The 144,179-nt window shown below is 42.9% G+C and overlaps 1 protein-coding gene, 1 non-coding gene and 1 pseudogene across 2 annotated transcripts; 1 reads left to right on the plus strand and 2 right to left on the minus strand.

Annotated features, from left to right (window-relative positions):
* Nucleotides 1-4,433: 4,433 nt before the first annotated feature.
* On the minus strand, nt 4,434-115,946 carry LOC105734527 (GTP-binding protein 4-like). The gene is given in 19 exon segments (XM_064371861.1): nt 4,434-5,045; nt 5,978-6,127; nt 7,279-7,344; nt 8,594-8,788; nt 10,419-10,672; nt 11,464-11,770; nt 12,046-12,135; nt 16,962-17,027; nt 18,530-18,622; nt 20,672-20,772; nt 21,792-21,928; nt 22,010-22,113; nt 24,758-24,928; nt 41,214-41,566; nt 107,378-107,440; nt 108,595-108,786; nt 111,365-111,560; nt 113,418-113,483; nt 115,842-115,946. Coding segments are annotated over 19 exon segments (2,862 nt in total). The 3' UTR covers nt 4,434-4,892.
* LOC105734528 (NUT family member 2G-like) lies at nt 26,360-35,054 on the plus strand (annotated as a pseudogene).
* Nucleotides 91,230-91,336, minus strand: LOC135273031 (U6 spliceosomal RNA). Its single transcript, XR_010340925.1, has one exon. It is a non-coding gene; the product is annotated as a U6 spliceosomal RNA (small nuclear RNA).
* Nucleotides 115,947-144,179: the final 28,233 nt, after the last annotated feature.

Raw genomic sequence — 144,179 nt, forward strand, 5'->3', positions numbered from 1 at the left:
GGCTCACGCCTGTAATTCCAACTACACGGGAGGCTGCGGCAGGAGAATTGCTTCAACCCAGGAGGCGGAGGTTGCGGTAAGCCGAGATCGCGTCATTGCACTGCCACCTGGGTAACAGCAGCGAAATTCCGTCTCAAAAAAAGAAAAAAAAAAAAAAAAACAATCTCCCGGGAGCTGTGGCTCACGCCTGCAATCATAGCACTTTGGGAGGCTAACGTTGGTGGATCACCTGAAGTCAATAGTTAAATATCAGCCTGGCCTTCATGGTGAAACCCCATCTTATTAAAAAAAAGAAAATCTGCCGGCTGCTTTGGCTCACGCCTGTAATCCCAGCACTTTCGGAGGCTCCGGTGGCTCGATCACGAGATCAAGAGATCGAGACCATACTGGTCAAATGCTGAAAGCCCGTCTCTACTAAAACTACAGATAATTAGCTGGGCATGGTGGCGCGTGCCTATAATCCCAGCTAATCAGGAGGCTGAGGCAGGAGAATTACCTGAACCCAGGAGGCAGAGGTTGTGGTGAGCCAAGATCGTGCCATTGCAATCCAGCCTGGGTAACATGAGGGAAACTCCGTCACAAAAAAAAAAAAGAAGAAATCATCCAGGCGCGGTGACTCACGCCTGTAATTCCAGCTACTCCGGAGGCTGTGGCAGGAGAATTGCTTGAACCCAGGAAGCGGAGTTTGCCTTGAGGCGATATCGCCCCATTTCACTCCAACCTGGTTAACAATAGTGAAACTGCGTCTCAAAAAAAAAAAAACAAACAAACAAACAAAAAAAACAAATATCTTAATGGTGCAGTGGTTCACGCCTGTAATTCCAGCTACTCCGGGGGCTGAGGCAGGAGAATTGCTTCAACCCAGGAGGCGGAGGTTGCGGTGAGCCGAGATCGCGTCATTGCACTGCAGCCTGGGTAAAAGGAGCGAAACTCCGTCTCAAAAAAAAGAAAAAAATAAATAAACAATCTCCCGGGCGCGGTGGCTCACGCCTGCAATCATAGCACTTTGGGAGGCTAACGTTGGTGGATCACCTGAAGTCAATAGTTAAATATCAGCCTGGCCTTCATGGTGAAACCCCATCTTATTAAAAAAAAACCAAAATCTGCCGGGTGCCGTGGCTCACGCCTGTAATCCCAGCACTTTCGGAGGCTCAGGCGGGTGGATCAGGAGATCAAGAGATCCACACCATCCTGGTCAACGTGCTGAAAGCCCGTCTCTACTAAAACTACAGATAATTAGCTGGGCATGGTGGCGCGTGCGTATAATCCCAGCTACTCAGGAGGCTGAGGCAGAATTGCCTGAATCCAGGAGGCGGAGGTTGCGGTGAGCCGAGATCGTGCCATAGCACTCCAGCCTGGGTAACAGGAGTGAAAGTCCGTCTAAAAAAAAAAATTAAGAAAGAAATCATCCAGGCGCGGTGGCTCACGCCTGTAATTCCAATTACTCCGGAGGCTGAGGCAGGAGAATTGCCTGAATCCAGGAGGCGGAGGTTGCGGTGAGCCGACATCGTGCCACAGCACTCCAGCCTGGGTAACAAGAGCGAAACTCCGTCTCAAAAAAAAAAAGAAAAAAATCATCCCGGCGTGGTGTCTCTCGCCTGTAATTCCAGCTACACGGGAGGCTGAGGCAGGAGAATTGCTTGAACCCAGGAGGCGGAGGTTGCGGTCAGCCGAGATCGCGCCATTGCAGTGCGGCCTGGGTAACAAGAGCGAAACTCCGTCTCAAAAAAAAAAAAAGAAAAAATCTTCCGGGGGCGGTAGCTCACGCCTGCAATCCCAGCAATTTTGGAGGCTAAGGCGGGTGGATCAGAGGTCAAGAGATCGAGACCATCTTGGTCAACATGGTAAAAGCCCGTCTCTACTAACAATACAAAAAATTAACTGGGCACGGTGGCGCGTGCCTATAATCCCAGCTACTCAGGAGGCTGAGGGAGGAGCACTGTCTGAATCCAGGAGGCGGACGTTGCGGTGAGGCGAGATCGTGCCATTGCATTCCAGGCTGGGTAGCGAGAGCGAAACTGTCTCAAAAAAAATAATAATAATAACAATCATGCGGGCCCGGTGTCTCAGGCCTGTAATTCCAGCTACTCCGGAGGCTGAGGCAGGAGAATTGCTTGAACTCAGGAGGCGGAGTTTGCGTTGAGGCGAGATCATGCCATTGTACTCCAGCCTTGGTAACAAGAGCAAAAATGCGTCTCAAAAAATAAAGAATAATAACAATCATGCGGGCGCAGTGTCTCAGGCCTGTAATTCCGGCTACTCCGGAGGCTGAGGCAGGAGAATTGCTTTAACTCAGGAGGTGGAGTTTGCGTTGAGGCGAGATCATGCCATTGCACTCCAGCCTTGGTAACAAGAGCGAAACTGCGTCTCAAAAAAAAATAAAAGAAAAAAAATCTTCCAGGCGAGGTGGCTTACGCCTGTAATTCCAGCTACTCAGGAGGCTGAGGCAGGAGAATTGTTTGATCCCAGGAGGCGGAGGTTGCTTTGAGTCGAGATCGCGCCATTGCACTGCAGCCCGGGTAACTAGAGCGAAACTGCGTCTGAAAAAAGAAAAAAGAAAAAAAATCTTCCTGGCGCGGTGGCTCACGCCTGTAATTCCACCTACACGGGAGGCTGAGGCAGGAGAATTGCTTGAACCCAAGAGGCGGAGGTTGCGGTGAGCCGAGATCATGCCATTGCACTGCAGCCTGGGTAACAAGAGAGAAACTCCGTCTGAAACAAACAAACAAAAAAAAAACTTCCGGGCGCGGTGGCTCACGCCTGCTATCCCAGCACTTTGGGAGGCCAAAGTGGGTGGATCACCTGAGGTCAATAGTTAAATATCAGCCTGGCCTTCATGGTGAAACACCATCTTATTAAAAAAAGAAAATCTGCCAGGTGCAGTGGTTCATGCCTGTAATCCCAGCACTTTGGGAGGCTGAGGCGGGTGGATCACGAGATCAAGAGATTGAAAAAATCCTAATCAACGTGGTGAAAGCCCGTCTCTACTAAAAATACAAAAAATTAGCTGGGCATGGTGGCACGTGCCTATAATCCCAGCTACTCAGGAGGCTGAGGCAGGAGAATTGCCTGAACCCAGGAGGCGCAGGTTGTGGTGAGCCGAGATCGTGCCATTACACTCCAGCCTGGGTAACAAGAGCGAAACTCCGTCTCAAAAAAAAAAAAAGAAAAAAATCATCCCGGCGCGGTGTCTCTGGCCTGTAATTCCAGCTACAGGGGAGGCTCAGGCAGTAGAATTGCTTGAACCCAGGAGGCGGAGTTTGCATTGAGGCGAGATCGTTCCATTGCACTCCAGCCTGTGTAACAAGAGCGAAACTGCGTCTCAAAAAAAAAAAAGAAAAAAAAAAAATCTTCCTAGCGCGGTGTTTCACGCCTGTAATTCCAGCTACTCGGGAGGCTGAGGCAGGAGAATTGCTTGAACCCAGGAGGCGGAAGTTGCGGTGAGCTGAGATTCGCGCCATTGCACTCCAGCCTGGGTAACAAGAGCGAAACTCCGTCTCAAAAAAAAAAAAATTATCCAGGCGTGGTGGCTTACTCCTGTAATTCCAGCTACTCGAGAGGCTGACACAGGAGAATTGCTTGAACCCAAGAGGCGGAGGTTGCAGTGAGCCAAGATCGCGCCGTTGCACTTTAGCCTGGGTAGCAAGAGCGAAACTCCGTCTCAAAAAAAAAAAAAAAAAAAAAAATCTTCTTGGCGCGGTGGTTCATGCCTGTAATCCCAGCACTGTTTGAGAATAAGGCGGGTCGATTACGACGTCAAGAGATCGAGAACATCCTGGTCAACATGGTGAAAGCCCGTCTCTACTAAGAATACAAAAAATTAGCTGGGCACGATGGCGCGCGTCTGTAATCCCATTTTTCTCAGGAGGCTGAGGCAGGAGAATTGCCTGAACCCAGGAGGCAGAGGTGAGCCAAGATTGCACCACTGTACTCCAGCCTGGGCGACGGAGTCAGACTCTGTCCAACCCCGCCAAAAAAAGTAAATACGTAATTCACCTTTGCCTTACCTGACTGGTTTTCAACAACACGCACTCCCTCTTCCTGCACTGTTTGGCCTACCTAACATCAATTCCAGGAAAGCCTACTGTTCTGAGTAAGGAGGCTGGGATGCCTTAGCTTTACTTAATCCACCTTGAGGGAGGGGCAGTTCTTCCCTCAAGCATACTTTTATTTAGAAATTGTTTCATTTGGACATCTCTTAGATCATGGAGGTGCTTTTGAGGTGGTATGTGAAGTGTTTCTATGTTTTACTCAATGTACAATTTCGGGGTCGGGCCACGGAACTAGGAGAATATCACATTTAATTGCCTAATGCCTCCCCAAGAAGTATTTTTGCTTTAAAACAATGTAGAAATATCATATGTTTTTTGCTTTTTCATTTGGCCAAATCAACAGTGACTATAAACCAAAAAATGAGCTAAAGAAATCAAAACTACTTTCTTCTGGAGGTTTATTTTGAATAAAACAGTTGATAGATTACAATGAGACATTGTACAAAAAGACTAGAAAATAATTTAAGGGGGTATTTTAAGCATGGGATTCTGATACACTCATAAACGTGTTTGCTCCCAAGCTCTTACGACAAAGTTTTTTCTCCATCAAAAATAACCCAGTTACACCAGTACATCTTCCCAGTTCTGAAAATCAGAAGCAACTGATAGATACTCCATTAAACGCAGAAACACTGTCTACTCAAAATATTTGTAATATTAGGCAGTGACAAACGTTTCCCACATCTATACAGGGTTAACCATAGTTTTCAGCAAAGCAACAAGTGCTTTACTGATTGTCTTTTTCAGTTTATAGATAACTCCAATTTCATGAAACCATACTGTACCAAACCAGCAAATAAACAGCCGCAGCCTCGCCAAGCCATGCCAACGGCAGGGACCCTATCTCCTGTCCTTTTTGCCAGCTTTCCTCTTTCCAGAGAGTAAGTGCTTGGGCTTCATATCAAACAGATGTCTGTCTGCCTCCCCTTTCTCCCCCAACCGATTCATCTTCTTCTGAGCATTCTTCATCATAGTCTTGGCTTTCTTCACCATCTAAAAAGACGAGAAAAAATTATGTTCATTACTTAAAACCAATGTTCCATTCTGAATTTTAACTATTGGTGACAATGTTTCAATGGCTCAGGCCTGCTCCATGAAGAGACCCCGTTACATCTCTTTTCTCTTAGGCCCAGCACAGTATCTGCCAGAACTCGGTGAATATTTTTGTAGAAAGACTGGATGAAAATCATACCTAGGACAGGTTTTATAGCCAGGACTAGATACGGTTTAGACCTACAAGTTTAGAACACATCTAACTCCCTGTTACACAAGCCAGGTTTCACGATGGAAATGGCACAGGGGAGTGAAACTCAGGCTTCCATGAAGCCCTCAGCAGTTTATACAGAGACTTTCTCCGGCACCTACGGGTCCATGATGCTGAAACTACAAGTTTTTGTGTTTAATAAAAGGACATTTCAGCAAGAGAGACTGTACATCTAAAGTGTCTTTTCCAAAAGACACTACAAATGAGCTAAATGTGACTCAAGCTCTCCATTTGGGGGGAAACAACCCTGCAACCTAAGGATGAGCATGATCCATCCGTCGACCCAGCAGCTCCCTCCAGCTATTCCTCCCATGGGCTTGTTGGGACTGGAGGCCTCCTGGTGCTTAGCAGTGGCCACTTGCTAGCCCTCTTCAGACAGCAGGGCCTGATCCCAGACTGCAGGTCCTGTCAACCATGCTCTGCCCCCACTCCGAGGAAGGAAAATGCCAGGGACTGGTCCATCCAGGGCAACTGTCCAGGGGCATCTGCCTGCACCCTGGCCCGAGCTCACCTCTAAAGGATGCCACAAAATGAGGGCACGCAGTGCACACAACCCCTGCCATAGCTCCTGCAAATGACAACTGCTGCTGTTTGCCCTGAACCCTGTTCAATAAACAGCAGAGACTGTTATTTTATTCCATTACATGACACAAAAACTGACCTTGACATCCCGAAGACCAGAAACATCACGTGGAGTTCGAGAGCAACTCCAACTCCGACTCCGGGCCACAGAGGAGGGGGGAGCAGGGTCTTCCCGCTTTCTTTTCCTAGTAACGCTCCAGGATCTTCTTGCCTGGACCGCCTAGTGGGCCTGTGAAGCAGGGAAAGCAACACTCAGTGCTCAGGACCCCAGCCCCGCCTCTAGGCTCAGCGACAGACACAAGGTCACTCCAGCAAGAGGGGAGGAGAGGAGTGTTTGAACCATTACCATATAGGCTAAAGATCTTGAAAATATACACAGTTTTTTCACATTAGTGACATTTTCCATGTCAATTTCACATTAGTAACAATTTCACATTAGTTATTGGTCAAATATTCTTATTCACTTAACAGAAGCTGCTTTATGTAAGAAAGCTGATTTTAACTCAAAGAAACTCAGAACTCTCATTTAAAAATGATTATTAGAGTATCATATCACAATTCATACTTCAGAGATAAATAAAGCTCTCTCCCTCATCGCCCCATTTTTGGGGTTACTGATATGAACACAAAGGGACACTCATCAGACAGAAACTGCAGACTACATATCCAGAGGACAGGGTCTGCGGCCACACCCAGGCACATCATGGCACTGCCTCACACTGCCTGTGGAATTTTTTTTTTTTGAGACAGAGTCTTGCTCTGTCACCCAGGCTAGAGTGCAGCCTCAACCCACCACTTCAACCCAGACCCAGGGTCAGGGAATCCTCAAGCCACCACTTCAAACCAGCTCCAGGGCCAGTGAATTCTCAACTCACCACCCACTTCGACCCAGACTGAGGGTCAGGAAATCCTCAAGCATCACTTCAACCCACACCCAGAGCCAGCAAAAATCTCAAGAGAGAGACTGGAAGCTCTCATTGCTTTTTGCTGTAATTTCCCACAGCTTTCCAGGACATTGCTTTTCTTTTTTCTTTTGAGATAGATTCTTGCTCTGTCACCTAGGCTGAGTACAGTAGCACAATCTCAGCTCACTGCAACCTCCACTGCCCGGGTTCAAGCAATTCTCCTGCCTCAGCCTCCTGAGTAGCTGGGATTACAGGTGCATGCCACCGTGTCCCGCTAATTTTTTGTATTTTTTTAGTGGAGATGGGGTTTCACCATACTGGCGAGGCTGGTCTCAAACTCCTGACCTGATAATCCACCTGCCTCAGCCTCCTAAAGTATTGGGATTACAGGTGTGAACCATGGCGCCCAGCTGGTTTTCTGTATTAAAAACGTGTATCCAGCCACATGAACACGGGAACCGCCCCCCACACTCACGTTGTCTTTATTGTCCATGTCAACACCAAGACTATGCATCTCATTCTCCAAAACTGTCCTCTGAACCTGAGAAGAAGAAAATGACATATTTGCTTTAAGCAAAATTAGTTTGATGAAATGTTGAAAAAAACTTCACAGAAAATATGTAATATATATATATACTCCAACAATTATTTTAGAAGTTGTAATTTTTACTGGGCCTTGCTTTCATGTTTTTGGATAGCTCAATTAAATCCCATGAAAACTAACATTTATGGAGCAACTGCTGTGGTAAGACACGGCATATCCTCCACGTCTGTCTACTCTTCACAACATGGGAGAGTGACCATCTCCATCACAGGTGACACACTAAAGCTGAGGTTAGTGAGGTTGCCTAAGACGAAGGCAGTGTGCCAACCTCTCTCCTCCCAGGGATGGCTGAGCCTCACCCAGAAAAGTACAAAAATGTCCAAGTCCACCATAACCAGTCAGTTGCCACCATACGAAAACAATGTATGCTGAATGTCAAGTTACTCCCCTCCAGTTACATGTTAACTGCCCTCTACCTGGTCTTTCTTTTACCCCATCCCACCCTGCCACAGAGCCAACAAACTGCCTTGTGTAGACTGGGTCAGGTTCCTGTAAATTTCTAAAGAGTCCAGATTTAATGCAGCAATTAAAGAGCAAGAAAACCAGCCAGGCGCGGTGGCTCACGCCTGTAATCCCAGCACTTTGGGAGGCCAAGGTGGGCAGATCACTTGAGGTCAGGAGTTTGAAACCAGCCTGGCCAACATGGTGAAACCCCATCTCTACTAAAAATACAAAAATTAGCTGGGCATGGTGGCAGGTCCAGCTACTCAGGAGGCTGAGACAGAAGAATCACTTTAACCTGGGAGGTGGAGGTTGCAGTGTGTCAAGACTGCACCACTGTACTCCAACCTGGCCAACAGAGAAAGCCTCCGTCTTGGAAAAAAAAAAATACAAACAAAAAAAGAAATTAGAACAGGAAAATGAAAATGTTAACTGATTGCCTTAAACATCGATGAACCAGAAGTTACACTTTTTATCTGTACAACTGCAAAATGACTGGATCCATAATAGTGCTAAACTCGAAGCTGAAAGCCACCAAGAAAGGACACAGTAACCAGAATACAAAAGATCAGGACGTGAGCAATACTGTAAATCCACATACACCAACAAAAGAAGAATGTGCAGTCTTATGGCCATAAATGGCAAATAATGGCCATATGCTAAATAAATCTTATTTAGCAATGATTACACAGGAATCCAATTTGCAAAAAATAGATCACACCTCTTTGGAAAGACACAAACTTGCCTTCTTAGCAGTTCGAGGCATCCTGGGTCCCTGTGTATTCTTTTCTTTGGACTCCAGAATTTTCAGCTTCTTCTTCTCTCTGATCTGCTTTGCCAGCTGTCGGATTTCCAGCATGTCCTCATCTTCACTCTCAGAGTCACTGTCATACTCTCCAGCAGCTGTTCGCAGCTCTTCTTTTTCTAATTCTTCCGGTTTCTTTTAAAATAGAGTTGCAATTAAGCAAAATTAACAGTGCACAAAGTCCTAAGTGAGTGAGTGTGGCAGCGTGTGTAGGAGAGCTGTGTTTCCCTGCCTCAGAGAGCGGAGCGAATGCCCTGGTCCGGTCCCACCTGACCCTGCCTATCTATGCGCAGTGTATCTCACAGGGTGGGTTCCATGATGAAAATGGAGACCACGTGAACACCAGCTGCCAGCAAGTCAGTAACTGCTGTGCACCATTTTACTTCTTTAAAACAATGAATTGTTTTAAAGTAAAATGTGCAGAGGCCGCCCCCCTCACTTCCAATGCTCCCAGCAGACACACAAAAGGAGCTTAGTCCTGAGAAACAGAATTCGTGCCACGTCCCATGTATCCATTCTAACGTCACCCCAAATACCGCCTCACTGGCTACTTTTTCACACGACAAAAATGAAAACTAAATACATGCAGGTTCATCACACCCTAATGAAGCAACCTGGTCAGGAGCCCAACAGGCAGACGTGCCTGTGGGAGACTCTGGCCAGGAGCGCACAGGGCGAGGCTGGGGGGGCAGGCCTCATGGAAGGGGATGGCATGGGCACAGCTGGATTGGAGGAGGGGAGTCCCAAGGCTTCTCTCACCCAGGAGTGTGGAAGGCACAGGGAAGAGGCTGGGAAGGCAGGTGGCCGCTGCGTGGTCAGTGAGGGTGCAGGCTGGATGAAGGCCCCAGCAGTGGTGAGAGCAGATGCCCTGAGGCCACTCCTCTGGCACCAAGGGAATTGAGATACTGCCCCAGAATATGCTATGGAGGTGCAAGGAGCACAGAGACACCAGACTGAAAACATGAACTAGATTATGGAGCGCCTGTGGGAACCACGGAGTGGAAACAGGACACGCAGCCGCCAAGTACTGTACATAGCATTTTCCAGAAAGCTCAACTGAGAGAAAAAGACAGGATAGCAACTAACAGGGGACATGGTTTAAGTATGTTTTTGTTTTTTAAAAAGATGAGGAAAACTTGTGAACATTTATATGCTAAGAGAAAGCAAGTAGGGAGGGGAGTGAGGCAGGAAAAAGATGTGACAGAGCAGAGCTCCCGAGGAAGAGGACCCAGCACGGCAGAGCCCAGCCAGGCCAAGTGTCTCCACCAGAGTCTCGGGCTGAGGAAGAGGTGCAGGAGGCAGAGTCAAGGTGGAGGCAGCAGGTGCAGGAGAATGAAGGGGATGGGCACAGCGTCTCCATCAGAGTCTCGGGGTGGGGAAAGTGGTGCAAGGGCAGAGTCGGGATAGAGGCAGTGGGTGCAGGGGAATTGAAGGGGACGGGCACAGCAGTACTCAGCCAGGGTGGAGTGTCTCCACCAGAGACTCAGGGTGGGGGGGAAGTGGTGCTCGGGCAGAGTCAGGGTGGAGGCAGCGGGTGCAGGAGAATTGAAGGGGACAGGCACAGCAGTACTCAGCCAGGGCGGAGTGTCTCCACCAGAGACTTGGGCGGGGGGAAAGTGGTGCTTGGGCAGAGTCGGGATGGAGGCAGCGGGTGTAGGAGAATGAAGGGGACAGGCCCGGCTGAGCCAAAGCTGTGCTGCTATCTTCCAGCAGTAACATTATAATAAAAAGGAAAAAAACCCACAATTTAAAAAGTGACACAAACCTTCATGATCGCTGGATCAATATAATCAGCTGTATTATGGCCTTCCCAGATTTCTGGTATCTTATGTTTTTCAGACGAATTCATTAAATCCCAGTACTCTAAAGTTAGAAAAAGGTGGTCACATTTATAGGAGCTTTTAATGTCTTCAAGTACTATGTGCGTAAAATGAGTTGCGACTGATGGCAAGTCATGTGACTCCACCGCACGAAAGCACTGCATGCAATTCCGCATGCGGCGCCACGAACCGCGTTGCCCTCATTTAACACCCACATGCACAAAAGCTACAAAAACCACCCTACCATCCCAAAACAGAAAATAATGGCAGAACTCTCACTGAGTACTGTCAATTTTTTTTTTTTTTTTTGAGACGGAGTTTTGCTCTTGTTACGCAGGCTGGAGTGCAATGGCGCGATCTCGGCTCACTGCAACCTCCGCCTCCTGGGTTCAGGCAATTCTCCTGCCTCAGCCTCCTGAGTAGTTGGGATTACAGGCAAGTGCCACCATACCCAGCTAATTTTTTGTATTTTTAGTAGAGACGGGGTTTCACCATGTTGACCAGGATGGTCTCGATCTCTTGACCTCGTGATCCACTCTCCTCAGCCTCCCAAAGTGCTGGGATTATAGGCGTGAGCCACCGTGCCTGGCCTACTTTTTTTTTTAAAATAGAGACAGGATCCCACTATGTTGCCCAGGCTGGTCTTGAACTCCTAGGCTTAAGTGGTCCTCCCACCTTGGCCTCCCAAGTGCTGGGATCACAGGGATGAGACACCTCACTCGGCCAAAGAAATGAAAATTTAGCCGGGCACGGTGGCTCACGCCTGTAATCCCATCTACACAGGAGGCTGAGGCAGGAGAATTGCCTGAAACCAGGAGGTGGAGGTTGCGGTGAGCCAAGATCGCGCCACTGCACTCCAGCCTGGGTAACAAGAGCGAAACTCCGTCTCAAAAAAATATATATATATATAAAACAGATTTCCACCTATGTTTAAAGACTTTAAAAATTAAGCTTCTATATCAGAAACATTTCTAGAAGGATAAACTAGACTAACAGTGACCGCGTCATGAAGCGAGAAACGGGTACCACATGGCGCTTTGCACTTTTCTCCACCTTCTTGATTCTTTACACAAAAAGGTGAAACTGAGGCCCACGCACAATATCCACCAGTGTGCATATGAAACTGGATCTGAGGCTTCTGGAAAAGGCTCATGGACGGCATCTGTCCAAGGGTAAGCCGTCTTACCTTATCGTCCCTCCTGGATGGGACAGCCAGGTGCAGTCTATTCAGCACCTCATTCACTTTATTTCCCTTCATTTTGGTTTCCACTCGATGAGCCAAAAGCCTATCACAAGCCTAATAATGTAAAAAACAAAGCAAACACATCCTACAGCAGCTGCTTTAGGCAAAAACTGTCTGGGGTAGGAACCGCAAAGCATCCCCTCAAACCACAATGTCCATTGGGGAAAGTGGGTCTTGGAGGCGTCTCTCTTCATGCCCCTCATCTCACCACTGTGAGGGCTCCAAGTGTTAATGTCTAGAAAGAAAACTCTTTTATCCCGACGACTGACTTTAATCAAACAAGAGAAAGACAGTAAAAAGACTGATACCCGACTTAAGGCAGCACTGACCTCTGTTTTAACTTTAATAACACCTTCCTCAGTCAGGGTGCTGGTCTCTAGTACAGGGAATCCTTCAGCCTGCAAATCTGTAAATATTTTCTGGGAATGCAAAGAAAAAATGAGAGATGTATTATTGATTTCCAGTTCCCTACAGAACAAACTGTATAGTTCTGCAGATGGGGGTTGCAAATGTGAACTGTTCAACATCTGTGGCTGTTTCAAACTCTTAAAAAACAGATATATCCTAAAAAGTTACTTTCCTCATATTCTTCAATGATTAAGAAAATACAAAGGACATCAACAAGATGGCCAACTAGTAGCCCCTCACATCTGTCTGCACAACAAAGGTAGTCAGAATAACGAACAACTACATGTGAATGACTGAGGGAGAGCTCCACAGAGTATCACAGACCCTGGTGAGCACAGAAACACGACAGTGAAATACAGCCCAAAGAAAACACTGGGCCACCAGCAACCCACCCCACAGCTGTGACACGACGGGACCCAGGAGGGAGGTCTCCCAACAGCGAGGGGTAGGCAAGAGGATGCCAGCAGCCCCCACCACCACTATGGACACCCAGAGCCCTCACCACTGGCGTCCCCCGGCATCCTCACAGCTGCACTCCCTCCACAGAGGAGCTGACACTGGGCCCTGTCTGCTGGGCCCATGTGGCGACAATGCTCTGCCATCCTGGGGTTGGAAAAACAGTTGGAGTGTGTCTTGTTCAGGGTAAAGTAGCCACAGATCCCCTTCATCTCTGAGGCTAAGCTGCCTTGAAGCTACCCAAACCTGGTGGCCCATCGCCCCGAGCCAGCTGCAAGCAGCTGCTACACCCTTCCCAGCAGGGCCGGGTGAAGGCGGAGCCAGTCCACCGCCCGTTGCTCCAGGACCCAACAGTACCCTGCCTCCTGGAAAACAGCACCTGGCCTCTCACAGCATCCCTGTCTCCCTGCTGCCTAAGCTGAAGCAGTGCCCTGCCTCCTGGGAAATGCCCAGAGTGGTCACGTATCCCAGCACCTACGCTCAAGAGGTACCATGTATCCCAGGGAAACGGTGCCTGGGCCGCCCAGAAAAGTCACAGCTCTCAGGCCCACACTGACCAGCCATGCACCATGGGGAGGAGCTGACATCATACTCTACATCCCAGGGAAACAGAGCAGGGGCTGAGCAGAGGCACCTGCCCCACCATGCAAACAGCTCCAGCACCTGCTCCAACCCTGGAGCTGGACTAAACCTACAGTCTGAGCTGCGGAGACACCACTCTTTCCAGGAAGTGGAGTCACTGCTGTTCTCCTCCCTGTCCTCCAGGGCCCAAGTGACAGCTGAACTGGTCCATTCTGGGGTCCTTGCTGCCACCTCAGAGTCTGGGATACTGCTGGGCCCCACCATCCCAGGGTCCAGAGTTACTACCACACAGTGACTCATCCCCTCGAGTTGACACTAAGCCCTCCCTACTGGCTCAGGTTTCTGAAGTGCAGCTGTACCTGGCTTCCCAGGCTCAGACTTCCAGAGTGCTTCTTCCCAGGAGTCAGGCTAGGACTCTTTACCCCCTGGGTAGAGTCACAGCTACAACCTGGCCCCGGGCCTAAGCTGCTAAGGGTGCTTCAGAGTCACAGATCTGCCACAGAGAACAAACCTGCACCCCAAGGCCAGGTACCATGACAGGTACACAAGGCCCTAAGGCTAGAGCCCCAGTCCCTCAGCAATCTGGGTTCCTGCAGCTAGAACCCAGTACTGTGGCAGCTACTTGCAGACCATGTCAGACGTGACACCAAGAGAGATCCCCTCAGCTAAGTCCATCATTGTGGGGAAAACAAGAATAGCAGGACCCCAAAAGCCCTTTACACCAAAGATATTAAAAGTGTACATCGCCACTGGCACAAACTTCCAGAGCCGAGGCGACTGAGCCACCCACAGTTATTGCTGTCGGAGGTGAGGAAGCTGCACAGAAATGATGTCACTGCTCCTATCCAGAATGAGTCACGGTTCCCTTCCAAAATGGCACACTAAAATCCAAGTGAGGTGAAAATCTTTCTCCATGAAAACCACTCCAGAAGAAAGTATAAAAGAGGCCATTGTTCTACTAAATGCAGGGACATCAATGCAGGGACGCAAGAAACATGAAAAAGCAAGGAGATAAGAAATCATGAAAGGAATACAACTCTCTAGAACAGACCCTAATGAAAAGGAAACCAATGAATTGCCAGAAAGAGAATTCAAAATAACAATTATTTTTTGAAGGAAACTCAATGAGAAACAAGAAAATATAGAGAGACAATTCAACAAAATCAGGAAAACGATTTCATGATATGAACAAGAAATTAAATTGAGATAGAAATTGTAAAGAAAAGAGTCAAACAGAAATCCTGTAGCTGAAGAATTTAATGAATGAGATAAAAATACAATAGACAGTTTTGATTTTGTTTTTTTAATTTCTTTTTTTTTTTTTTTTTTTGAGACAGAGTCTCGCCCTGTCGCCCAGGCTGGAGTACAATGGCATGCTCTCAGCTCACTGCAACCTCTCCTCCTGGGTTCAAGTGATTCTCCTGCCTCAGCTTCCTGAGTAGCTGGGATTACAGGTGCCTGCCACCACACCTGCCTAATTTTTGTATTTTTAGTAGAGACAGGGTTTCGCCATGCTGACCAGGCTGGTCTCAAACTCCCGACCTCAGACAATCTGCCTACTTCGGCCTCCCAAAGTGCTAGGATTACAGACATGGGCCACCATGCCTGGCCCAACAGACAGTTTTAACAGCAGACTGGATAAAGAAGAAGAAAAAATCTCTGTCATTTGAAACTACCTAGTCAGAAAGAAAAAAAGGAGTAAGAATGAAAAAGGATGAAGGAAGCCTAAGAGATTTACAGGATAACATTAAGTGAATACATGTTAGTATTATGGGAGTTAAAGGAGAAGAGAAAGGAAAAGGTTTAGTAACCTATTTAATGAAATAAGTGAAAACTTTCCAAGACTGGGGAGAGGTATGGACATCTAAAACCAGGAAGTTCAAAGTTTCCCAAATAGAGTCAACCTAGAAAAGTCTTCCCCAAGGCACATTGTAGTCCAACTGTCAAATGTCAAATACAAAGGAAATTCTAAAAACAGCAAGAGAAAAGCTTAAAGTCACATATAAGATCCCCATTAGACTAACAGCAGATTTCTCTGCAGAAACCTTACAGGCCAGGAGAGAAGAGGATGTTACATATTCAAAGTGTTGGGGAAAAGAAGAAGAAGAAGAAGAAGCCTGCCAGCCAACTATACTACATCCAGCAAAGCTATCCTTCAGAAATGAAGGAGAAATAAATTATTTCCCAGAAAAGCAAAAACTGAGAGAATTCATCACTACTAGACCAGCCTTACAAGAAATGCTTCACAAAGTCCTACATCTGGAAGTGAAGACAATAATCACTACCATGAAAACATGAAAAAGCATACAAGAAATTCACTTAACCTGTAAAGACATACATAGACTGAAAACGAAGAAGAGATGCAAAAAGATACTCTACACAGGAAACCAAAGCCAAGTAGGAGCAGCTCTATTTGTATCAGATAAAGCAGATTTTAAGTCAAAAACATAAAAAAGAGACAAGAAGGTCATTATATAATAATAAGGGGGTCAGTAATACTTGGGGACATCAACACCCGACTCTCAGCATTAGACAGATCCTAGGCAAAAAAGAATCAACAAATACTGGATTTAAAGTGCACTGTAGGCCAAGCATGGTGGTTCACGCCTGTAATCCCAGCACTTTGGGAGTTCGAGGCAGGTGGATCACTTGAGATCAGAAGTTCAAGACCAGCCTGGTCAACATGGTGAAACCGCATCTCTACTAAAAATACAAAAAAATTAGCTGAGTGTGGTGGCATGCACCTGTAATCTCACCCACTCTATAGGCTGAGGCAGGAGAATCACTTGAACCTGGGAGGCGGAGGCTGCAGTGAGCTGAGATCGTGCCGCTGCGCTCCAGCCTGGGTAACAGAGCGAGACTCTGTCTCAAAAACAAACAAACAAACAAACAAAGTGGACTGTAGACCAAACATCTACAGAACATATCATCCACTGATGCATAATACACATTCTTCTCCTTAGTCCATGGAACATTCTCCAGGATAGACCAAATGTTAGGCCACAAAACAAATCTCATCAATTTTTAAAACTTAAAATCATGTCAAGTATCTTTTCAGATTACAATGGAATAAAACTAGAAATCAATACCAAGAGAAACTTTCAAAACTGTAAAAATAAAAAGGTGGGGGGAATTATACACATGTCCCAGAATGACCAATGGGACAATGAGGAAATTAAGGAAGAAATTAACAAGGGAAAACTGATGCTGACATTGCTGGTCCAGGACCACAATTTGAAAGCCCCTCTACCAGTGCATGCTTCTAAAAGCATTTATCATGAAGGATGCCTATTGAAAAGGTTTGTAGAACTCAATTAGTTTGAAAAATTAGGCCCAACAATCACTGCCTGCTTCTTGGAGAAAGCTAGCAGACACTCATCACTTATAGATCCAGAAAGCCCCAAATTCTGAGAAACTACTCCTTCACTCAGTCATTCGTTTCCCAAACTTATTTAATCACAGAACCTGTTTTAGGATGTAACACCTGTGAGCACCTTTCTCGAACAGCTCTCTCACAAGTCATCACATTTTCCAGAAGTCCAACCATCAAATACACGTTTCCACACACTCAAGAACAAAGTAGGAATCCAGAAACCTCTGCTTTTACTTTAGTTTGCCACTAACTAGGCTTTTACTATGTCACATCACTAAACCACTGAGGATCCTGCCTCAACTATAAAATATAAAATACAATTGTGGACTAAATATTCCTAAAATTCCTTCTTCTAAACTTTGGCTGTCTGAGATGAGAATTCAAAATGGCTAAGTAAGAAATATTCAAAATATTAACATGATTTACCTGATCATCTTCAGAAAGTTCGGCTATTCTCTTCACATCACATTTGTTGGCTACAACTCTAAGAGGCTAGGCAAGGAAGAAAAATAATGAAATCATTATTCTCATACTGCAGGATATGAAGGAAAACATGACTGACCACATTCACCTTGTTGATAAAGAGAGGTCTGATGTTCTGGAAGAGTTCTAGCTGCTCCCTCCGCCCGTGCCCACACTGCTGAGACAAATCCATCACATACAGGACCGCAGCACGGAGGTGGGCCAGGGTGGTGATGGTCTGCATCTCGATGGTGTTCCTATCCTCCAGACAGGAGTGTCTACAACCTAACACAGCCAGACCATGTCACTGAAAGCACACTCACCCATGAGCTTCTTGTCCAGCACATTCCAGAAGTCACTCACACACCCAACCAGACCTAATAATCTTAACGGGAGAATTTATTAAAAAAAGAAGTCGTCTCCCAAACTGAGCATGACAAAATAAAGCAGTAAGAGAAAAGTACACACTATTTAAACATCAAAAAAGGCGGGAGGAGCCCTGTAGAGCTCAGTGAAATACTAGCCACACCCTTACGACAAATGACTCTTCTTTTTACTAGTGACATAATAAAATACAAAAACTGGGATAACTGAGAACCCTCCCATATCTTAGGTATTACTTTCTTCATGATTTATAAAATTACAGTGTGGAAATATTGCTTCGTGATTATTATTTTTTTTTGAGACAGAGTTTCATTCCTATCGCCCGGGCTGGAGCTCAATGGTGCAATCTTGGCTCACTGCAACCTCCGCCTCCCGGGTTCAAGCAATTCTTCTGCCTCAGCCTCCCGAGTAGCTGGAATTACAGGCACCGGCCACACCTGGGTAATGTATTTTTAGTAGAGATGAGGTTTCACTATGTTGGCCAGGCTGGTCTCAAACTCCTGACCTCAGGAGATCCACCTGCCTCAGTCTCCCAAAGTGCTGGGATTACAGGTGTGAGCCACTGTGCCCCACCTGCTTCATGCTTTTAAACTGTATACATGCCATTTTTGATAACAGAGTTAGAAATGACACAAAGAGAATTTCATTTTACGTTAACAAAATGCAGAAATCCACACTGGTGGCTGGCTGCTTCCCCCGAATTATTTCAGAGATATGTGACCTGTTCTTATGCATCCCCAGGGCTCAGATGAGTTTTCTTTCTCATGACGGAGAAATTTCAAGTTCTTGATAACCCTAGATAAACCAAGATATTTGTTCTGTTTAAAGACAAGACTCTCGTCAGGCACGGTGGCTCACACCTGTAATCCTGGCACTTTGGGAGGCCGAGGTGGGTGATCACCTGAGATCAGAAGTTCAAGATGAGTCTGGCCAACATGGTGAAATGCCTTCTCTACTAAAAAAATACAAAAATTAGCCCGGCATAGTGGTGGCACCTGTAATCCCTGCCACTTGGGTGGCTGAGGCAGGAGAATCGCTTGAACCCAGGAGGTGGAGGTTGCAGCGAGCCGAGATTGTGCTACTTCACTTCAGCCTGGGCAACAAGAGCGAGACTTCGTCTCAAAAAGAATAAAAGTAAAGACTCTCACCTGCCAATGTAGATACTTATAATCCATGTGCCCAACGAACAGAGACTTGGTTGTGAACGCATAGGGCAGGACATCCACATCTGCTCTCGTCACCTGAAACAACAGTGAGGACTTTCAGAATCACCTCACTTCCTCTCTGTGTAAACATGGCATCTGCGTGTTAACAAGACTAACTGTTAGGAAAAAACCACAGGAGAACCACCTAGAGAACTAGTTACAATTCAAATTCTGTTTCAGTTGATCTGGGCTGAGGCCTAAAATAAAAAAATAGAAAGGAAAAAACCACAGAAGAAACCTCACATGATTCAACTGCACCAAAGCAGGAACTACCCACTTTGATAAATGGCCTGGTACCTCTCCCTTCACACCACCAGGCCCAGGACTGGGGCATGAGGACAGCACTCAGGCCACCACCTCCCTCATCCTCCCATGTCCTGCCCCACCATCTACAATGCCCACAGAGTTCTCAGTGATGACAGATGTTCTGTCTGTGCTGCCAAATAGGGCCCATCCATCACATGCTGCCCGCGGACTTTCAGTACATAGCTCATGTGACTGAGGAGCTGAAATTTTCATTTTGCTGAATTAAACTACAATGTAACAAGCCACCTGGACCAGTGGCCACCACATCAGCCCCATAGCACTGGTTCATTGTGGCAGGTTCAGAGCTGACAAGCACTGGAAACATCAGGAGAGGAGCATCAAAGGAGAGCTTTGCTGGTCACCACGTCATAGCAACCTGTGGACAAAATAAACTTACAAATCTATTTCAAAGTTAAAGTGACCCTGAGGCTGGGCCACGGTCCATGCTTATAATCCCAGCACTTCGGGAGGCTGAGGCAGGGATGGCTTGAGCTCAGGAGTTTGAGATTAGCCCGGGGAATATAGTGAGACTCCGCCTCCACAAAAAATTAAAAAATTAGACAGGTGTGTTGGCATGCACCTATGGTCCCAGTTAGTTGGGTAGCTGGGGTGGGAGGACTGTTTGGGCCCAGGTGGTTGAGGCTGCAGTGAGCCATGACTGCACCACTGCACTTCAGCCTGGGAAAGACAGCGAGACATCATCTCAAAAACAAAGGAAGAAAGAAAAAAGTTAAACAAAAAGAAAGATATGGGCCAGGTGTGGTGGCTCACGCCTGTAATCCCAGCACTTTGGGAGGCCAAGGCGGGTGGATCACGAAGTCAAGAGATCGAGACCATCCTGGTCAACATGGTGAAACCCCATCTCTACTAAAAATACAAAAAACTAGCTGGGCGTGGTGGCACGTGCCTGTAATCCCAGCTACTCAGGAGGCTGATGCAGGAGAATTGCCCGAACCCAGGAGGCGGAGGTTGCGGTGAGCCGAGATCGCGCCATTGCACTCCAGCCTGGGTAACAAGAGCGAAACTCCGTCTCCAAAAAAAAAGAAAGATAAAAATTTTTTTTAATTAAAAATATGGTGATCTTGGCACTGAGTAGGCCATAAAATTTGACAATTTTCTTGGCACATGAGCTGTGGCTGGTTGGAAATTCACATTTTAAAGTTGCTTTGCCTCTTTCTGGGTCCCTCAAACTCAACCAAATTGTCCTGAAGCACTAAATGACTGAGTCCCTTAAATGTGACACTTGAATCCTAGTCAGTGAGTACACCCAAGGAAAAAGAGACAAGGCACCTTGCCCCTCTGCTGGACCACATACTATTTCATGTGAAAGTTGACACAGCAACCAAGGTGTGTCAAGATCACCCAGAGGCAGCTGCAGATGGGCAGACCCCAGCTCGGAGTGTCCTCTGCCGCTGGAGCCCATCTGACGTCGCCATTCCAGGGCAGGTCAACAATACCCACGAAAACTCTCCAGTTGTCAACAAAAATGCACTTACACATCTCAAATTCCTTAGAAATTATAGGGCACGCAAGAACCAAAAGCAATGGTTTCTGTAATAGTAACATAAATCTAGATACAGACAAAGTCTATCCTCTCTAAGGGAACTCAGATGTACTCAGGCACTGGGGCCTCCTGCAGACCAGGGGAGTATTTACTAAAGGACCAACTCGGAGGCCAAAATTCTGACCAAGGCCATTCTGAATCCCACGCAGTCAGAATATAGTAGCAATGACGTAAAATGGCCAGAGGATTTGCTTTACAATAAAAAGCAGACCAACCTTATTGATGAAGCTGGACTTGCCAACATTTGGGTACCCACACAAAAGCAGAGTCCTGGTATTCGGATCAATGGTTGGCAAACGGGATAAATGCTGACGCACTATGAAAAGTTCAAATGGAAAAATTAAGACACTCAAAGTTTAAGATTTGCTTTAAATTTTCTTTTCAACTTAGTTATAGTCAAGGCCTGTGGTGATATTAATCTTACTCCAATTTTTATAACGCAACAGTGATGGAGAAAATAGTTGCAGACAGTATAATACATACACAGTATGTTCAATAGTTATTTCCCAAGTTTGGCTGTACTAAGAATCCTGGTCCACAGCCCTTCCAAGCCCATATTTTAACTCATTAGGTCAAAGGTGTCCAACAGCATGTCTGGAAGTGTCCAGACAATTCTCATCAGCAAGATGACATTAGGGAAACAGTGTATTTTGAAGCCTGCATGCCATGATGTTCTGGCTGAAACATGGGTTACTGTCATTCAGCCACCTCATCTGTAACAAACACAGCTCCAAGGTGGCACCCCTGGGCCATCATGAAGGCCACACAGATCTGTAGGAAAGCACCTGCAAAGCATCCAAATACCATATTTTGTTAAAAATTACTTGCAAGATGCAGGAGGGAGAACAAAACCAAATGAGTCCAAATGATTTGTCATGTAAGAAGACACACAAATAAGCAGGCAAGTGGTGCTTTCAATAGAACCCTACTAGAGTAATTCAGAGAAGTCCCACTGAATAAAAGTATCTTTTAAAATAAAAATGTCAACAATAAACTACAAGCCATCTTATTTTTGCTTGTTTTATTGTTTCTAAGCCATCTTATTTTTTACACTTTGCATCATTTTCTCATGATTTGTTGTCTATCCCTTACCTATTAAATATGAAATACATAAACTTTCTTATGGGCGCTATTAATTTGTACATATTATAAGTGCTAGCACTTTTTCAATAAAAACCAGCCTATTACTGTTTCTCACAGGTAAAGCTAGGAAAAATAACTGACCCTGTCATCTTCAAACTATGACAAAACAGACATCTCAAGAGTAAGTCCCCAACAAGGACACATCCTGTCAGCAGGACACTAACACAGTTCCTGTGCATGCGTGACAAGCACCTTGCTCCAAATACTCCAGACTCTGCCTCTGCCTCTTGATCACGGTGCACATCCGCCCCAGGGCCGCACGCTTCAGCTGCTTGCAGCGGTACAGAGAGTCACTGTACTTCATCAACCGCATGTAATCTTTAGCAACACTTAAAAAAGGAAAAAATGTTAGGTTTTTTTTCACTTTTGCTAATAACTTAAAAGACATCACAGTAAAAAAAGTACCTTACTTGGCCACTAAATTTTTGGCAGTATTTATTTGCCCCAGAGCCAACTTGTAGTGATCTTTGCCGTATAGAATATTCATCAAATCAGCATAGAATGGATGAATGTCCTGTAACAAACAAAAGCATACCATGGTCAGTTTGGGCCGGCAGTTTCTCATCCTCATAGAAGTAACACTTGAACAATTTCCTGCCCTCTCTCTTCAAGCCTGCAGTGTCTCCTCCCCAGTTCACTCTCCTGGCCAGGGGCTCTATTTAGTCCTCTGGGAAAACAAGCATCAGAAGGGATGCGGGCGCCAGTGGTGGCTGCTGCCACCCACCTGCCTCCCAGTATGGCAGTGCAGCTGTGGGACCCAGCATGACCAGCCCCCACCCTGAAGGCACCCTTCCTGCTGCTCAGGAACTCTGAACCAGAAATCCTTCCCTCCGCCTGACTATTCCCATCAGCCTAAAAATCTGCCGTTATTTCCCAAACTATAGGATAAAAATTTAAACTCCCGAGACCCCCAAATCTTTCCAATTCCTTCTCTTTGTTCCCAAGAGGCACTGTGTCTCTCCTCTCCTCCCTATCTTGAAGCCAATCTCACCAGAATTCTGTGTCCACCACTCCATCTAAACAGGCTACAAGCTCACAAGGACCTCCCAATGACCAGCTTTCACACCGTATCTCACAGACCTCTTGAAGCGATGGGGGCTGGCCCTGCCTCCTGCCTGCAGCATCTTCCTCACAGCTTCCAGGGAGACAGTCTGCCCTCTCTAAGTCCTGTGCTGGCTCCTGCTCACAGCTCCACCCGATACATCCACACTCCCCACAGCACCCTTCTTCCTACATTCCCTTCCAAGGTCATCTCAGAGAGATTTAAATGTTACCTGTATTTGACTAGTGCATTTTACATCACCAGGCCAGCAGCGTCTCGTATCTCACCAGCGCATATAAACTCAACCTGACTACCACTTCCTCCAATCCCATCTCCCCATGTTCTCCACCTCCCCCTGCCCTCTAGGGTCTCTGGGACCTCAGGCCCCTGCACCTGCTGCTGCTTTGACTACAGGCCTGATTCCCTCTCCCCGAGCAGATATTCCCCACTCCCCTTCCAGGGCTTCCCTGCATCCAACCGATATGCTATGTATTTTCATGTTCACTATCTTTTCCCCCACAGAATGAGAACAGGAGCCTTTACCACTATTTTATGCCAAGTGCTGAGAATGTACCAGACAGATAATAAGCATTCAATGAATGACAAGTTAATCTAACTCTCCACTCTGAAACTGTCCTCAGATAACTAGTCCTGGCTTTAAAAGAGATAATAGAATGTTAATACATCCGAACTCTCCTACCTCTAATGTATATAATACTGAGAATGAAAACGACAAAACTTCTTAAAAAGAACCACAAACATCTGATACTAAGTAGATCAAAATATGTTGTTTGCTAAGATCAAGTGTTTCCTAATACCAGATCAGTTTAAATCATCTCTTTCTTAATCACTTTCTTTACCTCCAGGACTCTCTACCTTTCCCAAGAAACCGTCCACCCATTCGAGCAGCATCTACTGAACAACTGCGTCAAACCCTGGAGAGATACAACCTAAGTGTCTGTCCCCTAGCAGGAATTTTTACTGTTTATTTTAAGCATGTGTCTTTTAGTAAGCCATTATTACTTGTTTAAATAAAAAGTACTGTCACAGAAGCCAAGTGTTTCTCTCTGCCTACACCTCCCTTCAGGGACTATTCCAGGGCAATGGCAGATTGAGGCTTTTAAGACTGTCCTGCTGATCCTCACACCCTTCACAACCTCAAGTAACCTCGCAACTGCACTGCCCTATACGTGGAGTCAAGGCTTTGTCAGCAGTGCCTGCCAAGCGGTTTCTGCTCTTGCTTTTCTATAGCTAAACAGGCAGGCTGAGTATGGTGGCTCATGCCTGTAATCTCAGAACTTTGAGAGGCAGATACAGGAGGATCACTTGAAGTCAGGAGTTTAAGACCAGACTGGCCAACATGGTGAAACCCTGTCTCTACTAAAATTACCCAAAATTAGCCAGGCATGGTGGTGTGCACCTGTAATCCCAGCTACGCATGAATCACCGGAACCCAGGAGGTGGAGGATGCAGCAAGCCGACACTGCGCCACTACACTCCAGCCTGGGCAAGAAAGTGAGGCTTTGTCTCAAACAAAAAAAAGAAACAGGCAAACTGCAATGTGTGGCAGAGAAGGGAGCTCAAGGTTTCTGGCTTAATGAAAAAGGCACAGCTCCCCATGAGATCTCTTCTTGCCGAGAAGAAAAGTCAGTACTGAACTGACTGTCATCTGCTAATGAAGCAACAAGCTCACAAACTGGTGAACTTTACGCCACTGACCCAAGCTGAGCCCAGAGGAGAAAAAACCCTTGAAAAGAGGGTGGAAGAGATGCACCAGTGAGCTGCCAGTTTCTGTGTTCCTAACCCACAGCTGCCATTACCACTTGGGTTCGCCCCTGCAAGCCCAGGGATTACACAGAAAGCCTGCGAAGCAGCTTTGGGCCTCCTTAGACAGGGTTTGGTTGGAGAAAAGAGAGAATATTAGACAATCAAAAAACCCACATTCTGTTCCCACTTCTATTAATTCAACAAGATGGTTCTTTGCCATTAACTTACTGAGCAGTCTAAGTCAATTATCTTGTCTCCTTTTCTGTCAAAAGAGTACACAAAACTGGTTAAACACTGGTTCTCTGAAGGCTCATATTTACATAAACAGAGAAGTCCTCAAGTCACTTACATCCAACTTAGGGAAATCTGTTAGAATTTGTGAAAGTCTATCATGGTAATTCTGTTGAGCAAATTTGACTTTTCTCGTGTAAAAATGTCTAATGCGATGAATTTGGTAATGTTTATGAGTAACAGTTGGAGTCTTTCGTTGTGTCTTCGACAACGCCAGGTCAATAAAGTCCTACAATTAAAGAAAATAAGACATAATTAAGTCAAAAGTATCTACTTCTGATCCATTTATTTGAAACCATCTTAAAACACTAACACCTTACAGTACTACGTATTTTAAATTACAAAATTTTACTCTAATATATATATATATATTTTTTTGAGACAGAGTTTCGCTCTTGTTACCCAGGCTGGAGTGCAATGGCGCGATCTTGGCTCACCGCAACCTCCGTCTCCTGGGTTCAAGCAATTCTCCTACCTCAGCCTCCTGAGTAGCTGGGACTACAGGCATGCGCCACCATGCCCAGCTAATTTTTGTATTTTTAGTGGAGACGGGGTTTCACCTTGTTGACCAGGATGGTCTCGATCTCTTGACCTCGTGATCCACCCGCCTCGGCCTCCCAAAGTGCTGGGATGATAGGCGTGAGCCATCGCACCCGGCCTTCATTTTTCTTGTTTGCATTTTCTTCTAAAGTCACTGGCCAAGATTCTCATCTCTCAAAACACTATTCTCATCTTTTCCTGGAGCAAACACCCATTTGCTCCAGGAAAAAAAATGTTGTGGACAGGGAAAGAGGTGGGAGGAAGACTGGTCACTGCCTATTCCACTGTGCACAATTTGAATTTGGAACCATGCAAAAATATTGCTTGGTTAAATTAAAATCATTTAAAAGATAAAAAAATAAACATTTAATACCAGCACAATACGCTGGGAAACAAAATCAAAGGCTTTCTGGCCTCATAGCCACTCTTTCCTGGACTGAGGCTTTCCAGCAAAGGAGATGGGAAGTAAGGCTGGCCTGCTGGTGTGGACAGATTCCAGCAACATACAGGACCTGGGGGCACAAGGACGGCTTCCATAATAATGATGAGCACACAGCCACCTAATAGCCTGGATTGTCTGAACCAAGCAGAGGATCCAGACGTGGATCATCTGACAAACACAGGGCTTCTTAGGAAGTGTCCTAAATTGTGTTTAGGAAGTGCAGCCCCTGTTGAAATTCATCAAGAGAAGGAAAGAGCCCAAATGGGAAAGAGCATGGGTTGAGGGGCACAAAAGTAGGTCTATTGATAAAGAATGAAAGTAAAGGGGACATCAGCTTGAAGCTTTGTGCTGTGAGTCAGAAGGACAATTTAAAAGTTGCCTAAAGAGGTGCACACAGTTTGCGCTGCTGCCCTCCAGCTGGAAGGGAAGCTCAGCTCTTGCCTATTGGCTGGAGCTCTTCACAGAATGTCCCCTGCCCCGACTGGTACTTGCTGCAGCGCCCCTCCCCCTCTGCAGAATGTCTGGGTCCTATGTTCTAACTGCTTTACTTTCAAATTTTACCTGACCTACCTGAACTCAGGAGAATCTGTTGAGGCAGGTCACTCTCTGGGTCCTGCCCTTGACTTTTCTCATCACAGAAACTGCCAGACAGCAGTGATCAGCACCCAGCCTGAGGGGATGGCTTCAAATGGAGGTGAGTCTGTAGGGACAGGGGCATTATCCAGTTCTCTGCCATGTTTCAAATCCTTGGGAATTCAAATTTCACAGTGCCCCAGGGGACAGTTGATAGGGCTGATGTTGAGGAGGGAGGGAGCACTGGATGTCCCCAGAGACATCACTACCTAGGGAGGGCCATGGTACCCTGAGTCTGTGGTTAGGGAGGACGGCTCCTTAGAGGTGGACCAAGGTGCCTGGGGGAATACACCATGTAGGAGAAAGGATGGAGTGGATGTATTGATTCTTTCTAGAAGGGGACAGGTCACATCACCATGTGTTTGTAGGGAGTGGTGGGATCGTGTTGTGCTGGTGGCCCAGGGAGGATGACAGGCAAGTCTGAGCCCTGTGTTGTGTCTTCAGGTACCTGGAAGGTGCCCTTCCATATTGTTCAGAGGGATTTGGACTGGATGTTTCTAGATCTTAGGGAAGAGTGGGGAGAAGTGGTCTCAGCCAGAAAACTTTTGGGTGGGTTGTCTGTGACAGAGCACGCAGTGACAGTCTCTGGGTGGGCAAGGCTGGGGCTACTGTAACGGCCGCAGCCTCTCAGCTCCCTCCCCAGAGGTGGCTTCTCCGTCAGTTCAGGTGGCTGTTGGCTCTGATTTAACAGGGCTGGGGGCAGTTGGGGAAGTTCAGGCAACACGGCCTGGGCTTCCCAGGTTGTTCTGAATTGTTCGTCCTTTTGTGGAAGCTCAGGTCTTCAGACCCACTTCCTCTTGTCTGCTAGCTCACGGCCTGTCCTCTGCACTTTGTGTTACTGTGGAGAGGAAGAATTTGCCTCTATTCCATGTCTACTACCTCATGAACAGGGGAGAGGTGTGGACTCTTGCTGGTTCTCAGTGGAAGGGTCTGGAAAGACTGCTTTCCTATTCAGTAGAGGAAGAAGAGTAGCGCACAAATAGGAAGATGGTCCTCTTATCATTATTATTCAAGTCAGGATGATGTGTGTCCTGACTGATGAGGTGCATGTGCTGTATCCCTATTCCCCTTGACTGGAGACTGCATGAGGTCCTAGTGAACAGGGATGAGCTCCAGACAACTTTGCCACACCTGGCCTGTGGCCCAAGAACCTCTGGTCCTTGGTTGGTCACTAGATTCAGTTATTGGGAGCTCAAAGGAAAAGGACCAGAGACGGGCTCATTGTCCCACGACCTATTATAACATGACCAGCAGCTGTAGAAATCCCTGGACACCTCCCCTGACAGCCCCACTGCTCACTGCTTGCTGTCTGTGCTCTAATCGTGTGCAGCTGTTGCTGGCTGAGCAATCAAAGTATCTCAGGGAACTCCACCACTGCTTCTCAGACCTGCCCCCTGGGAACAGAGCTTCCTGAGTGGCAGCCAGGACCACCGAGCACTGAGGAAAGGGTGGCCCAAATCTGACCCCTGTTTAGCACTTGCCGTGCATGGTGCCAGGACAATCACTTGCACACTGGCCATAACACATATGGGTTATCTTCAGGGTTCACAGGGTGCTGGCTTGGGACAGATTTCTTTCCAATGATTTCCTTCCTTCCTTCTTTCCTTCTTCCTTCCTTCCTCCCTTTCTTCCTTTTCTTTTTTCTTTTTTTAACAGAGTCTTGCTCTGTCACCCAGGTCAGAATGCAGTGGTGCAACTTTGGCTCACTGTAGTCTCTGCCTCCTGGGTTCAAGCAATATTCCTGCCTCAGCCTCCTGAGTAGCTGGGATTACAGGCATGCACTACCACACTCAGCTGAGTTTTTTATTTTAGTAGAGACATGGTTTCACTACATTGACCAAGCTGGTCTTGAACTCCTGACCTCAGGTTATTTGCCCACCTTGGCCTCCCAAAGTGCTGGGATTACAGGTATGAATCACCACACCCAGTCTATTCAGTGGTTTTATTTTGTTGTGCTGAGCTAGGAAAGAAAGGGGTTTTCAAGAGCTTCAAGAAAAGGAAGACTGTAGAGGAGATAGGACCATAATATTAGGAATCTTCTGGCTTCCTATAGGCCTTCTGAGTGCATAGTACTGCCCTGGGGGAGGCCCCTCACCTGCTGCTGAGCATGCTGAGGGCCACCAAGCCGGCGAGAGATTCATCCCTGACCCATGGCTTGGGAGATGTCTGTAAGGCTGGCAGGGTCTGCCAGGGATGCCTGAGGGAGACCCTCAGAGGCAGTGAAGGCTTGGCTGTTGCTTCTTGGCAGACAGGGGCCAGGGAGTCTAGTGGAGCCAGGGCCAGGCTCTCTAGTGAAGCAGCCCTCCCGTGGAGGAACAGAGCATGCGATGCACACTCACAGACACTTACAAGCTGCAGAGTTTCCTTGTCCCACACCCTCAGCTGTTGGGACACCCCTCTGATTCCCAGTGACTAGTGCGGACCTGGAGACCCCAGCTCATTCACCTCTTTCCTTTGTCTCCACAGCATGCCCAGTGCTGGAACCAAGTGTGACCAAGAACCCTGGTGCCTCCATGCCAGTGTTCACGGCTCTGCCCTTCACCACACCTGCTCCCAGCCCAGTACACGGGCCACCCCTCGTGACTACAGTGGTTCCTCCAGGCAGCTCTCTGGTGCTGTCTGCCTTCCCCAGCACCCCTCTGGTGGCAGGACAGGATGGCCAAGGCCTGAATTGGGCTGGGGCTTCCAACGTCCTTGTCCAGAAAAAGACAGAAGTGGGGCCTGTGAAGGCCCCTCAGGCACAGACCTTGGTCCTAACTCAGGCGCCCCTTGTCTGGCAGGCTCCAGGCACCCTCTGCGGGGCTGTCACCTGTCCACCTCCCTGACCCCTTGCAGCTGCCCCTGTGGTGCCTGCTATGGCTGCCCACATCGTTGGGGGCACCCAGGCCTCTGAGGGAGGCTGGTCCCAGAGCCTTCCTCCTCCAGCACCACCACCGGCTCCCCAGCCAGCCTCCATCATGGCCCCAGGGAATGCTTGTCCATGGCCACAAGGGGCTCATGGAGAGGGCAGCCAGGCTCCCTCCCAGGCCAAGGCCCAACCAGACGACTCCTGCAACCCCAAGAGCGTGTATGAGAACTTCCGACTCTGGCAGTACTACAAGCCCCTGGCCCGGAGGCACCTTCCCCAGAGTCTGGACATGGAAGCGCTTTCCTGCTTCTTCATGTGAGTGTCCTTGGGGCACCGCAGCTCATCCTGCAGCTCACCCATAAAGAGGCTGCTGGATGGACGGGAGGTCACGCCGTTCAGGGAAGCTTGCAGGGTGGTCTTGAAGGTGACGGGTGGAGCTATGGAAGGGCACATTTTCAGCAACATTAATCTGGCTGCCACTCAGGACAGACTCTCAGGGGCCTCATCTCACCTGCCCCTCACTGTCCTGTGAGTCCAGCCAATCCTTACTTTCAATCATTTTCATGACAATGTTTACAGAAGACCCAGGTCAGAGAGGGTTCCCAGTCCAACATGAGCCACGGGTTGGGTTTAGTGCACCCCAGTGCCTCCCCTTGACCTGAGTGGCAAAGGTCAGGGGCACATCACATGGAGCTGGGGGTGGGAGCTGCAGGAAACTGGCACACGCCCACTGTTCTGACGAGGTACAGCTGGCACAGCAGTGGTGGAGCCTGCACAGGGGATGGTCTTGGGCCCCGCACTAGAGTCGATGCTGGGCAGGTATTTGCAGCTTCGGCAATCTAGAAGGTCTCGATCCCTTCTAGAAGAAGGGACAATGATGCTTCATTCAGAGGATGGTGAGGTGACTTGAGCTCACATATGAGGCACATAGCACAGTGCCTGGCACATGCTGTGACACATTACATGATAGCTGTTTTGACTACTGTCCCTATTGCTATCATTATCAGGACTAGGCCATCTAGGACAGTGCTCCCCAAAGCCACAGGCTCCAGTGGTGGCTCTGAGTGCACCACGAGCCCAACAGCCCAGGGCCGTGGACTGTGGTGACTAAGGCAGCAACGCCAGCATCTGACAGTTTGTCGATTCAGTCCCAGTCCTGCCTCTCTCCATCCTGCAGGGCCTCTGTGACCCTGTGTCCCCCCGCTGATGAGCAAACCCATACTCCATGGGAGCTTGAGCACAACCACCAGGCAACACACTGGCCACTCCCTAGGCAAGTTCCTTGCCCAGGGTGTAGGTGTAAGGAGGCCCCATCATTGTTCCCAAAAATCTTGCCACCCCTGCATCCTGGAACTGGTTGCATTCTCCCTTGGAGCTGAGTCCCAGTGCACTGGGGACCCTGATTCTCAGAGTGGAGTCACCCCAGGCTCACAGGCTCCGCATGCAGTGGGCTTGGACGCCGCTCTGCTTTGGTTCTGGTTTCTACTCCTCTCCAGGACCCTGAGGTTACGTCCCCAGGGGCTACCTTTCTCCAGAGTCCCCAGGAAGCTGGTTAAATGCTCAGTCCTGGGGCCCTGGAACCTGCACGTTAACCCTCGCTCCCTGGTTATTCTGTATGTGCGCTGTCTCAGTCAGTTCAGGCTCTGCCATAACAAATCCTACAGACTGGGTGCTTGATCAGGACACATTCACGTCTCCCAGTTCCAGAGGCCAAAAGTCCCAGATCAAGGTGACAGCAGATCGGTGTTCTGGCTGGAGAGAGCTGCCTCTGGCTGTGTCCTCTTGTGGCTGAGAGGGAGAGCCCTGGTGTCTTCTCCTGCCCTTATCTGGGCTCGGATGCCATGACAAGAACTCACCCTCATGAACTGCTCTAACCCTGATTGACTCCAAGAACCGACACACTGGGGCTCAGGGCTTCAGCACAGGAATGCTGGGGACACACGTTCCACCCATAGTACTGAGTTCACTTGTCAACACTGAGGACTCGAAGGGCAGCAGGAGAGGCCACCCAGTGGCTTGTGTTGATGTTTGATCTTGGGGGCGTGTCCTGGAGGCTGAGGAACCCACAAGGGGGAAAACAGGACAGGGACAGATGGCAGGACAGGTGTGGGGAGGACAGGGGCCGGGTGCTGGGACCAGGTGGGCTTGGGATGGAGGGTAGGCTTATGGACTGGGACTGACTGCACCGCCTTACAGCCCAGTTCTCAGATCCCTGGCCTGGCAAAAGCCCAGCATGACCCTGGAGGAGCAACTGTGTCGGGCCATGCGGGAATGACAGCACACGAGCAACTGTGACCGGATGATCTATTATGAGATAGTGGGAAAGTGAGTCTGGGATGCAGGGGCAGAGCCCGCATGGCAGGGTAAGAGAGGGTGACAGAGGCCCGGTGGCCATGGTGGCTTCTCAGCGTGGAGCATGAGGGTCTGGACACAGGCCCTCCTGGGCCCCTGGCTCCCTCAAGAAACTGCTCCTCCCTCCTAGAGTGCTCTGGGGTCTCTATCCTGCCCTGGTGGGAAGCCATGCCCTGCTTGGCCTGGGGCCAACCCCTGTCTTGACACTGGGGGTCATGGAGGGAGCAGCCAGCGTCACAGCCCAAAGGAGATCACCGCCAGCTGTGGGGATGAGGAGAAGAGGCGCTGGCGACTATAGACAGGATGTGCTCTCCTCACAGCAGTGGCCAGAAGTCGGTTTTCACTCAACCCGGCCTGGCCAGGATTGGAGAAACCTGCGCTGGGTCAGGGGCGACCTGCGTCCAGGACACCATGAGACCCATCTCTGGTCTCCCTGCCTTGGCTCCTGGGAAGTCCCCTCCGTTAAGACAGAAAGACAGCAGCCTCAGGGGAAAGGGGCCCTGTCTTTTGGGCCCAGCTTTTGCTTCTTCCTGACCAGGGGTCTCCCAGGCCTCGTGCTCCTGGGTTATACTTCAGTCCCAACCTCAGGACTCCTGCATCTGGGCAACATTCCTGACACCTTCTGCCATAAACCCCACCCCTGGCCAGCTGAAGCCTGGAGGAGGGGTCCCCCTGGTGCCCTCCTGGGCCTCGCAGCCCTGACTTGAGTCAGGAAGCCCTGTTGATGCCATGGGCTCTGCAGGGGCCGGGTGAGGGAGGGAGAGCCCAGAACTCTGGGAGCAGCTCCCTCTGGGACGAGGGGACAGGCCCCAGGCAGGGTCTGGACAACCTGTCCGAGGCATGCCTTCCCATCCCTGCCATTGGCTGCTGCCTGGTCCTGGGGGCAGGAGGCCTGGACCCCCTCAACACAGCCTGCACCTTCTTCACCCCAGGTTCCTGGAGTTTGAGGCTGAGGAGGAGATGCAGATTCAGAAGTCACAGTGGATGAAGGGGCCCCAGTGCCTGCCTCCTCCAGCCCCGCCGAGGCTTCAACCTCAGAAACCGTCGGCCCCTGAGGTGGTCAAGCAGCCAGGTATGGCTTCCCACATTCCCACAGGAGCCACGGCAAAGGCCAGAGGGGCCAAGGGAGGCCACTGTCCCCACACCCCATGCCTCCCTTCAAGAGAGGGATGTGCTCCTCCAACAGGACAGCTCCCAAGGGCGTATGTTGGGTACCGACCAGGTCACTTCGTGGGTGGCCCACGGTCACCAAGGAGGGTATTGACCTGGTCAGGTTTCCTAGCTACTCTCCCCTTGCCTGTCCAAAACTCAACATACAATCCACCCAGGAACAGGGACGAGCAGGTAGAGTACACGGCATATCAGTGGCTCCAAACTTCCTCCCAAACGATGCTGTCTCAGATGTGCCCCTCCTGCGGCATCTCCTCTGGGGCGCTGTGGTTCAGGTGGTCCTGACCCAGTTGGGTCCCACTTCATGTCCCCAAGCCCTGCCCTCCCCTGTGTGGTGCAAGCAGGAGGAGCAGCCCTCACCATGCCCATACTCCTCCCTCCCTGCCTCAGTGTACCTTCTGAGGAAGGCCAGCCCCAAGGCCCCACCTGCCTGCCTGCCTGCCGCCACCCAGGCCCCAGCAGCCAGCAAAGACCAAGGCCCACCTACTACTGCCCCGGCGACCAGTGAAGACCAAGGCCCCCAAGGAGATGCCCCCTGAAGTGGTGCAGGAGTATGTGGACATCATGGAGGAACTGCTGGGGCCTCCCGTTGGGGCCACGGGGGAGCTCAAGACACAATGGGAAGAGGGCGAAGTGGAGCAGGAAGGGGACGGGATGCTTCTAGACCCAGGCCTCCGGAGCTACACTGACAACCTGTGCTCCCAGAAAGACTTCATCACCAAGGTGGGCTGGCCTGAAGTGCTGGGGTCTGCAGGATTCCGGGGTAGGTAAGGGGGTCACTCGCAGGTCCTTGGAATTAAGCTCTGCTGTATGTTTGTGCCTGTCATTTTTTACTCTGTTTCTTTGTGTGTCTGCATGGGTGTGAGTGTGGAGTGTGGACGTTACTTGTGTCTGTGTCTTTTCCTGTGTCATATGTGGGTCTGTTAGTGTGTCTCTGTCTGCATGTGTGTATGCTACCAGGTCTGTGGTCTGTGTGTGGAGCTGGTGGTTGCCATGATATGAGACAGCTCCAGAAGGGTGGGGACGGGGCACTTGCTGCTTTCTGCATCTCCTCCAGGTGTCCTTGGCTCCAGGTTACTCCCTGCCCAGGAAGCTCACACCGTCTTCCTTCTGTTTCCAGGTGGAGGCCATCATTCACTCCCGATTCCTGGAAGAACTGCTTTCCCCAGATCCACAGATGGATTTCTTGGCCCTAAGCCAGGAGCTAGAGCAGGAGGAAGGACTCACCCTTGCCCAGGTAGAGCAGGGAGGGAGGGGAACCCAGGTACCCCGGGGGCAGGAGGGACCCGGCACACAAGCCCCACCTGATTGTCTACCCCACCCTGCGGGGCATGCTCGGCTTCTTGGGGAGCCACTCCGAGGTGGGGAGATGCAGGTTCAGATGGAGCAGGATGGAGAGGAGCCAGGGAGGGGAGTCAGGATGCAAACTGGAGTGAGGCCCAACGGGATGCCTGGCAGAGCCACACCCTCTGTCTTTGACAGGAAGCCCAGCTGCCTCAGGCTTCCCTGCCTGCCACCCAAGTACCTTGGTCTCCACCACCCTGGGCCCTGTTCACACTTGGGGCAGGGCCAGTAAGTGCCCCCTTTCCTCCCGCAGGTAGCAGAGAAGCGCCATCTATCGTTGAAGGAGGAACGGTGTGGGAGGGCAGCCCCTAGTCATGGCACTGCCCGGTTGGACCCAAGTCCTTCGAAGTCTGCAGTGGGCCAAGGAGCAGAGAGAGATGTTCTAACCCCCAGCAAGGGGTCAGTGTGGAATCCTGCCCACCCCAGACGGCTGCCCTGGACCCTCAGGGACGAGGCAGAGCCTGCACTGGCATGAGCAGGTCCAAAAGCCCTGTTGTGCTTTTGGTGAGTCTGGATTCCCGCAGGCCAAGGGCTGCCCGGCCATACTCTCCTCCCCAGGACCACAGACCCACCTGCCCTGGTCTGGGGACCAAGGACACCTTGGGTCTCCCTGGAGGGTGTCCTGTCAGAGAGTCATGTAGGCTGGCTCAGGGGTCAAGTGAGGAGGAGGAGCTCCCCAGCCTGGCCTTCCTTTTGTGTTCCCAGCACAGGCTGCTGCCCCAGAGCCCTGTCCCTGCCTCAGGCCTTCTCAGCCCAGAAGGACAGGGTCCCCAGGGAGCTCGTCAGTCTCCCTCTGCTCAGAGACGAGGCCTCAGCCCAGCAGCGGCTCCCACCACCAAGTCCAAGAAGCGAGCTCTCTTCGGAGGCCCATCCTCTGCTGAACAGACGCCCCACCTAGGGCCTGGGCTCAGAGTCTCTGGGGCGCAATTCCTGGCTTGGGGGCTGGCTGGCCCCTCACAGCCTCAAAAGAGAAAGGGTGACGCTGTGGTCTCCAGGAAGAAGAAGAAGTGGGCTTGTAGCCAGTAGGGGGACAGGGCAGGCTCTCTGGTGCCAATCCCCGAGGTGGGGCTCTGACATCTGATGCCCCAAAGCAGACAAAAGCTTCTCGCCCAGTGCTGATTTGCTGGGCCTTAGCTTGATAGGGAAGGGTAGGGGAGGGAGGGAGGGGAGGAAGAGGGTGGCTGAACCGGAAGGGAGGGCCTGGGGGAGGGGGAGGGGGTGGGAGCAATGCCTTGGGGGTCTCATATGTAAATAGGAATAAATATAGTGGTGTTGGAAATGCTCTCTGGGCTGCTGTCTCTGTCCTCAGGGCTGTGCTGCTCAGTGGAGTGGGTCTGTGAGGGAGAGCAGAGGGACCGGGAGATGCCAGGCACTGGGCACCCACAGAGGTCAGCCCCACTCGTTTCTCCAGGTGTAGGCTGCCCCTTCAGATGCTCCAGGGACTGACGGATGCTGAGGAAACCCTGATCCCTCCCACTACCCACTCACAAGGCCCTGCCTGCTTTAGTTATCAGCATCCCCGGAAAATCCTGGGATGTTGAGAGCTGGCTGGCTCTTGTTCTGCCCCGTGGAAGCTGAGGAGAAGGCAACTGCCCACAACATGGACACGGGGAGAGGTGGCTGCTCCTGCTTAACCCTCATCAGGAAGAGCTCAGGCCCTGGGCTGAGAGGAGATGTCAAGGCATCCATCCACACGGGTGTGTTTGGGATACTACGGTGGGTGGGGAGCAGAGAAAGTCCTTCTGCCGGTTTCTGGGCAGGAAAGAATCTTGTCCAACTGGCGGAAGCAGATGCTCCTTGCTGTGGCCACAGGGACTGGCCTCAGGGGCCCTCGGGGTCCTGCATGGAGCCCCCCACAGCTATGATTCCCTTCCCATATGATAACTGAACTCTTGTGTGGAATTGATGCAGACACAGATTTACACTGGTAACTCAAACAGTTCCCTCCCAATCCACCATCACAAATGGGCACAAGCATGGCCAGCCTGCCAGGCGCAGGGTGGCTGTGTCTGCTGGTCCCAGGGCCAGGGAGAGCTGGGACCCAGGCCGAGAGGGGCCGAGGGTCAGCCGTCCTTCTGCCAGGCACAGACCTCAAGAGCAGAGCAGGGGCTGCCTGGGATGTGACCCTGGCTGTCTGGGAAGTGCCCTGGGAGTCGGGGGCCAGGTGTTTGCTGAAGGGAGACTTCCGGAGTCTAAGAGTGAGATGAGGACTGCATCAGGAGAGGGACTGAGGCTGGGAAGGATGCTCTGCTCTTTCCCACATTGTCCGGTCCTCCTCATCTCTGCTGAACTCCCCTCACCCCATGTGGCCGACCTCTACCCCCTTACCCCTAACCCACCTCTCAGAATCTCAGATCCCAGCACAGACAGGACCTGACACCAGCCCCGGTTCCCTTCTGGCCAATACCTTCTTCACTGTCTGACTTCCAATTCCTCCCCAGGGCCCTTGTTGGCTCAGGACCATGGTGACTGCCAGAACACTGGTCCCAGCACTGCCTGTATGCAGAGCTGTGGTCATGGTGCCAGGGGCTGGCCCAGCAGCAGAGGCTGGTGGGGCACAGCTGTCTGGCACACGGCAGTCTGGACCCTCTGCCGAGTGACAAAGGGAGCCATGTTTGGGTCCTCTTCGGCCCCATCCTCCCCCAGAACACACCAGTCAGCTGGATAGATGCCCCTCTGCCCCATCCCTTCTGCTCCATGTGGGCAGTGTCGGAGGCCTGCCTTCTGTGGCCTTTGGGAAAAAGAGTTTATCTTGGCAGGGCTTCCCCAGCTCAGCGCACATCAGCCCATCGGGGAAAATGTGGGGAGTGAAGAGTCACTGGTGGGTGATGTGCGCAGCTCCTGCGACTCCTCTACCTCCAGGGCCATCCTCAGGAGACGAGGCAGCACCTCCCCTTTGCAGGGTTGAGGAATGGTAAGTGAGCCATGTTTGAAGGGAACGTGGTCTGTACGCTGGTGTGTGTGGGTGCTCAGTCAACTTCCTCACCTAAGGATGAAAGTGACACCCGGCAAAGTGACACCTCAGCTTAGTGACACCTTGGGACTCCTGCTGGTTACCCCACTGGCTGTTGTCTGCCCCACGTCCCTGTCCTTGTTTTGGCTGAACCATTCCCAGGAGGCAGAACCTGTGCTTCCTCCACCTCTGTGTCCCACCTGAGGCCTAAAATCTGCTCCTAAACGGGGACAGTGGGGGCAACTGGGGAGCTCTGACAGACTGAATGTTCGTTTCCCCCTCCCGCCCAATTCCTGTGTTGAGCCCTAATCCAGGATAGATGATGGTATTTCGAGATGGGGCCTTTGGGAGTTCTTCAGGGTTAGAGGAGATCATGAGAGTGGGGCCCTAATGTTGGGATTAGGGCCCTGGTAAGAAGCAGAGACCCCAGAGCTCTCTCTCCCCAACATGAGGACACAGTGAGAAGGCAGCCATCTGCAAGCCAGGAAGAGAGCCCTCACCAGAACCTCACCACACTGGGACCCTAACCTTGGATTTCCAGCCCCTAGACTGTGACAAATGCATTTTGGTTTTTAATATGCTCCCCCAAGTCTATGGTCACTTTGTCCCAGCAGCCCTATGTGACTAGCACAAGTTCCATCATCTCAGGAACTTCTTTCCTAACTGGTATCTGGAAACCGTGCATCAGAGCCATGGGAAAGAATGAAGAAAGGCTCAGTCCTTTACGATAGTCAACACACAGCTTAAAATTGTTCTTTTAATACAATCAGTAAACTTCACAATCTGCTGATGCTAAAATAATAGAGGAGATTCAAATTAAGAATGCCAGCACTGAAAGAGAAGATATAACCACAGATCCTGTAGTCACTAAACAGGTAACAAAAGAACATACTAACAACTACATGCACACTCATGTTAAAAACTGACATGGGCAGGGCACAGTGGCTCACACCTGTAATCCCAGCACTTTGGGAGGCCGAGGCGGATGGATAACCTGAGGCCAGGAGTTCAAGACCAGCCTGACCAACATAGAGAAACCCTGTTTCTACTTAAAATACAAAATTAGCCAGGTGTGGTAGTGCGTGCCTGTAATTCCAGCTACTTAGGGGGCTGAGGCAGGAGAATCGCTTGAACCCAAGAGGTGGATGTTGCAGTGAGCCAGGATAGCGCCACTGCACTCCGGGCAACAACAGCAAAACTCCACCTCAAAAATAAAAATAAAAATAAAAATAAAAATAAAAATAAAAATAAAAATAAATTAGCTAGGCTAATCCCAGCTGCTCCAGAGGCTGAGGCAGGATAATCACTTGAACGCGGGAGGCAGAGGTTGCGGTGAGCCAAGATGGCGCCATTGCACTCCAGCCTGGGTGGCAAGAGCAAAACTCCTACCAAAAAAAAAAAAAAAGAAAAAAAGAACTAGCCAGGCATAGTGGCATGCTCCTGTAGTCCCAGCTACTTGGGAGGCTGAGGCAGGAGAATCGCTTGAACCCGGGAGACACACACCATCCCACCCAACTCATTTTTCTGTATTATTTGTAAACATGGGTTTCACTACATTGGCCAGGCTGGTCTCACAACTCCTGATCTCAGGCAATCCACCCGCCTCAGCCTCCCAAACTGCTGGGATTACAGGTGTGAGCCACCATGCTCAATACATCCTTTTCAATAAGCTCTCCTCTCTGACGTGACCCAAAGAGCCAGTAGGTCCTAAGATTCCCATGTGTGTCAGAAGCCTGAAGTCAGTGAGATGAAGCCCAACATCAAGAATCGGAGTAAACCAACTTGTGGGGCAACAATGTAAAGAAAACGCTGGGTAGTCTGGCTACAGTATAATTAAATTTTCTTGTTTTCAAAAGTTTGAACTCCAATAAAAGGACTTTCAATGTGCTATTTTTGCAATTTTCAGTAACAAATGTGTGTATACAGAAACAATAAAACTGACATATTCGAGTAACATTAAAAACATTTTTTTTTCTTTAAAAAAAAAAAAAGGCTGCATGATGAATCATTTACATGGCTTTGGCCCAGTAGAGAGTGGAGCTCAATTTCAACCCAGATGCTTCTGACTTGGAAGGCCATTCTTCCAAGCATCTTTTTTCTAGTATGTTAGATATACATTCTGACTCCAGGTCTACCTCCAGAGACTACACTGTTTTCACAATACCATGTCTTCTAAACTGAACAAAGTACTTGCACAAAATGGTTGATTCTCTTCTCCCAATTTCTTTTCATTCAGGAAAAGGGAAAGAAAACACATTTAATTAAGCATCCAATAAATAGAAACAAATACAGTATTAACATTTAAATGCTTTCTCAGCAATATTCTTTTAAGTGATAAACCAAAACAATATATATCTAACACATTAGAAAAAAGATGCTAGCAATTAAGGAGTGCAACCATTAACGTTGTAACTATGTGCAATCAGGTAAGTCACTGGGAAGTGAAAACCACCTAAATTTCTTCCACTTAAAACCAAATTAATAACTCTCGTCTTATAAATATGATAGCCAAATGTGAGACACTACCCACAAAATGCAGAGGGGCACAGACAAGCCGCAGCAATATCACGACCCCTCAGTTTACAAGTAAGGGAGACACACCATTATCTGAGACATACTGTAAGGACACCAATACATATGGCATTGCAATGGCTGTTTCAGGAAACATCCATTTACACAGTTTCCTGGATTTCAGGCATAAAAACATGACTGAACACATATACCGACTGGCCCTATTGCCTTGACAATTCATAACCATTGTAACAGTTACCATTTTGCTACTCAGAAGATTATAAAAAAATTGTATTTTTCATAAGACTCTACGACCTAAGACCTACTACCCGTAACTCTGACATACACATATTGTACAACCTTAATATATAATTATCAAATCTGATAACCAACGTTCTGTAAATTACCAGATATTACAATATTTTGGTGTCTGCCTGTTCACCAAGCTGAGGGGGGGAGGGGGAAGTTGGAAGAAGCCTCATTTCACCTGCCCTTTCCAAAATTTCACTTCAAGAGCATTCAAAAACTCAGTATGTCCAGGTATAAATCTCCAAGTTTGTCTAATTATCACTGCTTAACAAAAGCGATGTAGACAGCAATTACTGTATCCTCCATCAATCTTTTCAGATTGCACAGAATTTCTTCCAGAAAACTCCAATAGAAAAAAAGACAGGTATTCCCGTTTTAGTATGTACGTCGTCTTTCGCACAAGTCAGTGGAGAGTGAAAGCCTTTAAAACGTTTCAATGTTCCTGGTATTGCTTTCCGATGAACATGATAAAATAGACAATCCATATTTACCAAGATTAAAAACACTTCCACCACGTACGGAAAATCTCTCCAAAAACACAAAATCTAATTCAAACATTATAAATAACAAGAGAAATGTAAAAACAATTGCATAAACAAACTTTGAAATGCGTAGGGGGTTGACAATACTGAAACCATTACTCAAAAGAAACCTCTGTAAAACCAAGAACGCACAATCGACGCTGGAGAAAGCCAAACCATAGGGACTGCGCAGTCTCGCATTGCAAATTTCAACACACTCACTCCTAGACGAATACATCCATGGCCACTCACTAGGGAGAAGAAAAGTGCGTGGCTCTCCAGAGCACGCAAGTTTCGCCGCGCGCATCAGGAAGGGGGCTGAGCCGGCGCAAGGACTGGCCAGTGGGCGTTCCGGCAACCTACAGCTTGCAAGGACCACGGCCATCCCCCGGACCTAGGAAGGGTGGCCCGAGGGCAGGCCCGCGTTCGCGGGGTGACCCAACCCGCCCCTCCCCCCGCCCCGGGATTATGCAACGCTCCCCCTCCCCGCGCCCGAATGCACAGCGCCGCCGCCCCCCGCCGCGGGCCTCCTAGCTCTGCTTCAAACAAAGCGCGCGCTAACGGGCCGGCAGCGGCCAGGGAAGTGGAGACAGGAGGGTGGCGGCCATGTTGCCGGGGGGCGGCGGAGATGCGGGGACAGAGGAGTACGGGCCGGCGAAAAAGGAGCGCTCGCCCGCCCCGAGGCCCAGGCCTGCCCTGCCCGGGTCCCCTTCGCGGCCCGGCCGGCAGTGGGCACGGTGCGGGCGCCGCCGGAAGGACAATTCCCCACCGGGCCCCGCGCGGGCCGCGCTCACCTGCGCCCCCGGCCAGGCCGCCGCACCGCTGGCCCGCTCGCAACCCGCACCCCCTCACGGGCCTGCACGACCCACTCTCGCCCCGCGCAGACTTTACCTGCTGGCCGCCGAGGCCGCCGTCCACAGGCCCGCGGTTGCCGCCGTCGCTCGTTCGCGCTTCCGCCGGCCCCAGCCCGAGCCAGAAGGCGCCTCCCCGACCCCGCTCCCTTGCCGCCGACGCCGCCGGCTCCCCAGCCACCAGCGAACCCGCGCACTGCGCCCGACCGACTGCAACTGCGGCCACGGCGCCCGCTACACCGGCGCCGTGGAGCGGGGCGGGGAGGTGGAGCGGGGCGCAGGCGCGGTGGAGCGGGGCGGGGCGATGGAAGGGGCGGCTAAGGCGGGGCCGAACTCGGGACTTCCAGGTGCGTTCCGGGAATGGGCGGCGACAGGCGGCCGGAGCCCTGGAGCCTGAGGGGGCGCAGCTTCTCCCGGAGGGCAGGCAGTCAGAGCAGGACTTCGTTTTCGTTTTCAAGCTGTAGGACTTTCTTTCTTTCTTTCTTTTTTTTTTTTGTATTAAGACGGGGTTTCACCATGTTGGTCAGGCTGGTCTTGAACTCCCGACCTCAGGTGATCCGCCCGCCTCGGCCCCCAAAATGCTTGGATTACAGGCGTGAGCCACTGCACCCAGCCCTCCATTTTTTTATTTTATTGTCTACTCTTAAACTGCTTCTTTCTTGAGTTAAAAAGAAGTAACCATTTACTGTTTGCTTAGCTAGGCACTGTTTTAATACTTTAACATAGACCTTTTTTTTCCTTTTTATCTCTGCTATTAAACCTGTGAGGTAGAAATTATTATTCCCGTTTTCCAGATGAGGAAATTGAGGACCAAAAGTTTATGTAATTTGCTCAGCATCACAGAGTTGGTAATTTCCAGGTCAGGGATTTAAACAGAAGTCCAGGTTCGTCACTGTTATGCTATCTAGCCAGTTTTAGTCGAAATAGCTAATCTAATGGCTTTTTGGAAAGCCTACAAATGAGACTAGAAGAGAGTAGAATGATTTAAATCCTGGCAGCTTTTACTTCCTACATAATCTTTCAATCCAGCTTCTCTTCATTCCTACCACTATTACTCTAATTTATCTTTGCCTTCTTAATGGAGTTCTGTGTTTTCAGTATTTTTCTCATCAAAATTGCTCTTCCCACAGATGCAGAAATACCTTTCAAATATAAATCTGACAGTGTCATTCCCTTCTGTACAATCCTTTGCTGGTTTCCCTTCACCTACACTAGCAGTTTTCAGATTCTTCCTTGCATGCAGGTGCTTCAGGGATTCTGCCAACGCTCCATTACAATTTTAGTTTAAAATAGTTTTCCTGTTCTATATCTTTTTAAAAGATAAAAAATGTTTCAATAACATTTATTTTTAACCCCTCAAAGTTGGAGTTAGGTTAAGGGGCAGGCCACCATATGGCTGCTCACGATGTTTTCATCTAAGGAGCACAAAGAGCTTTGTGCTAAGAATAGGCACTTTATGATGCAAGAAAATGTTTAGATCATCAGCAAAATGTAAGCTTGTTCTTCTTTCTCCAAAGTGCCAGAAAACAAAAACAAACAAGCAAAAAACTAATTCTCAGTGGTACTGACGTATCTCTGTTAAATATTTTTACAGTGGGCCCAGGTGAAGTGCATGGCCCAATCACGTTTCTCTGGCAAATTCACATGGCTGATTTGGTTACTCCCAATTTATTGGTTATTTTTGGTGGATATGAACACTCCCCAATTTCTAGAGGTAGCTGAGGTGCATGGGTTTCTAACCTTCCAACTCTGTCACCAATAGCAGATGCCAAAATGAAGGCAAATCTGAGACCTAATGCTACCACGTAAAAAAAAATCATGTATTAGCAGAAATTACAAAAGGAATTGTCTGATCCCACTGAAAACCTCAGGTCAGAGTTCCCTGTTTTTGCACTATACACAAAACACTCACTCGAGAAATGTGAAGTGTCTTAGCAACAGTATTCAGTTAAATCTCAGGTCAGACAGAAGAAATGTCTCTGATTATTTGCTAATACAAATCTACTTCTGAATCTTTAACCTGCTCCAGAATGTATAGGGTGCTGAGCTCAATGGATTCTTGGTAGAGTGGGAATCTTAAATTTTCTAGACAATGGACAGACATCTCTTAGATATTACTAAAGATCATAATGTTAATTGATACAGCTAAGTAGTTAAAGACAGCCTTAGCACTTAGAGTAGCTATGTTTGAATTGTAAATTTCTGAATAACAGACTCTTATAAAAAGTAATACTGGAGTTGTTGACTAACCACCTCTAAATCACAGAGTAAAACTAAACCCAAACACCAGCCTTATTTTTAAAATAAAATACATGGGATCCAAAAACTCAATTGTCTTATGGCCAGATAATCTTGAGATATGAGACCTAGAGAATATGGAGGATATTGCCTGATTCCTCCAAATAGTAAGAAATTTTGTCTGCTAGCACGGTTTTTGAGAACATGCAGTAGACTGAGAATATGAGGTAATCACTAATAAATTCAAATTTAAACATAAGTTTTCACGAAATTTTATTTTATATATTGAAATATGTTGAATATTTCAAAATAAATGACAAAGCAAATAAGTAAATTTCTGCCAAGAGCCTTGTGATGTTGATTACCCCCATCTCCATGAATTCTAAACCAAATCCATTTCACAGTAGTCTTCTTAATGAATAAGCAGTTTATTTCTTTATCTAGTTATTTTTCAAATCTTTAATCTCTTGTTCAAGAAGATATTTGATTAGAAAATCACAAAACTTGAAAGAGAAAACAAGAGCAATAGAATAGGGTGATTTTTTTCTCACACAAGACAGAAAGAATTACGTGTACATTAAACAAAGCTTTGACAATTGTTAGCCACTTTCTTCATGAGTATGAGTAACCAACGCTTTTTAGTTGTGAGCAACGAAAACAATTTCTTGCTTTTTATGCAAATGTAGTTGATATCAAATTTAGTGTTAGTCCCCCGAAATAAGTTCAGCGTATAGGCTGCAAACATAGATTCTAGGTAAGCTGTCTGGATTTCACATCTGCTTCTGCTCTTTATTAACTGTGTGATTCTGGACATATTACTTAATCCCATTAGTTCCTGATTCCTTCATCAGTCACACGTGTAAAATGGTGGATAATACTAGTAGTACATACTACATGGGGGGATATGAGGAATAAATGAAGGCACAAAGTGCTATGAGTATTTCTGGGCCTGCAGTTTTTGTAATTATGATTATTTGTTTCTTTCTCTACATCCCACTTTATCTGCTTTACTCACCCACTAAGTTGCTGCCTTAGGAACGTTCAAGAGTTTAATGGAGTACAGAAGGTTTAAAGAAGGACCTCCTCTGAAATTCAGTTCATATTGGTAATAACATATTGGTAGTGCACACCAGCATGTTGTCAGAATGACCATGCCCCATGAAGACAGGTGTTTTTCCACCTCTGTAGCAACCTTGGACATATCTCCACTGTACAGGCAAGAGTAAAAGTCACCTGCTAGCCAGTCTTCATAGACTGTTAAGTAGCTACCTCCATCTGCGATTGGTTGACTTCTACTTTCTAATCTTTAAGCAAAATCCTCCCATTCTTTTCCATTGCTACCTGCCCACTGCAAAAGCCCCGGGAGCAAGATAGTCCTTCACCTCATCTATAAGGAACCAGGGATGGGCCCAGGACCTGAGCTCAGCTAAAAGACACTCATGCTGGGATGATTAGTTAATAATTATTAGTGGCAACAACTACAGCGTCTCTGAAGTGGAAACTGTGCTGTGCAACACATTGTTTGCATTCTGGCTAGATTGTCCCTGCTGAAGGTAGAGTTCTGATTTTGGAACTTCAGAGTTATCTCGGTTCCTGTGCATTTTCCGAGCTCTTTCCACCCTCTTTCAATCTATGAGCCCTGATTATCTTCTCTTAGCTTCTCTCTTTTGTTTAAATGCCCAGACTTGGGTTTTCTTACTTGCCAGTGAGCAATTTTGAATACAAAGAAATATGGTATTTCTTCAAAGAAAATCAACAGCCCTCTGCTATTAATAAAAGTTACGCAAATACTGGGGAAATGCTATCAAATATTTAGCCTGTCCAGAGGTTCACCTAAATGGTTTATCACTGGTCAGCTTATTAATACTAATATTCATTATTATTCCTAGCGTTCAATTTCTTTTTCTTCTCAGATCCCAGAATAATGCCTCTTTTGCTACTTCTGTTTAAATTGAGTGACCATTTGAAAAAATCTCTCTCTATCATTTCAAACTCTTTTTACGTTGTGCAACTAGAATTGAACTTGGAAATAAATTATGTGATGAATGTGATTTTGGGGATTCATTGCAGTGGCCTCATTGAACCTAATGCCTGACTATGTTAGTTGACATCATAAAATGTAGCTCATATAATTAAACTTGTAAGGGACTATTTTTTTCACATTTTTATGTATTAGGTCTCTAGGTAGATATTGTTTGAATAAAGGGTTATTTTACTTTAAAAGATTGAAAATCTGAGCTCTGCAAAATGCTTTCAATTACCTGGCATACGTTTGTAAGACCCTCTGTGATCTGAACACAACTAACTCCTTTGGCCTCATTTCTTTTAATGCAATGACTCATTTTTTAAAACGTTCTGACAACTGCTCAGCTTGTTGTCCTACTTCCTTCCTCCTACACAAGGTATTGTTTTTGCCTCATGTTTTCCCTTCTGCCTGGAATGCTTCCCCGACTCCTGTGAGTTGGCTAAATCTTTCTCTTTCTTTAAGACTTATCTTTAGCCATAGTCCCCATACTCATTTATTTGGCTGAGTTAGGAGCCCAGAAATGTAGCACCAAGATACTACATATAAATGATTCTCCTCATGACATGTTCTCATTGGTTTGGGACTGTTTGTTTCCTGTCTACCATAATGGAAGAGGAGTTCCTTAAAGTCAGGAAAATCACGATGCTTGGCCTCAAACTGAGACAACCATCCATGTTAATACCTAGTACGATATTAATTTGTGAACAATAGAGTTCTTTATACACTTGTTAAAAATGTCCAAAAAATTAAATTTCCCCATACTCCGTATCTACTAGAAGACATTTCTATGTATGTAGTTTAAAAAAAAAGTAATGAGAATATGATTTATATTGTCTAACAACCGGCTTTTGTCTTTCCAATTAAATTAGAGTTGGAGGCTTTTTGCAATGATTTTTTTTTTTTTTTTTTTTTTTTTTTTGAGATGGAGTTTCGCTCTTGTTACCCAGTCTGGAGTGCAATGGCGCGATCTCGGCTCACCGCAACCTCTGCCTCCTGGGTTCAAGCAATTCTCCTGCCTCAGCCTCCTGAGTAGCTGGGATTACAGGCATGCGCCACCATGCCCAGCTAATTTTTTGTATTTTTAGTAGAGACGGGGTTTCACCATGTTGACCAGGATGGTCTCGATCTCTTGACCTCGTGATCCACTCGCCTCGGCCTCCCAAAGTGCTGGGATTACAGGTGTGAGCCACCGCGCCCGGCCCTGTAATGATTTTTTTTTAACTGTTCACATGTGATGCTGTACTGCAGATCAGAGCCACACAACTATTATGATTAACTTTCCTTTGAAAACCTGGGTTTTTTTACTTATTTGTATGTTTGCTATTTTTGTTTATTTCACTGTTGCATTTTCTGCATGTATATATCTGTGTGTCTGAAAGTTTGTAGCACTTCAATTTTAACACAGGAATTCAAAAATTCTAATAGGATGTGTATACGAGGATAAGACGTCCCAGCGTTATTTTTGCTCTGGAAATTTCTAATGCATAATTAGTTTGATTATTAATTTCTATCCTTTTTTCTTTCTATATGTTTTTAATGGGTATTGGCTTGGCTGGTTTTGCCAAGCACATACTTTACCATTTTCTATGTGTTTTATCCTTTCCCTTTTCCATAATTTTAATATAGTTGGTTATCACAAATTCAGTTTCGAGAACTATAAATTTTGCTACTGAATTATTACTAAGCTATTAATTTTTGCAATCAGGCTTTCTATTTCCAAGAACTCTTCTTGCTCTGATTGCCTCACTTTCTTTGCAAGTTGCTATTGTTTTTATCACTGCAATTCTCTTAAATCTGACTATGAACACTAATTAGATATTTTTAAGTCTTTTCATTTATTTCTTTAAATTTGCTTTCCTTGGTGAATTTGCTCTTATTTTGAAGTTATTATTTTTGGCAGTTCTCTTCCACAGGTGCTCAGTATTGTATACAGATTGCCCACAGGGTAGCTCCCAGCTTTGGAAGCTGATGCTGGCTCCTCCAGGGATGATGTGGCCCAGTGGTAATATCTCCTGCAGCATCTGTGGCCATAGATTTCTACTTACCTAAGTGTGCTGTCTGTATTTGAGTGAAACCTGCAATGTGGCAGGAGCAAGGGATGGTGGATTTTGCTTCCAGCTATTCCAAATTTGAATGTCTGCTAGAGATGCTAAAAAGTTAACTTAGTTGTTACTGTTGCTCCTCCTTCTTCTTCTTAAGTTCTCTAAAGTTTAGTTAATTGACCCCAAACTATTTATCAACTTGATTTCTGAGCTATTTGAAATGGAAAGTTAGTTATTACATATTGCTAATAAACACAATTATAAAAATAAATTCTTAAAAATGAGAGCACTAAATTGTACTGTTTTATTTCTTCAGAATCGTGATCCATTGAAGTTTTATTAATCACTTTGCATAAGTAACTGCATTAGTTTATTCTCACATTGCTATAAATATCTGAGACAGTAATTTATAAAGGAAAAAGATTTAATGGGCTCACACTTCTGCAGCTGTACAGGAAGCATAGCAGTGTCTGCTTCTGGGGAGACCTCAGGAAGCTTACAATCATGGCAGAAGAAGGGGAAGCAGTCCTCTCGTGACGAAAGCAGGAGCAAGTGTGTGTTGGGGGGATGCCACACTTTTAAACAACCAGATCTCATGAGGACAGCACCAAGGGAATAGTGCTAAACCATTCACAGGAAATCCACCCCCCATTATCCAGTCACTGCTCACCAGGCCCCACCTCCAAAACTAGGGATTTCATTTCAACATAAAATTTGGATGAGGCAAATATCCAGATTATATCAGTAACCTATTCTTTTAATTATTGAGATTTCAAAACCTTTCTTTTTATGTCTTCATATTAAAAATGATCTTATCTGTTATGGTTATTTGCAATATTACTGAAATTTCTAGTCTTACTGTGGGATATCAAAATAATCTCCACTGAGATTTATTTGAAATTTTGATTGAAGAATTTTCATTTTAAAAATTTCTTGTTAAATATCCCCAGGAGTTGCATATTTGGTTATTATTTTGAATGAGTTTTTTTTCATCATACATTCTATTTGGTTAAAACTGTTACCTAAGAACATTTGGTGTTTCATATACTCATTTGCCAATTGGTGTTTCATATACTCATTTGCAAATGTTCACCTTACACATTTTCTCCTTACTTATGGCTTTCAGGTAAGTTTACCATATTTTTTATGTATATTATACATGTTTCACACCCACAAACTAATACGACAAGTCTAATAATCTGTTAAAAATGATATTTAGCTATATTTGCTTTTGGTGTTTAAAAAGCTATAAATGTAATTGAAACCCATTTTATGCTTCTCAGTCTTATTCCCTCCTCTTTATTCCCAAAAAAACCTAAGGTTTTGAACTAATTGTGTATCTTTCCCATCTGTGATTTAATAATTTATTACCTATGCATTTTTCCATAAACAATGCACAGTGTTATTTTACACATTTCATACTTTTCAAAAGGATAATATACTGCATATATACTTCTAAATATTGCTTTAATACTAATTTTTTTTTTTTCTAAAAGTTTTCACATGTTCAATTCCAGAAGGTGGAGAAATGGACTCCAATTCTTCATGGGAAATGCTGAAAAATATTGTGACTACTTAAAAAAAGAAACTTCTACAATGAAGAAAAACAAAATCAACAAAAATATCCAGATATTAACACATACTTTGATTTCATAAACATGATATTTATAACTGCATAGTATTTCCCCACTTGGCTACCTACATTTCATTTACCGTTCTTCTGTCATTGTATATCTGTGTTACACACTTGAAGAATATTATTGTAGTCATAAATATCATTGCAATAAGTCTCTTTATAAACACAATTTTGTGCATGTTTTTATAGTAGGCTTGTGAATTGAAAACAACTTTGAAATGCATGATCTTTTAAAAAAATGCTTCTTAAATGTATTTTAATTGTAATTTATTTATTTATTTATTTGTTGACATGGAGTCTCACTCTGTCACCAGGCTGGAGTGTAGGGGTGAGATCTGAGCTCACTGTAACCTCCACCTCCTGGGTTCAAGCGATTCTCCTGCCTCAGCTTCGGAGTATCTGGGACTACAGGTGTGGACCACCACACTTGGCTAAATTTTGTATTTTTAGTAAAGATGAGGTTTCACCACTCTAGCCAGGATGGTCTCGATCTCTTGACCTCATGATCTGCCCACCTTGTCCTCTCAAAGTGCTGGGATTACAGGCATGAGCCACTGCACCCAGCCCAAAAATGCTTTTTTGTGAAATGAACATCTCAGTTGTCCTTTATAAACAATGTGCTCTTACTCTCTGCCACCAGCAAGGAATGAAGATGGTTGACTTTTGATTTATCTTTTCTAATATGACACATTTTAATAATGAAATATATTTTTTACTACATATGAACATCTGTCTTCTGGCCAGCATCATATCTCACATGAACACCTACTTAACCTCTTCAAGTTGCATGTCAAGATTACTCTGTGTCAACTGGCAAACAAAATATCACTTTAGAAGAAAATATGAAAGACTATGAACTTCTATTCTTTGGATGTTTCTTAATTTTTTAATGTGCTCCTGCACTTACTTTTCAGTGAGAGAAAAACTTGATCATTGTTTGGAGTTGGTAACTTAAGACATTTATTTTCTTTGAATAAGCCTCAGTGAACAGGAAACATTGGACATATTTGAATAGGAGCGCAAACAGTGGATGTAGACCCGTTTGGATTTGACCACCAACTTGTCCACTTCAACCAATTATCTTTGGGCCTCAGACAGGCTCATTCAAGAACCACTGAATACATTAATATATATATATATATTAAAATTCAAACAAATTGAAATTAATAGATTTAAACTTATTTCAAAGCAAAATGGTTCAAGAACTGATTTTTGAATGAATGAATAAGTCAATATAACATCTTTTTGTTTTACATTGCATTTAAAGTGTTGCAAAGATTAAATAAACTTAAATACGAATATACACGGAGACTTTGACAGATAGTAGTGGTTCCATAAATGGTAATAATATTTTTTCTTATGGTGGTGGTTGTTTGTGTTACTATGAAGCTAACATTGGCTCTTTGGCTATAGGCCGTGGAATAGAATTATCTATATAGGTCTGAATGTCTGAAGTTAAGGAAAGTTTCATTCAAGTGAATTTGAAATCTGCACCTCTAATGTACTCTCCATCAATACATAGCATATGCTTTAACCCTTAAGAATTTATTTGTGATACTGGGAAAAGACAAGATTGCATATATTTTAAATTATTTTTTACAATGCATATACATGCTTCATAATAAAATGGGGCTATTTTAGCCTTTCATATCCATTTTCATGGGTTTAAATCATGTGCTTGGAAAATATTTAGATACTATAGCAGATGGCAGAAATTATCACAAGAAGAGATTCCTATTATTATACAAAATATATAAAATTGAAGATGATCAGATTTGATCGTATTTACTCAGAAATAAGACTTGTCTGTTTCTTCCGATAGTGCTAAAAAACATTACGAATTCAAATTCTATTGCAGTAATATTTTTCAGACACAGACACAGGATGGGAACTGAGAGACTAAATATGCAAACAGATAAACACCAGACCATATTTTTAAACAGAACTCTGATCATATTTAAAAAATAAACTAGTCCAGGAAGGCAGACAGCAACCTCTGTAGCAATCAGCCAAAAACACAAGTAATCAGTAACTGCCATCTTCCATAATTTTTGCTCCTACTTCCAACTTATGACTGAACAAACCAAATCAAATATGCTCCCCTACCCAGTCACATAGGAAGTCCGACTTCTACTTTCACCCCACCCTGGCTTCTCCATGCCAACAACCTCCTATCAGGGTGCACCTGAAGTCTCCTATTTTTTCCACTATGAAACTTTTCCACTCTGCCTGATTCTGAGCTTCTGCCAAATGCAAGTGCTGATGGCTGACTCTCTTGCTGTAACAAGCTCTGAATAAATAGCTTTTGTTTGTTCTCATTTGAGTGGGCTTTGTTTATGGTCACAGAACAGAAGAAGAAACTTTATTTCATATAAAGGGTCAAGTGAAGTTCTTATATATTAATGCCTCATACAATCATTCAATATAAAGGATTTCAAGCAGTGAATAATACTGAAGATTTGCATGTGCTATGTTGATTAGTCAACCACTAGGTGATTTTGTTTGTCTTAGGCTATGATGCCTTGGTTATTTTATCACTCTCCTTTCAAATACATTAATTTACCTTTGTTATAGCTGGAACTGCAGATTTATTAGCTGCTAATCTCTCATCCATTGTTAGCAGTGTATTTAAGTGTACAATAATGATCTCAGAGATAGCTTCTTATGTGTAAGGTGGCTTATGATGATTTTAACCGGAGAAGTTAATATTTAAGAGATACATTTAACAGCTGGCCATGTTTAGTTTGTGCACTGGTCTTAGAAAGCTTTAGAAGAAAGAGTGTACTTACAGGAATTTGGCTACATAGGTATCAAAGTCCTTCCTTAGCCATATGCAGGAAGCATGTTTAAAGTTACTGCTTAGCTAATAAAAAGATAGGCTAACTCACTGCACACATAAAGATTTATAATAACATTGACGTATACTGCAAAATAATTATTGTGCTTGAGCAGCCCACTGGATTCATTTTAAATTGAATGGATGTTCCGCAGAAAGTAAATGAAAATACAAAAACTTACCAAGTTTTCCGGTTAGTGAAGTGTTCTGATTTTAACATTCTAATGAATGTCAGCTTTCACACAAAACTCTACCATACTGAATTTTTATTAGTGTCTTTTCCTTTGCCTTAAGAGAAAACTCTTTCTGAAATTATTCATTTGATGGAGCTGATTACATTCAAATACTAAAAGAGAAAATTATCAATTTTAACAAATATTGTTTCAATTTAAAATATTTAAAATTATGATCTGATAATGAGAAATTTTAATACAGAAAATTTCTTTAATTATAAAGACACTTAAGGCAATATCAGTTTTCCCAGTATAATTTTGCTGTGTCATATAAATTCTAGTAGATGCATTATTTGCTCTGTAACTTTGTAAATTGAGTGCATTTTCTTTTTTGATCCAAGGTTTATCAAGTACTGCGTTTTCTAATTTTTAAACAGATATGATTATGTTGGTCTTTTAATACTTTATTTCCAATTTCATTGGTTTATAATAATGTGATTTTTTCTCCCATATACACACACACACATGCACACACACACACACACATATATATCTGCTATATATGTACATAAATATTCAAATTACTGATTATTTTACCAATTGCTTTTCTTTTAATTTTTAACTTTTGTTTTAGGTTTGGGGTACATATGAAGTTTTGTCACGTAGGTAAACCCATGTCAGGTGGGTTAATTGCACATATTATGTCATCACCCAGGTATTAAGCCCAACAACCAATAGTTTTCTCTTCTGCTTCTCTCCCCCTTTGTATCTTATGCTGTAAAATCTACCTTTTTCTCTCCAATTTCTTCTTTTCTCTTTATCTTTTTAAAAATATAAACCTTTGAACAACTTGTATCTATATTTACTGTTGCTTTTACTTAATGAGTGGTCATCATTTCTATTAACTCTTACAGTCACACTGCTTTGCTTGGACACAAGGGCTGGTTATTCCCTCACAAGGACTTCACCTTGCTTGTCACCCCTCCTCTAAAATTGAACGCTTTAGAACGTATTTACACCCGGGCAAGGTGGTTCATGTCCGTAATACCAGAACTTTGGGAGGTCAAGGTGGGCAGACACCTGAGGTCAGGAGTTTGAGACTGGCCTGACCAACATGGTGAAACCCTGTTTCTACTAAAAACACAAAATTATCTGGGCATGGTGACACATGCCTGCAATCCTAGCTACTTAGGAAGCTGAGGCAGGAGAATCACTTGAACCCAGAAGTTAGAGGTTACAGTGAGCTGATATCACACCATTGCACTCCAGCCTGGGTGACAGAGCGAGACTCTTCTGCCTCAAAAAGAAAAAGGAAAGAAAGAAGAAAGAAAGACAAAATAAAGAAAGGAAGAAAGAAAGAAAGAAAAGAAAGAGAAAGAAATTTTTCCTCATCAACACAACTGAAAGAGAATTTTAGAATTCTCTTTCCCTTTTCTTTTTTCTTCACCACACCTTAACTCAGTTTTAATTGAGAGTTTAATGTTAATGTTAGTAATCCCAGATTCTATGATTTTCCTTTCAATGTCAAGAATTTCTTTTCAATTTCACTCATTTGATTTCAAGAATTTCTCATTAATTTTCAGCATTCTTATGGTCATTTTATTGCATTTCTCAAGTGTCTCACTATCCATTTTAATTGTAGGTATATGACGCCTGCAGTCTATCCCTACCCCTCGCCATAGTTCATCTCTGTGCCTCCATTTTTCCTGGAATAATTTTATTGGTTAGATAAAGAATAAGCATGATATAGTTCCTAAAGCATTGACTATCCACATACATCTTTTTTACCCCTTCTATCACAGATTACTATCTTGTTTAGGAATGACATGATTAGGTTGCAATTCTAATTTCTCAATAATATTCTATGAGTGGCTTTCTGCTAATTTCTCAATTCTGATGGAGCAAATTAGTTGCCTGTGACTAGTCTAATTTGTTCTTTTTATAAGGTGACCTGTTTCTTCTCTCTGGAAGTTTGTAAACACTTCCTTTTTTTCCTTCTTTTATTTAAATTAGAAGCTCTGCAATTTCTCCAACCCTTTCTAAAAAATCATGAACTTTGCCTGGACTGTTCATTGAACAATTTCATGGGAAGGCCCAGCTCTTTCTTCAGCTCAGATGAAAAACAAAAATACATGTTTGATTTTATTATTTTGAGTCATCCATCCGTTTCTGTTCCTCCCTCTGAAACTTCTACAGTTCACACTTGGTTCTCTCAGAGCTCTCCTCCAATTCTCACATTTCCCTGTATCACTTTTTGTCTCTTCATATTTTTGACACTGAACTTTAAGATATTTCTTACGTTGTGTCATCGAGGACACCAGGTCTGATCTTAACAGTGACTGTCCTGTTTTTCAACATCTATTTATTTATTTATATATTTATTTATTTATTTTTGAGATGGAGTCACTCTTGTTGCCCAGGCTGGAGTTCAGTGGTGCAATCTCGGCTCACTTCAACCTCTGCCTCCTGAGTTCAAGCAATTCTCTTGCGTCAGCCTCCTGAGTAGCTGAGATTACAGGTGTCCGCCACCACGCCTGGCTAATTTTTTGTATTTTTTGATAGATTCGGGGTTTCACCATGTTGGCCAGGCTGGTCTTGATCTCCTGACCTCAGGTGATCCAACCGCCTCACCCTGCCAAAGTTCTGGGATTACGGGTGTGAGCCACCCCACCTGGCTGATTTCTTTTTTTTAGTTTTATATTTCTATAAAGTCTTTGCACTATACTTGAAGCTCACTAAATGCTCATTAATGCTCATGTTCTGGTCTGTCTCCTCCAAAATTTTTATTTTGTGTGTGCTTTAAACTAGGTTTGTGTTTTTCTCCTCCCTCTCTCTCTGCCTGCTAGAACATTTTAGTGTACCACCATTGTTCTTTCCTTGTTTATTCATGTTCAGATTCATATTCTGAGGTAACTGCAGTGAAAATAGTCACATTAGTGGCAGAATTAACAGAATCCTATACTTATGGGCCAGTAGTTGAGCAGCAGCAGGTTGTGAATTCCACCATCAGAGAACCAAAGAGACCACTTTGTGTTCCATCTCTTATGCCTCTCTTATCTATAGAGAAGATTGAAACAGTCATTTGTCTTCCCAGATCTTTCAGAGTGGGAAGCCCAAGCTCATTCATGCTGATAGATATATAGATGCTGATAGATGTATACATGTTCCCTTGGAGCTAAATGGATGCATTTTCCCCTGAAGTGACTAAGTTTCCATCAGGATACACTCTGTTAAGAGCCATTCCTTAGGTACTTACAGCACTGTCTGTAGGTTCTTACATGACTCCAATATATAATAAGATAGTCTAGCTCCAGTTGTTTTCATCAAGCCTCTCATATTCCAGACACCAGCAGATACTTGACTGCTGGTTGGATCTAACCTGAATCAAATGCTTCATTTTTTGGGTGCTCTACATACATTTATTATGTATCTCCTGCTATGGGAATTGCCTGTATCTACTGGGCCCCAAACAACTCCTACCTACCCTCTGAGAACCAGTTCATTTTCATCTTTCCATGAAGACTTCCCGATCCACAGTGTTCTCTCTTTCTTGTGTTAGTCTTCTCCTTCCCTTAGTTTTACAGTTTAGAGACTATTTTGTTTGCTGCCTTAGCAGGGCTTAACAAATAGTTGTAACTCAATGCATATTCGTTTCATAAATAAATAAGTAAATGTAGGCTAATATGAGTATGTCTGTGCAAGATCTAATATGGGAAACACATATGTCATAGCATCTGGTACTGAGTGATGCACTTTGTAAGAGAAATAGTATTTGTGGAGTATTTTGTAAGAAGCAGAAAGTGGTTGATCACTGGGAATCTTTTCTTTCAGTCCTCCTTCTCCTATCAATGTATTTATATAATTTTGCTAAAATATCATTGGCATAATGTGTAGGCTAAATGTGTTGAAATCATCTAATATCAAATTCTGTGTCTTAATCATCTATTTTATCCCCACACCTTAGTACAGGGTGGGCCTCTGATTGGCAAATGTGAGTGTGCATAAGAATAGCACATAGGGGACCTGTTAAGATGATTCCCTTACCTCTTCCCTGAAAGTCTAATTCAGTAGATGTGATGCAAATCCCAAGTATCTGCATCCTTAATAAGTATCCCCAGGTGGTTGTGATGTAAGCCATTGAAAACCATACCTGGAGACCCACTGGTTCAGTGTCTCATTAATATTTGTTGAAATTAGTTAATGCATCTAAGGAAGCTTCATCATCTATAAGATATTATTCTTTAAGACATAAGAGAAAAATTACCTTCTCTTAAAAGAGATTTTTAAATATACATTTTCTCTATTAATGGAGATACAACCCTGACTTGAATCCCCAAGTGAAACATGCCAGGTGACTGATTGGGGTTGAGATAATTTACATAATTCTGTGAAAGAAAAGGAGAAATATACCAGAAGAGGCAAATCCATACAGTCAGAAAGTAGATAGTGTTTGCCAGGGGCTGGAGAGAAAGAAAGGGGGAACAACTACTAATAAAAATGAGGCTTTTGGGGGTGAAATGTTCTAAAATTAGATACTGATGATGAAACAACCCTGAATACACTAAAAACCATCAAATACACGTGCCATGGTGGTGGTTTGCTTCATCTATAGCACCGTCATCTACATTAGATATTTCTCCTAAGGCTATCCCTCCCCAGTTCCCCCAACCCCTGCTATTCCTCCACTAATGCCCTATCTCCCAGGCCCTGGTGTGTGATGTTCCCCTCCCTGTGTCTGTGTGTTCTCATTGTTCAACACCCACTTATGAGTGAGAACATGTGGTGTTTGGTTTTCTGTTCTTATGTCAGTTTGCTGAGAATGATGGTTTCTAGTTTCATCCATGTCCCTGCAAAGGACATGAACTCATCCTTTTTTATGGCTGCATAGTATTCCATAATGTATATGTGCCACATTTTCTTTATCCAGTATATCATTGATTGGCATTTGGGTTGGTTTCAAGTCTTTGCTATTGTGAACAGTGCTGCAATAAACATACATCTGCATGTATCTTTATAATAGAATGATTTATAACCCTTAGGGTGTATACCCAGTAATGAGATTGCTAGGTCAAATGGTATTTCTATTTCTAGATCCTTGAGGAATCACCACACTGTCTTCCACAATGGTTGAACTAATTCACACTCCCACCAAAAGTGTAAAAGCATTCCTATTTCTCCACATCCTCTCCAGCATCTGTTGTCTCCTGATTTTTTAATGATCGCCTTTCTAACTGGCGTGAGATGGTATCTCAATATGGTTTTGATTTGCATTTCTCTAATGACCAGTGATGAGCTTTTTCTCATGTTTGTTGGTTGCATAAATGTCTTCTTTTAAAAAATGTCTGTTTATATTCTTTGCCCAATTGTTGATGGGATTGTTTGTTTTTTTCTTGTAAATATGTTTAAGTTCTCCATAGATGCTGGATATTAGCCCTTTGTCAGATGAGTAGATTGCAAATTTTTTTTTTCCCATTCTGTTGGTTGCCAGTTCACGCTAATGATAGTTTCATTTGCTGTGCAGAAGCTTTTAAGTTTAATTAGATCTCATTTGTCTATTTTGGCTTTTGTTGCTATTGTGCATGGCATGTGTATACCTATTTAACAAACCTGCATGTTCTGCACATGTACCCCAGAACCTAAAGTATAATAATAAAAATAAATAATAAATAAATAAATAAAACCACTAAATAGTACATTTTAAAAGGATATATTTTAAAATGTAAACTATATCTCAATAAAGCTATTATAAAAAAGATGCAAACCCAGTAAATCATATAACATTTACTGAGTCAACTGGAAGAACAAATGAGCAACCGTGCATTCATACCTGTGTCATGTCAGTCATAGGGCCGAGGCCTTTGTGGAAGACAGTCAGACAAAGAATTCTTACGGGTGCTAAGGAAATTTTATATTCCAATCTGATGGTGAATGTTTTTTAATATTTGCTGAACAAAGTGTCTGTCATGAGAGCTCAAATGCTAAGCAAGATTATGCTATTGAAATCAGAAGGAAGAGTTGTATTTACCATGTAAATAAGTTGAACATGTGCATGCATGCACAAATGCACACATGCGTGCATGTACAACACACACACATACACAGATGTGATGTACAATGTTCCCGTGGTCCCATAGAGAAATATGGAAATAGAAAAATTCTACTGAACTTTTCTGTGTGAAGATAAAAACTGAATTTTCTTTCTTTACAATATTAACATTTTCCTTTTGGTTTACCTGGATTCTATCTAGTCTTTTCAAAACGTTAGCATATATCTTCCTCTTCTGCCTTTTGCTTAGCACTAGCCAAAGATTTTGAAGCCCATAGCTGTTCCTGTAGCCTGAGAGTGAATGGCAGGTTGGGCAGAAAGTGAGGCTGTTTTTATGCAAGCACTAAGCCAAGGTAAGGTGCCTTCCTTTGTTATCAGGCAGCCTCATTGACAAGAAGTGTGTGTGTGTGTGTGTGTGTGTGTGTGTGTGTGTGAATTTGAGAAAAAGCAATGGTAAAGAAAGGGCTGTCTATGCTTTAAGATTTTTTTTTTCAGAATTGGTAATAAACATTCAAAGAGTGCTATAACGGAGAGAGAGAAGTATTCTGGTTTTTCTGTATACCTTTGTATCTTTGACTTTTTCTTGAAATGCAAGCACTATAATAAATAGTAAAATAATATCTGTTTGAAACTAACAAGATGTTTGTTTCTATTTATTACATATTTTTATTGGAGGACAAACTTTAAAAGCTGAAGAATATTTTTTATAGAAAGATAATACTGCATTAAATTGGCATTAGTGCCATCCCTCCCTGGTGTGTAGAAATAAATGATCCCAAAAGGCTTTATTTCACATGGGCAGAGCCCTGCTTACTAAACGAACACATGTTTATTGAATGGTTATGTTATTTATCGAGGAAGTCAGAGAAACTGAAAGTCCTATTTTCCAAAACTGTGATAAATGAAAGTCTTCAGAGTGATAGTTGGAAAATGACTGAATTGTGATAACTTTGTGGTTGCACGCTCCTATGGGATTTCAGTGGGTTAGCAAATGCAGTGAATTAGCTCTGAAATGCATAGGTCAACTGGTTATGAATGTTAAGGTGGAGTAGCTGTATATTGATATGTGTCCTATCTTTATCATTAGGAGACATCCACATACTTTGTGGAATTGTAATACTTTTGTATATTTTCACTTTCAAACTTACATTGTAGTAAAATTCATTTTGCTCACGGTTACATAGATTTAGATAAATAGAAATGCATGCATAACAGGCTACATTATACAAAGGGACACAAAACAAGGGGAAAAAAAGATTTCCTCTGCCCTTGATAACATATATCCTATGCCAATATGGGAAAAAGACATGAAATAATAAGACCAATCATAGCTACAGTTCTATCATCTGCATCTGCTCTAACTAGTCTTTTAAAGGATGTTCTGTGTCTGTCTATCTATCTCTATATTATGTAATTCTCTTTACAACACTGTGAAATAAATATGAATATTGTCATTTGTGTATACAGAAAGTTTCTAATAACTTCCTATAAGTCACAGAACTAAGAAGTGGAAGATCTACAATTCAAATCCATGTTCCCTTGACCACAATGTTTTTTCTCTTTTCTAAAAAAGAGAAACTGTCTGCTCAAAGTAATTAACTAAGTAAATATTTAATTAAACAAACATCTACTGAGACTGTACTCTATGTCAAGGATGATACTAGATGCTGAGGTGACAGATGGAGCCTTCCATCTTCCTGGGATTTTCATTCAGTCCAATCCTTCCCTTTCCATACTGACCTCTCCTGCTCATGGTTCATCCTTCATGAATGTGTAAGTGGAGAGCTCCCTGCAAGCCAAATCGGGGAGTACAACAGCCATCTCCATCCCCTAATACCGTCTACTAGACAGACAATGACAACGTCAGCTGCATGTGCAGTGACAGACAAATACACAGGCTTTTGTGAACACTTACCATTTCATTTCACAGCTAAACTAGAAGTGAGGATAAAGGGCGGGATAGAAGAGGCTGGACGTGAAAACGTGTTGATGTCCTTGCAAGGCAGTCCTCATGCTGCAAACTACATCCTGTTCTTTCACAAGTCCTGTAGACATTGCTCTTCTCTTTCCAAATACTTTTTTTTTTTTTTGACACTGAGGTTTGCTCTTGTTGCCCAGGCTGGAGTGGAGTAGTGTGATCTCGCCTCACTGCAACCTCTGCCTATCGGGTTCAAGCGATTCTCCTGTCTCAGTCTCCCGAGTAGCTGGGATTACAGGCACGCACCACCATGCCCAGCTAATTTTGTATCTTTAGTGGAGATGGGGTTTCTCCATGTTGGTCAGTCTCATCTTGAACTCCCGACCTCAGGTGATCTGCCCGCCTTGACCTCCCAAAGTGCTGGGATTACAGGAGTGAATCACTGCACCCAGGCTCCAAATACTTCTTTCTTTTCTGACTCTCAGCCTCCTGATGGAATAAAAATTAAAAACACCATCTCTGCCCCCAGGGGCTTCAGTTACCTCTTCTTCTTCTGGTTGTAGCACAGATCCTCCACAGCACAGTATTTGTGTGACCTTACGCCTAGTCAGTACAGAAGACAGTCCAGTTTTAAAGTGTGGTGTCTGTATCCCACCTGCTCAAGAGGCATTGCAGCTACCTGGTACATATGATGTATTTCACGGGGGGATTCACCCTCCATGTATCAAGGAGTTTTGTTCTCTTAATATGATCCGCAGAGACTCAGCATTTCCCATCCTCCTCTCTGACACAGACTGCTCACCACTAAGTTTACCAGATGCTGCATTTGATCATTCTGCCTTAGCTCAGAGTGTCTATTTTATGCCTTTTTTTCATCTTTTAAAAGTTATTCCTGTTAAGGAAGAATTTGTCTTTTCAAATTTCATAACATGAAAGAGGGATTCCTTAAAACCTTTCCACCCTAGCAAGGATTCCAGCATGTCGTTGCACAAATAGTCATTGCTTCTGCTGTGCAGAAAGCCAGATTCGGTCCCGGGAACAGTTCCATCGCTTTCACATCCACTTTTATATGAAAGTGCTGTGCTTTGTGTCTTCCCTATTTTCTTTCCAGGGTGAACTGCTCTGACTCAGTGCTCTCAGCTCTCATGGACTGTGCTTTGAAGAACACCAAGACCCACACTTCTGAGCTAACACACAGGCTTTCTTCCTCACTCAGGTGCGAGACTAGCTCCTAGGTTCACATGTGAGCTGTTCTAGGAGTAATCTCCAGATCGACATATTTGGCCACTGGTCAAAAGATGAGATGCATTTATTTTTTCATTTCTTAAATAAACTCACTTTTATGCTTGTTTAGCTATCTACACTACAAATATTAATGACATGAAAATAATATTAAAACATAGTTGCCTATATGCCTTCAAAAGGAAATACAGGCATATATTCTTTCAGTTTCAGTGAAGACATTGTATTCAACTGCTAACAAAAATATTTTAAAATAATAGACTTTATTTTTAAGACAGTTTTAGATTTATTAAAGAAATTGAAAAGACAGTTCATAGAGTTTCCTCATACCCACATACTGTGCATCCATAATTAACATCTTATGTTGGTATGGTGTATTTGTTACCATTAATGAACAAATAGTGATACATTATGATTAACTAATATCAATAGTTTATTCAAATTTCTGTAGTTTGAATGTCCTTTCCCATCCCAGGACCCCATTCTGGTTATCACATTATGTTTAATAGTCATATCATCTTAGACACCTGTTGGCTGGATAGTTTCTCAGACTTTCCATGCTTTTGATGACCATGACAGTTTTGAGAAAACCAGTTAAGTACTTTATAGGATGCCATTGTCTTGGAATTTGCCTGATATTTTTCTCATAATTAAATTAGAATAATGGGTTTCTATGAGGAAGATCACAAAGATAAAGTGCCAAGACGATCATATCCCACTACCACGCGGGAAGATTCAGTGACCGGTTTGAAGGGAGAATTCCCACCAGCAAGGATCACAGCAGTGTCAACCATCGGAGGCCACAGACCTCAGCACACTGCATGTTCTAAGGCTGAGGAGTTGCCAAGGAGCACTTAACACACAAGTCAGCGGTTAGAACAACTTTGCACTCACAAAAAGGGAAAGAGCTGAAGCAAGGACAGCATCTGTAGCGTGCTCTGTCTCCCAGGGCGAGCGGGTCCCTACCAAGAGTTGATGCAGAGTGATGAGCAGAATGAACCCTTATGCTTCAGTCAAGAGACTCACTCCTTGGGGGTGCAGATATAGTGGTGGGGCTGGCCAGGTGCCATATGGTGCACATGCTTAAACAACACAAAGAAGTTCACTGCATACCAGAGCATGGGAAAGTTTCTCCTAATGAGTAAGAAGAATCTGGGATCAATTTCCATTTTGGAGAATGTTCCAGACCCAGAGCCTCGATTCAGGAAACTCATAGAGTGGGACAGGTGGTGATGGCTGCTTCCCCCATGATAAAGATAAATACTATTGGCCAAGCACAGTGGCTCACGCATGTAATCCCAGCACTTATGGAGGCAGAGGTGGGTGGAAAAGCTAAGGTAGGGAGTTCAAGACCAGCCTTACCAACATAGGAAAACCTCTTCTCTACTAAAAATACAAAAGTTAGCCAGATATGGTGGCACATGCCTGTAATCTCAGCTACTTGAGAGGCTGAGGCAGGAGAATTGCTTGAACCTAAGAGGTGGAGGTTGTGGTGAGCCAAGATCGCACCATTGCACTCCAACCTGGACAATAAGAGCAAAATTCCATTTCAAAAAAAAAAAGATACATACTATTTGCACAGCTTACCACTGTTGATGTTGACTTGGCCACCTGACTAAAGTAGTGTCTATTAGTTCTCTCTACTTAATCTTTTTTGCCTCCCTTTTCTATAGAGACTTTAGTGGAAAAAGTCATTACCTGTAGCCTACAGTTTAAAAGTGCAGATTTATGCAGAGTATATGCATAACTTATGCAGAATTTGTCTGCAATGGAAATTTGTCTCTTCTCCCCTATTTATTTATACAGTCAGACTTCTCTTTCCCCAGGGACTGCATCAGCAGATTCAACCAACCATGGATAGGAAATATTCTGGAAAAAAAGCAATACAGAAATAAAACACAATACAAATTAAAAAATGCATTGTAACAACTATTTACATAGCATTAGCATTGTATTAGGTATTATAAATAATCTAGAGATGATTTAAAGTATACAGGAGGGTGTTCCTAGGTTATGTGCAAATACTACATCATTTTATATGAGAGACTTGAATATCTGCAAAATTTGATATCTGCAAGGGATTTCTAGAATAAATGCCCATGGATATTGAGGAATGGCTGTATATTCAGTCTAGTCAGTATTTGTTTATATCATGTGCACATCATGTACATATATGTGTATGTGTGTATGTATATACATGTGTGTATATATGTGTGTGTGTGTGCCATGTTGTGTTTTCTATTTGTTATTCTTTGTTTCTTTTTTTAATTGAGCATGTTTAAGCCTATTTTTAGAGTGGATATATATTTTCACGGCAAAACTGAGAGGATGATACAGAGATTTCTCATATGCTCCATGTGCTCACATGAAAAGCCTGCCCCATTATCAATTCCATCAAAGTGGTACATTTGTTACAACTGATCAGCCTACACTGATACATCATTATTATCTGAATTCCATAGTTTACTTTAGAGTTAATTGCTGGGTTTGAACATTCTTTGGGTTTGCATAAGTGTGAAATTCTATGTGTCCACCATTATAGTATCATACAGAGTAGCTTCACTGCTCTTAAAATTCTCTGTGCTCTGCCTAATCATCTTTCCCTCCCTTTTGGCCCCTGGGAGCCACTTTTTTAGTTTTCCTTTTTTCCAGAATGTCATAAAGGTGGAGGCACGTAGTATGTAGACTTTTCAAAACGGCTTCCTTCACTTAGATATATGCATTTAAGTTTCTTCCATGTCTGCGTGGCTTGATAGTTCATGTCATTTTAGTGCTGAATAATATTCCATTGTCTGCATGCACTTCAGTTTATTTTTCCATTCACCTACTGAAGGACATCTTGGTTACTTCTAAGTCTTGGCAATTTATAAATAAAGCTTTTATATAAACATCTGTGTGAAGGTTTTTGTAGAGCCTTAAGCTTTCATAAAATATCAAAGAATACAATTGTCAGCTTACATGGTAAGATTATGTTTAGTTTAATTAGAAACTGAAAAACTGTCTTCCAAAGTATCTGTATGAGCACTTTATGATTCCATTTTCTCTCTTCTCTTGCATATTATTATTATTATTATTTTTGCCCTACATCTTCCAGTATACCATTACAACTAATACAAGTCCACATTCAAATACCACCATGCCACTTCCTAGGTAGTACAGATAACATAAAACACAGTATTTTCAATTTTTCCTTCTGTTTCTTATGTGATTACTATAAGTCATTTCATTTATCACATACTATAATTACATAATCCATTAGTACTATGATTACTTTGAGTCATCTACTATATCAAATATAGTTATCTACTATATTGAATTAATAATTAAAAAACATATTATTTGCCTGCTGTCATTCTTTTTCTAAATAATTTTCTTTATTTGTGTAGATCTAAGTTTCTGACCCGTATCATTTTCCCTCTTGCAGAACTTCTTTTAACATCTTACAGAGCTGGTTTGCTTATAATAAATTTCTTACTTTTTGTTTTTCTAAGAAGGCATTTCTCTTTCACTTTTGAAGGATAATTTTGCTGGTTTTAGAATTCCAGGCTTTTTAAAAAATAGTTCCTTTTTTGCATGGTTTCTCATGAGTAGACATTTCTCATCCCTTTTCTTTGTTGGTAAGGCATTTTCTTCTATTTTTTCATTGTATTTGAAATGAAATGATTTTCACAGTAGAATACGGCAAGCCTAATTGTAGATTTTTGGGGAGAATTCTGCTTGGTGTTGTCTGAAATTCCTGAATCTGTGAATTAGTGTATGTCATTAACTTTGGAAAGTTTTCAGCCATTATTACTTCAAATATCTCTGGTGCTCTATTTTTTCTTTCTTTTCCTTCTGGTGTAATACACCTTTAGAAATTTCTAAACTATGCCTTTAGAAATTGTCTCACAGTTCTTGGATCTTCTATGTTTTCATTATTTTTCTCTTTCTACTTCAGCTTGTCAAATTTCTGTTGACATTGCTGTGAGTTCACGTAGTTTCTTGGTAGGTCCATCCAAAGACATTCTTCATTTGTACTGTGTTTTGTATTTCCAGCATTTCCTTTTGATTCTTTCTTAACATTTCCTTCTTTCTGCTTATATTATCCATCTCAATTTTTCTTATATTAATTATAGTTATCTCAAATCCTTATCTGATAATTCCAAATTTGGTATTATATTTGAGTCTGATTCTGAGGTTTGCTTCGTTTCTTCAGATTGTGTTTTCTCTTCCTTCCCTGTGAGCGTATCTTGTAATTTTTTTTGGAAGTTGGACATGACATACTGAGTTACAGGAATGGGGTAGAATAGGTTTTCAATGTGAGTTTTTATGTTTGTTGGGGTAGGAACTTGACTGTGCATAGTATTTACAATAGTTGTAAGTTCTAGGATCTGCAAATTCCTCTAGTGTCCTTGGTTTTGCCTCTCATGTTGTCTTTAAGTTTTCCCCAAGACCTTCTTAGAGTCTGTGCCTTGCAGTTCTTTCATCTGTATCCACTGGTATCACACTGGAGCCTGTTGATATAGTGGTAAAGAAAGGCAGAAGGGAAGGCTTCAAGGGTTCGGTAATTTTAGGATTACATCTGTTTTGTCTGGAATAGTAAAATTCCATTACTGCTTGAAATTTCCAGCTTCAGCATGGGATGTGATCTTAACCTTTAAAGGGTATTTAACACTTTTCTCCCTGATTTTCTCACACTAGATGACCCTAGGGTGGCCTGGTGTTGGGTATTGCCCTTCCTCTGGAGAGCAGGCCTTCATTATGGAACATGTATTTCCAAATGGTGACTTTCACCTCCTCTTGCCAGAGCCAAAAAGGAATTTTTTTTGACTCTTTGCTGTGAGAATATGATAGGATTCCTGGAGGTAAAATTTATGAAAGTGTGGGGTCCCCATAAGATGGAAACCATCCAGAATTTTTCTTTCTCAATCTAATTCACACTCAGCCTAAAGAAATAAATCGAAATTACTGAGTGAGTGTTCCTGCTAGTGTCTGGCTGCAGTGGTTTCTGCTCTAAGTGAGCTGTTCTCTGATTTGATTCTCTACATTAATTTGTCTACAGAATTTGAGGTAGCAGTTTGCCATGCGACCTCAATTCTCAAACGAGTCTTAAAATGCCATTGATTTTTAGTAGGTTACCCATTTTTTCTTATTGTAAAAATGGGATTGATGCTTTCTGAGCTCGTATATGACAGAGCTGAAGTCAGAAGTATTGAGAAGAGATTTTTAAGTAACCGATTTATTTCAGTTGGAAGAACAACTCAGGCAATGTTCACCCTTTTAGGACTACAGCTTTACTGTAAAGTCATATATTTTCATTTGACCCACATCATCATAAATTTAATTTATAGAGCTTACACAACTACTTCAGTTAATCAAAAAAATTCTATTACCACTTGAAATTTCCGAGCTTGATTAAATGGAACTTCAAGGCCGGGCATGGTGGTTCACGCCTGTAATCCAAGCACTTTGGAGGCCAAAGCAGGTGGATTATCTGAGGTTGGGAGTTCAAGACCAGCCTGACCAACATGGTGAAACTCCGTCTTTATTTAAAAAAAAAAATATATATATATATACACACATATATATATGTGTGTGTATATATGTATATATGTATGTATATATATATATATAAAGGAACTTCAAAATTAAGAGAGTAACTTCTTATCCTTATTTGGTATTTTATATACTTATAATAATTTAGCTTATCATATAGCTTTCAACATATTATAAGTAACACACTCTACTCTGTATTTATTCCAAGGTTTCTAGAACCTATATGTTTCAATTGGATCATTTATACAACAGCACAAAAATTATTAACCTACTTCATCAGCTGGCTGTGAAGAACACTTGGTAACCTTTTGATGCCAAACATCGGACACGTAGAAACTACTAAGGATAGCCTTAATAATATGGGCTGTAATCTCCAATCCAATGCATAACGTGCTCTCTGTGCTAAATAAATGCCTATCTTCTTACTCAAAGTTATATTTAGTTCTGTAGCAACTTTTAAAATATCCACCTGGATTCATTAGAGATTCCACTTGATGTTCAATTCTTACATTGTCAGCAGATAACCCCAAGCTACAAAATGAAGGCCAAGCAGAAAAGTTTTTACCAAAACTAAATTTTGCACATTGTTAGTAGTAGAATGCCCTCATCCTTAGACTCTGACACTTCCTCTTGCATTTGGTCTATAGTAGCCTCATCTGTCTCCAAGCTAGTTTTACCCATCTGCTCCCCAACCTTTTGATTCAAAATGACAGAAAAGATTTTTTTAAAGCTATGCAATGATATATTTTCTGTGTCATATGGGATAACATATACATTGCACTTATCTAGACACATGAATAAAATACACACTGTAGCCTGGAGTGGGGATTATAGTTTACTTTTGGATCCTGCATACACAAAAGAAATGAGTGGAGTTTTCTCTTACATCGTTTTTCATCTATGTGTGCTGAGAAAGACCTCACTCCCTCCAAAAAGATGAAGGACTAGACATATGCATTATGCGTTCAGATTTTACAATTGTTGATAGGCACATAAAGGGTATACAAAAGTGACAGAATATCATCATTTGTAGAATGTATTGTTATGTTTAAATTCATAGTCTAATAGCAAACAGTATATCTTAACAGATTACTGACCTGAAGTACTTGGAGGCAGAAGTGATAGTTTACACATTTCATAATTCAAAGTTTAAGGCAAGTTTTGAGAAGGGACCATCAAGAAGAAAACTGACCTTTGACTCTCTCAGTGCCCTGAGGGAGAGTGCAGGAATGTAACATTCAGTTCCTGGATCTGTTTAGCTGCCTCTGAAACCTGGGTATACTTACTAGGTATGAAAGTCCTGTTTCTTTGGAAAGAGATATAGTACCCTTTTAGGGTAAATGTACATAAAGCTTTAGCCATTTTACTAATCTCATCAGTAAGAACCTAAATCTAGAAATTTTATTTTGGTGATTGCACAGTTGAAAAACGAAAGGTTCCATAGGAGAAGATAAAGTAATTTTAAAGAAAATGACTGTGATATTTTGTTGGGTACAAAAAAATCAAGAAAAGTACTTGATAATATTTGTGAATTGTTCTGGTAACTCTACATCATACCTATATAACATATCAGGATGTGTTTATCCATGATCTTTATTACATTTATCTTTCTAAACTCTCTTCTCTATCAAAGAAAGATAAGCCTTGAAACTTTCTTACTTATTTGTTAGTAGTATCTTATGTAGATTCTGCTAATAAGAAGTATATTAGCTCATTTTCACACCGCTATAAAGACACTACCTGAGATTGGGTAATTTATACAAAGCTGGTTTAATTGACTCACAGTTCCACATGGCTGAGGAGGCCTCAGGAAACTTACAATCCTTGTGGAAGGGGAACCAGGCATCTTCTTCACAAGGCAGCAAGAGATAGTATCACCATATGAAGGAGGAACTGTCAAACACTTATAAAACCATCAGATCTCATGAGAAATCGCTATCACAAGAACAGCATGGGGAAAACAACCCCCAAGATTCAGTCACCTCCCTCTCTTGACAAGTGGGGATTACAATCAAGATGAGGTCTGGATGGGGACACACAGCCAAGCATATCAAGAGGCAATTAGCATTAGAACAAGATATAAGGTGGAAGAAAAGACAAAGCTATTAATTTTTAATTGTTACATTATACCTGATTAGATTAAAATCCTTCTAGACATTGGCTTAGGCAAGAATTTTATGATGAAGAACTCAAAAGCAAGTGCAATAAAAAACAAGTACAATTAGCTGGAACTTAATTAAACCAAAAAGTTTCTGCACAGCAAAAGAAACAGCAGAGTAAACAGACAACCCACAGAGTGGGATGAAATCTTCACAATCTAGATATCTGACAAAGAACTAAAATCCAGAATCTACAACATACTCAAATAAATTAGCAAGAAAAAAAAATCCACCAAAAACTGGGCTAAGGACATGAACAGACAAATCTCAAAAGAATGTATATGAATAGCCAACGAACACACAAAAAAATGCTCAGCATCACTAATGATCAGAGAAATGCAATTCAAAACCACAATGTGATACCACCTTACTCCTACAAGATTGTCCATAATCAATAAACAAAAAAATAATAGATTTTGGTATGGATGTGGTGAAAAGAGAACACTTCTACACTGCTGGTGGGAATGTAAACTAGTACAACCACTATGGGAAACAGTGTGTAGATTCCTTATAGAACTAAAAGTTCTACCATTTGATCCAGGAATCCCTCTACTGGGTATCTATCCAGAAGAAGAGAAGTCATTATACATAAAAGATATTTGCACACATATGGTTATAACAGCATAATTTGCAATAGCAAAAACATGGAGCCAGCCCAAATACTGATCAATCAATGAGTGGATAAAGAAACTGTGGTATATACATATAATCAAATACTACTCAGCCATAAAAAGAAATGAATTAATGGCATTTGCAGCACCCTAGATGGGACTGGAGACCATTATTCTGAGTGAAGTAACTGAGGAATGGAAAACCAAACATCTTATGTTCTCACTGATAAGGGAAAGCTAAGCTATGAGGATGCAAAGGCATAAAAACAACACAACAGACTTTGGGGACTCAAGGGAAAGCATGGGGAGTGGGTAAGGGATAAAAGATTACAAAATGGGTTCAGTGTATACTTCTTAGGTGATGAGTGCGTCACAATCTCACAAATCACCACTAATGAACTTACATGATGAAATACCACCTGTTCCCCAAAAAACTGTGGAAATAAAACTTTTCAAAAAAGGAAAGAAACAAAAAAATAGGAAGAGAGAGAGAGAGAGAGATCTGCCACATGAGAACACAGGGAGAAGGAGACTGATTATCCTCAAGCCAGGAAGAAGGCCTTCAATTGAATTGGTCAGCACTTTGATTTTGGACTTCCCAGTCTCCAGAAATGTGAGAAATAGATTTCTATTGCTTAAGCCAAAGATGCAAATTCAGAGGGAAAAGTGTAGAGGTCTATAAGAGAAGATCTCCTGTAAATGCATAATTAACTCAAATAAAAAGCCTAGAATCTCCATGTTGCTCCTGTTTCAGGATTTTGAGTGTTTTTATGAATATGTTTATAATAAAAGTTTTCTGTCACATATCAAAATGATATACTTTGAAGTGTATTTGATATTAAAGTACAATAAAAACATAAACAGCAAAATAAAATAAAATACAAAAACACCAAATAATATATCTAAATTCTATTAAAAGGCATGGGACATTATTAAATAAAAAAATCTACTTTGCATAGCAGCAACAATGATCATAAGTATCTCTAAATATGCATAACAAAGATAGGCCAAGTTCTTATGGTGAAAATGATGAAATTTTGTTGAAAGATATTAAACATGACCCAAATTGACTGGAGAGAGACACAGGTTCATAAAGTGTAATAAAGTCATTTTTTCTGAAAATCTTTGAGTCCAAAAAATCCCGATCAGAATGCCAAAACTATTTTTTTCTAACTTAAAAAGCTCATTTTAAAATGTACACAAAAGCATAGATGAAACTATTTGGCATAAAACTTAATATAAAATGTACCAACTGAGGCAGTGTGCTTTTGGTTAATAGGAAAAAAAAGTGGACAATGGGACAGAAGAACAAAATCCTAAGATCAGGCCAAGACGAATGTTGGAATGTGATATGTAAATGGGATGATACTGCTGACCAGTGTGAAGGGGCATACTGCTCAATAATAATTATCTAGCTGACAGAAGTTTTTTTTTTAGCACTGCTGTTTTTTATGTTTTAAAATTTTCTGTTTAATTTATAGATAAAAATTTTTATATATTTATCATACAAAAATGTGATTCAAAAAATATTTGTGGATACGTAGATGTATATATTTATGGAGTACCTGAAATATTTTTGTACAGGCATGCAATATGTAATAATCACATCATGGAACATTGGATATTCATCCCCTCAAGCATTTATCCTTTGTCTTTGTGTTACAAACAATCCAATCATACTCTTTGAGTTAAATGTACAATTAAATTATTATTAACTGTGGTCCCTTGCTGTGCTAGCAAATACTAGCTCTTATTTATTCTTATTTTTTTTGTACCTACTAATGATCCCCAATCCACTCCTCCCATCACCACAGTTCTCAGCCTCTGGTAACCATCCTTCTATTCTCTATCACCATGAGTTCAATTGTTTGGATTTTTAGATTCCACAAATAAGTGAGAACATGTGATGTTTGTCTTTTTATGCCTGGCTTATTTCACTTCCCATAAGGACCTCCAGTTCTATCCATGTTGTTGCAAGTGACTAAATCTCATTCTCCTTTATTGCTCAATAGTACCCCATTGTGTGTAAGTACTATATTTTCTTTATCCATTCCTCTGTTGATGGACAACTAGGTTGCTTCCAAATCTTGGCTATTGGAAAGGTGCTGCAACAAACATGGGAGTGCAGATATCTCTTTAATATACTTACTTCCCTTCTTTGGGTGTATACCCATAAGTGGGATTGGTGGATCATATGGTAGTAATATATTTAATTTTTTGAGGAACCTCCAAGCTCTTCTGTGTAGCAGGTATATTAATTTGCATTCCCACCCACAGTTTATGAGGGTTCCCTTTTCTCCACATTCTTGCCAGAATTTGTTGTTGCCTGTCTTTGGATATAAGCCATTTTAACTGGAGTTAGATGATGTTTGATTGTAGTAATCAGTAATATTGAGCACCTTTTCATATGCCTGTTTTCTATTTGTGTGTCTTCTTTTGAGAATGCCAATTCAAATCTTGCCCATTTTTAAATCGTATTATTAGATTTTTTTTTTTCCTATAGAGTTGTTTGAGTTTCTGTTATTAGTTCCTTGTCAGATGAATAGTTTGCAAATATTTTCTCCCATTTGGTGGGTCATCTCTTCACTTCATTGATGATTTTCTTTGCTATGCAGAACCTTTTTAACTGGATGTGATCCCCTTTGTCCATTCTTGCTTTGGTTGACTTGTTTTTGGGATACTACTCAAGAAAATTTTGCCTAGACCAATGTCCTGGAGAGATTCCTCAATGTTTTCTTGTAGTAGTTTCATAGTTTGAGGTCTTAGACTTAAGTCTTCAACTCATTTTGATTTGATTTTTGTATAAGAGAGAGATAGGAGTCTAGTTTCATTTTTCTGCATCTTGATATCCAGTTTTCCCAATGCCATTTATTGAAAATAATATCCTTTCCCCAGGGTATGTTTTTGGTACTCTTGTTGTAAATGAGTTCACTGTAGGTGTGTGGATTTTCTACTAGGTTTTATATTCTGTTTCATTGATCAATATGTCTGTTTATATGCCAGTACTATGCTGTTTTGATTACTATAGCTCTGTAGCATAATTTGAAGTCTGGTAATGTGGTTCCTCCAGGTTTGTTCTTTTTGCTCAGAATAGTTTTTACTATTCCAGGTCTTGTTGTGATTTCATATAAATTTTAGATTTTTTTGTTTAAATTTCTGAGAAGAATGTCATTGGTATTTTGATAGGGATTGCATTGAATTTGTAAATTGCTTTGGCTAGTATGAGCATTTTAACAATGTTGCTTTTTCCAATTTGTGAACACTGAATATCTTTTCATTTTTTTATGTCTTCTTCACCTTATTTTCTTAATGTTTTATAGCTTTCATTGCAGATAATTTCACTTTCTTTGGTTAATTCCTAGGCATTTCATTTTATTTTTGTCTATTGTAAATAATATCGTTTTCATGGTTCATTTTTTCTATTGTTCACTGTTGGCATATAGAAATGCTACTGATTCTTGTTTGTCAACTTTGTATCCTGAAACTTTACTGAATTTGTTTACAAGTTGTAATAGTTTTTTGGTAGTCTTTAGGTTTTTTCAAATGCACGATAATATTATCTGCAAATGCATAATTTGACTTCTTTTCCAATTTGGATGCTCTTTGTATCTTTCTCTTATCTGATTACTCTCCTAGAACTTCTAGTACTATGTTGAATAACCATGGTGAAAGTTGGCATCCTCATTGTGTTCCAGAGCTTAGAGGAAAGGCTTTCAGTTCTTCCACATTCAGTGTGACACTAGCTGTGGGTTTGTTATGTGTGGCTTTTATTTATTATATTGAGGTATGTTCCTTCTCTCTCCAGTTTTTTGAGGGTTTTGATCATGAAGGGATGTTGAACGTTATCAAATTCTTTTTCAGAATCAATTAAAATAATTATATGTTTTTTTGTTCTTCATTCTGTTGATATGATGTATCATATTGATTTGCATATTTTGAAACATCCTTGCATCCCAGGGGTAAATCCCACTTGGTCATGACTAATGATCTTTCTAATGCATTGTTGAATTTGGTATGCTAGTATTTTGTTGAGAATTTTTGCATCAATATTCATCAGAGATATTGGCCTGTAGTTTTCTTTTTTTGATGTGTTTTTGTCTGGTCTTGGTATCAGGGTAACATTGGCCTGATAGAAATAATTTAAAAATAATCTATCCTCCTCTATTGGAACAATTTGAGTAGGATTGGTATTAATTCTTCATTTAAGGTTTGGTAGAATTCAGCAGTGAAGCCATCAGTTCCCAAGCTTTTCTTTAGTGGGAGACATTTTATTACATTACAATGTCTATCTCATTATTTGTTATTTGTATTGGACTTTTTCCTGGTTCAATCTTGGTATGTTCTATGTATCTGGAAATGTATCCAATCCTTTTAGATATTTCCAATTCATTGTCATATAGTTAGTCATTGTAGCCACTAATTATCCTTTGAATTTATTTGGTATTAGTTGTAATGTCTCCTTTTCATCCCTGATTTCATTTATTTGGATCTTCTTCTCTTTTTTTCTTCTTCTTTCTTTGTTAGTCTGGCTGATGGTTTGTCAATTTTGTTTATCTTTTTGGAAAACCAAATTTTTGTTTCATTGATCTTTTTTATTGTTTTCTTCATTTCAAATGTATTTATTTTACTCTCATATTTATTATTTCTTCTACTGTGGGTTTGGTTTGCTCTTGCTTTTTCCAGTTCTTTAAGATGCATCATTAGTTTATTTATTTAAAGTTTTTCTTCTTTTCTGACATAGGTCCTTACAGCTCTAAGCTCCCCCTCTGGGATACAGCTTTTGCTTTTGCTGTATCCCAGAGGTTTTTATATGCTATGATTCCATTATTATTTGTTTTAAAAGTTTTTTTCGATTTCCTTCTTAATTTTTTCTGTGACCAACTGGTCATTCAAGAGCATATTTTTAAGTTCCCATGTGTATAGTTTCCAAAATTCTTCCTGTTATTGATTTCTATTTATATTCTATTGTGACCAGAGAAGATGGTTGATATTATTTCATTTTAAAAAATATTTTAAGACTTGTTTTCTGATGTAACATATGGTCTTTCTTTGAGAATGCTCCATGTGCTGAGAGGAAAAATGTGTATTCTGTAGCCATTGAATAAAATGTTCTGTAAATATCTATTACGTCCATTTGTTCAGTAGTGCTGATTAAATCTAATGTTTGTTGATTTTCTGTCTGGAAGATCTGTCCAATGCTTAAAGTGAGGTGTTCCATTCTACAGCTATTATTGTATTGGTGTCTTTCTTTCTTTAGCTCTAACAATATTTGCTTTATATATTTGGATGCTCCAGTATTGCATTTTTGTTTTGAAATCTATTTTTTCTGATATAAGAATAGCTGCCTCTTCTGTTTTTTTTTTTTTTTGGTTTCCATTAGCATGGAATATCTATTCCATTCCTTTATTTTTAGTCTAACTGCATATTTATAGGTGAACTGTGTTTCTTGTCGGCAATAAATCAATGGGTCTTGTTTTTTTATTTTTAAATCCATTCAGCCACTATATGTCTTTTTATTGTAGAGTTTAGTCCATTTACATTTAATGTTATTGATAAATAGGGATTTACTCCTGTCATTTTATTTGTTTTCTGGTTATTTTGCAATCTTCTCTTCCTTCTTTCCATTCTTCCTGTCTTCCTTTTGGTGAAGGTGATTTTCTCTGGTGATATGATTTAGTTTCTTGTTTTTTATTTTTTGTGTATCCTGTTGTATGTTTTTATTTGAGTTTACTATGAGGCTTGCAAATACAACCCATTATTTTAAACTGATGACAACTTACCAATAATTGCATAAACAAACTGATATGCAAAAACAAAACTCATAAGAACTCTACACTTTATCTTCATCTTCCTACATTTTAACTTTTTGTTGTTTCTCTGTATGTCTTATTGTACTGTTTATAGCTAAAGAAGTTGTTGTAGTTATTTTTGATTGGTTTATAGTTTAGTCTTTCTACTTAAGTCAAGAGTAGTTTACACACCACAATTACAGTGTTATATTAGTCTATGTTTTCTGTGTGCTTACTATTACCAGTGAGTTGTATATGTTCCCATGATTTCTCATTGCTCACTAACATCCTTTTCTTTCAGACTGAAGAACTCCATTTAGCATTTCTTGTAGAGCAGATCAGGTGTTGATGAAATCCCTCAGCTTTTGTTTATCTAGGAAAGCCATTATTTATTCTTCATGCTTAAGAGATATTGTTATCAGATATATGATTCTAGAGTAAAAGGTTTTTTTTTTCCTTTCCTTCTGCACATTAAATATGTCATGCTATTCTCTCCTGGCCTGCTGGCCTGTAAGATTTCCCTGAAAAGTCTGCTGCCAGACATATTGAAGCTCCATTGTATGTTATTTGTTTCTTTTTCTTGCTGCTTTTAGGATCCTTTCTTTATCTTTGACCATTGAGAGTTATTAAATGCCTTGAGGTAGTCTTCCTTGGGTTAGATTTGCTTGGTATTCTATAACCTTCTGGCACTTGAATGTGGATATCTTTCTTTAGGTTTAGGAAAATCTCTGATATTATTCCTTTGAATAAACTTTCTACCTCTATATTTTTGTTACCTCCTTTTATGGCCAATAGCTGTTAGATTTACCCCTTTGAGGCTATTTTCTAGATCTTGTAGGTATGCTTCATTGTTTTATATTATTTTATTTTGTCTCATCTGACTGATATTTTCAAATAGCCTGCTTTTAAGCGCACTAACTCTTTTTTCTTCATCAATTCTCTATTAAAAGACTCTGACGCATTCTTCAGCATGTTGATTGCAGTTTTCCATTCTGGAATGTATGATTGTTTTACATTATTTCAATTTCTTTGTTAAATTTATCTGATAGAATTATGAATTTCTTCTGTGTTATCTTAAAATTATTTGAATTTTTTCTCAAAACAGCGATTTTGAATTCTCTGATGTATCATATACCTCTGTTTCTCCAGGATTGAACCCTGTTGCCTTATTTACTTCATTTGGTGAGGCCACGTTTTCCTGAATAGTGTTGATACTTGTAGATGTTTGTCAGTGTCTGGGCACTGAAAGGTTAGGTATTTATTGCAGTCTTCACATTGCACTTGTTTGTGTCTGTCCTTCCTGGGAAGGCTTTCTGGGTGTTTAAAGAGACTTAAGCTGCAAATTGATATGTTTTGCAGACTTGTAGATGTACCACCTTGGTGATCTTGGATAAGATCCAGAATAATTCTAATGATTACCAAGCAGAGACTTTTGTTCTTTCTCTTGCTTTCTCCCAAACAAATGGAGCTTCTCTCCATGTGCTGGGCTACCTGGAACTAAGTGTGTGATGATCCAAGCACCCCTGTGGCCACCACCCCTGGAACTATGCTGGGTCAAATCTGAAGTCTGAACAGCACTGGATCTTGCCTCAGATCTTTCCCTTCAAGTGGAGTGAGTTTCCCCAGGTCCTGCATATGTCCAGAGATGCTGTCTGGGAGCAAGAAATTCGAGTAAAAAGCCTTAGCAATTTATCTGATGTTCTAGCCTACCGTGGCTAAGTTGACATTCAAACCACAATACAAAACCCTTCCTATTCTTTTTTCTCTCATTTCCACAGACAGAGGAGCATCTCCCTGTTGCCACAACCACCACTGATCCACAAGGGGTTCTGACAAGATGTATTAATAGGATTCTCCTGCACAATACACAAAAATGAATAATTTGCCTAAGTCAAAAACAAATGTGAAGGGTAAAATTTCAAAAGTTTTGGCAGAGAATTAACTTAATTATGGAGAGATTCCCTAGACCAAACAAAGAAGCAAAAACTTTTACAGGAAGCATTTATAAATTTAGTTACATTCAAAGTAAAACTTCTGTGCAAAAATGAAATCATGCGAAGGATATATAAACTTTTAAAACTCAATAAGGAAGTGACAATAAGTCTAGAAGATGAAATAGCGAAAGGCATGATCAGGCAGTTCATAGAAGACATGTCGATGACTCATAAACAAATGAAAATGCTCACAATATCATGAGTCATTAGAGAAATGCAAACTTAAAATGAAAAGGATATACCTGTTTATATCTAATACATTTTAAAAAGAAACTTAAAAATCCCAAAATAATAGGTATGTGGAATAGTAGAACATCTGAAATCTGCCTGTGGAAATATAAATTGGTACATTCTCTTCAAAAGCCTAATGATATTACCTAGTAATTTGCACATGATCCAACACAGATCTAGAAATCTAGCTACTAAATATATACCATCTGAAAAACATTTTTATATTCACAAGAAACATGTTCACAGTAACATTGTTGATTGTAAGAAAAATTGAAAACCACCTACTGTTTATTAATGGAAAAATAGATACACACATTTGGGAAAATTCTTATAATGGAACTGTGCACAACAGTGAAATTGAATGAAATATAGGTACAGAAATTAACAGAAACTCAGAAACATAATATTGAACAAAATTCAATAAAGTAAAGCAAGTCAATGGAGAATTATACATTTATATTTTCCAAGGTTTGAATACAAACAAAACTAAATGATACCTCATTTAAGGATACAAATCTAGGTAGACAAACAACAATGAAAAAAATGAGAAGTACAGAGTACAAAGTAATGGATACCTTTGATGGGTAGAAAGGACAACTAAATTAGGGAGAAGCACTCACAGAGCATCAACAATATTCCTAACGCTCTGTTTTGTAAGCTAAACAGTGTCTTTCAATGTACGTTTATTAAGCATGTCATCTGAAATAATAAACAAAACACAGCTAGTCATAGAAAATTTCAGTTTTGAAGTGGAGCACTTGAGCACGGGATGATGACGTAATGATTTGTTTTTGTGTGATGATTTATGATGATGGTAAAATAATTAATTGGATAACAGTTCATATTGTTAACCTGAAGATTTTGGTGATGTCAAGAAAATGTATATAGATTTAGCAAAGATCACCATGAAGTTGATAGGACACCATGAGAAACCCTGAGCCTGCCTTGCTTCCTTCTCCCTGCACGATGCACGGCTAGCTCCTTTAAGGTCTTCAAATCCCAACTCCTCTGAGAGCTGTGACCTGTCTAAGCTGTTTAAATGTGTCTTTTCCTTCAAATTATTTTCTTTGCTTCTAATTTGATTGTATCATAGCATTATTCTCAGGTTATTTCACATTTTTGTTTGATCATTTACCTGTATGCTATCTCCATCTTTCTCTAGACAATAAGTTCTAACAAAGAAGAAAATGTCTATTTCACTTGCAGTTGAATAACTAAATCAAAACCTATGTATAGACATTTCTGAGTAAACAATTGCTGAATAAATGAATGACAACTGTGATAAGCCAATAGACACTAAGAACAAAGAGCTGACTTTTTCACTTCGACACATCATTGAGAGTAAGTCCAAACTAAGTCCCTGAAGGATGGAGTTTTCCTCAGTGAAAATTGATGTGCCTTCATTTTATGGACAACCCAGTACCCAAAAGTCACAAGAGGTTAGACACGAGCCATTTTTAATCACTTCCTTGTGTTATTTACTCAGTTGTGGACTGAGGTTAATGTCATGTTCTATGAGAACCTGCTGGAATAACAGGGTCACGGACAGTACTCTTTTGCCATGACTTTACCAGAATTGCTGTCACTCCTATATCTTATTTTGTTTTCAAGTAGAGGGTTAGAATATTGAACTCCAGAATATCTCATGCTTACCTTATTGTCTCATTAGTACATGTGTGCTCTTAGTTCCCTGCACCCTCAAGCCAAGCCTGTCCACAAGCCATATCACAGACTATGACAAGACATTCTTTCATATCTGCATGAGGACCTCAGTATTCATAGTCCGAAGTAGCAAGCCCATAACTTCCCTGAAAGCAGCAAATTTGGACTAAATATAAAAACACCGACCACATAATCACCACAATAATTCCTATGTCTATTTACTAAGAAAAACACCAGGATTCAGAATTTGAGGAACAAGTCCAGACTTTCACTGACTGCTCTTAGTGTTAGTTGGTTCATCACAGTCTTTGCTTATTTGTTTGGTTCAATTGTCCTCCTCCAGTGAGATCCCTTTACCTGTTACCTAAACTAGTGAAGTCTAGTTGATCTGCTGTGCTGAACCAGGCAACAGAGTACTGATCATGTAGACAATTACAGCAAATAACCTGATGACTGATCGATTTCCATGGCTAGAAAGATTGGACCCAACATTTTGTAATTCAATATGGACCTTGAATATGACAGCATAATTCTCAAGATAGATACTTGTTTTATTTTAACTTTACTAGAGAGATATTAATAGGTATTTATAAAATGAATTCCATGCATTATAATTTTTTTAAAAATAGAACTCTGCAATTATATTATATTAAAATATTTAGGTCAACATTTGTCTAAACCCTATCAAAGTCAAGAAATAGAATACTTTTAGAGTCCCAGAAAAGCTGACTCTTTCCTCTCCCTAGAAGTGACAATAATCTTGAAATTTGTGGTATTTTCTTTCTTTTTTATATAGTTTCACTGCATACAGATTTCTGAATAATAGTGATAGTGTAGTCTCTTTTTGACATTTGTATTTAATTTATAGAGTATGCATTTTTTTGTGTTAATCTCGTCCTTAGTGGTACATTCGTGTGATTTATCCATGTAGTTGCATTTTTTCCTGTTAATTTCCTTGCTAATCTATGCTAAGACTAAACTATATTATTTATCCATTCTGTTGGGTGTGGACATTTGGATTGTTCCTAATTTTAAGCTATTATGACATAGCTGTGAACATTTTTTTAACCTGTCTCTTAGTGTTGTTGTGCCTGCAATCCTCTGAGTAAATAACTAAGAAAATAATTACTCAATCATGGATAAGTTTACCATATAAATTACTGAACACATACGGACATTCTGAGAGTTAAAGGGTGTTATCAAATACTTGACATTATATAAATCAAATTGATATTTACTGACTGACTTGAAGTGAATGTTTGTGACCCCAAAATTCACATGTTGAAATCCTAAACCCCAATGGGGTGGTATTAGAAGGTGAGGAATTAGAAAGTTTTTAGGTCATGAGGGTGGAATTCTCATGAATAGGATTAATGCCTTTATAAAAAGGAACTCAGACAGCTCATTCGATCTCTTTCTACCGTGTGGGGATACAGCAAAAAGACAGTAGTCTTCTGAATGAAAGAGGCCTTCACTAGAACCCAACTACGCTGTATCCTGATCTTGGAATTTCAGCCACCAAAACGGTGAGAAATAAATATCTGTTATTTATAAGCCACCCAGTCTACGGTATTTTGTTAAAGTAGCTTGAACTAAGATATTACTTCTAATATTATTTCTAATTATTTCTAAATTGTTTCTAAAATATATGTGTACAGTGAGGAAATTTAGGAAAAATCCATTTATTTAAGTTGACTTATGATAAATAAAATAGTTAATCATATGTTGAGAGATATTAACATACCAATAAAGTGATTCATCATCGTGTATTAAATGTATTTTTTTAAACTTGGTCATAATATTTTGGATTTTTTTCATAAAATTGCTTGAAGTTTGAAATTTGATCTTGTAAGTTAAAATGTTTAACTCATGTATAATTGATTATCTCTACAGATAATGAATTCTACACTCAGAGAAACTTTTGCTCTCTGGAGAATATGTTGTATTGAAAATCTTTAATATTGTAGCTAAAATATTTTTGCAGATACAGTCCTTGGGTCTCCTTCTGGGAATACTTTTCTTTCTTAGTTTAATTAGGAAAAAGCAATTAAAATATATTGTTTCGTTTGTGCTGCAAAATCATAGGCCTTCCTAATTTCATTTCATTTTAGTAAATATATCCATTTTACGAGGTCAGCAGTTCAAGGCCAGCCTGACCAACATGGTGAAAGCCTGTCTCTCCTAAAATACAAAAATTAGCCAGATATGGTGGTGTGTGTCAGTAATCCCAGCTACTCAGGAGGGTCAGACAGAATTGCTTGAACCCAGGAGGTGGAGGTTTTGGTGAGCCAAGATGGTGCCATTACACTCCAGTCTGGGAAAGAAGAGCGAAACTCCGTCTCAAAAAAAAAAAAAAAAAAAAATCTTCCTGGCGGGGTGCTAACGCCTGCAATCCCAGCAATTTTGGAGGTTAAAGCGGGTGAATCACGAGATCAAGAGATCGAGACCATCCTGGTCAACATGGTGAAAGCCTGTCTCTACTAAAAATACAAAAAAATAGCTGGGCATGGTGGCGCGTGCCTGTATTTCCAGCTACTCAGGAGGCTGAGGCTGGAGAATTGTCTGAACCCAGGAGGCGGAGGTTGCGGTGACCCGAGATCGCGCCATTGCACTGCAGCCTGGGTAACAAGAGCGAAACTCCCTCTCAAGAAAAAAAAAAAAAAAAAATCTTCCGGGCGCGGTGGCTGACGCCTGTAATCCCAACACTTTTTTAGGCTAAGACGGGTGGATCACGACGTCAAGAGATCGAGAATATCCTGGTCTACATGGTGAAAGCCCGTCTCTACTAAAAATACAAAATAATAGCTGGGCATGGCGGCGCGTGCCTGTAATCCCAGCTACTGGGGAGGCTGAGACAGGAGAATTCCCTGAACCCAGGAGGCGGATGCTGCGGTGAGCAGATATCCTGCCATTGCACTCTAGCCTGGGTAACAAGAGCGAAACTCCTTCTTAAAAAAAAAAAAAAAAAAATCTTCCGGGCGCGGTGGCTGATGCCTGTAATCCCAGCACTGTTTGAGGCTAAGGCGGGTCGATCACTACGTCAAGAGATCGAGACCATCCTGGTCAACATGGTGAAAGCCTGTCTCTACTAAAAACACAAAAAATTAGCTGGGTATGGTGGCGCGTTCCTATAATCCCAGTTACTTACGAGGCTGAGGTAGGAGAATTGTCTGAACCCAGGAGGCAGAGGTTGCGGTGAGCTGAGATCGTGCCATTGCACTCCAGCCTGGGTAAGAAGAGAGAAACTCCGTCTCAAAAAAAAAAAAAAAAGAAAGAAAGAAAGAAAGAAATCATCCAGGCGCGGTGGCTCACACCTGTAATTGCAACTACTCGGGAGACTGAGGCAGCAGAATTGCTTGAACCCAGGAGCGGAGTTTGCCTTGAGGCGATATCGCGCCATAGAACTCCAGCCTGGGTAACAAGAGCGAAACTGCGATTAAAAAAAAAAAAAAAAATCTTCCTGGCGCGGTGGTTGACGCCTGTAATTCCAGCTACTCCGGGGGCTGAGGCAGGAGAATTGCTTCAACCCAGGAGGCGGAGGTTGCAGTGAGCCGAGATCGCGCCATTGCACTGCAGCCTGGGTAACAAGAGCGAAACTCCGTCTCAAAAAAATAAAAAAAATAAAAAAATATTTCCGGGTGCCGCGGCTCACGCCTGCAATCCCAGCACTTTGGGAGGCCACAGTGGGTGGATCACCTGAGGTCGATAGTTAAATATCAGCCTGGCCTTCACGGTGAAACGACATCTTATTAAAGAAAAGAAAATCTGCCGGGCGCGGTGGTTCACGCCTGTAATCCCACCACTTTGGGAGGCTGAGGCGGGTGGATCACGAGATCAAGAGATTGAGACCATCCTGTTCAACATGCTGAATTCCCGTCTCTACTAAAAATAGAAAAAATTACCTGGGCATGGTGGCGCGTGCCTATAATCCCAGCTACTCCGGAGGCTGAGGCAGGAGAATTGACGGAACCCAGGAGGCGGGGGTTGCGGTGAGCCAAGATCATGCCATTGCACACCAGCCTGGGTGACAAGAGCGAAACTCCTTCTCAAAAAAAGAAAAAAAATATCTTCCGGGCGCGGTGGTTCACGACTGTAATTCCAGCTACTCAGGAGGGTGAGGCAGGAGAATTGCTTGAACCCAGGAGGCGGAGGTTGCGGCAAGCTGAGATCGTGTCATTGCACTGTAGCCTGGGTAAAAAGAGCAAAACTCCGTGTAAAAAAAAAAAAAAAATCATCCTGGCGCGGTGGCTCACGCCTGTAATTCCAGCTACTCAGGAGGGTGAGGCAGGAGAATTGCTTGAACCCAGGAAGTGGAGTTTGCCTTGAGGCGATATCCCGCCATTGCACTCCAGCCTGGGTAACAAGAGTGAAACTGCCTATCAAAAAAAAAAAAAAAAAAAAAAAAAAAAAAACTTCCTGGCGCGGTGGTTCACGTCTGTAATTCCAGCTATTCGGGGGGCTGTGGCAGGAGAATTGCTTGAACCCAGGAGGCGGAGGTTGCGGTGAGCCGAGATCGCGCCATTGCACTGTAGCCTGGGTAACAAGAGCGAAACTCCTTCTCAAAAAAAGAAGAAAAATTTCCGGGCGCGGTGGCTCACGCCTGCCATCCCAGCAATTTTGGAGGCTAAGGCGGGTGGATCATGAGGTCAAAAGATCAAGACCATCCTGGTCAACATGGTGATAGCCCGTCTCTACTAAAAATACAAAAAATTAGCTGGGCATGGTGGCGCGTCTCTATAATCCCAGCTACTCAGGAGGCTAAGGCAGGAGAATTGTCTGAACCCGGGAGGCGCAGGTTGCGGTGAGCCGAGATCGTGCCATTGCACTGCAGCCTGGGTAACAAGAGCGAAACTGCGTCTCAAAAGAAAAAAAAAAAAATCTTCCTGGAGCGGTGGCTCACACCTATAATTCCAGCTACACGGGTGGCTGAAGCAGGAGAATTGCTTGAACCCAGGAGGTGGAGGTTGCTGTTACCCGAGATCGCGCCATTGCACTGCAGCCTGGGTAACAAGAGCGAAACTCCGTCTCAAGAAAAAAAAAAAAAAAAATCTTCCGGGCGCGTGGCTGACACCTGTAATCCCAACACTTTTTTAGGCTAAGGCGGGTGGATCACGACGTCAAGAGATCGAGAATATCCTGGTCAACATGGTGAAAGCCCGTCTCTACTAATAATACAAAATAATAGCTGGGCATGGCGGCGCGTGCCTGTAATCCCAGCTACTCGGGAGGCTGAGACAGGAGAATTGCCTGAACCAAGGAGGCGGAAGTTGCGGTGAGCAGAGATCGCGCCATTGCACTGCAGCCTGGGTAACAAGAGAGAAACTCCTTATCAAAAAAAAAAAAAAAAAAAAAAAAAAAAAAAAAAAAAAAATCCTCCGCGCTCGGTGGCTCACGCCTGCAATCCCAGCACTTTGGGAGGCCAAAGTGGGTGGATCACCTGATCTCAATAGTTAATGATCAGCCTGGCCTTCATGGTGAAACCCCATCTTATTAAAAAAAAGAAAATCTACCGGGTGCGGTGGCTCACGCCTATAATCCCAGCACTTTGGGAGGCTGAGGCGGGTGGATCACGAGATCAAGAGATCGAGACCATCGTAGTCAACATGCTGAATGCCCGTCTCTACTAAAAATAGAAAAAATTACCTGGGCATGGTGGTGCGTGCCTATCATCCCAGCTACTCAGGACGCTGAGGCAGGAGAATTGCCTGAACCCAGGAGGCGGAGGCTGCGGTGAGAAGAGATCCTGCCATTGCACTCCAGCATGCGTAACAAGAACGAAACTCCTTCTCAAAAAAAGAAAAAAAAAAAAAAAATTTCCCGGGCGCGGTGGCTCACGCCTGTAATTCCAACTACTCAGAAGGCTGAGGCAGGAAAATTGTTTGAACCCCGGGGGCAGAGGTTGCGGTGAGCCGAGATCGCGCCATTGCACTGCAGCCTGGGTAAGAAGAGCGAAACTGTGTCTCAAAAAAAAAAAAAAAAAAAAAAACAAGAACAAAAATCTTCCAGGCGCAGTGGCTGACGCCTGTAATCCCAGCACTGTTTGAGGCTAAGGCGGGTCGATTATGACGTAAAGAGATCGAGAACATCCTGGTAAACATGCTGAAAGCCCGTCTCTACTGAAAATACAAAAAATTACCTGGGCATGGTGGCGCGTGCCTATAATCCCAGCTACTCAGGAGGCTGAGGTAAGAGAATTCGCTGAACCCATGAAGCGGAGGTTGCGGTGAGCCGAGATCATGCCATTGCATTCCAGCCTGGGTAACAAAAGTGGAACTCTTTCTCAAAAAAAGAAAAAAAATAATCTTACGGGCGCTGAGACTCACGCCTGTAATTCCAGCTACTCGGAAGGCTGAGGCAGGAGAACTGTTTGAACCGAGGAGGCGGAGGTTGCGGTGGCCCGAGATGGTGCCATTGCACTCTAGCCTGGGTAACAAGAGCGAAACGCATTCTCAAAAAAAGAAAAAAAATCTTCTGGGTACAGTGGCTCACGCCTGTAATTCCAGCTACTCCGAAGGCTGAGGAAGGAGAATTGTTTGAACCGAAGAGGCGGAGGTTGCGGTGAGCCGAGATCGCTCCACTGCACTGCAGTTGCGGTAACAAGAGCGAAATTCCGTCTCAAAAAAAAAAAAAAAAAAAAAAAAATCTTCCGGGCGCGTTGGCTGAGGCCTGTAATCCCAGCACTGTTTGAGGCTAAGGCAGTGGGATCACGACGTCAAGAGATCGAGAACATCCTGGTCAACATGGTGAAAGCCCGTCTCTACTAAAAATACAAAAAATTAGCTGGGCATGTTGCTCGTGCCTGTAATCCCATCTACTCAGGAGGGTGAGGCAGGAGAATTGCCTGAACCCAGGAGGCCGAGTTTGCGCGGTGACTCGAAATGGTGCCATTGCACTCCAGTCTCGGTAACAAGAGCGAAACTCATTCTCAAAAAAAGAAAAAAAAAAAAATCTCCTCGGTACAGTGGCTCACGCCTGTAATTCCAGCTACACGGCAGGCTGCGGCAGGCGAATTGCTTGAACCCAGGAGGTGGAGGCTGCGGTAAGGCGAGATCGCGACATTGCACTGCAGCCTGGGTAACAAGAGAGAAACTCGGTTTAAAAAAAATAAAAAATTAAAAAATCTTCGGGGTGCGCTGGGTGACTCCTGTAATCCCAGCACTTTTTGAGGCTAAGGCAGGTGGATCACGACGTCAAGAGATCGAGAACATCCTGGTCAAGATGGTGAAACCCCGTCTCTACAAATAATACAAAAAATTAGCTGGGCGTGGTGGCGCGTGTCTGCAATCCCATCTACTCAGGACGCTGAGGCAGGAGAATTGCCTGAACCCAGGAGGCGGAGGTTGCAGTAAGCCGAGAAAGTGCCATTGCACTCCAGCCTGGGTAACAAGAGCGAAACTCCTTCTCAAAAAAGGAAAAAAAAAAAATCTTCCGGGCGCCATGGTTTACGCCTGAAATTCCAGCTACTCGGGAGGCTGCGGCAGGAGAATTGCTTGAACCCAGAAGGAGGAGGTTGCGGTGAACCGAGATCGCTCCATTGCACTGCAGCTTGAGTAACAAGAGCGAAACTCCGTCTCAAAAAAAAAAAAAAAAAAAAAATCATCCAGACGCGGTGCCTCTCGCCTGTAATTCCAGCTACTCGGGAGGCTGAGGCAGGAGAATTGCTTGAACCCAGGAGGCGGAGTTTGCATTCAGGCAAGACCGTGCCATTGCACTACAGCCTGGGTAACAAGAGCAAAACTGCGTTTGAAAAAAAAAAAAATTTCCTGGCGTGGTGGCTTAGGCCTGTAATTCCAGCTACTCGGGAGGCTGAGGCAGGAGAATTATTTGAACCCAGGAGGCGGAGGTTGCGGGGAGCCGAGATCGTGCCATTGAACTGCAGCCTGGGTAACAAGAGTGAAACTGCGTCTCAAAAAAAAAAAAAAAAAATCTTCTGGGTCCGGTGGCTGAGGCCTGTAATCCCAGCACTGCTTGAAGCTAAGGCAGGTCGATCACGACGTCAAGAGATCGAGAACATCCTGGTCAACATGGTGAAAGCCCGTCTCTACTAAGAATACAAAAAATTAGCTGGGCTTGGTGGAGGGTGTCTGTAATCCCATCTATTCAGGAGGCTGAGGCAGGAGAATTGCCTGAACCCAGGAGGCGGAGGTTGTGGTGAGCTGAGATGGTGCCATTGCACTCCAGCCTGGGTAACAAGAGTGAAACTCCTTCCCAAAAAAGAAAAAAAAAATCTCCTAGGTACAGTGGCTCACGCCTGTAATTCCAGCTACTCGGAAGGCTGAGGCAGGAGAATTGTTTGAACCCAGGAAGGGAAGGTTGCGGTGAGCCGAGATCGCCCCATTGCACTGCAGCCTGGGTAACAAGAGTAAAACTCCGTCTCAAAAAAAAAAAAATCATCCGGGTACGGTGGCTCACGCCTGTAATTCCAGCTAGTCAGGAGCCTGAGGCAGGAAAACTGCCTGAACCCAAGGAGTCGGAGGTTGCGGTGAGCCGAGATCGTGCCATTTCACTCCAGCCTGGGTAACAGAGAATCTCCGTCTCCAAAAAAAAAAAAAAAAAAAAAAAAAAAATTATCCGGGTACGGTGGCTCACGCCTATAATTCCAGCTACTCTAGAGGCTGCGGCAGGAGAATTGCTTTAACCGAGGAGGCAGAGGTTTACGGTGAGCCGAGATCGCGCCATTGCACTGCAGCCTGGGAAACAAGAGCGAAACTCCGTCTCAAAACAAAAAAACAAAACAAAAAAAATCATCCGTGCGCGGTGTCTCTGGCCTGTAATTCCAGCTATTTCGGAGGCTGACGCAGGAGAATTGCTTGAACCCAGGGGCGGAGTTTGCGTTCAGGGAGATCTTGCCATTGCACTCCAGCCTGAGTAACAAGAGCGAAACTGCCTCTCAAAAAAAAAAAAAAAAAAAAAAAAAATCTTCCTGGCGCGGTTCCTCACGCCTGAAATTCCAGCTACTTGGGAGGCTCAGGCCGGAGAACTGCTTGAATCCAGAAGGCGGAGGTTGTGGTGAGTCCAGATCGCGCCATTGCACTGCAGCATGGGTAACAAGAACGAAACTCCGTATCAAAATAAATAAATAAATAAATAAATAAATAAATAAATAAATAAATAAATCTTCCGGGCACGGTGGCTGACGCCTGTAATCCCAGCACTGTTTGAGGCTAAGGCGGGTCGATCACGATGTCAAGAGATCGAGAACATCCTGGTCAACATGGTGAAAGTCCGTCTCAACTAAAAATACAAAAAAATAAGCTGGGTATGGTGGTGCGTGCCTATATTCCCAGCTACTCAGGAGGGTGAGGCAGGAGAATTGCCTGAACCCAGGATGCCTAGGTTCCGGTGAGCCGAGATTGCGCCATTGCACTGCAGGCTGGGTAACAAGAGCGAAACTCTGTCTCAAAAAAAAAAAAAAAAAAAAAAAAAAATTCCAGGCGCAGTGGCTGATGCCTGTAATCCCAGCACTGTTTGAGGCTAAGGCGGGTCGATCACGACATAAAGAGATCGAGAACATCCTGGTCAACATGGTGAAAACCCGTCTCTACTAAAAATACAAAAAATTAGCTATGCATGCTGGCGCATGCCTATAATCCCAGCTACTCAGGAGGGTGAGGCAGGAGAATTGCCTGAACCCATGAGACAAAGGTTGCCGTGAGCCGAGATCGTGCCATTGCACTCCGTCCTGGGTAACAAGAGCGAAACTCCGTCTCAAAAAAAAAAACAAAAAAAACTTCCGGGCGCGGTGGCTCACGCCTGCAATCCCAGCACTGTCTGAGGCTAAGGCGGGTCGATCACGACATAAAGAGATCGAGAACATCCTGGTCAACATGGTGAAAGCCCGTCTCTACTAAAAATACAAAAAATTAGCTGGGCATGGTGGCGCGTGCGTATAATCCCCGCTGCTCAGGAGACTTTGGCAGGAGAATTCCCTGAACCCAGGAGGCGGAGGTTGCGGTGAGCCGAGATCGCGCCATTGTACTGCAGCCTGGGTAACAAGAGCGAAACTCGGTTTAAAAAAAAAAAAAAAAATCATCCCGTCGGGGTGTCTCTCGCCTGTAATTCGAGCTACTCGGGAGGCTGAGGCAGGAGAATTGCTTGAACCTAAGAGGCGGAGGTTGCAGTGAGCCGAGAGCGTGCCATTGCACTGCAGCCTGGGTAACAGGAGCGAAACTCCTTCTAAAAAAAAAAAAAAAAAAAATCTTCCGGGCGCGGTGGCTGACACCTGTAATCCCAGCACTGTTTGAGGCTAAGGCGGGTCGATCACAAGGTCAAGAGATCGAGACCATCCTGGTCAACATGGTGAAAGCCTGTCTCTACTAAAAATACAAAAAATTAGCTGGGTATGGTGGCGCGTTCCTATAATCCCAGCTACTTAGGAGGCTGAGGTAGGATAATTGTCTGAACCCAGGAGGCGGAGGTTGCGGTGAGCCGAGATCGTGCCATTGCACTCCAGCTTGGGTAACAAGAGCAAAACTGCGTCTCAAAAAAAAAAAAAGAAAAAAAATCTTCCTGGCGAGGTGGCTCACGCCTGTAATTCCAGCTACCCGGGAGGCTGAGGCAGGAGAATTGCTTCAACGCAGGAGGAGGAGGTTGCGGTGAGCCGAGATCGTGCCATTGCACTCCAGCCTGGATAACAAGAGTGAAACTCCTTCTCAAAAAAAGAAAAAAAAATCATCCGGGCGCAGTGTCTCTCGTCTGTAATTCCAACTACACGGGAGACTGAGGCAGGAGAATTGCTTGAACCCAGAAGGCGGAGTTTGCGTTGATGCGAGATCGCACCATTGCACTCCAGCCTGTGTAACAAGAGCGAAACTGCCTCTCATAAAAAAAAAAAAAAAAAAAAAATCTTCCTGGCCCTGTGGCTCACGCCTGTAATCCCAGCACTTTTGGAGGCTAAGGTCGGTGGATCAAGAGGTCAAGAGATCGAGAACATCCTGGTCAACATAGTGAAACCCCGTCTCTGCTAAGAATACAAAAAATTAGCTGGGCATGGTGGTGCGTGCCTGTAATCTCAGCTACACAGGAGGCTGAGGCAGGAGAATTGCCTGAACCCAGGAGGCAGAGGTTGCGGTGAGCTGAGATCGTGGTCTTGCACTCCAGCCTGGGTAACAAGAGCGAAACTCCTTCTCAAAAAAAATAAAAATAAAAATAAAAAAATAATCTTCCGGGCACGGTGGCTCATGCCTGTAATTACAGCTACTCGGGAGGCTGAGGCAGGAAAATTGCTTGAACCCCGGAGGCAGAGATTGCAGTGAGCCGAGATCTCGCCATTGCACTCCAACCTGGGTAACAAGAGTGAAACTCTGTCTGAAAAAAATAATAATAATAATAATCTTCCTGGCCCTGTGGCTCACGCCTGTAATCCCAGCACTTTTGAAGGCTAAGGTGGGTGGATCAACAGGTCAAGAGATCGAGAACATCCTGGTCAACATGGTGAAACCCCGTCTCTACTAAGAATACAAAATATTAGCTGGGCATGGTGGTGTGTGCCTGTAATCCCAGCTACTCAGGAGGCTGAGGCAGGAGAATTGCCTGAACCCAGGAGGCGGAGGTTGCGGTGAGCTGAGATCACGCCATTGCACTCCAGCGTGGGTAATAAGAGCAAAGCACGTTCTCAAAAAAAAAAAAAAAAAAAAAAAATCAGAGACATCAGTGTCTACAATTGTAAAAACTCGGTGCTGGATAAATCCCCCCGACCCGCCTTTTTATGAGATAGAGTTTACCACTTGTCACCCAGGCTGGAGTGCAATGGTGAGATCTTGGCTCATTGCAACCTCTGCCTCCTTGGTTCAAGCGATTCTCCTGCCTGAGACTCCCAAGTAGCTGGGTTTACAGGTGTCCACCACCGTGCCCAGCTAATTTTCTTTTTTTTTTTTTTAACTTTAAATTTATTTTTATTTGATTTTTAAAACAACAAAAAAAATTTAGAATGCTTCATGAATTTGCACGTCATCCTTGCGCAGGGGCCATGCTAATCTTCTCTGTATCGTTCGTATCTTAGTGTATGTGCTGCCGAAGTGAGCACATGCCCAGGTAATTCTTTATTTATTTTATTTTATTTTTTGTACAGAGAATGGGTTTCACTATGTTGGTCAGGCTAGTTTCGAACCTCTGGCCTCATAATCTGCCTACCTCAGCCTTCCAAAGTGCCAGGATTACAGGTGTGGGCCACCGTGTCCAACTTAATTTTTATGTCTTTTTTTTTTTTAAAGACGAGGTTTCACCATGTTGGTCAGGCTGGTCTTCAACTCCCGACATCAGGTGATCTGCCTGCCTTGGCATCCAAAGTGCTGGGATTATAGGCAAGAGCGTCCATGCAAAGCCCTGTAAATCTTTTAATCTAAAAACCTGAAAAATTCAGATTATGGCCCGGTGCAGTGGGTCACGCCTGTAATACCAACACTTTGGGAGGCAGAGACGGGTGGATCACGAGGTCAGCAGTTCAAGGCCAGCCTGACCAAAATGGTGAAAGCCTGTCTGTCCTAAAATACAAAAATTAGCCAGATATGGTAGTGTGCGTCTGTAATCCCAGCTACTCAGGAGGGTGAGGCAGGTGGATCACTTGAACCTGGATGATGGAGGTTGCAGTGAGCCGAGATTGCACCACTGCACTCCAACCCGGGTGACAGGGAAAGAGTCTGTCTCAAAAAAAGGAATATTATATTTGCTTATTTTTTTTTTTCAAAAACGATCTTGCTCTGTCCCTCAGGCTGCAGTACAGTGGTATAATCGTAGCTTACTGTATCCTCCCACTTCTATGTCTTAAGTAATCCTCCCACCTCAGCTTCCTGGGTAGCTAGGACTGCAGGTGAACAGCACCAAGCCCAGCTAAATTTTTGCAGAGATAGGATCTTGTTCTGTCACCCTGGCTGGTTTCAAACTCCTAGCCTCAAACAATCTTTCTCAGTCTCCCAAAATTCTGGGATTACAGGGGTGAGCCACTGTGCCCAGTCTAATATTATTTCCCTATTTCGTTTTTTATTTATTCTTGAGACAGAGTTTTGTTCTTGTTGCCTAGGCTGCAGTATGGTTTCAGGATCTTGGCTCACTGCAAACTCTGCCTCCCCAGTTCAAGTGATTCTCTTCCCTCAGCCTCTTGAGTAGCTGAGATTACAGGTCCTCGCCACCATGCTCAACTAATTTTTTGTATTTTTAGAAGAGACCGGGTTTCATCATGCTGGCCAGGCTGCTTTTGAACTGCTGACTTGAGGTGTTCCACTCACCTCAGTCTCTCAAAGTGCATGTATTATGGGTGTGAGCCCTCACACCCAGCCTTTACTTTATTTTTTAATTCATTATTTTTTTGAAAAGACGGGGTTTCATTGTGTTGGTCAGGTTGGTCTTGAACCCACAACCTCAGGTGATCCACCCACCTTGGTCTCCAAAGTGCTTGGATTACAGGCATGAGCCACAATGCCCGGCCAACATTATTTTTCAAAATCAGAGAGATTGGGCCGGGCGCTGTGGCTCATGCCAGGAATCCTAGCACTTCGGGAGGCCGAAGTGGGTAGATCACCTGAGGTCAATAGTTAAAGTTGAGCCTGGCCGTCATAGTGAAACCCCATTTTATTAAAAAAAAAAAAAAAATCTGCAAGGCGCGGGTGCTGACGCCTGTAATACCGTCACTTTTGGAGGCTAAGGTGGGTGGATCACGAGTTTAAGAGATCGAGAACATCCTGGTCCACATGGTGAAAGTCCGTCACTGCTAAATATACAAAAAATTAGCTGGGCATGGTGGTGCATGTCTGTAATCCCCGCTACTCAGAAGGCTGAGGCAGGAGAATTGCCTGAACCCAGGAGGCGGAGGTTGCGGTGAGCCGAGATCACGCCATTGCACTCCTGCCTGGGTAACACGAGTGAAACTCCGTCTCAAAAAAAAAAAAAAAAAAAAAATCATCTGGGTGCTGTGGCTCACGCCTGTAATCCCAGCTACTCAGGAGGCTGAGGCAGGAGAATTGTTTTAACCAAGGAGGAGGAGGTTGCGGTGAGCCGAGATCGCGCCATTGCACTGCAGCCTGGGTAACAAGAGTGAAACTCCGTTTCAAAAACAGAACAAAAAAAAATCTTCTGGGCGCCATGGCTTACTCCTGTAATTCCAGCTACTCGGGAGGCTGAGGCAGGAAAATTGCTTGAACCCAGGAGGCGGAGTTTGCGTTCAGGCGAGATCGTGCCATTACACTCCAGCCTGGGTACTAAGAGCGAAACTGCGACTCAAAAAAAAAAAAAAAGAAAGAAAGAAAGAAAAAGTATCTTCCTGGTGCGGTGGCTCAAGCCTGTAATTCCAGCTACACAGGAGGCTGAGGCAGGAGAATTGCTTGAACCCAGGAGGCAGAGGTTGCAGTGAGCCGAGATCGCGCCATTGCACTGCAACCTGGGTAACAAGAGGGAACCTCAGTCTCAAAAAAATAAAAAATAAAAAATAATCTTCCAGGCGCGGTGGCTCACGCGTGCAATCCCAGCACTTTTAGAGGATAAGGCGGGTGGATCAAGATGTCAAGATATCGAGACCATCCTGGTCAACATGGTGAGAGCCCACTTCTACTAAAAAGACAAAAAATTAGCTGGGCATGGTGGCACGTGCCTATAATCCCAACTACTCAGGAGGCTGAGGCAGGAGAATTGCCTGAACCCAGGAGGCGGAGGTTGCGGTGAGCTGAGATGGTGCCATTGCACTGCAGCCTGGGTAACAAGAGTGAAACTCCGTCTCAAAAAAAAAATCATCCGGGCATGGTGGCTCACCCCTGTAATTCCAGCTACTCCGGAGGCTGAGGTAAGAGAATTGCTTGAACCCAGGAGGTGGAGTTTGCCTTGAGGAGATATGGCGCCATTGCACTGCAGCCTGGGTAACAAGAGCAAAACTGCTTCTCAAAAAAAAAAAGAAAAAAAATCTTCCTGGCGCGGTGGCTCACGCCTGTAATTCCAGCTACACGGGAGGCTGAGACAGGAGAATTGCTTGAACCCAGGAGGCAGAGGTTGCGGTGAGCCGAGATCGCGCTACTGCACTCCAGCCAGGGTAACAAGAGCGAAACTCGGTCTCAAAAAAAAAAAAAAAAAAAAAAAAAAAAAATCTTCCGGGTGCGGTGGCTGACGCCTGTAATCCCAGTACTTTTTTAGGCTAAGGCGTGTGGATCACGACGTCAAGAGATCGAAAACATCCTGGTCAACATGGTGAAACCCCGTCTCTACTAAGAATACAAAAAATTAAATGGGCATGGTGGCGCGTGCCTATAATCCCATCTATTTAGGAGGCTGAAGCAGGAGCATTGCCTGAACCCAGGAGGCGGAGGTTGCGGTGAGCCGAGATGGTGCCATTCCACTCCAGCCTGGGTAACAGGAGCAAAACTTCTTCTCAAGAAAAGAAAAAAAATATCTTCTGGGCACGGTGGCTCAGGCCTGTAATTCCAGCTACTCGAAAGGCTGAGGCAGGAGAATTGTTTGAACCCAGGAGGCGGAGGTTACGGTGAACCGACATTGCGCCATTGCACTGCAGCCTGGGTAACAAGAGCGAAACTCCGTCTCAAAAAAAAAAAAGAAAAGAAAAGAAAAGAAAAGAAAAGAAAAGAAAAATCTTCCGGGCGCGGTGGCTGACGCCTGCAATCCCAGCACTTTGGGAGGCCAAAGTCGGTGGATCAGCAGAGGTCAATAGTTAAATATCAGCCTGGCCAACATGGTGAAACCCCATCTTATTAAAAAAAAAAGAAAATTTGCCGGGTGCTGTGGCTCACCCCTGTAATCCCAGCACTTTGGGAGGTTGAGGCGGGTGGATCACGAGATCAAGAGATCGAGACCATCCTGGTCAACATGGTGAAACCCTGTCTCTACTAAAAATACAAAAAATTAGCTGGGCATGCTGGCACGTGCCTATAATACCAGCTACTCAGGAGGCTGAGGCAGGAGAATTGCCTGAATCCAGGAGGGGGAGGTTGTGGTGAGCCGAGATCGAGCCATTGCACTCCAGCCTGGGTAACAAGAGTGAAACTCCATCTCAAAAAAAAAAAGAAAAAAATATCTTCCAGGCGCGGTGGCCCATGCCTGCAATTCCAGCACTTTTGGAGGCTAAGGCGGGTGAATCACGAGGTCAAGAGATCGAGACCATCCTGGTCAACATGGTAAAACCCTGTCTCTACTAAAAATACAAAAAATTAGCTGGGCATTCTGGCGCGTGCCTATAATCCCAGCTACTCAGTAGGCTGAGGCAGCAGAAATGCATGAACCCAAGAGGCAGAGGTTGCGGTGAGGCGAGATCGAGCCATTGCACTCCAGCCTGTGTAACAAGAGCGAAACTCTGTCAAAGAAAAAAAAAAAAGGAAAATCATATCTTCGGGGCGCGGTGGCTCACGCCTGCGAACCCAGCAATTTTGGAGGCTAAGACGGGTGGATCACAACGTCAAGAGATCGAGAACATCCTGGTCAACATGGTGAAACCCCATCTCTACTAACAATACAAAAAATTAGCTGGGCATGGTGGCGCGTGCCTACAATCCCAGCTACTCAGGAGGCTGACTCTGGAGAATTGCCTGAACCCAGGAGGCGGAGGTTGTGGTAAGCCGAGATCGTGCCAGTGCACTCCAGCCTGGATAACAAGAACGAAACGCCGTCTCAAAAAAAAAAAAAAAAAAAAAAAAAATCATCCGGGCGTGGTGACTTCCACCTGTAATTCCAGCTACTCAGGAGGCTGAGGCAGGAGAATTGCTTGAACCCAGGAGGCGGAGGTTGCGGTAAGCCGAGATCGTGCCAGTGCACTCCAGCCTGTGTAACAAGAGCGAAACTGCGTCTCAAAAAAAAAAAAAATCTTCCTGGCGCGGTGGCTCATGCCTGTAATTCCAGCTACTCGGGAGGCTGAGGCAGGAGCATTGCTTGAACCCAAGAGGTGGAGATTACTGTGAGCAGAGATCGCGCCATTGCACTGCAGCCTGGGTATCCAGAGCGAAACTCCATCTCAAAAAAAAAAAAAAAAAAAAAAAAAAAAAAAAATCTTCCGGGCGCGTGGCTGACGCCTGTAATCCCAACACTTTTTTAGACTAAGGCAGGTCGATCACAATGTCAAGAGATCGAGAACATCCTGGTCAACATGGTGAAAGCCCGTCTCTACTAAAAATACAAAAAATTATCTGGGCATGGTGGTGCGTGCCTGTAATCCCATCTACTCAGGAGGCTGAGGCAGGAGAATTGCCTGAACCCAGGAGGCGGCGGTTGCGGTGGGCCAAAATCGCGCCATTGCACTCCAGCCTGGGTAACAAGAGCCAAACTCCATCTCAAAAAAAAAAAGAAAAATATATCGTCCGGGCGCAGTGGTTCACGCCTGCAATCCCAGCACATTTGGAGGCCGAGGCGGGTAGATCACGAGGTCAAGAGATCGAGATCATCCTGGTCAACATGGTGAAAGCCCGTCTCTACTAAAAATACAAAAAATTAGCTGGGCATGGTGGCGCGTGCCTATAATCCCAGCTACTCAGGGGGCTGAGCCAGGAGAATTGCCTGAACCCAGGAGGTGGAGGTTGCGGTGAGCCGAGATCATGCCATTGCACTCCACCCAGGGTAACAAGAGCGAAACTCCTTCTTAAAGAAAGAAAAAAAAAAAACTTCCGGGTGCAGTGGTTCACGCCTGTAATTCCAGCTACTCGGAAGGTTGAGGCAGGAGAATTGTTTGAACCCAGGAGGCGGAGGTTGCGGTGAGTCAAGATCATGCCATTGCACTGCAGCCTGTGTAACAACAGCGAAACTCCGTCTCATAAAAACAACAAACAAACAAACAAACAAAAATCTTCCTGGTGTGATGGCTCACGCCTGCAATCCCAGCACTTTGGGAGGCCAAAGTGGGTGCATCGCCTGAGGTCAATAGTTAAATATCAGCCTGCCCGTCACGGTGAAACCCCATCTTATTAAAAAAAAGAAAATCTGCCGGGCGCTGTGGCTCACCCCTGTAATCCCAGCACTTTGGGAGGCTGAGGTGGGTGGATCACGAGATCAAGAGATCGAGACCATCCTGGTCAACATGGTGAAAGCTGGTGTCTACTAAATATCCAAAAAATTAGCTGGGCATGGTGGCGCGTGCCTATAATCCCAGCTACTCAGGAGGCTGAGGCAGGCGAATTGCCTGAACCCAGGAGGCGGAGGTTGCTGTAAGCCGAGATCGTGCCATTGCACTCCAGCGTGGGTAACAAGAGCGAAACTCCGTCTCAAAAAAAAAAAAATCATCCGGACGCGGTGGCTCACACCTGTAATTCCAGCTACTCGGGAGGATGAGGCAGGAGAATTGCTTGAACCCAGGATGCAGAGTTTGCTTTGAGGCGAGATCGCGCCATTGCACTCCAGCCTGGGTAACAAGAGTGAAACTGCGTCTCAAAATAAATAAATAAATAAATAAATCTTCCTGGAGCGGTGGCTCACGCCTGTAATTCCAGCTACACAGGAGGGTGAGGCAGGAGAATTGCTTGAACCCAGGAGTCGGAGGTTGCGGTGAGCCGAGATCGCGCCATTGCACTGCATCCTGGGTAACAAGAGTGAAACTCTGTCTCAAAAACAAAAGAAAAAAATATCTTCCTGGCGCGGTGGCTGACGCCTGTAATTCCAGCTACTCAAGAGGCTGAGGCAGGAGAGTTGCTTGAACCCAGGAGGCGGACGTTGCGGTGAGCCGAGATCACGCCATTGCACTCCAGCCTGGGTAATAAGAGCAAAGCACCTTCTCAAATAATAATAAAAGAAAAATCAGAGAGATCAGTGTCTACCATTGTCAAAACGAGGTGCTGGATAAATCCCCCCGACCCACCTTTTTATGAGATACAGTTTCCCTCTTGTCAGGGAGGCTGGAGTGGAATGCTGCGATCTTCGCTCATTGCAACCTCTGCCTCCTTGGTTCAAGTGATTCTTCTGCCTCAGTCTCCTGAGTAGCTGGGATTACAGGCATGTGCCACCATGCCCAGCTAATTTTTGTAGTTTTAGTAAAGATGAGGTTTCACCATGTTGATCATTGAATTTTGATAGGGATATGGCCAAAATCAGACTGATTTTCCTGACCCTTTTTAGTTGACACATTCTTTTTATACAGGGTCAGACTTGGAGAAGATTTACTGTAATTAGTCTCTTAGCTTTTGGGTCCCTCTCTCACTAGCTAAATAGGTAAAGAACTAATTTTTGTATTTTTAGTAGAGATGGGGTTTCACCATGTTACTCAGGCTGGTCTCGAACTCTTGACCTCGTGATGCACCCACCTCGGCCTCCCAAAGTGCTGGGGTTACAGGCATGAGCCACCATGACTGGCTGGCTTATTTTTTCTTACCTGTGAACTTTGTGGCCATTGCTCCATTTTCTTCTTGCATTGAATTCTGTTAGGGAGAGGGCCAAAGTCAGACTGATTTTCCTTATCCTTTTAAGTTGACAGATATTTTTATAAGGATGGGTCATTTTTTTTTTTTTTTTTTTGAGACAGTGTTTCACTCTTGTTGCCCAGACTGGAGTGCAATGGTGCAATTACGGCTCACCACAAGCTCTGCCTCCCGGGTTCAAGCAATTCTCCTGCCTCAGCCTCCCAAGTAGCTGGGATTATGGGCATGCACCACCACAACCAGCTAATTTTGTATTTTTAATACAGACGGGGTTTCACAGTGTTGGTCAGGCTGGTTTCAAACTCCTGACCTCAGGTGATTGGCCTCCCAAAGTGTTGGGATTATAGGTGTGAGCCACCAAGCCCAGCCTTGGATAGGCTATTGTGTTCAGGGTCAGACTTGGAGAAGATTTACTTAGTCTCTTAGCTATTGGGTCCCTCTCCCACTAGCTAAGTAGGCAAAGAACAACCCCCAACTTCCAAGGAGAATGCAGGAATTCAGCTAAATTTTCTTTGTTCTACTTTTGCATATTCTAGTGCTCACATGTGCACATACACATAGATATGACTGATGATGCAATATGGGTAATTATGGACATTCATTAATTACCAGGTCCCCATTGTATGTCTTAAACTGTGCTATGTGCTTGATTTATACCTTAAAATGTAAGTTCTTGGACTTATGAAGCACATAGTCAACTCAAAGAGCTAGATTTTTGAGAATAGTCAAGCAACTATTTTTTTCTTTTTAAGAAAGGGTCTGGCTCTGTAGCTCAGACTGGAGTGCAGCAGTCCCAGTCATGGCTCACTATACCTTTGACCTCCTGGGCTTAAGTGACCCTCCTACCCAGGCCTCCTAAAGTGATAGGATTACAGGCATGAACCACCACATATGGCCCAGCAACTGTTACTTAAATAGAATTGTCATAAATGCAGCCAGGACAAAGTCAGGGTATTAAAAAAGTATGAAATAGAAAGACCTAATTTGGAAGATTTGGGTAGGTTTCAATGAATAAGTTACAGATTAATAAAGAACTGGGAAGATCCAAGATGACTAGTTAGGAGCAGCTCAGGATTGCAGCTCCCAGTGAAAGCACAGAGAGTGAGTGGACGCCACATTTCCAGATGGATTTTTATTGCCCACAGACCAGGAGATTCCCAGGTGGAGGAGCCCCACGGGTCACCAGCATGGCTGTTTTGGCTGGTGCGGCTGTTTTGCCAGTGCCCCAGCATGGCAGTTCCCAGTGCAGAGTAAATGGGACTGGGTCCTCTGTTAGCCAGCAAGGGGAGCTCCAGGAAGCTCCGGGAAGGCAGAGTCGCTCATTCATCTCATTAAGAAAAAGGCGGGGGGGAGTGAAACAGGGAGCCAGGCCAGGAGATTCCTGGGCAAAAAAGTGCCACGAATCTCAGCACTGCTGTTTCAGCTGGTGCAGTGTGTTGCCACATGGGAAATCACACAGATCCTGGCGCCTTTTCAAAAGGCGACCAGAACACCTGGGAGAGAGCTGACCATTCAAATAAAAAAAAAAAGGCTCTGAGGCTGGGAGCCAGGAGATCAGGTCTGGCTGGTCCCACCCCCACAAAAAAAAAAACACACAAAAAAAGCAATTGGAAATGCTCTGAGTTGAGAGTCTCACAGCAAGCACAACTGAAACAGGGATGGTTCAGCTCTGTGGGGGAGAGGTGTCCACCATTACCGAGGCACTCCACTGCTATGGAGGCAGTCTGCCATTGCTGAGGCAGCCTGCTGTTGCCGAGGCAACCCGCCATTACAGGGAGAGTCCATCATTACAGAGGTGGGCCGCCATTGCCGAGGAAGTTCTAACTACACCTATATAAACAGGACTGCAGGAAAGTTCACATGGCAGCTGGGCAGAGCCCACAGCAGCTCAGTGAAGCCTCTGCAGGCAGACAGTGACTAGCCTACCTCCTTGCTGGGCAGGACTGCCATGAAAAAAAAGGCAGCAGCACAGCAGAAACTCATAAATAAAGCCCTAACTCCCCAGGACAGAACACCTGGGAAAAAAATGGGGTTTATAAGTCCTGATGCAGTAGACTTAAATATACCTGCCCAGCAGGTCTGAATGAACAACAGAGCTCACAGCTCAGCACTTGACCTCCTATAAAGGACAGACTGTCTCCTCAAGCAGCTCCCTGACTCCCGTATATCCAAAGAGTGACCTCATAAAGCAGAGGTCAGACAGACATTTGGCGGGCATCCTTCTGGGACAAAGACAGCAGAAGAAGAAACTGGTAGCAACCCTTACTGTTCTGCAGCTGCTGCAGGTGACCCCAGGCAAGTAGGGCCTGGAGTGAACCTCAGCAGTCCTACAGCAGAGGGGCCAGACTGTTAGAAGGAAAACTAAGCAACACAAATAACTTAATCATCAGCAAACTAGATATCCACTCAGAGACCCAATCTGAAAGTCAGCAACTACAAAGATGACAGGATAAATCCACAAAGATTGGAAGAAACTGTTGCAAAAATGATGAAAACACCCAAAAGCAGAACACCTTCCTCCTACAAAGGATCACAACTCATCACCAGCAAGGGAACAAGGCTGGATGGAGAATGAGTGTGATGGAATGACAGAATCAGGCTTCAGAAGGTGGGTAATAAGAAACTTCTGTGAGTAAAAGAACATGTTCTAACCCAATGCAAAGAAACCAAGAACGTTGAAAAAAGATTTGATGAAATACTAAGAAGAATGGACAACTTAGAGAGGAATATAAATGAATTGATGGAGCTGAAAAACACAACACGAGAACTTCGTGAAGCATACACAAGTTTCAACAGCCGAATTGACCAAGCAGAAGAAAGGATATCAGAGGTTGAAGATCAACTCAATGAAATAAAATGAGAAGGCAAGAATAGAGAAAAAAGGGTGAAAAGGAATGAACAAAGTCTCCAAGAAATATGGGACTATGTGAAAAGACCTAATCTACGTTTCATAGGTGTACCTGAATGTGACGAAGAGAATGAATCCAAGCTGGAAAATACTCTTTAGGATATTATCCAGGAAAACTTCTCCAACCTAGCAAGGCAGGCCAATATTCAAATACAGGAAATACAGAGAACCCCACAAAGATATTCCTCAAGAAGAGCAACCCCAAGGCACATAATCATCAGATTCACCAGGGTTAAAATGAAGGAGAAAATGCTAAGGGCAGCCAGAAAGAAAGGTCGGGTTACCCACAAAGGGAAGCCCATTAGACTCACAGCAGATCTCTCAGCAGAAACCCTACACTCCAGAAGAGAGTGGGGGCCAATATTCAACATCCTTAAAGAAAAGAACTTTCAACCCAGAATTTAATATCCAGCCAAACTAAGCTTCATAAGTGAAGGAAAAATAAAATCCGTTGTGAACAAGCAAGTACTCAGAGATTTCATCACCACCAGGCTTGTGTTACAAGAGATCCTGAAAGAGGTACTACACATAGAAAGGAAGAATCAGTACCAGCCACTCCAAAAACATACCAAATGGTAAAGAGCATCAACACAATGAAGAATCTGCATCAACTGATGGGCAAAACAGCCAGCTAGCATCATAATGGCAGGATCAAATTCACACATAACAATATTAACCCTAAATGTAAATGGACTAAATGCCACAATCAAAAAACACAGACTGGCAAATTGGATAAAAAGCCAAAACCTATCGGTGTGCTGAATCCAGGAAATCCATCTCACATGCAAAGATACACAAAGGCTCAAAATAAAGGGATGGAGGAAGATTTACCAAGCAAATGGAGAGCAAAAAAAAAAGCAGGAGTTGCAATTCTCATCTCTGATAAAATAGACTTTAAAACAACACATATCAAAAGAGACAAAGAAGGACATTACGTAATGGTAAAAGGATTAATGCAACAAGAAGAGCTAACGATCCTAAATATATTATGCACCCAATACAGGAGCACCCAGACACATAAAGCAAGTTCTTAATGACTTACAAAGAGACTTCGACTCCCACACAATAATAGTGGGAGACTTTAACACCCCACTGACAATATTAGACAGATCAATGAGACAGAAAATAACAAGGATATCCAGGACTTGAACTCAGACCTGGATCAAGAAAACCTAATAGACATTTGCAGAACTCTCCACCCCAAATCTACAGAATATACATTCTTGTCAGCACTACATCACACCTACTCTAAAATTGACCACATAATTGGAAGTAAATCACTCCTCAGCAAATGCAAAAGAACAGAAATCATGACAAACAGTCTCTCAGACCACAATGCAATCAAGTTAGAACTCAGAATTCAGAAACTAACTCAGAACCACACAGCTTCATGGAAACTGAACAACTGACTCTTGAATGTTGACTCGATAAACAATGAAATGAAGGCAGAAATAAAGATGTTCTTCAAAGCCAATGAGAACAAAGACACAACATACCAGAATCTCTGGGACACATTTAAAGCAGTCTCTAGAGGTAAATATATAGCAATAAGTGCCCACAAGAGAAGCAAGGAGAGATCTATAATTGACACCCTATCATCAAAATTGAAAGAGCAGAGGAGCAAGATAGGGAAAACTCAAAACCTAGCAGAAGACAAGAAATAACTAAGATCAGAGCAGAACTGAAGGAGATAGAGACACAAAAATACCCTTCAAAAAATCAATAAATCCAGGATGTGGTTTTTTGAAAAGGTCAAGAAAATAGACAGACTACTAGCCAGATCAATAAAAAAGAAAAGAGAGAATAATCAAATAAATGCAATAAAAAGGATAAAGGGGATATCACCACAGATTCCACAGAAATTCAAACTATCATCAGAGATTATTACAAACAACTCTATGCACATAAACTAGCAAACCTGGAAGAAATGGAAAAATTCCTGAATACTTGCCTCCTCTCAAGCATAACCGAGGAAGAAGCAGAAACCCTGAATAGACCAATAACAAGGTCTGAAGTGGAGGCAGCAATTAAGAGCCTACCATCCAAAAAAAGCACAGGTTCAGATGGGTTCACAGCTGAATTCTACCAGACATACAAAGAGGAGCTGGTACCATTCCTTCTGAAACTATTCCAAATAATCCAGAAAGAGGGAGTCCTTCCCAAATCATTTTATGAGACCAACATCATCCTGATACCAAAACCCGGCAGAGACTCAACAAGAAAAGAAAACTACAGGCCAATATCCATGATGAACATAGATGCAAAAATCTTCAATAACATACTGGCAAGCCGATTGCAACAGCACATCAAAAAGCTTATCCACCATGATCAAGTAGGATTCATCCCGGGGATGCAAGGCTGGTTCAACATACACAAGTCTATAAACGTAATTCACCACATAAACAGAATCAAAGACAAAAACCACATGATTTTCTCAATCGATGCAGAGAAGGTCTTTGACAAAATTCAACAGCCCTTTATGCTAAAAACCCTCAATAAACTAGGTATTGACAGAACGTATCTCAAAATAATAAAAGCTATTTACGACGAACCAACAGCCAATATCATACTGAATGGCAAAAACTGGAAGCATTCCCTCTGAAATCTAGCACTAGACAAGGATGCCCTCTCTCACCACTCCTATTCAATATAGTACTGGAAGTTCTAGCCAGAGCAATCAGGCAAGAAAAAGAAATAAAGGGTATTCAAATAGGAAAGGAGGAAGTCAAATTGTCTCTATTGCAGATGACATGATTGTATATCTAGAAGACCCCATCGTCTCAGCCCAAAATCTCCTGAAACTGATAAGCAACTTCAGTAAAGTCTCAGGATACAAGAGACTTTACAGATTCAATGCTATCCCCATCAAGCTACCAATGACCTTCTTCACAGAACTCGAAAAAACCACCTTAAACTTCATATGGAACCAAAAGAGAGCCCACATAGCCAAGTCAATTCTAAGCAAAGAGAACAAAGTGGGAGGCATCACACTACCTGACTTCAAACTATACTACAAGGCTACAGTAATCAAAACAGCATGGTACTGGTACCAAAACAGAGATATAGACCAATGGAACAGAACAGAGGCCTCGGACACAAAACAACATATCTACAACCATCTGATCTTTGACAAATCTGACAAAAACAAGCAATGGGGAAAGGATTCCCTGTTGGGAAAACTGGCTAGCAATGTGCAGAAAGCAGAAACTGGACCCCTTCCTGACACCTTACACTAAAATTAACTCCACATGGATTAAAGACTTAAACATAAGACCTAATGCCATAAAAACCCTAGAAGAAAATCTAGGCAAAACCATTCAGGACATAGGCATAGGCAAGGACTTCATGACCAAAACACCAAAAGCATTGACAACAAAAGCCAAAATAGACAAATCAGACCTGATCAAACTCCACAGCTTCTGCACGGCAAAAGAAACAGTCACTAGAGTGAATCAGCAACCAACAGAATGGGAAAAAATTTTTGCAGTTTACCCATCTGACAAATGGCTGATATCCAGAATTTACCACGAACTAAAGCAGATTTACAAGAAAGAAACAAACAAGCCCGTTCAAAAGTGGGTGAAGGATATGAACAGACACTTTACAAAAGAAGACATACTTGAGGCCAACAAACATGAAAAAATGCTCATCATCACTGGTCATTAGAGAAATGCAAATCAAAACTACATTGAGATTCCATCTCACACCAGTTAGAATGGCGGTCATTAAAACGTCTGGAGACAACAGATGCTGGAGAGGATGTGGAGAAATAGGAACACTTTTACACTGTTGGTGGGAGTGTAAATTAGTTCAACCATTGTGGAAGACAGCGTGGCGATTCCTCAAGGACCTAGAAATAGAAATTCCATTTGACCCAGCAATCCCATTACTGGGTATATATCCAAAGGATTATAAATCATTCTACTATAAGGACACATGCACACGAATGTTCTTTGTAGCACAGTTTACAATAGCAAAGACCTGGAACCAACCTAAATGCCCATCGATGATAGACTGGACAGGGAAAATGTGGCACATATACACCATGGAATATTATGCAGCCATCAAAAACGATGAGTTCGCATCCTTTGTAGGGACATGGATGAATCTGGAAACCATCATTCCCAGCAAACTGACACAAGAACACAAAATCAAACACCGCATGTTCTCACTCATAGGCGGGTGTTGAACAATGAGAACACATGGACACAGGGAGGGGAGCAGTACACACTGGGGTCTGTTGGCAGAAATAGGGAGGGGACAGTGGGGGCTGGGGAGTTGGGGAGAGATAGCATGGGGAGAAATGCCAGATATAGGTGAAGGGGAGGAAGGCAGCAAATCACACTGCCACGTGTGTACCTATGCAACAATCTTGCATGTTCTTCACATGTACCCCAAAACCTAAAACACGATAAAAAGAAAAGAAAAGAAAAGAAAAAAACAAAAAAGAACAAAAAAATACACAAAAACAAAACAAAACAACAACAACAAAAAAACAGGAGTTGTAATTTCCATCTCTGACACAATAGACTTTAACAGTAACAAAGACTAAAAGAAACAAAGAAGGACATTACATAATGGCAAAAGGATTAATGCAACAAGAAGAGCTAATGATCATAAATATATATGCACCCAGTACAGGAGTACCCAGATACATAAGACATGTTCCTAATGACTTATAAAGAGACTTCGACACCCGTACAATAATTATGGGAGACTTAACACCACATTGTTAATATTAGAGAGATCAACGAGATAGAAAACTAACAAGGATATCTATGACTTGAACTCAGACCTGGAACAAGTAAACTTAATAAATATTTACAGAATTCTCCACCCGAAATGCATAAAACATACATTTTTCTCAGTATCACATTACACCTATTCTAAAAGTGACCACACAATTGGAAGTAAATCATTTTTCAGCAATTGCATAGCATCTCACAGATTTAAATGAAATATCGGTTGGCTGTTTGTTTGTTATTTTCTTCCCTTATTCCTTCGTGTCTCCATTGTTAAGCACAATTATTGGCATAAAAAGGTCTTTAATACCTATTTTTAGATTGCATTCTACCCTGGGCAATAGAGCAAGACTCCCGTTCTCTCTCCCTCTTTCTCTTCTTCTTTCTTTCACTCTTTCATAAAAGAAAAAAAAAGAGAGAGAGAGAGAAAATATTCATGAGATTACCAACCTTAATAAATGCAGTAAATATCTGAAACTGATAAATAATTTGCATTCTTACCCTCTAAACAGCTTTCAGATATAAGTTTATTTTATTTTAGGAGGGCACTATAGGAATAAATGTTCTTTAACAAAATAATAGAAGTAAAAATGGAGAGATGCTTCCAAATTTGAGAAAAGCCTGCATAAAACTTGGCCATGGCTTGAATATTGAAGGTACATGAGAAGAAAGAGTCCCATATGCATTTCAAGTTCCTGGCTTGAACAACTGGTGATGGTAGCACCAATACCCAAGTTACACAAAACCAGAAGAGAACCAGGGTGGGGAAGAAAGGCATGCTCAGTTCTGAAATTGTTTAGATAAGGGTGTCTCTGGGAGATGTGAGGGAACATTTCTGTAGGCTTAAATAATAAATTTGGTAATTATTTGTGTAATCAGGATTTGAGACACAAATTCAGAATTTTTAATGTAAACATGGATAGTGAAGCTGTGGGACAGTTTCTACAAAAGCAGAATAGATGATGAAAAGAAAATTATATAATCAATCTATGGAAATTCTCCATAGCCCATTTATCTGTGGTTATTCATACAAAATTAGTGACAAGAAAGGTGGAGAGTCAAAGAATATTCTTGCTTTAAAACAGCATTACCTGGGAAGGAAGGAAGTACTTCTTCAGACTCTTTCATGGTAAGGTGATGTCCAGATGGTTGACCTATGAAAAGATAAAGGATATTGAAATAGTCGCTTATCATCTCTGGAAATCTTTACCCCATGTGCAAAACGCTCCCCACTAAAAATTTCTCCTGTAACACTGACTGACTGACATTACATAATTTTCAAGATGTTCTTTTATTTAGAGAGTAGTGAGAGGTATAAAATGATAGGGACAGCAATACAAAAAGGTGTTTATTATTTATAGATGAAACAGAAACATCTGCAATGTCTGCTTAGACAGGCATAAACTTTCCCTAACCCTTAGAAAAAGAAAGATTTTTACTTTCAAAGAACGTCTCCCTCCGAAGTGGCTTTAGGAATTTCAAGTAAGATCGGTGACTGTGAATTGACCAGAAGTCTCATCTTCACCATGTGGTAGGTGCAAGTGGTCATGAAATTTGGCCAGCTCTGTTCCTGAGCACTGTATCAGGTCTGAAGAGGGCTGCAAGTGGAGACGGTCCAGGACTCACAGCATGAACTGCAACCTGGTAACAGGCAAGTGGGTGATCTTACTCAAAAAAAAAATCGGGAGGCAACTGGAGGAACGAATCCACTAGAAAACTTAATTTTTCTATAAATTCAATATGTTCTCTGAGTGTATCACCATGACTGAAATATATTATGTTCTTTTTGGAGGGGAAAATTTTGGAGAAAATTATAAAAAGTATTTGATCACAAACCTTAAAGCTTCATGTGGCTTTACAACTACTTAAGTGCTTAGGGACTGCTTTCACTAAATAAATAAATTTTAAAAATCCACAAACAAATATTCTGCCTTGACAGGAACACTGGAACATACAGTGTGAAGCTTTTCAGATCATTCTCATGAGCTTCAGCAAGTGAACGACAACATACTCAGAACATTAAATGAGCTTTAATCAGAAGAGGGCCACTGAGGATGAAGAAACAGAATCAAAGGAGAGTCAAGAGACAGGAAATAGGGACCCTGTTACAGATATATGGCCCTGAAGCCAGAGATAAGAAAGTTTTATGCAACTTAACATGACTAGTAAAGACATCACATGGTAGGCACGTTGATAAGCCCTATGTGCACTTGAGTATGAGTCACTGATCCTTAACTTCTGAGAGTCCCAGCTTCTCTGCCAGGTGACAATCTTCTTCACAAATGTATGTGATGAAAACATGGCATACCAGAGCCCCTTTCCAAATAACAGTCAAATAAAGCTCGGGCTTTATCCACAACTGTAGCATTTCCATGTTTAACTTTCTCCATCGTTTTCTGGTTCAGCACCCTTTTCTCTAATAATTCATCCAGTAAGCCATTTATTGTACTTTCCCCCACTGAATGTATAAACAACTTTCTCTTCTCCTTCGGGATCTTATCTGATCAGAGCACAAGGATTTCTCACATCATGAAAACAGCCTCATATTACTCTCATGTTATCAACAGAAACAGATCTTATTAAAGTTTCATTAGCAAAATGTCCCCCTCCTCACAGTTGGACAACCCCTCTTCTTACTATATATCTGCCCTACTTGTTTCCCTCAATAGTCCCCATACAAGTTCATGGAGTGGCCTGAAGACTGAGTTTAGGATTTCCATGTTAGTCTCTGGAAAGCAGAGACCATCATTTTGTGTCCCATGTTGATTTAACTCTAAATAATAAAGTAATGAAACAGAAAGAGCCCATTTCCTTTAGGAACAACAGCTGCTAGTACTCTTCCTGTGCCAATTCTGTACCCTCTGTTAGATTTACAATATGTAAGAGTTTAATGAACATTGCAAAATGACAGCAGGCAGCCCCTAAAGCCTCAGTCCCTTTCTGGGCTTGTTTTTCCTTTCTAAAGGCTACAAGAGTCTTCTAGTTCCTTCTCTCCTCTGTGTCCTCCCTCTCCCTCACTTCGGCTCACCTAAACTTCCACAGATACTTATTATGGCTTCCAGAAGAGTCAGCCCCTTCCAAAACTCTTTCATCCCAGGGACAAGTCCTTGGGACAGTGAAAGACTCACCAGCCATGGCTTTCGTCTCCTACCGTTCTTGTGTGATGTAAAACAGAAAGCCTGTTTCACCTTCCTTTTTACCTTCCTTTTATCCTTTCTTAGCAGGGCATGTACAAATATTGCAAAACAACAACTGCACATGCATATGCATGGATTTTTTTTTTTTCAGCGAAAATGAGATTCCTGAACTGTAGACTGCATCAGAGAGTGTATCTTTGGGAGATTTTCTTCACCAGCCCTTGGAATAGATCACAGTGAGAAGGGAATGAGGCTTGGAGAATAAGAAAGGAATGAGAAAGTATGTGTTCCATTAAACTCACACAGTGAAGAGTTTCCCATTCATTAGGAAAGCAACAAAACTTTATAGAATGTGGTCCACTGCTCTCCCGGGCCAACCTCACATGGGAATTCATGGAAAATTATGTCCCTGTGAAACAATTTTCCTTTAAGAAATGAAAATATTTTCACCAAAATTATAGCTTTTATTTAATGTTCTTCCTTCTCAGGGGATTTTTTTTTCCCCAAAACACTATTTTACTCTGTCACCCATGCTGCAGTGTAGTGGCACTAACATAGCTCACAGCAGCCTCAGCCTCCATCTTCCTGGCCTCAGCAGAGGAACCCAGGCACATGCTAACATGGCCAGATAATATTTTTATCTTTGAAAAACAGAGAGTCCCTATGTTTCCTAGGCTGGTTTTGACATCCTGTACTCAAGCAATTCACCCACCTTGGCCTCCCAAAGTGTTGGGATTATAGGTATGAGCCTCCCACCAATCTAGGATGGTTTTCTTTTGAGGGACATTGCATCATAGAGGCCCAGAGAAAAGACTCTGGACTCAGAATGTTGAACTTAGCATTTTAAACTTCATTTCATGAGCAAGAAATTGAACTTTCCTATGCATTGGTTCCTTTGTCAGTAAAATAATTTTATTAATAGTGAATACCTACAGTTTTGAGCATTAAGTGAGAGAAAAATGTAAAAAATGCATGGAACATTGCCTGGCAAATGGTAAACAGATAATGAGTAATATTAGCATAATTAATACAAATATTTTACATTAGAAAAAAATCAAGGATAATTATTTGCAGATTGTACAGCTAAGTTTTGTTAGACTATTCAAGCAGTGCATCCAGTTATTCATTTAACTAATATATACAGATCATATGGTTGTAGGAGACAGGGGTTTAGTCAACACATACCACAGTCATTTACCCCTTACTCTCACATACAAAAGCAGAACACAAATGTGAAGCCCTGTATGTAGTGTGTAACTGGGATATTCAGAATGTGCAAAGACGGCAAGTGATGAGAAGAATAAGAAATTAACTGGAGAAGTAGGAGACAAAATATATGAAGACTCATGAAAACTGTAGTGAGAGAACCCATGGAAGGCCAGAAGAGGTCTTTGTCTTTACAAGTACGTGTTCAATTGATTACACCAGAAATAATGTCAATGTGGCCAATTTATTTTATGAATCTCCTTGATGGAACATGGACTAATAACAAAATGCAGATGGTACTTTATGTTGATCAATTCCATTACCAAAATTTCTCTTGGGTTATTGCCTTATCTTTTGAGAATAAGGACCTAAAGTTACTAAAAATATTCACCTTTTGACACTTGGGCCTCCAGTTTCACCTCCTGTGCTCTAGGCTAAGAGATAGATGTGTTTGGTTAGAGTAGAAAGCACTGTGTAAGAGGACGATGATGTGGCTTTTAATCCCTGGAGTTTCTCATGATTTATTTTTAATCTTTACTCGGACAATGAGTTAATCTGATTACAGCAGAATCTTGTGCTCCTTGCTACTGAGAGGATTTATAGCATGGAAGAAAGCAGAAATTACCTGTGTATCATTTCTCCTCCATTCATTTACTTTTCAATTTGTTTACTGATTCATTTATTTTCTCTATTAATTTAAGGATTTCACATGAAGGTTTATCTCCCAGCCAGAACCATAAGCCACTGAGATGAGCATGCCGAAGTGCATCCAGGACACAGAATCCATGACCCGACCATATATCTGGGATGTAGAATCATAAGCCTCGAGCCTTATGTCCTGGGAAAGCAAACACTGAGCAACTAGATTGCAAGAGTCCACTGTTGTCTTAAAAATCAATAGGTTATAAACTGGAGACAACTCAATATCCAACTTAGGAACAAAGGAAATTATTTGTGCTATACACATACACTGAAATACTATTCAGTCATAAAAGAAAAAATACAAATCTATGCAATAACATGGGTGAAAACATTATGCTTTCATTATGAGTGAAATAAACTGTATACAAATGAACACATACCCTGTGATTCCAATTATATATACCTTTAGATTAGAGATAAGTATCATATAGTGATAAAAATTTAATCACTGCTTATCTTAGGAGAAAGGGGCAGGAGATTGAGGACAAAGGGTATGACAGAACCATCTGGGGTGACAAAATTGACCAACGTTTTTATCTTTACTTTGCCAATGACCTAATCCATTTGGAGCACAGTCTGTGCTCCTTGCCACTGGGAGTATTTGTAGCATGGAAGAAAGCAGAAACTGCCTATTCATTAATTTTCTTCAATTCATTTGCTTTTAAATTTATTTATTTTCTCTGTCAACTTAATGATTTCACGCAAAGGTTTCACTTCCAGCCACAGTCATGATTCACTGAGCAGAATCATGCTAAAATGGCATCCAGGACACAGAAGCTGTGACTAGTCCATATATCTGGGGACAAAGAACCATAAGCCTCAAATCTCATGTCCTGGGGAGCTAAACATTGAGCCACTAGATTGCAAGAGCCCACTGTTTTCCTCAAAAATGAAGATCTCAAAAAATGGAAACAAACCAATATCCAATTTGGGAACATAAAGTAACAATTTGTGCTATGCACGTACACTAAAATGCTATTCAGTTATGAAAGGGAAATATTGCTAAGATATGCAATAACATGAATAAAAACATTTCACTTTCTTTTTGAGTGAAAATAGCCATATAAAAGGAACACATACCTGTGATTCCAATAATATAAAGTTCTAGATTAGGAGAAACAAATGTAAAGTTATAGGAATTCAATCACTACTTATCTGAGGAGAAAGTGGAAGGAGATTGAGAACAAAGGGCAAGACAAAACTTTCTGGAGTGACAAAATCGGTTTGCCTATTCATTGGGAAGTGATTATACTAAATATCCTCATATCATTAACAACCAATTTGCAGTCTCAAAAGGGGTACATTTCCTTTGATGTAAATTATTCTAAAATAACATTACAATTTTGAAATGAAACAGGTCAGTGGTAGTAATAATAGACTAATTTAGAATATATATATTTTTAATTTCAGGACACACTCAAGCCTCCACAAATTAGTCATAATTCTGGTAAGAGTAAGTGGTTCTTATAGTGACTGAAATGTAATTACCTGCCATCCAAGTTTGATGGTGATGTGTAGACAGAATTAAGATAATTTATAGGCCTAATTTATTGACTGAAATATGTCCCTGGAAATAGCATTACATAAGTAAAATTATCTTAAAATGAATGAATGTAGCAATTCTACTATTAGTAATATTTAAAATGCACATAATGATTTAAAAATCCTTCTATCGGTGTGAAGTATGTGAAACAATATCGTCTTAAATGACAGAATAGATACTACAATAATCTCCGACATGGAAGACAGAAAATTCCTGAGTTTGGGTTTTGGCTGTCCCATTTTCAAGCCTTAGAACATCATGTCCCCTTTCAGTTTATCCAACTCCTCTTCTTATTTGTATTTCTGGACTACCAGCACATTTTGAGTAATACAACTTAGAGCACTAATCAACTATAACATGTTATTTTATTTTTTCTTTGTCTAAAAACTTCCTACCTACTGCACAGCTTATCAGTGTAGATTTTAGCATCTGACAGTCCCAAGGTCAACTTCTGTTTATGAGCTGTAGATCTTAGACAAGTTATTTAATGTCTCTCAGCCTCTGTGTTCTCATGTTTAGAAGGGGGCTCTTAATCATTCTTACCTTATTGGATGCAATGCCAGGTGTGGAGGGCATGCCACAGTACTTATCATTTATGGTAGTCTTCACCTATAGCCCAGAAGCAAGGGCATATCAAAATGTACTCTTTGGTTAACTACTTCAAATTTTTTTCTATGCTTCATTTCAATATGTTGTATAAGCATTAATTTCATTTTATGAATAAGAAGACCAGGTAAAAAGTTGGTTCAAAAGGTTGGTAAGAACATGTTAGAAAATTGGGTGAGAAGCCTGTCCACAGCCTCACTCATTATTGCTCAATCTAATGTTCTTCCTCCAACTGGCCACTACATTGGGAAATCTGAAGTAGGCAAGCAGACAAAAGGCACTGTTTTTGTCAGTGAAAATTAAATTCTGAGTTAAAAGCATCTAGACTATGATCATTTATAACAATCAGTCTCAGAAAGGTATTTGAACTGATCAGATGGGCAATTGGAAACCATTGCAGCTTTCTAGGTAGGAGAGTCATGTTAACATGCTTTTAAAGTAACTATTTCATATTGAGTGTTTAACAAGTCCCAGGCCCTGCAATAGGTAATCTGTATTGGTTCTGCTAGTTGAACCATTTAAAAATACTGGTACTTGGACTAACCCCAGATTATAAAATCAAAATCTCATCCTGAGCCTCACCCTTGTGACTCCATACATCTCCCCATCCAGAATTTAATAGGGCATGTTCTTTGAGGCATTGCTGGTCCCATATGAACCAGGAGCTGGGCCCTGAGTGGCCTGCATGTTGGTGACAGGAGAAGGGGTAGGAATGTCTGGGAGTTGTTGCTGACTACAGAAAGAAGCTGCAGAAGAGTAGGAAGGAGCTAGGATGAAGCAGTAAAGAGCTTGCCTGGACAGGCAGGAAGCCAGGAGGTGCATGGTCTCCTTGTGTCATATATCTATAGCAATAGCATAGTTAACAACTGATGCATAAAACCTCTACAAGTTATAAAATCTCATCTTGGAACCAGATAGAGCCAAATCCCTGAGGATGGATTGACATGGCTTTGGGTGTGGAGTGTTGCCTAGCAGCAGAAGCAGAAGCCATTCTTCTCTTTCAGCCCACTCAAAATATAAACTACACTGACAGACAAAGTACATAAATACACTGGAAAGCAAGTCAGTATGAGGATATATCAGCAGCAACAAGAAACTATTAATTTTGATCTTGAAGGGCATTCAGATGTTGGACCAATCAAATATTTAATATACAATGAACATGTATGAAGGATTTAAATAAAGGGAGTAAAAAAGTAATTATTCTATAATAAGAAATAATTAGAAAACCAATAAAATTGAGCATGTATAAATATAAAACTTATATTTAATAATTAAGAAAATAAAAGGCAGACACACAAAGTCTGTGAAAGTGTAAAGAAGCTGGAATATACAGAGAAATACAGTTGACCTTTGAACAGTGTAATACTTAGGGATGCTGATCCTCAGACATAATTGAAAATCTGCATATAATTTTGACTCTTCCCCAAACTTAAGTACTAATGGCCTGCTATTGAAGGGAAGCCTTGCCAGTAACAAAAACCACTGATGAACAAATATTTTGCATGTTATATGTATTATATGTTGTAATATAAAGTTAAAGAATATATTATTAAGAATATCATAAGGAAGAGAAAATATGTCTACTATTGATTAAGTGTAAATGGATCATCATAAGGTCTTCATCCTCATTTTCTTCACATTGAGTAGGCTGAAGAGACAGAGAAAGGGGAGGGTTTAGTCTTGCAGTTTCATGCGTTGCAGAGGTGAAAGAAGAATCAGTGGTGAAATGGAAGGCAGGAAAAACAGGCATACTGTGTGCATCTTTGTGGAAATACATAGATATTTCTATCTTTTTTTTGCTTTTCCATTTTCCTAAAATTTTTCCTAGGCAGTACCAGTCTTACTTTCACTATTTCCTTTAGTTTCAGTGCTCATATCATAGAATCGTCTTTGTTGTGAAACAGGTCAAAAGCTGCCTTGAATAATCAGAATATTTTTGCCAACTTATAATGCCAATTTGTGCTCTGGCACTGCTTCTTCTACATGATCTTCTTCATCATTTGGAGTGGGTTCAGAAGCACTCATCTCTGTCAAGTCATCTTCATTTAATTTCTCTGATGTGCAATTAGTTCTTGAATTTTTACAAGATCCATGTGGTAAAACTCTTCACATTTTTTTTTTTTAACCATATCCACAATCTCTTTCATTATTTCCTTCATTTATTTTTTCATAAATCGTACTGCAGTCATGAAAAGCTTCTGGTCACAGTTTTCTCTAGCAGAAATTTATTGGACTCTTGCTCTTGCTCTTTCCTAGGTTGGCCTTAAACTGCTGGGCTCCAGAAATCCTCCCACCTTAGCCTCTTTAGTATCTGGGATCATATGCCCACACCACTGCACCCATAATCATGGCTTTTACTTTTTTAATACCAATGATGTCATCTTCAGTGCTGTAGCCCTTCCAGACTTTCATGATGTCAACTTTACCAATGGTCTCTTCCTTGGCATTCACAAATATTTCCATAGAGTAATGTGTGTAATGAGCATTAAAATTCCTTTTGACCTCCTGATTCAGAGGCTGAATTAGAGATATTGCAATTGGGGGCAAGTAGACCACTTTGTGTTGAACTCATGAGGTTTTGGTAGCCAGGGGCATTGTCCAACATCAAAAGAATCATAAAAGGCAGTCCCTTATTGGCAAAATATTTCCTGACTTCAGGGACAAAGCATCAATGAAATCAATAGACAAAAAATTTTCCTGTTTCCTGGGCATTCTTGTTCTACAACTAAAACACTGGCAGCTGGTGTTTGCCATTTCTGTTCAAGGCTCAGGGGTTAGTTGCTTTATATATAAGAGCAGTTCTGATGATAAAACCGACTGCATTCTCTCAAACCTCAGGAGTTAGTTGCTTTATATATAAGAGCAGTCCTGATGATAAACCCTACTGCATTCTCTCAAAACAGTAGAATTAGCTTATCGTTTCCTGATTTAAATCCTGGTGCTTGCTTCTATTTCTTACTAATAAATGGCATTTTTGGCATCTTTTTTCTAGAATAGGACACTGTCATCTGTACTGTAAACCTATTCAGGTAGTATAGTTTCTCTTCAATGATTTTCTTAATAGTCTCTGAAAACTAATCTGCTGCCTCTTGATAACCAAAAGCTGCATCACCTGATATCTTAACATTTTTTAAACAAAAGCACTCCAAAACTATCAAACTGTCTTTGGCTGTCATTAAAGTATCCAACTTTAGATCCTTCATCTTTCTTTTGCTTTAAGTTGTATACAATGACTTAACATTTTCTGGAATCATATTAGAGTCTATAAATACACCTTCTGTATAAAAATTCTGCAACCAGAGATTGGATCCAAGATGGCTGGTGAGGAGGAACTCGGGATTGCAGGTCTGAGAGAAAGCACAGAGGGTGAGTGGACACCGCATTTCCAGACGGATTTTTACTGCCCACAGACCAGGAGATTCACAGGTGGAGGACCCCCACGGGTCACCAGCGCCACAGTTTTGGCCAGCGTGGCCACTTGGCTTGTGCCCTGGTGCAGTGGCTCCCAGTGCAGAGTGAGTGAGACCGAGTCCCCTCTAAGCCAGTAAGGGGAGCTGAAACGGGGAGCCAGGCCAGGAGATTCCCGGGCAAAAAAGCACCACGAATCTCAGAGCCATGGTTTCAGCTGACATAACGGCTCCCAGGGCAGAGCAAATGAGATGGTGTCCCCTCTTAGCCACCAAGGGGAGCCGAAACAGAGAGCCAGGCCGGGAGATTCCCAGGCAAAAAACTCCATGGCAAACACAACTGAACCTGGGACGGTCAAGCTCTGTGGAGGAGGGGCATCCACCATTACGGAGGCACCCTGCAGTTCCCAGGGCAATCTGCCGTCATCAAGGCAACCCGCCACTACAGAGGCTCCATCACTACAGGGGCGGGCCAACATAGCGTAAGCAGTTCTAACTACATCCACATAAACAGGACTGCAGGGAAGTTCACAGGGAAGCTGGGCAGAGCCCACAGCAGCTCAGTGAAGCCTCGGCAGGCTGAGTGTGACTAGGCTGCCACCTTGTGGGCCGGGAAAATGGCAGCAGCACAGTGGAAATTCATAAAGCCCTAACTCCCTGGGACAGAACATCTGGGGGGAAGAAAAGGGGGTTTATCAGTTCGGCTGCTGCAGACTTAAAATTACCAAAATCAGAAAGACAGCACTACAAAGTCAACAGGTGGATAAATCCACAAAGATGAGAAGAAACCAGCACAAAAAGAATGAAAACACCTGAAACCAGAACACCTCTCCTCCTACAAGGGATCACAACACCTCACCAGCAAGGGAACAAGACTGGATGGAGAATGAGAGTGATGAAATGATAGAATCAGCCTTCAGAAAGTGGATAATAAAAAACTTCCATGAGCTAAAACAACATGTTCTAACCCAATGCAAAGAAACTAAGAACCTTGAAAAAGATTTGACGAAATGCTAACGAGAATGGACAACTTAGAGAGGAATATGAGTGAATTGATGGAGCTGAAAAACACAACACGAGAACATCACGAAGCATGCACAGGTTTCAACAGCCGAATTGACCAAGAAGAAGAAAGGATATCAGAGGTCTAAGATCAACTCAATGAAATAAAACGAGAAGGCAAGATTAGAGAAAACAGGGTAAAAAGGAATGAACAAAGTCAACAAGAAATATGGGACCATGTGAAAAGACCTAATCTACATTTGATAGGGGAACCTAAATGTGACAAAGAGAATGAATCCAAGCTGGAAAATATTCTTCAGGATATTATCCAGGAAAAGTTCCACAACCTAGCAAGGCAGGCCAATATTCATGTCCAGGAAATACAGAAAACACCACAAAGATATTCCTCAAGCAGAGCAACCCCAAAGCACATAATCATCAGATTTACCAGGGTGGAAATGAAGGAGAAAATACTAAGGGCAGCCAGAGAGAAAGGTCTGGTTACCCACAAAGGGAAGCCCGTCAGACTAACAGCAGATCTCTCAGCAGAAACCCTACAAGCCAGAAGAGAGTGGGGGCCGACATTCAACATCCTTAAAGAAAAGAACTTTCAACCCAGCATTTCATATCTGGCCAAACTAAGCTTCATAAGTGAAGGAAAAATGAAATCCTTTGTGAACAAGCAAGTACTCAGTGATTTCATCACCACCAGACCGGCTTTACATGAGCTCCTGAAAGAGGCACTACACATAGAAAAGAACAACCAGTACCAGCCACTCCAAAAACACACGAAATGGAAAGAGCATCAACACAATGAAGAATCTGCATCAACTAATGGGCAAAATAGCCAGCTAACATCAAAATGGCAGTATCAAATTCACACATAATAATATTAACCCTAAATGTAAATGGACTAAATGCCCCAATCAAAAGACACAGACTGGCAAATTGGATAAAAAGCCAAAACCCATCAGTGTGCTGTATCCAGGAAACCCATCTCACATGCAAGGATACACAAAGGCTTAAAATAAAGGGATAGAGGAAGATTTACTAAGCAAATGGAGAGCAAAAAAAAGCAGGAGTTGCAATTCTCATCTCTGATAAAATAGACTTCAAAGCAACAAAGATCAAAAGAGACAAAGAAGGACATTACATAATGGTAAAATGATCAATGCAACAAGAAGAGCTAATGATCCTAAATACATATGCACCTAATACAGGAGCACCCAGATATATAAGGCAAGTTCTTAATGACTTACAAGGAAACTTCAACTCCCACACAATAATAGTGGGAGACTTTAACACACCATTGTCAATATTAGACAGATCGATGAGACAGAAAATTAACAAGGATATCCAGGACTGGAACTCAGACCTGGATCAAGAAAACCTAACAGATATTTACAGAACTCTCCACCCCAAATCCACAGAATATACATTCTTCTCAGCACCACATCACACCTACTCTAAAATTGACCACATAATTGGAAGTAAATCACTCCTCAGCAAATGCAAAAGAACGGAAACCATAACAAACAGTCTCTCAGACCACAGTGCAATCAAGTTAGAACTCAGAATTCAGAAACCAACCCAGAATCACACAGCTTCATGGAAACTGAACAACTTTCTCTTGAATGTTGACTGTATAAACAATGAAATGAAGGTAGAAATAAAGATGTTCTTCGAAACCAACAAGAACAAAGACACCACATACCAGAATCACTGGGACACGTTTAAAGCTGTCTCTAGAGGAAAATATATAGCAATAAGTGCCCACATGAGAAGAAAGGAGAGATCAAAAATTGACACCTTATCGTCAAAACTGAAAGAGCTAGAGGAGCAAGATCAAAAACCCTCAAAACCTAGCAGAAGACAAGAAATAACTAAGATCAAAGCAGAATTGAAGGAGATAGAGACACGAAAAACCCTTCAAAAAATCAATAAATCCAGGAGCTGGTTTTTTGAAAAGATCAACAAAATAGACCACTAGCCAGATTAATAAAAAAGAAAAGAGAGAATAACCAAATAGATGCAATAAAAAATCATAAAGGAGATATCACCACAGATTCCACAGAAATTCAAACCATCATCAGAGATTATTACAAATAACTCTATGCACATAAACTAGAAAACCTGGAAGAAATGGATAAATTCCTGGACAGTTGCCTCCTCCCAAGCCTAAACCAGGAAGAAGTTGAAACCCTGAATAGACCAATAACAAGGTCTGAAGTCAAGGCAGCAATTAAGAGCCTACCACCCAAAAAAAGCCCAGGTCCAGATGGGTTCACAGCCGAATTCTACCAGACATACAAAGAGGAACTGGTACCATTCCTTCTGAAACTATTCCAAATAATCCAAAAAGAGGGAATCCTTCCCAAATCATTTTATGAGACCATCATCCTGATACCAAAACCCGGCAGAGACTCAACAAGAAAAGAAAACTACAGGCCAATATCCATGATGAACATAGATGCAAAAATCTTCGATAACATACTGGCAAGCCAATTGCAACAGCACATCCAAAAGCTTATCCATCATGATCAAGTAGGATTCATCCCGGGGATGCAAGGCTGGTTCAACATACACAAGTCTATAAATGTAATTCACCACATAAACAGAACCAAAGACTAAAACCACATGATTATCTCAATTGATGCAGAGAAGGCCTTCGACAAAATTCAACAGCCCTTTATGCTAAAAACCTTCAATAAACTAGGTATTGACGGAATGTATCTCAAAATAATAAAAGCTATTTACGACAATCCAACAGCCAATATCATACTGAATGGGTAAAAACTGGAAGCATTCTCTTTGAAATCTGGCACTAGACAAGGATGCTCTCTCTCACTACTCCTATTCAATATAGTACTGGAAGTTCTAACCAGAGCAATCAGGCAAGGAAAAGAAATAAAGGGTATTTGATTAGGAAAGGAGGAAGTCCAACTGTCTCTATTTGCAGACGACATGATTGTGTATCTAGAAGACTCCATCATCTCAGCCCAAAATCTCCTGAATCTGATAAGCAACTTCAGAAAAGTCTCAGGATACAAAATCAATGTGCAAAAATCAGAAGCATTCCTATACACCAATTACAGACTTAAAGAGAACCAAATCAAGAATGAATTGCCATTCACAATTGCTACAAAGAGAATAAAATACCTAGGAATACAACTAACAAGGAACGTAAAGGACCTCTTCAAGGAGAACTACAAACCACTGAAATAAGAGAGGACACAAACAGATGGAGAAACATTCCATGTTCATGGTTAGGAAGAATCAATATCATGAAAATGGCCATGCTGCCCAAAGTAATTTACAGATTCAACGCTATCCCCATCAAGCTACCAATGACCTTCTTCACAGAACTGGAAAAAACCACCTTAAACTTCATATGGAATCAAAAGGGAGCCCGCATAGCCAAGTCAATTCTAAGCAAAAAGAACAAAGTGGGAGGCATCACATTACCAGACATCAAACTATACTACAAGGCTACAGTAATCAAAACAGCATGGTACTGGTACCAAAACAGAGATATAGACAAATGGAACAGAACAGAGGCCTCGGAGGCAACACAACCTATCTACAACCATCCTATCTTTGACAAACCTGATAAAAACAAGCAATGGGGAAAGGATTCCCTGTTTAATAAGTGGTGTTGGGAAAACTGGCTAGCCATATGCAGAAAGCAGAAACTGGACCCCTTCCTGACACCTTACACTAAAATTAACTCCACATGGATTAAAGACTTAAACATGAGGCCTAACACCATAAAAACCCTAGAAGAAAACCTAGGGAAAGCCATTCAGGACATAGGCGTAGGCAAGGACTTCATGACCAAAACACCAAAAGCATTGGCAACAAAAGCCAAAATAGACAAATGGGACCTAATCAAACTCCACAGCTTTTGCACAGCAAAAGAAACAGTCATTAGAGTGAATCAGCAACCAACAGAATGGGAAAACATTTTTGCAGCTTACCCATCTGACAAAGGGCTGATATCCAGAATTTACATAGAACTAAAACAGATTTATAAGAAAAAAACAAACAAGCCAATTCAAAATTAGGCGAAGGATATGAACAGATACTTTACAAAAGAAGACATACATGAGGCCAACGAACATATGAAAAAATGCTCATCATCACTAGTCATTAGAGAAATGCAAATCAAAACTACATTGAGATACCATCTCACGCCAGTTAGAATGGCGATCATTAAAAAATCTGGAGACAACAGATGCTGGAGAGGATTGGAGAAATAAGAACACTTTTACACTGCTGATGGGAGTGTAAATTAGTTCAACCATTGTGGAAGACAGTGTAGTGATTCCTCAAGGACCTAGAAATAGAAATTCCATTTGATCCAGCAATCCCATTACTGGGTATATATTCAAAGGATTATAAATCATTCTATTCTAAGGACACATGCACACGAATGTTCATTGCAGCATAGTTTACAATAGCAAAGACCTGGAACCAACCCAAATGCCCATCGATGATAGACTGGACAGGGAACATGTGGCATATATATACCATGGAATATTATGCAGCCATCAAAAACGATGAGTTCGCATCCTTTGTAGGGACATGGATGAACCTGAAAACCATCATTCTCAGCAAACTGACACAAGAACACAAAATCAAACACCGCATGTTTTCACTTATAGACGGGTGTTGAACAATGAGAACACATGGACACAGGGATGGGAGCACTATACACTGGGGTGTGTTGTGGGGAAATAGGGGAGGGACAGCAGGGGGTGGGTAGTTGGGGAGAGATAGCATGGGGAGAAATGCCACATATAGGTGAAGGGGAGGAAGGCAGCAAATCACACTGCCACGTATGCACCTATGCAACAATCTTGCATGTTCTTCACATGTACCACAAAACCTAAAATGCAATTAAAAAAAAAAGAGCTGGCTGGGTGCAGTGACTCACACCTGTATCCCCGACACTTTGGGAGGCTGAGGTTGGTGAATTGCTTGAGCCCAGGAATTTGGGACCAGCCTGGGCAGCATGACAAGACCCCTTCTCTATATAAAAAAAAATACAAAAATTCACCGTGTGTTGCTGTGCATCTGTAATCCCAGCTACTTGGGAGACTAAGGTGGGAGTATCACTTGAACCTGGGAGACCGAGGCTGCAGTGAGCTATGATTATGCAATTGCACTCTAGTCTGGGCCACAGTGTGGGATAAGAAAGAAAAGAGAGAAAGAGAGAAAGTGAGGGAAGGGAGGGAGGGAAGGAAGGAAGGAAAGGATGGAGGGAGGGAGGGAGGGGTAAAGGAGCCAATGCATCTCTCCTGTTGGCAGTTCCTGAATGCCCCTGTCACACCCATCTTCACTTCCCTAAAAACCTTCAGGCTCCAGAAGCTTGACAACAGCTCCTGTCTCGATGCCTCATCTCATCCACTACCAGCCACATATACATCCCTGTCAACCTGCCACAGTTCCCTGTAAACATTAGGCACTTAATTCATGCTACTCAATTCAAGAAACCTTAGCAGTGGCCTGTGTGGATTTTAGGACCCTTTTCCCCCTCTAACCCTGGATTCTCATTGTCCCTGCCCACACAACAAACTCTTCCTACGCATTCAGAGGCTGAGCAGAGCCAATTCTACCTTGGTGAGCAGTGAGCATGGCCAGGACAGACATCTACTAGCCATCCTCACCCAGGCCCTCAGAAGCCTGTGGGCTCCAGCACCTTCTCTGTGTCAGGAGCCTTGAGCCCTGGGCTTCCCCAGCCAGGCAATAAGCCATGTATGTTTCTTCACCATGAGCCTCTGCAAAGCACAGTCACTCCCCAAGTGTACGAATTGCAGACATGGAAGTAATCTCTCATTTGCCTCAAGGGCAGCTTGTGACTAGTGTGGGGCCAGTTCTGATGAAGTTTCACCCTTCTGGCATGGACATGCTGGTGAGGACATCATTTTAGCCACAAGCCAACTTACTCGGTCATTTATGACAGCTGGCTTTGCCCAGATGGTGCAGGACTTAACTGCAGCCACTGTTAGGGGACCCACAAACCACCAGCTTCAACTTCCCTCCACACAGGCAATCACACCTCAGGGAGACCCTGGCATGGGCCCCCAAGCCCCCTGTCTGATATACATAGGGAAGAGGAGGTAAAAATGGCCCCTAAAGTGACAGGTGATGCACTAACAAACTTCCCACCCTGGACCACCTCTTCTTCAAAAAGAAAAAAAAAAAAGATTCATCCAACAGATGAACTGCCTGCTGGGATCTGGGCATGTCCACAGTACTGGGGACACAGCAAGGTAGAGAGCAAAGTCTACCTGCAGCAACTTCACTCTCCCACCTTTGAGGCTGGTGCCTCCTAGAGAGCAATTCATTACAGTGAGGTGCTGGCCATCTCCCTCGGAAATGACTTCAGTGACAATAACCCTGAGTGTCTGAGTCACTGGATGCCCTGGTTCTTCCCTGCCAGCCTCAGTGACACAGCAAAGCAGCAAATCTTTGGAGCTCCGAGCCATAAAGGACAGAGCACAAGCACTCCATGATTTCCAGGGATCCCCCCAGCCTTGGGATCTGGTTTGGTGGCAGGGGATGGGGAAGGCTATGCCCTGAGCAATCACTATTTGCCATTCCAATCACCTGCACTCCAGGCTGCAGAACACAGCCCCAGTTCTGGGGAGCTCTGTTTCTACAGGTCACAGACATAAGCCGTGATGCTAGTACAATAAGCACAAAGTAAAAGGAGGACATTTGGGTCACTTTTAACTCCTAGTTAAAAAAAAAAGAGAGAGAGCAAGCTGGGCTTGGTGGCTCATGCCTGTAATCCCAGCACTTTGAGAGGCCAAGGCAGGAGGAACACTTGAGCCAAGGAGTCAGAGATCAGTCTAGGCAACAAAGTGTGACCCCATCTCTAGAAAACATTGAAAAATCAGCTAGCACATTCCTGTAGTCTCAGCTACTTGGGAGGCTGAGATGGGAGGATCGCTTGAGCCCAGGGAGTCAAGGCTGCAGTGAGCTGCTGCATTCATGCCACTGAACTCCAGCCTGGGTAACAGAGAAAGAAAAAGTCTCAAAAAAAAAAAAAAAAAAAAAAAGGCGCTCCTGTTCTGGTTTTCTGGCAGATCCCAGCAACATCCAGGCCAGGCCCAAACCCCAGGACTCAAATTGGCACCATTTCATTTGATCCCTGTGCAGAATTGCACAGACTTGCTTTAAGCAAGCTTCTTATTTCTGATGGTCTTTGCAGAAAGCCTGAAACTCATCCTAAAAGGCCTGAAGACTCGAGGGAAGCCTTCAGCACCTGCAGCTGGGAAGGCAGGAGTTTTTGACAATATCTTGGTACTGGTAACAGGCAGTACATACATTGATATTAGTGAGACTTAAAAAGCCACAGCATCTGGCTGCCTGGTCAGGTGGAAAGAAAATTCACAGCAGCATGTGGACAAATGCACTGCTTCTATTTCCCTCCAGAAATCAGCAGAACTCAGGTAAGACCGGCTGGCTCACCTGGCTACTTGTATAAAAACAAAGCCAAGGTCCAAGCACACACGCTTATTTCCAAGGTAGAGAGGAAAGTCTACATACAGCAACTGCACTCTCCCACAGAGTAAGCAGCAAGTAAACAATTCAAATGAATGACATTTGGGCTGGAGGGACCCTAGCTTTCCCGTCCTCAGGTCACCTTGAGGGGATACACTGGTGTCCTCAAACTTGTGTGTATTTCCTGTACTCACAGGTTGCAATTCGTGTGTCAGAGTGAGACTGTGATTCTGTATTTCCTGGAGGCACTCAGGGTTTTCCAGTGATTTTGGGTCGTGATTGACATTGCAAAGAGCAAGACTCAGTACTGCTCTTTAGAAATAAGAAGTGTCGATGAAGGGTCTGCCTTTAAAGGCCTATTCCGGATGTAGCCTTCATGTTTCCTCCTAATTACTTTCGTGATATCACAAAAACACACTGATTGGCAATATAAACAGAAACAGATAGAGAGTTCAACAATTTACTCATTTGGAATGGCTAATTTAGTTGAATCTCGGATATCTAGGGACAGATTATATGGTATGAGTTAGGTATGAAGTAACAGTGGGCTTGGTATCACGGAGAATTGAAATATCACTAATGTAGGAAAACACGAATCTATTTATACTACAATGTAATTCACTTCAGCATTATGTGGTGTCGACTCTAGCTTGGGAATGTTCCTTGATCTCAGCTGTCCCAGTAATTTTTGACAACATTGCCTGCTTCAGTCTCTAAGGAACAGCGGTCTGCATACGGGAATTACAAAATGTACACAGAGGCTGTGGTGCTCTGATTGGTGGGGGGTTCTCACGTATTGGCTGCAAATGCTCATGTAGTTAGAGTTCTTTCAACGTTTGAGAGCGTTCTTTCAAACGATAAATGTATTCTGAAATGAAGGATGTGAATTTTAGCAGTTAGTTTAAAAACGATTTTTATATGACATTTTAATTGGTTTTACGTTAATTGGGATATGTGAGACCTTTTCATTCTCTTTTGCTTGCCTAAAAATTATTTCTCTACATAAACATGAATGAACATGCATACATGTGGGCAAATGATGTGTGTAGTATAATCCCATGTTTAGCATTTCAGCTATTGAAGTCATAGTTGATCATTTCTGAAAACGTAAACGCTCTGAGTAAATCACAATTATGGACAATTATGAAATCTTGAGAAAAACCTTAAAAATAATTTTGTAGAAATGATTTACTCTATCAGATATTAGTTTATTTATGAGTAAAGTACTATAAAATATACTGAATTGGTTATGTTTTATTTCCTGTGTCATAAATGGGAATAAACTGCAGGGGTCCAATTTTGTATTAATGAGAAATAGCTAAGTTTTTAACTACCTAACTTAAGCAATAATGCTTATCAGAGGACATTTATTTTACCATTAATTAAATATTAGATCCATTTCTCTATATTTTTTCCAAAGAACCAGAGGAGTAAAACAATGCTTTGATCCTGAGGAAGAAAAGCATGAGATTGGAATAAGTTAAGCACTTTGACACAGTGTTAAGTTAGAGAAATGTGCTTGCTTAAAATTGTTTCCCTTGTATCCTTATTTTATTCCTTTAAGATTTATTTGATTATCCCTTCTATGACAGGAAAGAGTTCCTAGAGAGAGGAGACAAAAACAGTCTGTGTTGAAAAACAAAACAAAAAAAAGCCAAGGCTGAAGATTGAAGAACTGAATCTGCAACTTTGGAACCGAACTGGAGACAAGGAAAATCATGTCAGGTGTGTTGGACACTAAAACTTTGTCTTAGGGGTAATGTTTCCATGTTTGTTATTTTCTCCTCACAAAACAAATGTAACAACATTTGCAAGGTAGGCCCTTGCTTAAAATATTATGTAGTGGAAACAGTACTTCGGAAACAGATTTCGTCCACTTATTGAACTCCCACACATGGTTATACCCTGGATGTGGATGTAAATAAGAGTGATAATCTGACACAGGGAATTGTTTCTTTCTTGGCAAGAGATGTTGACAAAGATCTCCCTTTAGAAGCCACAAAAATGATTTGGCCTAAACACTTTGTACTAAGATTATGATGTTTTATGTCAAAACAATAAAATTACTGAGCTCTGTTAGCATACTGGTAAAGGTGAATTATGTAAGCCATGGTGAGAAGACAGAAGTTTTATTGACAAGAGCAAACTTGGCACTTTGTGATTGCTTACCGAAGCAAATGTGTGAAATGCTTTCCTCTGACGAAATAAAGAAAGGTGAAAAGATGTCCCAGGTAGATTTTGTGTTTCTGTTTTGTTTTCCGTTCTTTGTTGGTCTGGTACTTTTTTCCTTTAGTGAGTCATAATGCTAACCGGGAGTCTTAGTTGATGCATCCCATTGGCCCTTCTCAACAGTCCAGAAGAAATTGATCAAAACTCTGAGTGTTGTGTGGGGAGTGAGTGGGTGAACAAAAAGAGAGCTAATTTAAAAGAGGCATCAGAGTTGCAAAGAACCATGGCACAAAGGTTCTTAGGCTTGTTACAGGGACTTTGTAAGTGAACCCGTTCTGATTTCTTACAAAAAATTGTCTTCTGATAAAGCCCTGTTAAATTAACTGAGGACAGAGCAATGAAACATTTTAGAAAGAATAAAAATATTGATAAAACAAATACATTAGTGCTTTGACATTTTAAAATATTGACTTTAAAAATCAGTATTTACTTAAACAATTAACCATTGATTTCAGAAAGAATACACACATTGATAAAACAAATATGTTAGTGTTTTTAGGATTTTAGGTATTTACTTCCAAATCATGTAATGTCTCTTGGTTATTACAAATATGCTTTGTCTTAGTTTCTCAAAGAGTGGCATGAAGTCTTAAATTTTAGGATTTTTTTCATACACCAATGAGAAAGATCAAGTAAAAATTATAGTAGGGAAAGACAAAGTCCTTCCACAAATCTAAGAAAGTTTGGAGTCATTGGCTAATGTTTTTGGGGTAGTTTATGTTGAATGACTTGGCAGCTATCATGAAGGTGAAGTTTCTTAAAATATAGGAAAAGGTGGTAAGTAGTTCCAAGTTCAGGAGATACAGAGGAATTATTCCGACTGCAATATAACTGCAGTAAGTCAAAAATGAAATCCCAGCCATAAAACTAATACGATGGAGTAAATAAATCAACACAAACAGAGAAAAAAATAGCAATCTTCTATAATGAACAACAATTAAACTCTGGAAAATTACTTCGAGGTTCAGGATGGAGTTGAGGATTATGATTAATATGAAAGAGTAGTTAAAAACTTAGAGAGCTTGTGATCCTCTTATTATTGATTTGAAACTATATGTCTTTGAAACTTTATGAGTATCTACTGTGCTGTACTAATTTTCTTTTAAATACGACATTGATTGAGGACTTTTTGCTGTGGAACTAAACCTACATTTGTTTATCAAGACTACTATTTTTTAAAATAGGAGATTGTTTGAGGTCTTTTTTCTGTAGGTCCTACAGGTTTTATCAGTAGTGAACCTGTTGGTTGCCAAGGAGTTCGTCCATCTAAGGAGACCGGAGGGTGGCTGGGTGCAGGCCAGGTGGCGGGTACTGATCCCGGTGGGGATTGGGGCTCCTTTGCACTTTTCGGGATCCTCTTGGATCCTCTGGCGGTAACCCTCTGAAGAAGGCTTGATCTGCGGCACAGGCCCTCCTGTTGTCACAAGTGCGATCTCTTTCTGCTTAGCTTTCTTGGAGGTTCCCAGCTTCATGCCTGGGCATCCGTCTCAGGCTTGGGTTCATCCCAGAAAATTTCTGAGCACCCTGTCCACCTGATCTGCCCCCATGAGAGACCAGTTCCATGTGCTGCCACCTCTGCTGCACACTAGGCTTGCCTCTTTGTGATTGTTCCGTTCTTTTCCGCAAAACCGTGCTGAGAAGCAGGAGTGCCTGGGCTTAGAGACCAAGACAGGGCCCCTCGGTGGGTGGCCCAGGTCAAAGGGGGGCAGTCAGCTCCTGGAGCCGGCGATCGTTCTCCTGACACCCTCCCCTAGGTTCTCAGGTATGTTTCTGTGGTCCATCAACCCCGCGCCACACCTCACCAAACTGAATCTCCAGCCCCATGGGACCCGAACCCTGCCCACGCCATTTGATCCGGAATCCAATGGGAAGAGCAGTCCCGAGTGCCCACCTCACGGTCTGAAGCGCGCTCCTCCTCCAGCCAAGCGGAACAGGAAGGTCGGCTCAAAGAGGTATTGAGGTCAACACCGGTGGCCTGTGCTGCTTCTGGCATGCAGCGTCCTTTCAGGGGCCACCCCCCGGCACCGCCTCCACCGTGCACCTGTGCGGCAGCTGCTGGACAGCGCCAACGATGCGGCTCCCCAACCCGATACGCGAATGCGCTTGCGCAAGCAGCCTGCCACAGGCGCCAGCGCTGAGCCGGGGCTCGCATCACACTCACAGCCACCGTTGCCTGGGGAACGGTCTAAGCTGCTCGGTAAAGCAGGGTCCCTGTGTGGCAGTGCCTCAGCGTTGGGCAATGCCCTCCCTCTTTGGGCGATCATCGCCACGGCCCCGGGATTTTAGGAATCCGGCAGGCCTAACCAGGCTGAGAAAAGTTCCGGCGGGGCTTCGAGGATGCCCAGGGCATCGCCAAGAATCCCTAGGATGCTTCGGGCCTGCCCAGACAGTGTGAGGGTGCCTCTCGTTGAAAGTCCTCCGCGCTGGCATTTCCAGGTACGGCCTGCCTGCCTGCCTGCAGCGGGACTGCTCTCTCCCCGAGGGGCTTCCAAGCAGAGAGCAGAACCCCGCAGCCTCAGGATCTGCCTGGCAGGGTGTGTTTCCGTGCGAGTGTTGGATGTCTCCGAGTGTCTTCCTGTGTGTGTGTGAGTGCGTGCATGCGTGTATCTTTCTGAATGTGTTGAGTGTGTGCGTGTGGGGGGGGAGGTGCGACATGTTGACACGAGTGTGGCCAGTGCACTCCAGCGCCGTTTGTCTGTAGTCCGTCTACCTTCTGGTGCGGGTCTGCCTTTGGCTCAGCTTGGGGACTATGGCCTTGCATTCTTTGTCGTGCTGGTGATTTCTAAAGCCTCAGTGTAGCAGGATCTGGCTCCCACCTGCAGGCGTCCTAATCGCCTGCCCATCCCGACGGGGGTCACTCCTCGAGAAAGAAGAGGGGCATAACACACCCAAAACCGAACCCCTCCAAGTGCCCTTGGGCCGGTGGCACATCTAGGGTTGGAGGGACCCTAGCCATCCTGTCCTCCGGATCCCTTTGAGCCCGCTTCTAATTCCAGGCCTTGCATAGCTGAAACTTCAGGGGGTGAGTCGGGCTCTCCTTCTTCCTCTTCGGATTTCCTTCCGTGTCAGAGGATGTGTGAAGAAATCATAAGGTCAGAAAAGGTGACGATACATTCCGCTGAGGTGTGGAGGGGGTCCAGCGCCTTCACCTACAGGACACGTTCTGACAGATGCCGAAGAAACTGCTTCTTTCTCAACACTCACATTTCTGAGTGACTGGATAGCTGTGACGCTCCTGGATCCCTGCTTGCCCCGTAGCTCCCACCACCAAGGGAATCCTTGGTCTCTGGATTCCATCAGACGGCTGCATGCTTTTCATAGGAGGAGAGGGTGCCAGCCATGGCTGGCATTGATCTTGATCTTCTCATCAAGGCTGTGTTTCCTTTCATCTGCTGTGGTTTTCTCAGCGTTGAGGGCTCTCTCGCTGCTCTGTTCCTGACTAGGACAACCGCTCAGCACTGAACCTGCTGGCTGCCAGGGATTTCACGGAGGTAACGAGACTGGGGAGTAGCTGGGTGCAGGCCAGGTGGTGGTTAGTGATCCCGGTGTGGGGGTTGGGGCGGTTTGTACTTTGCGGGCTCCTCCGGGCTCCTCCGGGCTCCTCTGCTGGGAATCCCTGAAGGAGGCTTGGAGTCCGGCACAGGCCCTCCTGTGGTCGCAGATGTGCCGTGCTTCCGCTTGGCTTTCTTGGGAGTCCTCGGCGGCATTCCTGGACATCCATTTCGAGCTGGGATGTGCCCCAGAAAGCTTCCGACACACACTCTCCACCTGATCTGCCAATATGGGAGACCAATTCCAGGTGTTGCCACCTGTGCTGCACAGTAGGCTCGCCTCTTTGTGGTTGTTCCCGCCTTCTCCGGACAGCAGTGCTGAGAAGCAGCAATCCCTGGGCTTGGAGACCAAGGCAGGGCCCCATGGTGGGTGGCCCAGGTCACAGGGAAGCAGTCAGCTCATGGAGCCAGGGAACGCACTGCTGACACCCTCCCCGAGGCTCTCCGGTGTATTTCGGTGGTCCAACGACCCCCGCCACACCTCATCAAACTCAATCTCCAGCCCCATGGGATCCGATCGCTGCCCACGCCATCCGATCTGAAATCCAATGGGAATAGCAGTCCCCAGAGCCCACCTCACGGTCTGAAGAGCGCTCCTCCCCCACCCGATCCGAAGAGGAAAGCCGACTCAAGGAGGTACTGACAGGACTGTCGGGGTCCAGCGCTGCTTGTGGCGCGCAGCCCCCTTCCCAGAGCCGCCCCGGCACCGCCTCCCCCGTGCACCTGTAGGGCAGCAGCTGGACAGCGCCAACGTTGCGGCGCCCCAGCCGGGCACGCGAATGCGCATGCGCAAGCAGCCTGAGGCAAGCGCCAGCGCTGAGCCGGGGCTCGCGTCACAGTAACCGCCGCCGTTGCCCGGGGAACGATCTGAGCGGCTTAGGCAAGCAGGGGCCCTCTGTGGCAGTGCCCCGGCGTTTGGCAACGGCCCGGAATCCGGCAGGCCGAATCAGGCTGAGAGAAGGTCCGAAGGGGCTTCAAGGATGTCCACGGCGATCCCCAGGAATCTACACGATGCTTTAGGCCTGCCCAGACGGTGTGAAGGTGCCCCTCGTTGAAAGCCCTCCCGGCTGGCATTTCCAGGCGGCCTGCCTGCCTGCCTGCCTGCCTGCCTGCCTGCCTGCCGCGGGGCTGCTCTCTCCCCGAGGGGCTTCCTGGCAGAGAGCAGAACCCCGCAGCCTCAGGATCTGCATGGCGGTGTGTGTTTCCGTGAGAGTGTTGGATGTCTCCGCGTGCTTTCTGTGTCTGTGTGAATGTGTGTATGCGTGTATCTTTCTGAATGTGTTGATGAGTGTGTGCGTGCGTGTGTGTGTGTGGGGGACATACTCACACGAGTGTGGCCAGGGCACTCCAGCGCCGTTTCTCTGTATTCCGCCTGCCTTCTGCTGCTGGTCTGCGTTTGCCTCAGTTTGGGACTGCTGCGCCCCGCATTGTTTGTTTTCCTGGTGCTTTCCAAAGCGTCTTTGTAATGGGGTCTGGCTCCCACCTGCAGGTGTCATAATCACCTGCTCATCCCGAAGTGGGTCACTCCTCGAGAAACAAGACGGACACAACACACCTATAATCAATTTCCTTGCCTAGTTTTAAATAGGGAAAGGTTTTGTCTTCTTTTTTCTTTATTTTACCTTTAAATTGACATATAATAATGGTACATATTCATGAGGTACATAGTGAAGTTTTGATATGTATACTATGTATAGATCAGATCAGTGTAATTAGCATACCTATCATCTGAAACATTTATCATTTCTTTGTGTTGGGAACATTCAATATCCTCCTTCTAGCTATTTAAATCTATATGATATATTACTATTAACTATAGTCATCCTACAGTGGTATAGCATACTATAATTATTCTACCTATTTAGCTGTAATTTTATATCTTTTAACAAATCTCTCCTTTCCTAGTCTACCCTTCCTCTTCATGCCCTTCCTAGCCTCTAGTATCCTCTGTTCTACTTTTTACTTCTATGAGATCCACTTTTTATAGCTTCACTTTTTAGAGTGACAACATGCGGTGCTTAACTTTCTGTTCTTGGCATATTTCACTTAACATTATGCTTTCCGGTTTCATCCATTTTGGTATGACAGGATTTTATTCATTTTTACGACTGAATGGTACTCTATTGTTCATATATGCCACATTTCTATTAGCTATTCATCTTCTGTTAGACACGATCATTGTCCATTTGTGTTGATAAAGGGAATACGTGAATCCAGATAATTTTTCAAGAAAAGAGGCTTATTTGGTTCATGATTCTGCTGGCTATACAAGAAGCATGCTGCCAGCATCTGCTTCTGGTGAGGGCTTCAGGCTGCTGCCACTCAGGGCAGAATGGGAAGGGGACCTTGCATATGCGGAGATCACATGGCAGAGAGGAAGCAAGCAAAGAGGGGGAAGACACCATGCTCTTTTTAACAACCAGCTCTTACAGGAATTAATAGAGTGAGAACTTGAGAAGTCACTCATTACCATGAGGATGACACCAAAGTAAATTATGAGGAATCTACACTCTTGACCCAAATACCTCCCATTAGGCCCTATCCCTATTTGAGGATCAAATTTCAACATGAGGTTTGGGGGAATAAACATCCAAACTATAGCAGATACCTGAGTTGATTCCATATCTTAGCTATTATGAGTAGTGGTGCAACAAACACATCTGTTCAATATACTGATTTCCTTCCCTTTGGATAAATGCCCAGTAGTAGAATTGCTGGATCACATGGTAGTTCTATTTGAAGTTTTTTGAAGAACTTCCATATTATTCTCCATAGTAGACATACTAGTTTACATTTCTACCAACAGTGTATAAGAGTTCTCTTTTCTCCACATCCTCACCAGCATAAGAATTATTTTTTGGTCTTTTATTTCTTTTTTTTTTTTTTTATTGCATTTTAGGTTTTGGGGTACATGTGAAGAACATGCAAGGTTGTTGCACAGGTGCACACCTGGCAGTATGATTTGCTGCCTCCCTCCCCTTCACCTATATCTGGCATTTCTCCCCATGCTATCCCTCCCCAACTCCCCACCCCCCCCACTATCCCCCCTCCCCCCAACAGACCCCCGTGTATAGTGCTCCCCTCCCTGTGTCCATGTGTTCTCCTTGTTCAACACCCGCCTATGAGTGAGAACATGTGGTGTTTGATTTTGTGTTCTTGTGTCAGTTTGCTGAGAATGATGTTTTCCAGGTTCATCCATGTCCCTACGAAGGATGTGAACTCCTCCTTTTTAATGGCTGCATAATATTCCATGGTGTATATGTGCCACATTTTTCCTGTCCAGTCTATCATCGATGGGCATTTGGGCTGGTTCCAGGTCTTTGCTATTGTAAACTGTGCTGCAATGAACATTCGTGTGCATGTGTCCTTATAGTAGAACGATTTATAATCCTTTGGATATATGCCCAGTAATGGGATTGCTGGGTCAAATGGAATTTCTATTTCTAGGTCCTTGAGGAATCGCCACACTGTTTTCCACAGTGGTTGAACTAATTTACACTCCCACCAACAGTGTAAAAGTGTTCCTATTTCTCCACATCCTCTCCAGCATCTGTTGTCTCCAGATTTTTTAATGATCGCCATTCTAACTGGCGTGAGATGGTATCTCAATGTAGTTTTGATTTGCATTTCTCTAATGACCAGTGATGATGAGCATTTTTTCATATGTTTGTTGGCCTCATGTATGTCTTCTTTTGTAAAGTATCTGTTCATATCCTTCGCCCATTTTTGAATGGGCTTGTTTGTTTTTTTCTTGTAAATCTTTTTTAGTTCATTGTAAATTCTGGATATCAGCCCTTTGTCAGACGGGTAGGCTGCAAAAATTTTTTCCCATTCTGTTGGTTGCCGATTCACTCTATTGACTGTTTCTTTTGCCGTGCAAAAGCTGTGGAGTTTGATTAGGTCCCATTTGTCTATTTTGGCTTTTGTTGCCAATGCTTTTGGTGTTTTGGTCATAAAGTCCTTGCCTACGCCTATGTCCTGAATGGTTTTGCCTAGGTTTCCTTCTAGTGTTTTTATGGTGTTACGTCTTATGTTTAAGTCTTTAATCCATCTGGAGTCAATTTTAGTGTAAGGTGTCAGGAAGGGGTCCAGTTTCTGCTTTCTGCATATGGCTAGCCAGTTTTCCCAACACCACTTATTGAACATGGAATCCTTTCCCCATTGATTGTTTTTTTCAGGTTTGTCAAAGATCAGGTGGTTGTAGATATGTTGTGTCGCTTCCGACGTCTCTGTTCTGTTCCATTGGTCTATATCTCTGTTTTGGTACCAGTACCATGCTGTTTTGATTACTGTAGCCTTGTAGTATAGTTTGAAGTCCGGTAGTGTGATGCCTCCTGCTTTGTTCTTTTTGCTTAGAATTGACTTGGCTATGCGGGCTCTCTTTTGGTTCCATATGAAGTTTAAGGTGGTTTTTTCCAGTTCTGTGAGGAAGGTCATTGGTAGCTTGATGGGGATAGCGTTGAATCTGTAAAATACTTTGGGCAGTATGGCCATTTTCACGATATTAATTCTTCCTAACCATGAACATGGAATGTTTCTCCATCTGTTTGTGTCCTCTCTTATTTCGTTGAGCAGTGATTTGTAGTTCTCCTTGAAGAGGTCCTTTACGTTCCTTGTTAGTTGTATTCCTAGGTATTTTATTCTCTTTGTAGCAATTGTGAATGGCAGTTCGTTCTTGATTTGGCTCTCTTTAAGTCTGTTATTGGTGTATAGGAATGCTTGTGATTTTTGCACATTGATTTTGTATCCTGATACTTTGCTGAAGTTGCTTATCAGTTTCAGGAGATTTTGGGCTGAGGTGATAGGGTCTTCTAGATATACAATCATGTCGTCTGCAAATAGAGACAATTTGACTTCCTCCTTTCCTAATTGAATACCCTTTATTTCTTTTTCTTGCCTGATTGCTCTGGCTAGAACTTCCAGTACTATATTGAATAGGAGTGGTGAGAGAGGGCATCCTTGTCTAGTGCCAGATTTCAAAGGGAATGCTTCCAGTTTTTGCCCATTCAATATGATATTGGCTGTCGGTTTGTCATAAATAGCTTTTATTATTTTGAGATACGTTCCATCGATACCTAGTTTATTGAGGGTTTTTAGCATAAAGGGCTGTTGAATTTTGTCGAAGGCCTTCTCTGCATCAATTGAGATAATCATGTGGTTTTTGTCTTTGGTTCTGTTTATGTGGTGAATTACATTTATAGACTTGCGTATATTGAACCAGCCTTGCATCCCCGGGATGAATCCTACTTGATCATGGTGGATAAGCTTTTTGATGTGCTGTTGTAATCGGCTTGCCAGTATTTTATTGAAGATTTTTGCATCTATGTTCATCATGGATATTGGCCTGTAGTTTTCTTTTCTTGTTGAGTCTCTGCCGGGTTTTGGTATTAGGATGATGTTGGTCTCATAAAATGATTTGGGAAGGATTCCCTCTTTTTGGATTATTTGGAATAGTTTCAGTAGGAATGGTACCAGTTCCTCTTTGTATGTCTGGTAGAATTCGGCTGTGAGACCATCTGGGCCTGGGCTTTTTTTGGGTGGTAGGCTCTTAATTGCTGCCTCGACTTCAGACCTTGTTATTGGTCTATTCAGGGTTTCGACTTCTTCCTGGTTTAGGCATGGGAGGAGACTACTGTCCAGGAATTTATCCATTTCGTTCAGGTTTTCTAATTTATGTGCATAGAGTTGTTTGTAATAATCTCTGATGATGGTTTGAATTTCTGTGGCATCTGTGGTGATATCCCCTTTATCATTTTTTATTGCATCTATTTGGTTATTCTCTCTTTTCTTTTTTATTAGTTTGGCTAGTGGTCTGTCTATTTTGTTGATCTTTTCAAAAAACCAGCTCCTGGATTTATTGATTTTTTGTAGGGTTTTTCGTGTCTCTATCTCCTTCATTTCTGCTTTGATCTTAGTTATTTCTTGTCTTCTGCTAGGTTTTGAGTTTTTTTGATCTTGCTCCTCTAGCTCTTTCAATTTTGATGATAGGGTGTCAATTTTAGTTCTCTCCTTTCTTCTCATGTGGGCACTTATTGCTATATATTTTCCTCTAGAGACTGCTTTAAATGTGTCCCAGAGATTCTGGTATGTGGTGTCTTCATTCTCGTTGGTTTCGAAGAACATCTTTATTTCTGCCTTCATTTCAGTGTTTATCCAGTCAACATTCAGGAGAAAGTTGCTCAATTTCCATGAGGATGTGCGGTTCTGGGTGGGCTTCTGAATTCTGAGTTCTAACTTGATTGCACTGTGGTCTGAGAGACTGTTTGTTATGGTTTCTGTTCTTTTGCATTTGCTGAGGAGTGATTTACTTCCAATTATGTGGTCAATTTTAGAGTAGGTGTGATGTGATGCTGAGAAAAATGTATATTCTCTGGATTTGGGCTGGAGAGTTCTGTAAATATCTATTAGGTTTGCTTGTTCCAGGTCTGAGTTCAAGTCCTTGATATCCTTATTAATTTTCTGTCTCGTTGATCTGTCTAATATTGACAATGGTGTGTTGAAGTCTCCCAGTATTAATGTGTGGGAGTCTATGTCTCTTTGTAAGTCTTTAAGAACTTGCCTTATGTATCTGGGTGCTCCTGTATTAGGTGCATATATATTTAGGATCGTTAGCTCTTCTTGTTGTATTGATCCTTTTACCATTATGTAATGTCCTTCTTTGTCTCTTTTGATCTTTGTTGCTTTAAAGTCTATTTTATCAGAGATGAGAATTGCAACTCCTGCTTTTTTTTGCTCTCCATTTGCTTGGTAAATCTTCCTCCATCCCTTTATTTTGAGCCTTTGTGTATCCTTGCATGTGAGGTGGGTTTCCTGGATACAGCACACTGATGGGTTTTGGCTTTTTATCCAATTTGCCAGTCTGTGTCTTTTGATTGTGGCATTTAGTCCATTTACATTTAGGGTTAATATTGTTATGTGTGAGTTTGGTCCTGTCATTTTGATGCTAGCTGGCTGTTTTGCCCATTGGTTGATGGAGATTCTTCATTGTGTTGCTGCTCTTTACCATTTCGTGCGTTTTTGGAGTGGCTGGTGCTGGTTGTTTTTTTCTATGTGTAGTGTCTCCTTCAGGAGCTCTTGTAAAGCTGGTCTGGTGGTGATGAAATCTGTGAGTACTTGCTTGTTCACAAAGGATTTTATTTTTCCTTCACTTATGAAGCTTAGTTTGGCTGGATATGAAATTCTGGGTTGAAAGTTCTTTTCTTTAAGGATGTTGAATATCGGCCCCCACTCTCTTCTGGCCTGTAGGGTTTCTGCTGAGAGATCTGCTGTGAGTCTGATGGGTTTCCCTTTGTGGGTAACCCGACCTTTCTTTCTGGCTGCCCTTAGTATTTTCTCCTTCATTTCAACCCTGGTGAATCTGATGATTATGTGCCTTGGGGTTGCTCTTCTAGAGGAATATCTTTGTGGTGTTCTCTGTATTTCCTGGACTTGAATATTGGCCTGCCTTGCTAGGTTGGGGAAGTTTTCCTGGATAATATCCTGAAGAGTATTTTCCAGCTTGGATGCATTCTCTTCGTCACATTCAGGTACACCTATCAAACGTAGATTAGGTCTTTTCACGTAGTCCCATATTTCTTGTTGACTCTGTTCATTCCTTTTTACCTTGTTTTCTCTAATCTTCTCTTCTCGTTTTATTTCATTGAGTTGATCTTCAACTTCTGATATCCTTTCTTCTGCTTGGTCAATTCTGCTGTTGAAACTTGTACATGCTTCGTGAAGTTCTCGTGTTGTGTTTTTCAGCTCCATCAATTCATTCATATTCCTCTCTAAGTTGTCCATTCTCATTAGCATTTCATCAAGTCTTTTTTCAAGGTTCTTAGTTTCTTTGCATTGGGTTAGAACATGTTCTTTTAGCTCACAGAAGTTTCTTATTATCCATTTTCTGAAAGCTGATTCTGTCATTTCATCACACTCATTCTCCGTCCAGTCTTGTTCCCGTGCTGGTGAGGAGTTATGCTGCCTTGTAGGGGGAGAGGTGTTCTGGTTTTGGGTGTTTTCATCCTTTTTGCGCTGGTTTCTTCCCATCTTTGTGGATTTATCCACCTATTGACTTTGTAGTTGCTGTCTTTCTGATTTTGGTAATTTTAAGTCTGCAGCAGCTGAACTCATAAACCCCCTTTTCTTCTCCCCAGGTGTTCTGGCCCAGGGGTTTAGCACTTTATGTTTTTCAGCTGTGTTGCTACCATTTTCCCTGCCCACAAGGTGGCAGTCTAGTCACACTCAGCCTGCAGAGGCTTCGCTGAGCTGCTGTGGGCTCCGCCCAGCTTCCGTGTGAGCTTCCCTGCAGTCCTGTGGGTGTAGTTAGAACTGCTTCCGCTATGCTGGCCCGCCCCTGTAGTGATGGAGTCTCTGTAGTGGCGGGTTGTCTTGGTTACGGAAAATTGCCCCGGGAACTGCAGGGTGTTTCCCGATGGAGGACGCCCCTCCCCCACAGAGCTGGACCGTCCCGGGTTCAGCCGTGTTTCCAGAGGGGCCCTCTTTGTCCTGTAATCTCTTGACTTGCCCCCTTGCCACAGTTCCCCTTGCTGGCCCAGAGGGAACACAGTCTCGTTCACTTTGTTCAAGGAGCCGCTGCTCCCCGCCCCCCGTGCAGGCCGAGCGGCTGCTCCGGTCCAACCAGCGGTGCTGGGAATGCGGGCAGCTTCTCCGCGCAATTAAAATCCACTGCCCTGTGTGCCGCTGCGTCAGCCGAAGCAGCGGCTCTGAGATTCGTGGCACTCCCTTGCCCGGGGGTCTCCTGGCTTGGCTCCCTGCTTCAGCTCCCCTTTCTGGCTCAGAGGGAACTCTGTCTCTCTCGCTCTGCGCAAGAAGCCACTGCCCCCCGCTCCAGGGCGTAGGCTGAGCGGCCACTCCACTCAAACCAGCGGCGCTGGAGACCCGTGGGGCTTTTCCTCCTGTGAATCTCCTGGTCTGTGGGCAGTAAAAGTCTGTCTGGAAATGCGGCGTCCACTCACCGTCTGCGCCTTCTCTCGGAGCTGCAATCCCGACTTCCTCTTAAGTGGCCATCTTCTATTTCTTTTCTTTTCCTTGAGACAGAGTCTTGCTTTGTGGCCCAGGCTGGAATGCAGTGGCACAATTTCAACTTACCAAAACCTCTGCCCCGTGATTCAAGTGATTCTCCTGCCTCAGCCTCCCAATTAGCTGAGCTTATAGGTGCCTGCCACTATGCCTGGCTCATTTTTTGTATTTTTAGTAGAGACTGGGTTTCACCATGTTTGTCAGACTGGTCTTGAGCTCCTGACCTCAAGTGATCCACCCACCTTGGCCTCCCAAAGTGCTGGGATTACAGGTGTGAGCCACCCTGCCTAGCCTGGTCTTTTTTATAATAGCCATCCTAACTGGCGTGAGATGATACCTCATCGTTGCTTGATTTGCATTTCCCTGATGACTAGTGATGTTGAGCTTGCTTTATTTATTTATTTATCATCAGTTATATGTCTTCTTTTGGGAAATGTCTGTTCAGATCTTTTGCTCACTTTTTTACCACACTGTTTGTTTTTTGCCATTGAGGTGTTTGAGTTCCTTGTATGTTCTGAATATTAATCTCCTATCAAATAAATAGTTTGCAAATATTTTCTCCCATTTAAGAGATTGTCTCTTTACTCTGTTGAATGTTTTCTTTGCTGCACAGAGGCTTTTTAGTTTGATATAATCCCATCTTTGGGGTTTCTCTCCTTTTGTTGTCTATGCTTTTCAGGTATTGTTCATAAAATATATCTCCTGGTGCAAGGCAAAACATTTCTAAATAGTTATATAACTAAGGATGGAAGTGCTGGGTGTGTAAATATTCAAACTTATAAGCTAATGTAAAACTAGCTTCCAACATGATTATGCCAATACAAATTGTTGCCAGTAATGAATAATAAATTTCATTGATCCATAACCTCTCAAACACTGCATAGTTTCCCTAGTTTTACTTTCTACCAATCAAATGATTACAATATAGTAGGTCATTCTACATGTTTCAGATGACTAGCGACTTTTTCTTCAAATGTTTACTTATTAAACATACATGCTACCTCTTAGGGAAAATGCCAGTTTATACTTCTATTTATAATTTGATTGGCACCATCTTTGGACTTCCTGTTATTCTGCTGGTCAATTAAAAAACCCCTATACTCATAGCACATAATATTCATTATAATCATTTCTTAAATCTTGTTCTCAAATAAGACAAGTTTTCCATCATTATCCATCCTCTTGTTCAGACATGCCTTATCTTTTAGGACAATTAAACTTCCACATAAACTTTAGAATCAGTTTGTAAAGTTAGGGAAAACTCCTGTCAGATATGTACTGGAGAAGTCTTGAGTCTATACATCAATTTAAGGAGAATAGACATCCTCAGAAAATAAGTGTCTCCATTTACTAAAATTCTGTTTAATGTGTCTCAGCCAAGTTTTTAAAATTTTCATATACAGGGGTTGAACATTTTTGCAAGATCATTTTGGGTCCATTATGATTTTAGTCGTAAATAATATATTTAAAATATGCATATATACATATGTATCTTTCTGTCTTCTAATTGTTTGTTCATGGCATATTGAAAAATGATTCACTTTTGTATATTAATCATGTATCTAATCTCATTGCTTAAGGACTTCATATGAACCATTATTTCTCTATCTATAAAATGCCTATTGCATACAGTTGTTATAGAAATGAAATGAGGAAAAATTACTGACAATACACAACATTTTACAGGCTTGTACTATTACTTCCTATTGCCTTACTTTGATAGGAAGACAGTAAATAACAGAGAGGGATACAGAGAGAAAGAAAGCGATAGAGAATGAACTCTACTGCTGTTTTGGCTTACCAGTACTTTAATTTTTTTGTTATATTTTTGTGTATTTGATTGCATAATGATTGTACTCTATTGGGTTAGTAAAGTGCCAAGTAGATAACTGCATGACATTATTTTAAAGCCAGAGAAAACAGATGAGCTATTCAAGAACCACAGTCACAACAGAATGGCTTAATCATTGTTAAATAGTTTATATATAAAAATAAAACATACTAAGATTCTTTAGGTTTACTTTTTTTAAAAAAAATAAAATAAAATTAAATTAAATTAAAAAGACAATGGACCAGGTGCAGTGGCTCACACATGCAATCCCAGTACTTTTGAAGGCCAAGGCAGATGGATCACCTGAGGTAAGAAGTTGGAGACCAGCCAGACCAATATGGTGAAACTCCGTCTCTACTAAGAACACAAATATTAGCTGGGAGTGGTGGCATGCACCTGTAGACCCAGCTACTCAGGAGGCTGAGAAAGGAGAATTGTTTGAACCCAGGAGGCATAGGTTACAGTGAGCACTCCAGCTTGAGCGACAGAGGGAGATTCCATTGGAAAAAAAAAAAAGACAAAGATATTATTTTATACTTTTGACTAACTAAATTTCTGATGCATATTGGCCTCATATGATTTTTCCTGCCTTTCTGCCTTCTTTTCTTCTTTCCCTCCCTCCTACTTCCTTCTGTTTTTCTTTCTTCCTTTCTTATTTTCTCCCTTCATTCCTCCTGTTTCATCCTTCCTCTCATTCTCTCATCCATGACAGATTTAAGATGCTTTGAGTCCTGAATTAAACTTGAGGGATAATGTATGGATGGTTTTGGACACAGACTTGAAACATCAACCAGTCATTCACCTTGGCCCTGGGGGTTAGAATAGCAATTCATGATGATGTCACCTTGGATAAGCATGCTCATTTTTCAGTATTTCATATGTTCACATAAATGTAGTATATTCAAATATTTAATATTAGTTTGTGATAGAGGTATTTCACACCCTAATATTAAAGAAAGAGATTTTGAGATTTTAAATGTTCACACTATTAAAATTCAATGTCCTGAAATACTGATTATGATCCACTGTGTTTGTGAACCAAACATTTAGGAAGCTTTCTCAATATATATGTATGAAGACTACATTTAATACACTCTAAACTGTGGAAGAACACCTACAATAAAGTACATAAATGACCTCTAATTATGAAAGCTTTGCTTCAATAAGCTTGGAATGACTCCTTCTTTTGAAACTGTTGATACATATGCATGAAAAGCAAATCTCCACACCAGACTAGCTGAAGATTTTTTGCTTACTTCATCTTTTATAAAGTTATAAATAGTCAAATGAGGTAACTTAAAGGTGGACCAGTGAAAATTCTAACTTATGAAATGTATTTTTTACATATTGACTCACTTTTATCATTATCCATTTTAATCTCTGTCCTCAAATAAGAGATATTTCTGGAAGAAAAATAAACATAATTCCTGTTAAAGCCCCACATGCACATATATTTGTATGCAGGACTTAATTTAACAAGAATCACATACTATATATATAATTAGTTATATATATTATTTACAGTAGTAAAATGCCATCAGAATATATTAACAAGAATAATTCTACTGTTTAATAAATAAATGTGAATCTAGAAAATCTTTTTTATATCCAAATGTTGTCTTTCCTTCTGCTCCTAAATTTTTCATTCCAACCATCAGATATAATGATTTTAAATAATCTATTTTCATGTAAAATGGGCATCTTTTTCCTGTTTAAAAATGTCTCCTTTGAGAAGTCTAATCCATGGTTTTTGTACTATGTGTGACTTTTAAAATTCCTCTCCTCTCCCTTGTTTTGCTTTCTCTTTTATTAGTAAAATGTAAAGTAAATTAACACGTTGCATGTATTCAGGGAAAGCAAAGAACATATTCAAGAATGAAAGTCATAACCTGATAGCTTCATCTCGCCCTTGTTTTGCTGATAGCTTACACATTATATTGTTTAAAAATATAAAATGCTTTTTTAAAAACTACTGTGAACTAAGCAGTATATCACATAGGAGAAGGGGTAAAAAGAGCTCCTGAGTTGGGAGATATTAATAGTTATAGAGGATGGCTTACTGGTCAGAATTTTCAAATGGCTGAAGGCAAAATTTGTCACCATAGACAAAACAAATTATGGAGATTTAGATTACCATAACAGCGGA

This window comes from Aotus nancymaae, unplaced genomic scaffold (assembly GCF_030222135.1).
Source record: "Aotus nancymaae isolate 86718 unplaced genomic scaffold, 86718_ANA_hifiasm-v0.15.2.pri h1tg000200l, whole genome shotgun sequence".
In the NCBI taxonomy this organism is placed as follows: domain Eukaryota; kingdom Metazoa; phylum Chordata; class Mammalia; order Primates; family Aotidae; genus Aotus; species Aotus nancymaae.